The following is a 144,179-nucleotide window of genomic DNA, read 5'->3' on the forward strand; positions in this document are numbered from 1 at the left end:
TTTTAATAGTGTATATAATATGCTGCAATATTAGGAAATCACTTTAAAGCAAATGATTTGAGAGTTCATTCACACTCCTAGAGGGCCAGGTAACTGTCCTAAACACTTCTAGGTTCAGACCAAATTATTCTCTAAACCTGTAGCAGAGTAATGAAATTGTCAAATGGCTGACACCACATGCTGAGTGACATTTTCTGCCTCTAGAACAGGAGCAGTGCCTGAATTAAAGACACCCTGTATATATATATATATATATATATATATATACATATACATATACATATACATATATATATATATATATATATATATATATATATATATATATATATATATATAGAGAGAGAGAGAGAGAGAGAGAGAGAGATATGTAGAAGACACAAAATGGCAAAAATTAGTGTTTAGTCCCATCGTTAAACATTTATATGCTGAGACTCTTAACAGCCTCAAAACAAGCATTAAGACTTTAGTATGAATGGTTTCATATCTAACCAACCAAGGGAAGTGATCCTGTCAATTTGCAGGGTGAGACTTTCCATATCATTCTTCTTTTTCGGAATTAATTTCCAAGGCTAAACATCCATCCATCATCTATACACCGCTTAATCCTCATTAGGGTCGCGGGGGGGCTGGAGCCTATCCCAGCTGACTCAGGTGAAGGCAGGGGACACCCTAGACAGGTCGCCAGTCTGTCGCAGGGCCACATACAAAGACAAACAAGCACTCTCACATTCACACCTACGGGCAATTTAGAATAATCAATTAACCTCAGCATATTTTTGGACTGTGGGAGGAAGCCGGAGTACCCGGAGAAAACCCACGCATGCACAGGGAGAACATGCAAACTCCATGCAGAAAGATCCCAGGAAAGCCGGGACGCGAACCAGGGATCTTCTCGCTGCAAGGCGAAAGTGCTAACCACTACGCCACTGTGCAGCCCAAGGCTAAACATGTATAGCTGAATTACTCCAGTTTTACAACTTGCCAAGGTGCAAAGTTGAGTTATTTTTTCAGTGTTTGAGCAGAGTTGTAGGTGAGCTCATGTCCTTGAGCTACAGCAAGTAGTGAAAGGGTGGGTAGAGACATTGATTCAAATCAAATTAATTTATATAGTACATTTTAAAAAAAACTTTAGGTGAACAAAATGCTGTACATATTTTCAGGCTGACAGCAAAAAAGGTAAAATTTGTCAAACTCCATTAGTAAAACAGCATGAAATAGTATAAAATACTAAAAAAGGCAAAAATAGCAACTTGTATGATCAATTTCTATAGTGAGATAAATATGAAGTATTGAGACCATAAATAGCACAGCTGAAAGCCACTGAAAACATGTATGTTTTGAGGTATTTCTTGAAAATATCAGTTTTAAGGCTTTGGAGCTATGACTGCAAAGTCTTGATCCCCTTACCCAACAGCCTTGATCAAGGAACAGTTAAAAGCAGGTGTTCTGAGGATCTCAGAGGCCTCGAGGTAAAGCAGGGGCAGAGAAGATCAGACATGCACCAAGGTGGCTTTATGAATACATTAAAGAAGCTTAAAATCAATTCTGCAAACCATTGTAGGGAAAGTACATGTGTAAGGCTTTCCATTTCTTTTGGTACTAGCTAAAAGTCTTGTCAACACTTTCCATCTGCCCATTATCGCTTCTAATATAATGTGTGCTTCGTTGTTTCATGACATCCGTTCTGTTGTAAAGATCCCAAAAGTTTTAACAACAAATATGTACCCTTTCAGATTAGAATGAATAAAAATAAGTGAAATATTCCATGTTATGTTAATATTTGTTTGGTATCTTTTATTTAAGTACAGTCAGTCAAATCTTATCACCAGTTAGAAATAATTGAAGTATGTCTTATCCTAATAAGTATTAGTACATATTGATTTTTTTTAATAACTGTTTGTCTTGTCAGAAAATAGATTATGAAGTGTTTTAGGGAGAACCTATAATAGAAGATACCAATAATTACATAACTTTACATGTATAGGTACATGAATGCATCTACTGCAGTAGTTTGGCACAGGATTGTTCTTTCAGTGAACGATCAAACTCAGTGCGCTTGCAAATTCTAACCAATGAAAATCGTTGATGTAGGGACGGGTGACGGCTTTTACCCAATCAAGTCGCATGTTCTTCAACTACGTCATGCTAAGGAAGTGCGGACGTTTCTAAGCAGTGTAGTGTGGGCCTTAGCCTACCACAGCCGGCTTTAACGCAAGCAAAGTGTCTAAAAACAGAAGTGGATGTAAGTCTTTCACATTGCATGTAACCAAGACAACTGACGAGCAGCGGACTGACAATGGGAGCCAACAACAGCACCCGCCGCGTGTCGTTTGAGTCAGACGAGAACGAGAATATAACAGTGGTGAAGGGCATACGGGTAGGTGGAAGGATACAAACTTGCTTAAACAGGTGTTACATGACATCTTAATTCAATATCAGGTGATTCAAGAGTAAATTAGGCTGTGAATATGATGCTGTGCTAGCTAAAGTGCTACATAGCCTCACTAAAAGTAACTAAGCTACATGAGCAGCCTGGAAACTTTCATTCATTGTGAATGCTATTGTATGCTAACCTGAAGTAGGTAAGTTTAAAGTTAAAACAGTGTTTAGCTAGTAGCCCCTGCAGTGGCTATTAGATAAACACAGTTAACCTTTTAATGTCACTTTGGGAATGTTGACATCACCAACCTTGTGCACTGCTGTCTGCCACCAATTCATGAATGAGACCGACTCTTATGACATAACCTGCCGCTGTATCTTGGTTGTAGATAATGTTACTATGTAGGGTTTTCACATAAAGGTGGAAACATGTGCATGGTGTTAATGTAGAAATGGAGTGACTGCCAGTATCTGTTATTAGAGAGCTGTCACAAGTTCTTTAATGCCGCCGTCAGCTGATGTTAAAAATAGATTGAGAGGCTTTAGCCGATCAGATTAGACTTTAGTTGGCATGACTCTGTCTATTATTACTCACTGATAACCCAACATGGCAAGGCTATTGTTGCCTCTCTCCAAGGTGTAACACTGTTTATGCCTTTGCTGTAATGTTGATCTAAGCCGGAAAGATTCCCCTCTTAAACATGGCACGTAGCTTTCCATACCTACACAACTACTGCCTAACTTATACTAGGAAACTGTTCTCTTGCTGATAGTTGGATTAGAAGATTGATGTCATTCACACAGCAGTCTATCTAGTCTGATAGGGTATGGATAGCTGTGCAGAATAAATGAAAGAGATCAAACTGCATGCTTTATTAAAAAAAAAAAAATCGACCTACAGTGACCTCTACAACACATTAACATATTGTGTCTGTTCAGTCTGTACACAAAGATAAATGTATAAACAAAGGGTGCTTTATTGGGAGGTTATATGCTCTAACTATTTGTACTGAGATCCAATAGTTTCACCCTCTGAACCCAAACCAGCTTCTGGGAGTTTTTATCTCCTGTCACATTTTTACTCACTAGTCCTACACCTATATGGAAACAGCACAGCTGAGGCTAGACATAGCAAAAATGTTTTCTGTGCAGTATGACACAATTATTATATCTTTTTTTTGTTAAAAAAAAAAAAAAAGTAAAATTTTTCTGATTACTTGTGTTATGAAATTTGAAAAAAAAAAACAAAACATAAATGTATATTTACAATATTTTTTTAAGGGCCCATACTATTACTGTGAAAAACTGGTGACTGTATATGCTATAGATATTTTACTAGCATTTTAATTATTTTCTTTTAATTTGTTGTTCTGTACAACCTGCACAGTCTGCAGTTCATTTCTGTTCATCCAAAAAGTCTTTTCATTTTTTTCTTATATGACTATTGGTCACAGCTGAGTCATTAATGACAGAAGAATTTATAGTTTCTTGGAGGGGGAGAATCTGTTTGCAACAAACACATTTTTTGAGACATGTAGAATAAAGTCATTTTGAGGAAATATTGCAAAGTTAAGCCCCCCCCCGAAACTGTATGTTGCAGGTAACTCATTGAAGAACTGTCCGTAAAGCTGGAAATCTGTTGACTTTTTGTTTTTACAATATTTATTTTTTTTCTCTCTCTCTCTTTTATATTAATCTCTTTTAAAATGACTACATGCTTTTTGAAACCAACTCCCCATCCCACTAAAACTTTTCCTCCACTCTCCTTTGCAGCTTTCCGAGAATGTCATCAAGCGCATGAGGGAACCCGCAGATCCTCCACAAAAACAACATCATGCTCCCACTCCACCGCCATCCACGGCACCTCCCCTAGCTCCTTCTCTCCTCCGGCCAGTGCCTCCCCTCTTTGACCCGATCACCTCCTTGCCTCCTCCCCCTCCTCTTGTAGAACCTGTTACACCTTCAGCTCCTCCTCCTCCAGTTCCATCTGCCACAGAGACTGTGGCTGCATCTCCACCTCCTCCTCCTCCTCCTCCTGCAGAACAGGTAGCAGCACCCACCATGGTTGACATGGTGCTCCCTACTCCATCTCCCCCAGCTACTGCTAATGCTGCTGCTGCTGCTCCTGCTTTTGAGCCTGTAGCGGCACCTCCTCCTCCTCTCCCTGCTGCTGTCGAGACGGTAATTTTCCCATCCTCTCTCCCTCCTCCCCCTGCTTCTGCTCCCGCTGATCCCATGATTCCCACTCCCTGCCCTGCTCCAGCTGTGGTTGAAGCTCCTCCCCTTGCAATCAAACCATCACCTCCTCCCTTAAATCAACCCATTGCTTTTGCTCCTCCAATAATCGAACCCATCGCTCCTCCTCACGTGATTGAACCTGTTGCTTCTTCATCTGTTGCTGAAATCATACCACCTCCTGTCAAGATTGAGGCCATCAGCGCTCCCCCGCTTCCCCAATCAGAACCCCTGTCTTCCCCTCCTGTTTTTGAGTCTGTCACCATCTTGCCACCACCCCTCTCACCTTCAGGGGACACATTGTCCTCTCAGCCTGCTGAGCCATTCGCTGCACCTCCCCTTCCTGAATTTACTGCTCCTTGTGAACCAGTTGCACCTCCTCCTCAGCCCACAGTGGAACCAGTATCACCTGCTCCAGTCCCCGAGCCAGTGGCGGTACCTCAGGCCAGTCCAGTCCCACCACCCACTGCCGCACCAGGTGAGTTGTTTTCCAGGTTACAGGACATTTGTGTTGGTAGCACCCTTCATGGATGGAAGCAGGTAAAGGATCTTGCTTAACTGTAATTGCTGTATGAAGCATGTTGTTCAGTAATGTGATGTTGATTGAGATTGTATCATGACCGGCTGTTGTTTAGGGGTGGCTTAATTAAAACTGAGAAACAGAGGAGCTGGCCAAGAACCCACTTTGCATGTAGAAGTTGAGAATGAAGTAGCTGCATCAGGAATTGAACTGAAACCTCTCATAGCTAAGTACCTGGGAGACCAGAAACACTCTCCATCTCAGAATTTATAGTTTCTGCTGTTGTGATTTTCGACCTTGCAAGCAGCCGAGCAAACCTGCGTCCTTTTCCTTCAAACCAAAGGCAAGAGTGAATGCTCATTTATAAAAAACAAAGTAATACATTGTTCTGAGTAATGGCTCATTTTATCCTGAAATGTATGGGCCATTTTTCGGTAGCATGGTTAATTAGAAGGCAAAGGTTACGTGGGACTGAACTGTCCAAGGATTTATTTTAAGTCCCGCTACATTGAATCTTAATGATGTTTATTGCGTGGGTGTTTACTGTAAGCCACCTTAAGCTTTTTGTCTCCAACTTTTCATGTGGGTTGTGATTAGTCTTAATTTTAAAAATGGGCCTCACAGTAGCAACGGTCATATTATGATGCATTGCCGTCTCCTAACTGTTAATGAAATGATTAATTCTTCCTTGTAATAGTGTTAATAAATTGATGCTGTAATTAGCGGCCCTCCGTTCTGCCTCGTCACTGCGGAGCTGAAGCTGTCATGATAACCCTATTTCTTTCTGCCCTTTGTAAGGATGCTGAAAGTGGTAAAGTTAGAGTTGAATGTAGCCTCTATTATTTTCTTTTAAAATGTATTATTTATTTTATTGTTTTTCTTCTGGATATGTTTACTTTTTCCTTTTTTTGAGCATTTTCCTTTCATTTAAGAGAATTTTGTCCAATAAAGGATCACTCATCGTGAACCGTAAGGGACAAAAACAGAATTATCTCCTGTATCTACAGCTCCCTGCTACTCTGTAGGGATTTATAACATCTTTCAGGTCTTTGTTTTGGTTTTCTGGCACACAGATTTACTGTTTTTGCCACAATAGGCAGCTGCTATTAGAACAAAAGGTCTAAAAACCCATTATAAACTATCTGTCCAGCAACAGCAGAGAACAAACGCATTTTGCGACTAATTGGTGAACGTAGTGGTCAATTTAGTCCTGTTAAACTCAGATGTTTCTCTCAGGAGTTGGTAGAGATCAACAACTGACCTAAAGGACAGTGAGTATTGAACTTCGATTCTTTAGTTGACCTAAAATGACTTCAAATGAATACTAATGTGGCTTTGTATATTCTGATTGTGTTAAAGGGTAACTGTTTGCTAACACACTTGCTCTGATAACTTGGTAAAGTGACACTATGGCTCATTTCAGATGTACATGCCTTCTCATTAATCTGACGGCATCTCAATGTGTCACCTGGTCTCTTTCTGTAAATTTACCCAAGCAACATATTTAAGTTGTTTGTAAGAGTCTTTATTTTTGAATTCATTAAATACCTGCAGCATCACACAGCAGCAGGCTCCATATGTGTGTCTCCAAAGCAAGAGAGTTGCTTGCATGAACACATAGAAAACCAAAAGTAACTTTAGTAATTACTTTGAACTATAAAGTACCCCTGTCATGGAGACAGGATCTGTCTTTTTTTTTCCAGCATGTCACACTGTCCTTTTCTTCACATGGTCATAGTTGTTAAGCTGCAGCCAAAAAGTTGTTTGAAAGTCAATTTTGTCTTTTATCTGTAAGTGCATTATTATGCATTTTGTCACTTAATGTAGTGTCCAGTCTCACATGACATATCTCCTACCTCTCTTGAATCAATTTAGTGAGTATGTCTGGAAAAAAAATGTGAGGAACATTAACGTAAAAGTGACTTATCTTTGACTCATACAATGCAGCCACTTCAACCGATGGATGAAGCCAGCAATGTAACGTGTTCTATGTCTGTACAGGGCTTATGTTGAGTCTATCAGTGTTGGGTTTTCAGCTTGTTTTCACTGCCTCACAACCTTGCAAAAAATCAAACTACCCTGATAACGAGTTAATTGAGTGGTACTCAATAATGCGTATGTGCTGAGTCACACAAAGACAAACTCTCTCAAAATAAAGTTTTAGCCGTATTGTCTCACTAATGCGGGCACGTGTCCCTTATCCCTTGACATATCCGGCAGAGGACATTTGAATGTTACCTGTTCATTACACAGTACAGAAGAGGCCGTAGGTGCATGTTCTTCAGAGGGTGGCATCCAGGGTGTGGGCAGGCTCCCCCATCCTTGACTGTGCTCAATCAGTAAGGTAATTAAAAAAGGCCAACTTATGCCACGCCACACTGACTCCAGTGATTAAAACGACACCTCCGCAGTTTCACACAACAAACCTCCAGGCCTCATTAAGAGAAGGAGGTGGTGGGCGTGCGTGTTAAATATTTATTTGGCCATGGGGGCTTTAATGGTATGACACAGGAGTTTGTGTGCGCCCCTTTGCCTTTTTTGTTTGAACATATAAGTAACACTATTGGACAATGTCAGGGCACTTCTCCATGCTGATTACTGGCTGTCAGGCTCAGGGAGGGGTAACTGCTGGTCAATTACAGAGCTTGACATGATAAAACTAAATGAACTATAGCTGAAAGCAGCCCAGATGTTAGCGTTAGGAGCTGAAGTAGAAGACTGAATGAGGATCATGGTGCACACAGAATTCTATTTTCCCGTACTGGTGATTGGGAAAGAAAATTAAATTAAACTACTTCATGTATGTTTAACAAAAACACTTTCTGAATTTAAGTCGGAGGCCACAATATCAACAGAGTTTAATTTGTCTTCATGTTGAATAAAGTTCTCACTCCATTGTTTGGGCTAATTAGTTCTCAGATTAAATGATAAATACAATAAGTCATTTCATTTTGCAACAGGCGTGGAGTGCACTGAGTGTCATTCTTATTAGAATCTGCCTGCTGCTTTCACTGCCAAACACAATGTTCATGAAAAATCACAAGTCTACTCACATATTTTCTCTTAAAGTGGCCAGCTATGCATGCAACTCCTAAAGTATTTGATAAAGTTGCCTTGCTGCTGTGTGTTTTTACCCCTTTTTGTTGCTCTTTCAGTCTAGAAACACTGATACAAAGTTTGATTCAAGGCAAAGGTCTTTAGGGACCTTGAGTGTGCAGTATATCTGCAGTGTTTGGGAGAGTGAGTACGTGTTTGCATTGGCTGCATTTTTAATGTTGCTACACACTCACCATCACAGTTTCCATTTATCTGCAAGTATGTACCTGACTCCTGCCAGACACTGCCGCTTATACTTGTCATGCAGCCATAATGCATGTTGACATTTGCCAAGGTATTTTGAATATGCTCTCCTTGCAAGGTCACCTCACAGCTTAAGTAAGATACCAAGTTTTAAAAGTATTATAAAAGAGAGGAAAAAACATCAACTCGGATGATTGATCAAGCACGTTCTTTTTAAGGAATAGTAAAAAAAAAAAAAAAGAAAAAAAATAGTATGATGAATGTGAATGTGAATCTCGTTAGAAATGTTGCAAAGTTCAGCCCAATCCTCAAAGGGTATGACCTTAATGAGGCGGACATTGATTATGTGTGTCCACGAGAGTTGGGTATCGAGTGAGGCTCTCAGCAGGTCGGCTGTCTCTAAATCGTGGCCTGAGTCAGTATGTGTGCTGATTACACCACAGTCAAGGTTGAACCTCCTACACCTTCTCCAATGTGCTATAAATATTCATATGCCAGAGCCCACACACTGCTCTGGACTAATAGCCTGCTTAAAGATGTCTCCCAGGTGCAGCAGAGAGAATGGGAAAATGAGAGAGACAAAGGAAAACAATGGGAGAAATGGGGGTGACTAAGTGTGTGTGTGCATAAATGTGAATGTCAAACTCGTGAAGTGTATCTCTCGCCTTTAGAAACTTTTCCTGTTGTTTTGTGAAAATGATCAGTTCACGCATGTTCCAACACATGAGATTGAACAGGGAAGAGAGTGAATAATAGAGAAAATCAGATGGTCAGAATGTCACCTGCCTGCCAGGCCTGGAAGCCTGCTCTTGGCACTTTTCCCTTCCTTTTTTCCCTATTTGTACATAGTGGAAGATGTGTGGTGACTCGACTAAGCGCAAGGTAGAAACGTGAGGAAGTGGTAATGTTACAGATTATGCCCTCCGTGCGGGTCCTGGGGTTAATGAAACTTCTGATGAGAAACGCAATTTGCCTTCGTCTATTATCTCCACTGCCAATAGCCTGTGCTCCATCGCCTCGCCTCCTCCTCTGTGGGTTTTTCCACAGGGTTTAGTGATTGGTGGAAAAGGGAAGGAGGGGGACACGTCTAAAAAGATGATGAGTTTTTAATCTTTTTAACATTTACATGTCCTACTCAGGATTGACACAGGCTCTGTCGATCTGGAATTGTCTCTGACCCTAACCAGCCTCCCTCAAGGACCCCAGACAGTGTTTATCATATCAGAACCTGTTCTCCCACTGACCCTGCGGGCCCGCTAGCAATCTGAAGCCTCTCTCTGCATGGCTGGAGAGGATGTGGTGATAAATGAGGAGTTGCTTAAGCTTGCCTGAACTTGGAGGACTTTTTAAATTTTACTTTTCACAGCGTACTACTAGAGGGTATATATTTTCAATGTAAGCGTGAGATATTTTAAAGGGCAGTTGATGCTGAAATGGCAGCCTTACCTTTAAAGTTCATAATGACAGGAGTTGAGTTCCCAGCATGTTCATCTAGTCTAGAGATTTTCGGAACAATATTATGTAATTGGAAAATTTTCAACAAAACATTCTGTACTGTTGTTTATTTGTTTTATAAAGGTAAAAAATGCATAAAGAAAGACTTGATATTTATGGATCCAGCCAAGGTTGGGCAATATTGCTATAGAAAATTTAATATTACTATATTCTTGACCTCATGTCTGCTTACTTGAGCCTTCACTATACCACCTTCTGGATACACACACGTGTAACTGCAAACACTATGGATGCCAAGTTGATATTAAACTACTTTCTAGTCATCTTGGAGGACTCTGTTCCATACATGTGCAGTAGATTAGTACCTGCATATGTCACATATGTGCACTACCGTCCTTGGAGCATAACTGTAGACTCTTTGTATATTCACAAATGCAGAAAGTCTAAGGGAATACAAGGCCGATTGCTGCTTTCAGAAGATATGATGAAACAGTAGCAACTAGCAAAGACAGCATAGACTAGGTTAATATCAAAGTACAGGGAATTTTTATTTACTTCAAAACTGTCTTGTATGTTCAGAAAATTCCTGAAACTATTCGTTGAAGCTGTATATTGTACTATTTTTTAGTACTTCTCCAGAGGATATGTGACTCTTTAAGTATAATTATCTATTATGTGCAATATTTCAGTGCTTTTCCAAAAGAAACAACTGCTTTCTGCTGCTAAAAACACACACTGTAAATGCAAACCCTAACAGTGAACTTGTAATACCCAAGTTGTAAGCTAAAGGATGCTAAAACACTCTATAGACATGAGGGGAACAGCAGAGTCAGATAAAAATTCTCTGGTTTCATCACCTTGAGTGACACGTTTGGTTCATTGTTGCCATGTAAATATTCAGTAGATCACCTTCAAGCTGCTGTATGTGTACCATGATGTCTATAATATGCAGAGCCAAAGGTGACCGATTTTGTGGTCCTCTTTCTTTTCAATATAACAGTAATATAAGTCAGACTAGTTAGCTAGAATGACATCACAGTAAATGAGATATTGATCAGATATATTAATATTGATAGCCTCTAGAGTTCCTTATCGTGTAACTAAAGGCTGCTTTTCCAAATGTCTAATTTTCTCTACATAATTTTTCTCAACAGAAGACTGATAGCATATCACACAATGATTTCACATTTATCTGATGTAAAATGAAAAAACATTATTGCTTGTGACTTGACTGACATCCCCGTGGCAGAGCCTCTGTCAGGATTTCAGGCCTGCAGGTTGTTCTTTCTTCTGTAGTTCTTAACAGAGTTGTAATTAGACTCTCCTCTGCAGTGAGATCAGTGGTGCTTCTGAGCGCAGGCTGACATGATGGATATAATTTTCTCACCCTCTGGACTGTAGGTGACGGCAGCCTCTGTCTTTGAGGATACACTATGCAGCAAGAAGTTGTCAACTGTCAATCACCACCTCTGTTTGTTCTAGTGTTTCTTCTGAAGCCCTGTCAAACCGAACCTCCCACAGCCTGACGCTTATTCATTCTCTTTACTGTACCAAATAGTCACACTGCCACTTCTTGTTATGTGTTGTTTGCTGCAGAGAAGAAAAGTTTCTCGACGGTACAAGCCAAAGAAAGGTTTAAGTTAACTTCTGGTGTGTATTTTTAGTGTGCCTGTGTGTTTACACAGGAGTGTCACATTTATTAACAGTGTTGTTTTACACAGTTGTTGAAGGAGGTGACGATTCTGAAATGAGATTTTATGTAACCATGACACCACTTACATCAGCTAATATTTTTGGAACCAGGTGCCAGCTTCATTTACTTATTTTTATCTTCACACCAAACCGCTAAAGAAAAATCAGTCTTCAAGCTGTTATACTTTTATTATTGAAGGTTATTTGATAATGACAGTGATCAGACTGTAACACTTATGTAATAGATTGAAGCTTTTTGTGTCCCTAATTAATGATTGACATATTTAAGTTTAATATGTCTAATTAGCTAAATTAACACAGCTATGTTTCAGTTTTCAGAAAGTGTGGAATACTTTGAAGGCACTGAAACCTGTACAGGCACCGATCAACAAAATCCACTCCCCTGAAATTAAACTAGCGTAATGAGACTCAGTAATTAGGAAATTGTTTCACACACAAGTTTTAACTGATTACCAGGGTCAAGTGACATTTAAGTAATTTAATTAGACGTGTAGTTTAATCTAGAACTGGGGGTTCTTGCGTTTAGACAGTTGGTCTTTAGTAATGAAGCTAAAGGAGGTAGACTGGGGTTTAAATCTTAAGGGTACAAAGAAATTAAATCACATTGAAAGGAGTGAGGCAAGTTGAGGAATTGTTTGCTTTGGGACAGATGTGAAATCACGACTGTAATAGTGACTACTATAACCGAAAGCAATGCTAAAGCAAAGGGCAGTTGTACTTTATGATGTGTTTTTTTTCTCTTTAACTCTGTGTTTTATTGCCCCAAGATGACAAATGAAGAGCAGCTTTGCATATTTCTGGCCCTTTTGTTTCCCCTTACTGTTAATCTGATTTAACTGGAATTAGGTTTTTGTGGCCTGCTGTTACCACATGTTACCAGGTAATAATAGACTCTGACAATAAGGATTATCCCATCTAACTAATGCAGTGGGAGAATAATCTTGACAGACTCAGACACTTCCCCCTCTCCCTCCTCTCCACCCAATCACTGCAGTGTCGCAGCGCACCGCATGGCACTTCTGTCTTCAGAGCACGTTTTGGCCTGGTCGCCGGCTGGCATCTTTACTTTCATGCTTAATTACCTGCCAAGATAGACCGGTGAAGACATGGAGTCGTACACATATGACGTTCCTGACACGAATATATGTAGTCAGGGTGGTACCGTGCTGTGATTTAAGGAGTGAGGATGTGTACACCTCTGTATGTGTGCTTTTCTGTAAGTGTGTGTTGTCATGTTATGCTGTAATTCTGTAGGTCTTTGCTGCTTTTGACACACACACACACACACACACACACACACACACACACACACACACACACACACACACACACACACACACACACACACACACACACACACACACACACACACACACACTATAGCCTGAGGGCCAAGCTTTCGGTCCCATATTGCTTTACTCACAGCAAACAGAGAGAACTTGCACTGAACTCAAAAACTTCATAACAGAGCTGAAGTCACGAGTTAATCAACAAAAATATGATGGGTAGTGACTGATTTAAGGCTTTTTTCCCGGCAAAGTTGCCAAACATTACCCAGTTGCAAGTTATTTTGAGTCCATGGTATAAATCACATCTTACGGTTTTTGACATTTAATTACGTCATCTATGACTGATAAATTTGAGCATCTTTAATCTTTCATTAGCTTTGCATATTCCGTTAATTTCAAACACGATTAATTGCAGCTTTAGCCGACAACAGCTTTTGTCATAAGGCAATTTAACAACAAACCAAACAACTTTGCTCAGCCCAAACACTGACTGCTCTCACTCAATCATTATGGACTAAGTGCTCCGAACAGCACATTTTTTGATTAATGCCGATGTTCCAAAACTTATTGGGAAAAACACCCACCTTTGTCTTTTCTTTCTTTTTTTTTTTTTGAAAGCTTTTGGACCTTTTGCTTGTCAGCAAACAGTAGCTGTTTACTTAAAATGTCTCACTTTAACTCTCCTTCTTTCTCTCTGCTTCTGCTTCTTTTTCTATTTCTGTCCCCAGTGGATGAGGAGGCCCTGAGGAAGAAGATCACTGATGAGCTGTATAAAGGCTTGGAGCAAGACAGGGCCAAGGCAGAGCAAGAACTGCAAGCCTGGTTAGACGCATGCACACAAATGCACACAGACACACACACTTTTGCTCTGGAGTGGGGAAGTAGTTTTTGTTTACGGCCTTGGACAAATACCTTTGGTGTTGCCAAGCGTCTTTTTAATTTCAGAGGTAAATTGATTGGATTTAAAATTCCTGCAGAAAGTCTGAATCTGGTGTGTATTTTTGTCTGTCCTTTCGTTTACCCCTCTTCTGCCTGTTCTTTCCTCTCTTCTCAGCATGACAGACTGAAAAGGGGTGCTAAAGTAGTGCCAATTCCTGCTCCAGATTTTTATAAGAAACGGAAGACATTTTCAAATGTGACCATTTCTCACTTTCATTAATAGTCAAAAAGGTCAGCACAAGCCTTTCAGATCCCCACTGTTTCCAATTTACCTCTCTTCCGAAGTACATCAGCACTTTTTTTTTTTTACCTCTCTCTCTTTCTACTCTCCTCTTGTTCTCTCGCTCTGCTCCGATCAATTAATCATGTCTGAGAAAAGGAGGGCGCTATCCTGAGATAATTTCCTGGGTGTTGAGTGGGTGATCCATTAGCCCTGCCTGATGAAGAAACACACTCTTCATGTGAGGGGCATATTCCATTCTCTCCTCTCTCCAGTCGTCTTCTCTCTCCTGTCGTATCATCTCCCGTCGTCTCCCCATCTTTCCTTTTCTTTTAGTCTCTAAAGTAGCAGGTGTACATGCCATAATGTCAGATAATCGTGTTGCTCCCTGGCTTTAATAGACCTGGATGATCTCCAGCAGTCCCTGCTGAATGAACAACCGTGATTAGCCACTAAACACTGCCTTTGTACGATATGGGGGAAAACACAACCTTTCTTCACATATCTAGGAGGAGGTAGTGTTAGCCTAGCGATTAGCCTCGTTTTTGAGGCTTCATTCAAGATGAGAGAAATAACGAGTGGTTTTGAGAAATCGTTTGTCTATTGATTTAAATTTTTTTCTGGCTTTTTTTTTTAATCTAACTGCTTCCTGCAGCTCACTTATTGATGTCTGTTCACAGGAGTAAGTGCTTCAAAATTACGCCCTCCTTGCAATTAACTGAAATCACGGTGGCTCTCAAGCCCTCAATTTTTGTTTTCGCTTGGCATGGACTGTGTTTTCTCTTAAGAAGGCTTAACTGAACATGGAATGGTAAACAAGCACCCATCAGTTCCACAGCACTTGTGTGTGAGTGTTTGTGCGAATAGATGCATATTAATATCAGTTTTTAATGCGGCCTTGTGGTGCTGCTTTTTCCTTTGCTTGGTTTGTCTCGTCAGTTTTGTTCTGTATATGTTTGTGTGACTGTGTATTCATGCATGTGTATTCCCTGTTAATAAGTTGGCAGACAGTAATACATCATGGTGTTTTCTGAGGTTTAAGGGGAGCTTTAAAGGTGTAACTCAGTGGTGGCTTAGATCTGGTATGTGGAAGAAATTAGAATAATGAACACTCGGAAATATTAACTGCATTACTAAACTTGCATAATGCTTAAGTTAAGTGGCATAAACTGACACAGACTTTTTTCTCATTCTTCTGGTCTAATTTAAGCCTGTTTATGTCAGGGTGGTACTTACCTCATCTTATTGTTTATGTTTTGCTTTGAAAGAATCCTGATGTAATGGGATTCTGAAATCAGTATTGAAAAGACAAGTGTGACTTCTGCCAGTGAGGTGTACTGCTTCAAGTGAAATTTCTTGTGGGGTATTTAAACTATTGGCTTAGTTTTGGCATGTTTCTGCAGTATAGTCCACAACCACTTCACCAAATGACTTCTCTGTGTATTTGGAGATTCTTATAAACTTGCCCTTATTTGCTTTGTTTTGAATTATCATAATGTCATGTTTACAGTACCTCCTGTAGCTTTAGGTTTTTCGCTCAACAGTTTGCTGTTTTTGGTAATACAGAATACTGTGACTTGCATAACAATACTATTTACTAAAGACTATATATCTTTAAATGTGTGAACACAGTGCTTGATTACTGTGTAATTATTTATCATCTATAATCCATGAAGTATATTAAATAAGGAGTGGAGGTTAAAGGTTTATGCACACACATTACATTTCTTATGCATACTGTGAATGAAAAAATGTAATTTTCCATAATTAATCTTACATGATATTATGTGTGTTTTTTTTTTTACAGAAAAAAATTGACATGAATAAAAACAATTTAATTTCTATAAATAAATGTGGTAATCTGCAAGAAATATAGAATTTTACACTTTCATCTATTAAATAAAAACTTAAGCTACGTGTCAAAAATTATAAAAATTCTTAAAAAATTATTATGATTTGCATTACATGTTTTATGTTACGTTAGAGCTGTACATTGACACCTTTTTTTTGTAATTTTAACAGAATTTTTCCATATTTCAAAAATACAGAAAAATGTCTATAAATAAAAAGGGAAAATGTATGCAAAATTACAGCTATTTTAGAACTAGATCCACTAGATTTTTGGTCATATTGAACTAAAAATCCAAACAGCAAAAAATATTTTAAATGTGACAGGAAAGGCCAACATAATCTGCCTGAAGAGAGTACTATTTAATGCAATTTCCATGATAATAAAGCAACAAACAGGAACAAGGACCTTTCAGGACCATCTCAGCACCAAGAATTAGTTCCCTGTTTTTTTGGCCTTTACAAATGAACTTTTCTATTAATTTGTGATTACTCAAAATTAAAGACCAGTGGTTTCATTATAAATGAATGCGACGAGATGACGAGACAGACAGAGAATGAAAAGGATAGACGGACTGACATCATGACTACTACACATGGAATGGGCAACAGTCACAATTCAGAAAGCAAAAGATCGGATTAGATGGAGAGAAATGATTACCTGCCCTGAATGGCACTTGATTGATTGATTGATTGATTGAGTGGTTGGTTTCTTTTAACATAACAAGGTGAGTGGAACACAGCTTCTTCATTACGTTGTAATCTTGTTTCATCTCCCTTAGTACAGACAGTAACCACAAGTTTTTGGTTCTTGATGGCAAAAAAGGCACAGTGATTGTGGCCTCGGCTGCATTGATAAACACAGCAAAGTGACTTGGTAGTTTTGCTGCAAAACTGAAGTAAGAGATTAAAATATTTTTTATGTTTAAGAGTATATCAAAACACAGTGCCTCACTCGTTACAGAATCCTGCTGCGAAACTGCTGCACAGCATGAATACAGTGAAATGAAAGAATATGTGAAGTGAAAAGAGCACAAACAAGATACGTGAGGCCAAAATCTCAAGGACATGGTCAAATTCAAATATTGCTCCTGTAGTTTGTCTGATGTTACAGTATTCTTAAGAATGACATTTATTCTTACAATCTCATTTATTCTGCCTCATTGTTGTTTCCAAAAAACACAATGAAACTGCTAAGTTCTGTTTCCAGTCACCCTGAATGTCCTTTTCCCCTACATTTGCTTGCTCTGTACCGTGTTTTGTGCATTTCTGTCTTGGTGTAAAATGAGGTTATTTTCTTGTCACTTGATATAATTCATTCTATCCTATAGAATATATTGCTGCGTAGGGTACACAGTTCAAGGGAATTTGAGGATCGCTGGTGTTTAGATTAGTTGGTATTCCTTCTGTTTGACTTTTTGAGCCATAAATGAACTCCAGAGATCCGGCTTTGCATGTTTTGCTCTGGTAGGAGTGAAGTAGGGGCTCTGAGTTCTGAGTTCATTTGGGTGCAGCCTAAACTGATTTGTAGCAAGAAGCGGGTGCAGGGAGCAGATTTGCCTCCGCCGCTTCTCTGTGAGGCATCAGAGCAGAACGACACAGAGAGAAGGATGGATGAGGGTAAGAGAACTCTTACACCAACCTGTCTCTCCTTCCTCAACACATCCAGTGTCGCCATTTAATCCAGTTCCTCTTCCCTGTGTTATTCTCTCAGGCTTTCCTCCACCACGCATCCCCCGTCTTGTCTCTTTATTCGTCCCATTCCTTTCTATTATTCCGTCTTGCCCACACCACTTCCTCCCCTCATTCCACTCTCAGTTTCCCTTCCTGTGCATGAAATGCATGTGTTTGAATGTCCAACTCTAACACTCAAAGGTTAGTTGCTGTTGTGAAACTTCTGCCCATTATTTCAGCATGTAGTCAAGCAGCCTGTGTTGGCTTGTGCAGTATAATTGCATGTCAGACTTTTGAGTGAGAACACTGACCTTCTCTCAGACCTCCTGACTTCCCTCCCCGTTAACCAGCCCGTCTATTTAATTCTTTATTGCTCCCAGATCAGACGAAGACAGATCGTATAGCCTACAGATTCTTACATTTTGTTTATTTTTATCTTTAATCTTCAGATCACAGAAATACATACGCTGAAACACACACATGCGCACAAGCACAACCGCAAAACCTCCAGTTCACTTTAAAAGAGAAAACCGGGAGGTTATTAGAAAACCTAAAGTTCCTGAATCCTGGCTGATACAGCCTTAATTGCATCTGGGAAGTTGTGATTCTTTTTTTAAAAAATGTATCTGAATCAGCATTGTGTGTCTTTGATCAGATTTGCTGACTGCACTTGAATTTACTATTTTATCTTTATGATATTCATAACAGTGACTTCCGCAAAAGCACAGTGTTCTGTCACAGCTTTACCAAACTCTCACACCCAAAATAATTTTAAAAATGATGATAATAGTTATAATGGTATTAAATTAATAAAAAATATTTGTAGTGTTGTTTTGTAAAAATGAGAGAATGCACTTTACAGGCATAAAACTAGAATATATACAGTGTAATTAAAGCATCACCATAGCAACAACCTCATGTACTCAAACAATCAATCAACCATCTGTCTACTGAGAATCAACCATCCCAAACACTCCAGCCATCACCTAGATGCACCCTAGTAACCAGTGTGATCATCATAGCAACCAATGAATGGTCCTTCAATAAAGTCTCACCAAACTTCCAATTAAATCTGAGCTGCCACCTGCTGCTGATCTAGTACCACCCTTGCAATTTTTGTGAACATGTGAGAAACCACCTGCAATACAGAAAAACAACAATCTATCCATGCCCTGTGGAACAACCAAACTAAACTAGCCACCAGCATCATGGTAACCAGAATGAATATCTCAACCCCCAAGTAACTGGCCACTGCTTAGAACACCCTCACACCCATCTGTCCAGCTGGAAATCCCCCAGCACATATTCCGAGCACCCTAGTAACGCTGTAGGAACTACACCTTAGCTCTGAAATGTAAATCCTTAAGCAATTATAGTGACACCATAGCAACAATCTGTCCACATCCCACTCCCAGAACGTCATAAAAACCGCTTAGTAACAACCTAGGAACACCCTGTAGACCCTGTTGGTAGGCGGCGATCAACCTACCTTGACACAGAGAACTCGTACTGCTGTAGGAGTTAAAGAGCAATAAGCACACTTCTTGCAGAAAATTTGTCCTTGACGAAGGTTCTTGCAATCCTTCAACAGTGAAATCGTTTTACACCCTGTTCTTCCTTTCGTCTTTGTGGCTCGGTCTCATGTTCAACAAAAAATTAAACAATGAAACAGTGGCTCATAAGATTTCCTTAAAACAATCACTATTGGCTCAAGAGCTGCTCAGAGTTCACTAACCTCACTGAATGCTGTTGTTATGGGAAACATATGTAGACAATGAGTTATTATATTTTTGCATGCGGACATTTGCAGGCTATATCTGGATTATATTTGTTTGTTTTGTTTAATTGTAAAATTGGCTTTGTCGCTAACATGAAGGGTTAAATTCATATGATACAGGAATTCTTTCTGTTATTGATATATTTGATGGAATATATTATAAATGCAGAGGCATATTAACGATTTTCACCTGCGGACCCTGGTAACGCTAGTACCTGGATCCAACAAGAAAACAGTTGTAGTGTAGTTTTACTATCATCCAGTAAAGTGACAAAATCCTTAAAGACCTCCTCTGGTGAAAAAGATTTTTACCTCATTCGTGTGTCCATATGGTGTTTTTTTTTATGTACAAGAAGAAATATCATGAGCAAAATAAGCAGACATAACGCCATGCCTGAGCATTAGCTTGCAGTTATTCTCTTTCAGGATTAGTTTCCAATTTCATGAAAACATGTACCACTGAATTCCTCCAATATTATAACTTACCACTGCGTAGCATAGAATAGTGTAACAGTGTTTGGGCACAGTTGAAGGTGAGCTGGTGTGCTTGTGCTGCAGTGAGTGGTGAGGGGTGGATGGAGAGGGTGGCAAGGACTTAATACATCTGCACGTGCTAAACGAAGCAACATTGTAGAGTTACATCTGGGCAAAAAACTTCTAAATATTTAACTTTGATACACAGTTTTTACAAGTTCAATTAACAATCAGATAGACACTTTAAAATAACTCAAAACTAGAACTAGATATAGAAAAATATATTCCGTGTTGTCTAACTTTGTAAATCTCAGCTGTCACTTGCTGTTTCCCCATTTGAAAACAAACAAGATCCAGTCAGAATGACTAGAGTGCAGCAGCACATCAGTCTGCCACAAACCACCATAGCCTCGCTATATCTCTAGTCCAAAAATCATTCTTGACAGCTCAGGTTGCTAATGGGGAATAACAAATTTTGGACAGTTTTCTTAAATGCTAATCGGCAGCATCAATCAATAACCAATTACTCGATAACAACTGATTGCAGTGGATGTTATCCCACATAGCTATGTTTAACAACGTACATGTGATATAAACCATTACAGCCTGGCTATACCTGCATATTGAGGTATAAATATGCTGTTTCATTTGCCTACAGCATGTCCCACCAGTGTGAGCTCTGGCCAGTAGGCATTAACCATCACTAAACACTTTGTCTTGGTGCCCTTTTGTGAACTTAACTCAAATAATGCTCTCTGCTTGCAATCCATAAACTGTACATACTCTTGAGTGACTTCCTCTTTGGGTCTCTACAGTGTTAAAATAGTAAGCACAACCTGGTACCAGAGCGCTATGCATTTCTGAGATGCATATCCTTCATTTTCTGCCTTATCGGTTAATATATTTTGAATCATGGAATTAAGAGATACCAGCCTAAGGAAGCCAGCAGGAGTCCATCCTCCTCTGCCCTCCACCACCACTTCACACCGACTTCCCTTTCCTCTTATCGCTGCCCTGCAGGTGTCAGTGTTGAAGTTTCAATTATTTTTTTCAATAGAGAAGACTAAAAATAACTTATATATGATTCTGAGATTTTGTAATGGTTTATTTAAACCAGTTATTCCTTGTTAGATTTTAATCTCCCTCTCACAACTCAAAACAGAGGAGGAGCATCCTCCGGCCTCTATGGACCAGCCTCCTCTGGTTGGTTTTCTGCCTGTAGATATAAGTATATGTGTGTGATCTAGTCATCTTAGTCTTTCATTACCTGCATGAATGAATATTATCCACAAAGCACTTTCTTCCAACTGATGGTTCTTGCCTCTTGTGAACCGAGTCACATTGTTGTGAAAGTGCTGCCATCCTCAATTTATAAGGCCATTTCAAGTGTAACAGTCATTGAACTGTAAATTCTTCTGGAAAAAAATCTGTATTTCTCAGTACTGTAGAGTGCTGCTGACCTATTCAGTAGAACAGTTATGTTTATTGACTCTGTCCATTCTCCTGGCAAATCTGCTGTCTGTTGAATCAGTTCTGGGGAGTTCAGCTAAAAAATGTCATATCTAGCATCATCCTAATGTTTAACCTATGATAAGCATGAATGATAAGCATCAGGCCCTGAACTTGTTCACATTGCTAAACAGAGGGACTGGTTTTGGGGAGTTTGAGCTTCATGTACTTGATCTGATATGTGAAAAGACGAGAGGAGAGTGGCAGTGTTATCCTCCTCTGACAGAAAGCGGATGAAGCTTGATTGCAGTGCTAAGACTATTGCGATTATCTCTACATAGTTGTGGGTAAAATGGAGGAAGAATAAAAGAGGATTTTATGTTCTTTCTGCTGTTTAGGGATTTTTCTAAAATCTTTCCACTGCACTGGCTTTGTTTCCCATACACTTCACTGCAACAGTGCTGCAGTGTTTCATGGCACCTGCAGCCAGGTGTGGCGTTTGTATGTATTGTATGAGCACATGTGTCAGGGAGAGGGCATGGCTCCATAAAATATTCATCGCCAGCATTCTGCGACATTATTCCCAACATGAATATTGCATTGGGCCTTTAAATGCTTTTGTTTCATAGGCACTTGGGTCAAAACTACACTGTTGTGCAGGTCTGTCAGGACACATCATGCGACACTTTATTGAGACACATCTTGTGCAGGTGACATAGAAAATAGGAAGCATTAATGGGTGAAGAGCTGCAAAAAGAGACACATGGTGACTGATGGTGACTCTAACAGGGGGAAAAGCTAGGAGGCATGAATTTAAAATGTTTTGTTTTGATATTTGTGCAGGGGTGATGATGTTTACACGTGGAATACTCAATAATGACGGCTTAATGGGTTTTCTCCATTAATTTTGACCATTTCTCCATTCACCTTTACCATTGTAAAGTGGAGCGTCACTAATAAATCGACTGGTTTTTCTTTCACAAATATATCAGTATCCATATATATGTTGTCCGATATGCATTAATATGGAAACTTTATTTTGTGCAGAGCATAATGCAAGAATAGATGCTTGGGATGCTTATAATTTGGAAATAGTGTCTTAATGTAGACTCTACTGCTTGCAGAACTATGTTGGCAGCACATGTAGTAGAGTACATGTCACAGCTGAGCAGACAGTGATGTGGAGCCAAGCAGAGAGCCAAGTTGCTTATTAATTTGTGAAATTCATTGTTCTAAAGTCAATAAATATTTTCTCTTTTACATATAACCCTTACATATACTGTATATGAAGAATATGGCAAATATATTGATATCAGAGTGTTTTATTCTTGATATTGGCCCCAAAAATTCACTTTTAGTTTGGCTATATTAGAAAGTGTGCAATGCAAAAGCTTTGTGAAGCATCTCTGACATTAAACCTGTGTATTTTTTCTCTTAAGTACTTCTGCTCACTGTCTCCTCCTGAAAATTGTGAATTGCTTCTCTGTAAAGGCAGACAAAGTTTGACTCACTCACACTCTGCTCCTCTCCAAATTAATGACACCTCACTGGTTCTGTTTCTCCATCTTTCTATTTTTAAGGCTCGATTCAGTGAACAATCCAAACACTGGTTACTTGGCCAAGATAATCCTCTCTTTCTATACAGAACCAGGCCAAATAGCATCCACTTATCCTCCAGAGACATGATATTTCTCCTTTTCCCCACACAGGTACTGTCTTTTTTCTTCTCTCTGTCTGACTCAACCATTCTCTACCTCAAAGCCCCCCTTTCCCTCTCAGTGCCAATCTTCTACAGTCGAATGAAAAATGCGTCCAATATCCCAGAGACAGGGCAATAATGACTGGAAAGCAATAGAGGTGAAGCAGACAGATAGCATCCAGCTAGTGATAGCAGTCTTTGCTTGGGTTAGCACTTGTGAGGAAGTGAGTAGAAAGAGTTTTTTTTTTTTTTTTGCTATGCTGTCTATTTTCTTGGTCCCTTTTATTTCTCTTGTCCAAGAGGTCACCAGACATTTGATAGTTTTTGGGTTCCTTATAGGTGCTATGCTTGTGATTTTCAGTTCATCCCACCAAAAAGATTTTAAAGAAAGATTTTTGTAACCTTTCCAGTACAATAAAAATAATTTAATATTTTGCTGTTTCTTAGCTTGGTATGACTCATACAGACTTTGCTTCTCTGCCACAATTTGTTTTTTGGTGAATAAAATTGCACATCTTCTTGCAAATGATGCTGGTGAGTAGGAGAATGCAGGTTGTCCGTAAAACATCTGAACACTTTGAACATTTGTACATTAAATTGTTTAGTGAGTGGTTTTAAAAACAGATCTTCATTTGCTGTGAATGTCAGATGTACATTTATTCAAAATCTCAACATCATAAAGGTTAAATTTCCTGCTTTTGTTGACTGACAAGAGTACCACTAAAAGTTCTTTTTCCCTAAGAATCTTGTAGACTGTCCCTCTTTAATCATAGTTTCACCATCCAGAGCTTCTTGAGTAAAGGTAGCTTAGGTGCATTAGCAGTGCAGGCAGGGAGGCGTGGATCGTGGGGGAAATGGTGAATGTAAAAGGCCATTAGGACGCTCCCCGTGTGTCTGTGTGTGCGTGAGTCGGAGCCTGATGATGGATGGAGTGTGCTGACGTGTGCAGCCCAGTGGACTGTGAGACTGGACATGGCTGGTCTCTCTCCGTCTCCCTCCATCTCTTTCTCCCACTCTCTGCCTCACTCCTTCTTTGCTTCGCTTCCTCAGGGCCAAACATGTCATGTCGCCACTGCTCGCGCTCCCTCCTTACTCCCTCTCGTTTTCTGTCCTTTTCCTCTGTCTCCCCCATCAAATCTCGATCTCCCCTGCTCTCTGACATTTAGTGGCGTTGTAGGGCAAATGGCAGCTTTAAGACATCAGGCATACTATTATTAGACCAACCTGTCATCTACTCAAAGCCAAAGGTTTGGAATAGTGATCACTTAGATAGTCTTTCCATCACCATTCATCATTGTCTAAATTTGGGGTGTTTTCACAGGTGAGTGAAGAGATAAATGAGATTTCTGAAATAGAATAAAAGATAAAAACCTGTCACTTTGACAGATTAGCAGGTGTTGATAATTGAAAGAAAAACAGAGCCAAGAGGTGAAAAAACCACCTACAGTACCCATTCCTGTAACTATGCATTAGTGTGCAGGATGACGCATTTAAATTATCATAATGAGCAATGCACAAACCTGATGAGGCCTTAAATGAGACATTTCACTTTGTCCATGAGTACTTAAAAAGTGATGGAAAAACAGGAAGAAAATGTGTTTTTCTGATGAACCCTCATTTAAAAACAACTGTTGTGCCTTAACAATGTCTTCATTATAGACATCACACAATAAATGATGAATCAGGCCTCTCCTGAGGTGCGTAGATGGTAATTTGAATGCCAAGGAATTTTGTATTGAGTAATTTTCTCTTTCGGGAAATGTGTCATGTAACAAGTTAACACTCTCAGTCACTCTCAGGCATCCTCTTTCTCCTCAGGGGTATCTTTCAGGGCTGCCTTTGGATCTTTCTTAGGCAGACGTTTAAGATCCTCACCGTCTTCGTTCAGTCTGTCATAATTCACTCCAGCACTCGCTCTGTCTTTTTTTGTGTTTATTTTACCTTGCCACGACTGTTTGATTCCTACCAGTGAAAGACTTTCAGGGTTTCAGGGATGTTCCTCCGTATTCAATCAAGCACACTGTCACTGAGTAGGGAGTGTGTTGCTAGGCAACTATGAGAACCTAGTGACAGGGTTCAAATGGTGGTCCTCTGTCTGCAGAGAGCGTACTGCCTCCGTCTCTGCTACTGCTTCATAGGATTAATGATTTTTATTTTGGGTAAATGCTAGTGTTCTTTGTCTATTACATATTGATAGTCAAATCACTCTGTGGTTCAATTATTTGGAGCTGATATAAATTGAGGTTGTCTGACTGCAACTCATCTGGTTTCTGTCACACTTGGGTGTGAGTTTAACTTTTTCTGTGTTGACCAGCACCTCTCAATGTTGCCCCCTCTTTGCAGGCTGTGGAATAGCAGGAACACACATATGGATGAATCTGACATTAAAATGAAAATCAATATATGAGCATAGCGGCCTATATCTATGCTTCATTAGCACTGTAATTACATTTGTGACCTTTCAATTGTTCATGTCATAGGAACATGGGTGGTCGAATAAACACCAAAGATGCTAATGGAAAACATTTGCTGCTCTGAAAAATAACACTCGCTATCTGAAATTACTTGGGCATCAAACATTTTTCTTCAAGCTTTTAGTTTGAGAATGGGTTAATTTTGATTTGAAATTGCATGAACATGCAAAACAGAGATTAAAAGTTCTATATATGTATGTCTTGATGTGCAGCATTGTGGACAGTGCAACATACTATGGTGAACACATCTTTGCATATCAATAGCCAAGTAGAGAAAATTATACTGAATAGTCCACATCATCCTTCTCTACCTTGTTATTGTACGACAAGTACGATCTGAAGTTAGACTAAGTTGTGTTGTGCCTTGCAATTCATACCTCTGCTATAAAACAATGACATTTCAATGGTTTAAAATCTTTTGGAGCAATGTCAGCCATGTAAAATGTCTACACATTTGCTATGTATACTTCACAGGTTAGAGGGGGAGAAGGCCCGGGCATCAGCACAGGCTCAGGCTGAGGCTAACTCCCAAGTCCAGGACGAAGTGTCCAGGATCCTCTCTCTGGAGCGTGCCGTGGGCCAGGAAAGTCTCCAGCAGGCTGTTATCAGGGAGAGGATTGCCACCGAGGATCAGAGGCTCCGTGCTCAGCTATTTGTAAGTTTATCCACTAAACCTAGCTGATATATAGCAGCTACTATGAAACTTGCTTAACTCTTTCATTACTTCAGTTGGTTAAATCTGCACCAGGGTCTTCATGGTGGTTCAAACCATCTGGCCTTTCTGTGCTGACTTGGCATGATCTCCCTGTACCTTCATGGACCTCCTCTCTGTGCTCTCACAGTAGAAAGATGTGGGTTAGGTTAATTTGCAGTTAGACAGGTGTGAATGTGAGTGCGAACGGATGTATGAGCCCTGTGATTGACTGGTTGCCTGTCCATGGTGTGCCCTGACTCTTGCCCAACGACTGCTAAGATTGACTTCACCCCACTGTCACCCTCTTAAAGATACCTGATGATGGCCAAAAATCTGCACCACAGTATCAAACAGACACTGAACATTTTAATTGCATGAACTTAAAAGCACAGACTCACTGAGGAGAGCTATTTTCCCATTTTACACACATTTCTGCTATATCGCACACATATGCACAGAAGTGAACCCATTGACTGTTAACGGCAGGGAATGAGCAGTACGGTGATAAATGTTGGGGCTGTGAGTGTGTGAGCATCGCTGTGAGCAGTATTTCATAGAGCTGACTTGACTTTGTCAACCCTCACCGCCAGGAATACGCACACACACGCAAAGGAGTAAATTTTCATTTTTTTTCTGTTGTTTATACATCGTAGCTTTTTCTACATCATACAAACTCAGAGGACAGTTTCAGTTCACATTAAACATGCAGTCATACAGAAAGTAAACACCTCTCTGTTGTAGTAGGATATTGTTGCCCTCTTCCAAATCCCTGCCTGTTCACCCTGCCTGTTGTTATGAAATATACCTTCATTTTGTCCAGTCTGTGTCTTTATTTCCTGTAAATTGCCCTTGTAAACACTGTCAGATGAGCTTTCTTCACCACACACACGCACAGGCAATGTATTGTTTTCAAAAAGAAAACACATTTTCCCTGGAGTGTGGCTGCTGTTTACAAACCTATGCTATTGATTATATAGCTCATTTCACACGCTCATCGCCGTAATAGAAAAATGAATCATTTTGTTGAGAGAGAGAAGGAGAGGAGTGTTGACGTGATTCCTCGCTGCAGGACAAGTGTATGAGGGATCCCTCATTTGGAACGGCATTCAGATCGAAAGAAAAAAAAAGGCGCTGAGAGCAAGGAGAGGGATGGCGAAGGAGGGGAGACACATGATATGATGTGTTTTTTCCTTTCAGCATCTGTGAAGAAAACTGTTTCGGTCATAGGTTTTCTGTAATTTAATTTATGTTGTTTTCGTAGGGCGAGAGACACGACAAATGAGGGGCGGTGAAGGTTAGCGGGAAGGAAGGGCAAGAAAGTAGCACCTGTTTTGTATGTGTTCTATATGAAGCAGCATAGTGGGTGGTGTGTCTTCCTGAGCTGTCACAGAAGAGTCCTTGTGCATATCATTGCCCACATGCTCCTGAAGTACTAGCGCACTGCACTTATGAGAACTTTTCCGCATATAAGGTATGAAGCGATCGCGTGTAGCCCCAAGGCTAACCTAGGGCCATTAGCAGCCTTTGAAACTACAGATAGAAAACGCTGCAGTGGCGTCTCATTCATTAACACAATGAGCACACATAGCACACAGTCGTATACAGTCTTTGTTTCATTTTTTGTCTGTAACTTATATTTTCCACTTAAATCCAGCTGATAGTTTCTATTCTCTTTCCAGTTTGTGTCTGCTTCTTTAAGGCAGACAAAAAGCAGCTGAAGAATCTTTGTCAGAGAGTGTTACTGTTTTAAAACTGGCTATGTGTGTGTGTCTGTGTGATAATTTCTTCCATTTGAGCGTTCCTCTTGGAGTGCTGGAGTTTTAATAGAATCCGGCGGGTTATCAGTGGAGACGCAGTGCCGTTCGCACCACTCATGTAATTGTCAAGTCAGACGCTTCCGCACAGCCAATGTTCTTTTCAACTGGAAATGGACTTTTGCGTTTTAAAAGACAGCCTCTCACCCAAGACGTCTCCCACCCATTGTCATTTCACTCTGTGTTTGTCAAAGTCCCGGATTGTCTGCTACCCACAGTGAACTCATCTTTTATGAAACATAAAACATGTTTGTCTTTTGAGTCCCCAGCTCCTGTCTGTCTGTCTCTCTGCTCCTCTGTGTCTTACTGTGAGACTATATTTCTTTTGACTCAGAAAGAAGCAGAAAGACCAACTGCAAAGATATTCAACATGAAATATGAGTATATCATCCTTTTCTTTTGCTCATTTTCACATGAGGTGCCTTTTAACGGCCCTTCTCATCAAACCACCTCTGCACAGGTTACCCAGCAAATTAGATTTGCATTGTTGCAAAGCACATAAGCTTCAGTAATTGGAAGGTGAAACTGGTTCTGATTGCTGGGCAAAGTCAATAAGTTGATTGAGTAGGTGCTCCAGGGAAACGTTATGGCTTGCTGTACTAAGCACATAATCTGGTGGCTGATAGAGCTTTCAGAGGTGATTTGTTCAGTCCTTTTTCAAGTAAACCTGGTCACACCTAATGTATTATCTTATAGGCCGTGCACACTTAGTAATCAGTTCATTGTTATAAATCAAACATTTATGTTGCTATCTTTCTTGCTTTTATGTAATATCTAGCTTGTTGACTGCATCTCCCTATGCAAAATGTTCTATCACATTTAAATGCTGAACCCTCCAATAGTTTTGATACAGTAAGTTGTTAGGAGAACCTGATGACATGCACAGCTTTATAGCAAGTCTAGTGTGGTCTAGTCTAGTCTTGATTCACAATGTTCGGAGTGAGTGATATCCGTTATTCTGCTGTGCTCTCAGAAAATGACTTGTTTTTTTTTTTTTTTAAATTACTGAAACAAGTGAGGGTGTTTTGAAAACTGCTGGATTTATCTCAGCCCACCAGCAGTTTTAGTGTCAAGAGAAATGACTGTGTTTTTTTTTTCTCCCCACTATTGTGCAAAGCGAAAAAGTTGGAAGAGCGTTGCCTACATGGGTAAACATTGCATCTGTCATCAATCAATCCATCTGTCCAACTGTGGGGGACTGTTGTTTTTTCTTTGTTGGTTTAATGTGAACGGAAAAAAGAACCAGAAAACATGATGGGAGAGATGGGGATGCGAGCAGAAAGGTGGGGTCTATTAAAACTTCCATATCTGTCAAAAATTAGAAAAGCTGAAGCTCAAAATTGAGTGTTTTTGTTGTATCAAAAGATAGTGTGTGTGTGCATGAATAAATACCATACATATAAAAAAAAAAGCAGATTTAACATTAAGTACAAATTTAGATGCAATGTTACTGCATTTGAACTGAATATCAGTTGACCTGAGCCTTACTCTTGTGTTCATTGCCACTGAAAATAAGCTTTGTCTATGGTAGCTCTAGCATGGTATTGATTTGTCCCCCTCATTAAGATACAGGTCACGGTGAGCAGCAGGACCCCATACATTCCCTCCCCTACTTCACACACAATGAGAGCAAAGCTATGAGCAGTTATGCCTCCCTATGCTCACCTATAATGGCCATAACCTTCGCAGCCATAGCTGCACCAATTACAGTGACACTCATTCTGGAGATTTGCCCCAAGACGTTGGGTTAGACTAATGTTGGGTAACATTAAGGTTTTATTGATTCACATTGTGCGTATTTTGGTTCTAATTCTGACTCTTAGCATATTCCTGTTATAATTTATTGTCATATTATACATTGTATTAAATGATGTCTGTTTTGGTTGCCTTGTCTGAACTTTGTCTTTATATATTTACTGTAACGAATGTTGAGGGATGACCACAGTGTTAGGCTGCCAACCTGCCAGTTATGCTACAAGCATGTCAAAGCAAACGAGTTTTCTTCATCTACTTTTACAGCAAGCAATTACAGTTATCTAAACATGTCAATTTATACAGTCAAGTATATTTTATGAAAAATCACAAGTGTAACCAGGGTCCTAAATGGTGTGTACCATCGTGGTGTGAGTGCTTGGCTTTCAGGTTTTTTCCACCACCAGTCATTCCCTTCCCCCCCGTCAGGCTGACTGGCAGCATCCAGCCAGCAAGTCTACCGGTAATTGAAACTTCACAGTCGTGTAGGCAGGGGTGTATGTTGTCATCGCCATTGATGTTGGGTTTCTGGGGTTCTGTTGTCTGAGGGGAACATGTTCAGTGTTAACGATCACACATGTTATGCCACTCAGGGGGAACCACAGTAAAGGAAAGGGGAACAATGGCATACACATACGGACGGTTGATATTAGTTAGTAGAATAGCGGTGTTTATGAGATTTCCACATGGACTAATATTCTGTGGTATTCTCACCTTTTCAGTTGTTCAATTAAGCTGAGCGGACATAATTTATGTTGAGTGGCTGAAATGTAATAGCATGTAAATGAGCCTTAGTTTTTGTGAAGTTGTTGTGTTGCTGCTTGTCTAGAGCAGGAGAAAAACAGCTTAATTTCCCGGATTGTAAAGGCTACAAATGCAAAAATCCTGACAATCTATACTGAAATAGTCACATCGCTGTGTTGTTTTGACCTCTGCTTGCTTGGCAACCTAATGAAGACATCCCATCATGTGGACAAATGAGTAGACAACCTGATTTGGAAGAACTGTGATTGGTTTATTTGGTCAAGATGGCCTCAGCATAAACCCTGAATTAGATAACAGGTTAATTAGTTCTTAGTTACCCAGCAACAACAATTAGATGTAGGTTGTTTTTGGTGGATATCATCTTAAGACAAAGCAAAAAGACTGAGTGTATGCATGAGCTAAATATAGATCTAATCTTGTCGTGAGGCACTGATGAATCATAGACTTTGACAGAGATGTACTTGCACATGGCCTGAGTGAGTCATGTGACTCTTTTATTCAGAGTCTACGTTCATCTTTCAGTCCACACATCTGTGTTTTAATGAAATCATAGACCTCTGCCGTCCTTTTCTTTTGATTTTCGACCACTCCGCTCTCCCGTGGAGCCAAACTGGTCCATTGGTCAATCAATCACTGGCCGTGGCATCTCACCCAGACACAGGCTCTAACCCCGAGGCAGACTTTTCAATCAAACCCAGAGTCATCAATCTTTCCTCGCTCCAAACGGTAGTTTGGGTGGAGCAACGGTTTTGTCTATGACTGGCAACTGGTCCAAAACACTCAAAGCTTAAATTGAATTTGTCTTATTTTTTTCGAACTTTCAGCTAACTTTAGCATTTTGGGGAAACTCTGCAAAAGTATACAGTTAGTTTTCTAAATGTTAAACTGTTTTGGATCATACAAAGAGGTTAGACCACTTTCCACTGCAAGAACTTTGAGCAGGTGCAAGTTGATGTGAACGTTGACAGGAGGGGCCTCGTAATCGGTCCTTTCAGCCTTCTGTTCCCATTGTGGTGGAGGATCTAAAGGCCTCAACTGCAGCATTAACTCCAGAGTGCTCCAAAACAAAGACAAGTAGCTGGACCAGTTCTATGAGCATGTAGGAATTAGAATGATTGAGAGTTTGTTATGTTGTCCTACATGGCAAATTGGACTTTGTTGATGGTGATGTTAAAGAGGAGAGAACCCTGCATAGGTACTTTTTCTCCCTAAAAAGCAGCCCAGAAAGAGTTTTTGTCTGCCCTGAAATTGCCCAGTAAGTTCCTACAGTGGAGAGTGGCTCATTTATTAAAAAGGATATGCTGTTTAACTGCTGTGACTTTACAGTATTACTAACTGCAGCATCCAGAATGACCATAAACTTAAATTCACACCTTCAGTATCACCTTCATCAAAGATTTATTCTGGGACTGTAGTAGCTTCAGCTAGGTGTGCCTTTAAAAAACTTCCAAATGAGTCTACTGTATCACTTCTATTCATTAACAGGAGATTCTTCATCATTTTACTTGTTGTAATTAGTCTTTTATGGTCCGCCTGACCATGCAGAGCTGAAAAGATCAGCCTGATGAAAATACAAATTTTTGTCGGAAATGTGCATAAAGGTTGGAAACAAACCTTCAGTGTAGTCAATAAGCATTGACAACATAGATTTAGGTAAAACCTTGTCTTAATCCATGTGCTTGTCAGTTTTTGTCACTTTTGCTCAAAGCTGTACGCAGCATAAAAAAATATATATTACTGATATGGAGATGAGGTTCAGTAAGAACAGAATGTAACATGTGCAGATATTCTGTTCTGTGCCTTGTTCCACCTATCAGCCCTCTAGTTGTTTATCATGCTTTTGTCACTCCTTCTGTTTCCATCTTTATCTCTCTTTCATGCAAACACACACAGATATACACACACGGCAGCCGGTAATGTGATGTTCCGTGATTTTTCCACCACCTCTGCTGTCACAGCAAGGGATAATGCAGCATACCAAGAATATTTGTTTGCTCCCTACACACACATGCACACACACTCACACCATGTCCATCCTGTCAGAGCTCAGAGAAAATCAGTGCCTACTCTTTCCTTAAACTGTGTTCCATTTGATGCTTGGCTGGCTTGAAAATGACTTTGGGTAAAGCTTAACATTTTTAATGCAACAGCCCACCCCACCACCACCACCTCTGTACACTCTGGTAGTCCTCTCTTCTCCAATCTGTCGCAAAACTGCAGTCTCCAGCAAATGTCCGTTTTTGTTTTTTTTTTGTGGGGGGGGAATCTTGTGTACTTCAGTTGCACGCTGTTGCATTTTAGATACAGACGACTGGACCCGGCTGATAATGGGCCGACAATTTAATTTCCCAGGTATTAAAGGAGACTTGCTGGGTTTTGAATTGGTGCCGGTTGGTGGTATTTTAAAAAAACAGTAAAAAAAACCACATCTTTTTCTCTCTAAACTTATTTTTTTCCCCCCACATCACAGAGTATGTGGGAGATTGGGGGGAGAAAAGGTCCTCGTGTCTTTTACTTTTGAATGAGATTAAAAGAGGTAGTGGTACACTGTGATTTACATATATTTTGGATTTGCTCAGCTCGAAAAGGACAAATCCCATCCAATCTTTGAATACACTTCCCTGAGCTGTTGTAAGAGCAACATTTGTCAGGCTTGGCATCACAGGATTTAAGAGAGTTGTCAGTTAGTTTGATTAATATGAAGTTAAGAAGGATTTTGTTACTTTGCAGATGGATTAATGAATGTGGTAAGCTGGCAAAGATCATAGGGTTGAGTTTAGTCCCAAAACTGAAGGTACCTGAAACCAAAGAGACCGCCAGTAGTGTTTGACAATTGGACAAAAATAGCAGTTATCATTGATTGATTGCTGAGTCCATTGGTGATTTTTGTCATTTTGTTCTGATAAGTTAGTGGTCTGCCTTCTTGAGATGTCAAGGAATTAACCTGTAAAGCACAATTCACAGTATCTGCAAATAGTAACTGGCAGTTGGAAGTTGTGTGTGTTTGAGAAGTAAGTTAGCAGTATGTAACTGCAGTCACTGTGAAATGCATCCCGACAGAGGTGAAGAAGAAGAAGTTAATTTTATCAGCCACAGAGTGTGCAGAATGGCCTAAATTTCGTAAAACAAATGTCTAAATGTTGTGTACAGTGTTTGTGGCCCTAGAAAAATAATACTGAAACAAAGCCCTTGCTCAAGCGATGCTACAGCGGTGTCTGTCTGCAGGTTGGTCTGGACAGTAAATCCTAGTTAGCAGCTATGAATCAGAGTAATGACGCTTCAACTAAAACCGGAGGTTTCCATGCCACAATATGAAGCTGCAGATATAGAAAGGTAACACACCTCCTTACATGCTTGTAATGACTTAATTGAAGAGTTGACTCTCCAGATTGACAGCATTGTGTTAAAAACAGATGGACTAATTTATCAGAGTTAACTTCATGCTCTACAATGAAAAAAGATTTTGCTCATTTTAAAGAGTAAGCAAACGGAAAATCAATAAGCCGCAGTCGATGTTGATATTGTTGTGGGCCACCACAAATAAATCAATGCCCAAGAAACACTGATCTGACTCTTTCAAATAGTGTTGGCCACCTCTGCGAATCTATCAGCAGTTGCTGGTTGTTGGACTGACGGTGGCTGGCTAGAAAATTTTCATTTCACCCAACCCGAACCACCAGCAACCCAGAGAATCAGAATGAGATTCTTCCTCCAGCTGGTGAAGGACAAAATGTTCCCACTTGGTCATTTGTTGGGCACGTTAGAATTGTATTGGCATTAAACAGCCTCTATACAGATACTTTCAACACTTGAAAGTCATTACTTATTTAGGGTTTAAAAAATAAAGTACATAGTGCGAGATTTTAACTTATTAATCTTCAAAGCCTATTTTAGTAACTAAAGTAAACGTTAATTAAGTCTCCTCTGTTTCTGGATATTTATGCAAACATCTAAGGGAATATATTATTTTGTGTTTTAATTTGGAGTTTTGTTGTACTGTGGAGATGCTTTGTGCCAGGAGGTACTGCACTCTAATCAAGTGAGGCAAGTTTGATATTTACACTTCTCTTCTATGGCACTGAACAAAATGTGTACATGGACTTCTTTAACAGAAAATCCTACAGGACAGGTTTTGGTCCCTCTGTTTTTTTTTTACCCATTATTCTATGGCACACAATAGTTCAGACAACATTCACTAAATTTGGACGAGACTTGCGTTAAGAAAAGTGAAAGGCTCTGTGCTATATTCCAACATTATCAGAATTATATTGACTGGCCCAGAGGGCGAGATACAATTACAGATCTAATAAGATGACACTAATTGAATTAGAGTGGAAATGTTTCAGTCATTGTGGATATATTATTAAGTTTTGGGAAATTTGAGTTTTGGGAAAAGAAAAACTGTATTTTAGTAGTTTTAAAAAATATTACAGTGTATGGGTTAGAAGCAAGCTTTGTGTGTGTTTGAAAGTTTGTTTTCTTAGTGAAAACAGTAATTTCAAGTTTGTGTACAGTAAAATATCAGCTTAAATGATGAGATATTCTGACTGCAACGTGGGCTTTTTGGTAGCTTCTTACTGATGGTGTACTGTACATGACTGTGGCTTTTTTTTCCTTTTTTTCTTTCACTCTCCTGTCTTTGTTACGTTCTTTCTCTTGTCTTTGAGGATGTCCACTCAACCATCCTTTACATATTGGCGGCAGTACTTCACCGCTGCCCAGGGTGTGGTGCTGACACACCGTGCCAGTATCCGGGTTAGACGGGAGGTTAGGCTCTAATTGGCAGGGCCTGTGGCTGGTACTGTGCGCCAGGCACTCACCCCATCGACTAATTGGCACTGCAAGTGGCCAGCAGCGGGGTGGGATATGGCAGAGCTTCGATTGATGGATGGATATCGGTGTCAGGAAAGCCTATTTCTGACAAGAGAGCTTGTACAGTCAATTTAGTACCTCAGCTTCACTGGGTGGTGTATGTATTTATGTATGTATTCATCCTGATTTGTTCTTAACATTTTGGAAAGCTGACACTTAACTCATTGTGCCATGTGCCTTTTCATCTTTGTTTGTATGAGAATTTGATTTGACTTGTGTCAACAGCAGCTACCCTACCCAATAATGCTTACGTAATATGCATAAAATTTAAGATTTGTGCTTTTCAGTGAAGCAAGGAGAAATATTCAAAAAAGATTACTGCTGTTACTCTTTAATGTATTATTTAGCAACTCTAGGACTGGGGTGTATATCAACCCTTAAGGTATTTCAGTATATTTTTAACAGGACATAGGACGAGCCAACAAACTTTATATCCCTATAGTCTGATGTTGTGTTGCATAACATATTTCTTTCATTAATTCGTGGTTGTGCTGTCTCCGTATGACCACCCTCCATCTGCATGCCAGTTCCAGTGCCACTCACTCACAGGTTTTCCTGCAACATAAGGAGAGACACAGTATTGTCCAGCAACAAATATAATCTCAAAATTTAAAGGGTGATTTGTAGAAACGCCACACTAAGAAAAGTACTGCAGGGCCAACACACTTAGCAGATTGTGAATTGACTACGGCTGCGCCATTGCGGTTAAGTGAGCCATTGATGGCAAAATCCCAGTCTAGCCAGCTGCCATTGGATTTTATTGCGTCTGCTCATGCATTCATGATACATGCACTGGAAGGTGCCAAAATGGATGCTGAAAAACCTAGTGACAATGATTTCTATACCAGTTAAACCGTTATAGTTTCAACATCATAGAGAAGAATGTAAAGTGGTCTTACTATATCTCCTGAATATTGCAATATGGTATAGTTCCTGACAGGGTAACTGGCTGTTTTTAAATATGTCTTATGAAATTTAAAGCATTTGCCACTTGGTTTTTTGCCATATGGGTTTCACATATGGTTTTTGGACCATATTGCCCAGCCCTAAGTGGCACCATAGCTCAGTGCTTATGACTTTGTATTCTTGGACTTGACAGTCTCAGACTTTCTCTCTCTTGACACTGAGCTGAACAAGAACTCTGGCAAGGCACCTACCATCATGTCTAGATGGACAAAGAGATGGCAAGTTGAACACAGAACACACCAAGATCCAGAGCCTTCAACATGAGCTTCTCATATATAGTAGCAAGTCCTAGAGCCTGTACACAACAACAGAAGCTCAGCCCCTTCCACATGTGCTGTCTCCGACTCATCCAGAACTTCACCTGGCAGGACAAAGTGCATGAACACCAGGAAAGCTGTTGCCTCAGAACAATTAGTTTGGAGACAGAGGTGCAGAAATGGTTTTCCAAGCTTATAGAGGCTCCTACCCAGCATTTTGAGGCATGGAAACGGAGGAGAAAGTTGCAAAGCCAGATAAACAAACTAGCAACTTCAATTAAACCCATATTAAGACACCTAAACTGTGTCCAAGGTGATGCTTTGCTACCGACCAGAGTGCTACCAAGGCTGATGGACGCCTAAGATGAGTATAATGTGGCAACATAGCTGGAAATTTAATCATCACCACCTCTTTGCATTAAATAGTATTACTGAGTTTTGAAAATTGTCTTCCAATAGTTTCTTTTGGTTTTTCTGTTTCACTTGGTCTAGCTGACAATTACTTGGCCAGATATTGATGTGCAAATGTTAGAAAAGCAAACATCCTGAACTAAGTTTTGCAAAGCATTCTTTGTGTGCACGTGGGTTCAGTCCAGTTCACATATTGGATATATAATATGACAGGTGTTTTCTTTTGAGCTTGTCCTTTTCATTTTCTTGGTCTTTCTCTGTGTTTTCCCTGTTGGCTCTGACAGGAGAGTGGTATTAATGAGGTTGTATGGAAGTGAACAGTCGGCTCAGCTAATGGTGCTAGAGGGAGTGATTTTGATTGAACGATGGAAAGAACTTAAGCATATGGGAGGAACAAATATCAGAGGGGAGTCAAGAAGGCAGCGAACAACTGAAAATTGTGAGATATAGAAGCAGTGAGAGAATGGAAAGATGGGCGAATAAATAGAGGCACAGGCAGTAGAGAAACGGATATTGATTCGCAAAGCATTTTTCAAAACAAGGTTACAAAGGCCAATTAGGAAACAAACCATTTCCAACCAGCACTCAAAACTACATAAAAAAGTGTACTTCTTTGAACAGAAGTCAAATAGAAACAACATAGCGCTGTATTGGCAAGTGGGAAGTCTTTTGAGAAAATTGGGTGAAGAATATTTATTTATTTGTTGGTGAAGAAGCAGGCTAATCTGTTTCTATTCCTGTTCATCACTTTACTGTTGTTTCGGTGGCAACTAAGAGTTGGTTCGGGCAGCAGGAAAGGGGAAAAGGCATATATTTATCTAAAGAGGTTAGTGGATTAGAGGTGACCCTGAATCTGCTGGCAAGAGCTTGATGGGCAGAAGCTGAAGGTGGACGATGGCCCCCTCTCAGCTTCATCAGGTCTGAGAAGACCACCTGCTGCTGGCTGGAATGAATATGCATTAATACGCAGCGTGAGCACACATGCTGTACAGTATGCCCACAGTCATAATCATGCAAGCGTTGAGCCACTTACACATACACTCTGATGCTCTTAAACATGCAGGTAAGGATTCATATGCTTGCAGGCATGTGCACACAGACGTGCCAGGCTCACACCGCTTGAGTTGTCCATAAGGTCCAATGTCAGCAACACATCCCGAGGCTGTCTCTTTTCCTCCCTGCGTGTCTCCTCCAATTGTCTTCCCTTCCACTTTCCCTTTTCGCCTTCTTTTTGCTATAGGTTGTTCCACCTCTTGTCTCTCCTCTACCAACTCTCCCTCTCATTAATTTTGCTCCCTGGGGACATCTGTTGTCCAAAGGCAATATGGCTCTTTCCACTCTCGGGTCAGTCACCGTGTCCTCTGCCGTCAAGTAAAGGAATTTTCTGACATTGGTTTATGTATCTGACTGAGTGTATGCTAGCATTCTCCACACTTGTTTTCATCTGCCACCTTCTGCTCCCTGTATTCAGTTACTCTCAGTGCCTGCTGTTAAACAGAAACGCAGCCAGGAATTATAAATGAGTGGAGGTTGTATGTCCAGAAAAGCAGAAAATTCTGCATCCTGAAAAAAATGTTCATTTATTTTTTGCATTTTCTTCAAAACTTCAGTATATTTTCTCTCAGTTTAGTATTTGCATAGTGGCTCAGGTGGCTCAGTGGGATTCATCAGGCTGTCATAACTTTTTTTTTGTCCATGTAGGGACAATATTGCAGCTGTGTTGTTGTTCCTGCCTTAGTAGCACTCCTTTCTCCTTCTGCCTTCTTGTAACACTATATCCATGTCTCTATGAAAGTACCAGAACATCTTCTCCCTTCCTTTCATCCTCAGTCTCTTTGTCCCCAACTCCATTGTTCTCTAGGCGTGCTCCCTGTTCCCATCTTGGCTGAGACTTTCTCCATACATGCTCCCCATGTCTTGGTAATGAACCCGCAGCTCTTCATCTCTCCTTCATCTTCCCTTGTGTGTTGGACATGACAGATGACTGGGGACCTCCAGAGGTTCGCTCCCCAGGGCTCTAGATAAAGGCAACTCCAACCCCAAGATGATCAATCAATCAGTTTACACCGCGGGCGCCTGATCAGCCAATTAATCAATCTCTTAGCTAGCAGATGTTGTTGCCGTCCCTCAGCAGAGCGGCTGGCAGTGAAGTGGTGGTGGTGGTGTCTCCAACAAAGGCTGAGGGGCTTCAAGTGTCTGAGAGTAGAAAGGAAAGTAATTTTTCATGTTTCTACCAGGATTTCAACCGTTGTGGGCTCGCTTCACTTATTTATTTATTTTTTTGTCATTTATTGTGTAGGTTCTCCCATGTTGAACCCAGCTTTTCTTTTCTGAAAATGTCTTAATGGAAGCCTGGTCCAAGTTATCTTTAATAATCGTAAAGTTATCAAAAATGTTGCTGTTCATATTAATGTTTATAATGCATTTGTATAGTTTTGAAACAGCCATAGATTTGTGAGAATTGCTGTTGTGAGTGGGTTGCCTCTCCTGTCTCAGCATCATTAAAGCCAGCTGGATCAGATCAAACCCTTTGTTGACCCCTGTCAACGAATAACAGATCCCAAGGACACTTCATTTTAATGTGTCCTTAAACAGCCAGAAGTTAAGCTACATGCACAAACATTGAGACACCCACACTCACCACCTACACCTCATGGCCTTTGGTCCTTGTCCGAGTCCCTCGGCCCCTTTCCTTGGCAGGTCAGCCCTTTGACCCAGCAGGTCATTGTGTCATTACTCACTGTGCTAAGAGATCCCCAGGGAGAGTAATCCTTTCTGCAGCCTGTGGCTCTACTGTGTTTTTCTTCTATGGCTAAGACAAGTCAAGTTATCAAAGTTTCTAAAGGTGTACAAGAGTGTCCACATAATGGCATATCTGGATACATGTGTTAGTACAGGGATTGTCCAAAAAAAACAGGTGCAAACAAATGAAAGCCCGTTTACGTGGGTACTGACAAGTAATTAATTCACTGGACAGTTTTGATAATCTGCCATATTGACACAGTTTCGTATTGTATGCCAACAAACACCTGGCGTGCAGGATCTGCACACTGCTGGCAAATACTCTGGATTTTTTTTTCTGAATTTCCACAGCATAAGCAGGTGTCACTGGATGTACCGCATGCCCAGTAGGGGAGGACAAAATGGTGTATGGAAAAATGAATGATACCTCTGCTGTGGTTTTGATTTGACCAGAACGCCATACTGTCAAGTTTATTTTGAGGCATCCTTGTGCCTCAGCAGCTGAAGACACATGTAACTTGATTAGAAATCAGTGGGCAGCCTTTGTTGCAAGTCAGACTTCTGCGCTTTCTCCCCATGTGGGCTGACCACATGCAGAGAAACACTGTGAAAAAGTCAACTTACTGAGCTGTATATATATATATTTTTTTTTTACTGGTCTTACCATCAGTCAACAAAGATTATTTTGACAGTAGTTTTAATGATCAAAAGGCAAAAACTGGATATGATGCTTTCTTGCCACTAGCTAACAACACCTTATATTAAAGGGGGCAATAAGCTTCGAAATACATGCTTGTTAGATTGTTGATCCCCATCTAAACCATCTATATGTGTGTGAGTAAATGTGTAACTGTGTTTGTCTTTTGTTTGGTGTTATCAGTCCATATCCAATCCATTAACTGACCACACCATATCTGACACGATTACATCGCCCATAACCCTACCGTATCCCGTGGAGACTAATAGCTAGTCATGAACTTAAGTATTACTGGAGCTCTGTAAATCCCCGTGATGCTAATTAACCAGCCAAAGTAAATGGTTTCCAATGGAGTTTTACAGCCGCCGTTACCTTGACTTATGTTTTATTAGTGATGTTAAGGGTAAATCGAATAGTGCCAGTAAGGTCTGTGTTGGATGATATCATTTTACACTCCATCACTTAGATTTGATCTCCCAGTGATAGCTTTTAAAGGTGATTTTAGTGGCAGTTGCAGGACGGGCTGAGATTTGTGGGAAGGATGTGTGTCTAAAACAGTTTTGAGTGTGCAGGACTTGTATGTTTTCATTTGTCTACCGTTTTTCGTCAACCCTTTAAGCCTGAATTGTTCTCCCAACAACTGTGGACAAAAAACCAATTGTCCTTCCAACTGTCTTGCCATCCATATTCCATCCACACATTAACCCATCTCTCTACCTTCCCTTTCATCTTCTCTACCCCATGAACTTCCCCATCCCTCCTTGCATCCGTCTCTAACCTCCCACATGCCACCTACACCTCCATGGTGCTAATTAACACCAGAGCACGGTCACATTGTGCTGCCCTTTGACCCCCACCCCCTCCCTGCCTGTCGGAGCATACAGGACTCGACGCTCGCGGCTTCAGTATTAGTTTGTCACGGGGCCCTGTCGCACAAGCCTGTGATAGATGGGCCCTGGTGAGCAGCTCTGACCCACAGTGCTGCAGCACTCACTTGGATGGTGTGAGGGAGCATTGATTATGATGCTACTCGTGACAGGGGTGAATCAGGGCTGAGCTGGTGGTGGCAGCGGGAAGACAAAAGAGACCAAGGTTATGAATGAGGTGCTGTTAGTTAATGTGATGAGATTTGATTTGTGCTCAATCGATCATGGCATCTCGCAAGATTATTTTCATCTAGCGTGATTTATAAGCATGTAGCGCGCATACAGTGAAACAGAGTCGCCTCATTATATTACAATACACAAGTCTCCATCATCGAGGTGTGAAATGAAAAATGTAATATGTACAGAATTGCTAATAGCCATAATCAGATTTTTTTTTCTCAAGCAATGAGATTTTTTATTTGAGATTAAATTTATGCTGCTGGCAACTAGTATTATGAACCTGTTACAAATTGAATTCTACCTGAAATCATATTATATAATAAAGATCCTTTGCTTTAAATTAGCAGGTCACCCCAGGGGTCGACTGTCCCCCCGAAGTGTTTGCATTTTATAACGGAGTCATAACAAGATATGCATTAGAGGATGCTGGGTAGTTCCACACATTCACCCCTCTAAAAGAAAAAAGAAAAAATCACTTTATTACCAGCTGAAACAGTGTAGCTGGTATTGTTTTCACCTTGTTAGTGCCTGTGTGTGTGTCTATCATTATGGCAAAATGTGGTCCTGGAGACCCCTAATATAGTGGGAACCACCACAGAGGTAGTTTTGTGTACTTTAGCAAGGGTTTATATGATTTTTTTCCCAACGCGATAGCATCACAACTGTGCAAGATGCAGTCATAAAATTTTACAGGTGTGTAGTTGAGATTAAAATAAACAAATATACATGTTCATTTCGCTGGTGTAAGTACTGCAGCCTTTATTTTTTGTGTGTTTTTGTGATGACTTTAGAGTTTACAGTGGCTTGGCAATTCCTAAGCTGGAAAATATTCAGATGTGATGATAAACATGTGAATATGATGTCTTTATTGTAACACAGAGACTCCTACATTGTCATACACAGCATATATACCATGCATATATATATACACATGGTTGCCCTAAGCTTGCCGAACGCTGCAGATAAGAGTTATTTTTATTTCAGCTCCCTGGAATGCTTTAAAAGAAAAAAAAAGCAAGTGTCAGAGAACACTTTAAATGAAAAAGCAGGTGTGAAAGAAAATAGACTATATGGGAGCAATTCGGCGAGAGAACAGGCGGTGGGTAGGTGGGTGGGTAGGTGGGCGGGAGAGGAGGTGGGGGGCTGACGCAGCAAAATCCACCTGTTCTCATCCCTCTTCGTCCTCTCTTTCTGCTCCTCCCCTCCTCCTCTTCCTCCCCCTCCTTTTCCACCCCTGCGCCCAGCTCAAACTGCGGCAGTCAGCTAATTAAAAAACATGGTTGTCCTTAATTATTCAGCGGCTGGCTAATTGATATTCACAGAGGCGTTCACCTCGCCTAAACGATTCGTTTAATCTGACCACCACGGTCTCGTTTTCAACCGCCTGTCACCCTCTGCCATTGTGCTACTGTACTTCATAGGGAGATAGATACAGGAAGAGTTGCGTAAAAGTTTGCCGTTGATGTAAATGCAGTCTCCTTTGCTACAATTAGTAATGTGTGCACCCAGCGGGAGAGCATTGTCGTAAGTGTTAGTATTTTTCGTGGGATTTTTAAATTTTTTTCTATGTCAAGGGTTGCTGCACAAGAAAATTACACAGAGTAAACCTGAATAAGAATGACCTAATGAACACATACATCATCCTCTGGAGTTTTGTTTATAGGATCCATACAGTCCATTTTGTGCTCATCATAGCGATGATTCTCGGGGAAGAATCCAGATTTCACACCTTGACACTTGAAGCACCAGATGCTCCCTTTCCTTTTTTTGATTTAGTTGCTTCCTTTCCTGTCTTTAACTTTCTGAAGTTATAAAGCCACATTTGGCCCAGACCCCATCAACGAGCCAGTTCTCCATTCTTGACACCTCCATTGATAAATAACCTTTTATTGTCCTCCTCCTCTTGTCTCTTATCGCTGTTCTTTTTTACTCTCAAGTTCACTTCCATTTTGTCATCTAATTCTGGCTTTCTCTTCCTCCCCCAACCCTCATCTGAGCTCTCCTCCCCCCTCCACCCACGGCCGCCTCTTCATTAGGGGAACAAAAGGTGTACGGGCAGTGTTGAAGTCTGTCCTATTGTTTGGCCTTTAGTATGATTAGATTATCTTTAAAGTCTGGTGAATGGGATTAATCAGTCAGAAGTAATCCTGACATATTGTGTGTGTGTGTCTGGGCCCTGTGTGTGTCGTCAATGAGGAGGGCCAACCTGCTCGCATGGAAATTGAACACATGAACGTACACATAGACACAAACGTGAAAGTGAATAAAAAAAGAAAATCCCTGGGCACACATTTCTGTCACAACCTCTCCTGTTTTAATGACCCCTTTAGTCTCGCTTTCAGCTCACATTTATCTCTCCGCCCGCTCTCTGTGGGTACAGCTGCTCAGGCTGGTGCGAGTGTGCGCATGTGATGATTTGTGCGTTACAGATCAGCGTCTGAGCCATTGTTTGTGTCTTGGCGTCTCTGTGCATGTTTTGTCTTTTCTCTGCAAAGCTCGAGTCTTTAGTCACCACCTACCAGCGTAACATTGAGTTTGGACACACTCGTGACAGTACACAACCCCCCTGCCAATCCTCTCAACCGGGTATCCCTGCTATCCCATCATCCCTCGTGTCTTCATCCTAAATTGAGCTGTTGGTGGGAGACAGTTTCTTGGCACTGTGACCAGTGTAATCCAGTCTCTCAAAAACTTTGCCAATCTATCCCAGAGTCCATGATTGCAGGCTTGGAATCAATAACACGTTTAATGGTCATAATAGTTCTTCTTCTAGTGTACTTACGGTGTGCTTTTAAACCTGTGCTTCAGGGTGCATTCACCCAGCACTGTCATTTAAGCTTAAGTTCAACTCCCTTCTCATCATGAAGTGCAGGCAGTTTTAGCTTTTATGTAACACTGGCCACCAAAAAGCACTTTAGACTTGTATGGAGACACAATGGAGACAATTGTCTCACCGCAGCAATAAGGCTTGCAAATGTTGGGTTGTGCTGACAGTCACAACTTGGCTGTGGTGTTGCATTGCTGAGTATTTTAAAAATGTGATAAAATGGTGTGCTTTGGGGTTTTCTTTTCCTCCTGGTGTGTGTATGTAATAGGAGTAGGCAATCTGGCCACAAGGTCATATTATTTAGATTTTTTTGGGGGGCAGAATCTCGATTTTAATCACAGTTCTCCCCACCTGTATAATCAAACCCATGTGATCAGTTGTCATGGATGCAAAGCCTGTCACTACAATTCAAGGGTAAAGGCCCACTCATACATCTCTGCGTCCTGGTTGATTTTTAGGTTGTTGATCCATTTGCTGCTATTTTTCCTCCATCAGGCTGTCTTCTGTTTACAAATTAAGTTACACTTCCAAGATGCGTAGTGTGTTCAGTGAGCTTCGCCCTGATTGTGTCACAACCAATCACGCTTTTGCTTGGTTCATGTGGAGTGGGAAAGTTTGGACAGTGCAGTTATTTATTTATCCTATAGCGCAATCTGTACAATCCCGTGAAAAGCAGGTCAAATGCCAGATTAAGATCACCCATGATCTTAATTTCCCAGCCCTAGTCTGCAGGTGTTTGCCTGTGCTGCAAGGTTTCTATCTTGTGTTTGCAGCAGACAAGCTTGAAGCATCCTCTTGACTTTGAAACTTGCCCCACTCATCTCATGCGAGGACAGCCGCTCTCCGAGACTCCTCACCACTCCTCATCACAATGCATAGAGCATGCGTCTTTGCCTGCAGTGTGTTGAGTAGCCAAATACAGCTGGTTATCAGTGTAGTCGAGATTGGATGGGGTCAGGCAATTTTTTCTCCCCATACGCTGTATTGTCTTCATACTTGTCTCCGTCTGCTTCCTATATTATTTAAAGAAAGGACTCAAGGTTCTGCCTGTGTAGCTGTTTTCCTCATAGGATGAAAGTCCTCTGCAGTACTGTTGTGCGTATGTGGTTATTTTAGTTTGAAAATAGCATATGCAACCACGCATTGTGCATACATACATGCTGCATGGTCATATGAAGCATGTATGGTGTGTATATGCCAGTGAGAAAGGAGACTGAGAGGAAGAAGTGTGAGTATTCAAGCAGAACAGTGGGGTAGCCAGTCACCCCGAGACTCTGAATACTAAACCTCCCCAAATGTCACTTTGAAGAAGTTCATGGATGATCAGTGCCTCTTTACACTTCTTCTCCTTTTCTCTCTCTCTTGTTTTTCTATTTGAATGCTCTTCTTATACAGGAGATTGGACGCAAGGTAAGTCTAGAGTTCTTTACTTATTCCTAGCAGCCACAGTCCTCACTCACTCTTTCTGCATAATAGAGTCAAGAGTTTCTTTTTACTTTCAGCTTCTTTGACATGTTACATTTTTCTTTCCACCAGGCATTTTAGAGGCTTTGTATTTTGAAGATCTGTGTTTAAAGTCCTCTTGTTCCAAATACTTTGTAGCAAAATGCTCTGCTTTGGGCATTAAAATTCATCGCCGTTTATAGTTGCATAAGTCTGTGTCTTGCTTCCATTTGTGTTTATATTTATATACTCTTTATTCACTTTTTCAAAAAAAGTGATATTTTGTTTTCCTCACATCAAAATTGAACCCCCAATCCAGCCTGTCAATGCATCCTAATTCGTCACTGTTATCATCTATAACAATCAATATGTATCTAGGGTTTGACAAGTTCATGATGAAAAATAAGTCCACAACTAAAAATAGGATGTCCAAATAGGTGTGTTGTCGTTTCTATAATGATTAATCAAAATTTAATCCACAATGCCAGTTTGATCTGAGTCACTGGCCCTCAATCCCAGTGTGATTGTGTTTTTTAACCTGTCTTAGAGCTGATATATCAGATCTTATCCGTCCTGTATATCACATAGAGCCAGCCGTACGTTTAGTGAAGGTCACAGTAGAGGGGAGGACAGTGGAAAAAGGTAGGCTGGGTAAATATATATGCCTGACCAGGACGCTTGTTCGCACTGAGGACTGATTTTATCTCAGTGGCCAGATAGCAGTTTGGCTGAAGACTGAACACAAGAGGACAAAGAAACACATTGAGTACCTGCCAAGGCATGGCCAATCCCATGCAAATGGACTCACAGGTGTACTGTCTACACATTATTAATACACAAAATGCGCACATATGCCCATAAATGCACAAATTACCTGTATGCTGGTATTTGAACTTTTTGCAGATAATTTTTTTGCAAATTTTATCTTAAATGGTAACAGAGCCCTTTTTGTCCATCCATCTACATTCAGTAACCTGTAATGACAGAATGAATCCGTGATTTAAGATTTTTGGAAATGTATTATAAACCAAAAACCAAAATCTCTCATTTACAAATGTAGTCAGACCCTTCATTCTGGATTTTGTAGAAGTCCCCTTGCAGCAATAACAGTCAGGTCTTCTTGGGTAAATCCCTACATGCTTTGGACAACTAATCCTGGGCATAGTGTCTCATTCTCTCAACCTCCACCAGACTATATGGGAAGCAGTTGTGAATTTCCATCTTTGGGCCTCTCCACTGGTGTCAAATGAGTAATTGAGTCTGGGCTTTGACCCATAGCATGATGATGCCACCACCATGCTTCACCATAGGGATGGTTTTAGGTGGTGATTAACAGTGAATGGCATTTGACAGATATAGTACTTTTAATTTAGACCTCCTCAGTTAAATTTTGTCTTATCCATCCACAAAATCTTGAATGTACTATTTGGCTCACTCCAAGCAGGCTGTCATGTGCCTCAGAGCAGCTTCCATTTAGCCACTTATCCATAAAGGCCAGATTGATGAAGTGCTGCTTAGATGGTTGTGCTTCTTGCAAGTTCTCACATCTCTCCAGAGGACTTCTAAAGCTCTGTTAGAATGACCAGTGAGTTCATGGTTTCCTCCCTAACCAAGGCTCTTCTTGCTCTGTTGCTCAGTTTTTCTGGACGGCCAGCTTTATAAAGAGCCTTCGTGGTTCCAGACTTCTGATTATTGAGGGCACTGTGCTTGTGGGAACAGTCGAAGCCTTAGAAAAATGTTTTCTACCCTTTCACTGATCATGCCTTGCCACAGCTACAAGTAGAAGTCTATAGAATTCCTTGGATTTAATGGCATGGGTTTTGTCCTGACATTGCAGTGTGAATCCTGGGACCTCATACACAGGTGTGTGACTTTCTAAAGTATGCTCAGTCAATTCAGTTTGGCACAGGGGAGCTCCATAAAAGTTATAGACACATCTCAAGGATAATTAAAGCAAACAGAATGCACCTGATCCCAATTTCAAGTGCACATTAATGGGTCGGAGTACTTTGTAAATAAGAGATTTCAGCTTTTGATTTTCAATAAATTTGTAAAAGCCTTTAAAACATGTTTTCACTTTGTCACTGTGTGTTATTGAATGTAGATTGATGGGCAAAGTGACAGTCTTATCCATTGTAAATTAAATTTACAGCACATTAAACTGTGCAGACAGTGAAGACGCCTTAATTCTGTTTGAATCCACTGTTCAAGAGTGACGGCACAACATCCATGAGGTTTTTTTTCACAATCTGATGTATATGTACATACCAGTAAACACAGGTCATATGTCTGTGTTGTATTAAAAAGTGTCTCTTCTTTATACACACTTGTCTAAACTCTCATGATGGGTCCCTGTGATGTGTATGTATTCTTGTGTGTGTTTGTTATTGTGATCGCTGTTAAAATTGGCAATGGTCCACTGAGCACATAACTAATGGTTTTTCTTCCCTTCTGTGTATGCATGTGTGTGTGCGTGTGTGTGTGTGTGTGTTTTCCATTTCTGTGTGTTTAGGCCAAGCAGCTGGAGGCTAGGGAAGCAGATCTAAAGAAGCAGGATGCTTTCTACAGAGAACAGGTGGCCCGGCTCGAGGAGAGGGTAAGACACAGTTTGCAGCATCCACCAACCTGAAAAATGGATTTAATTAATGTAAATGTGTACGGTAACTCACAAACCAGACTCTGCTGGTCACTGCAGAAATCAAATGATATTTGATTACGATAATGATGTATTTACAGCTTTTATAACCTATATGTGATCTGGGTTCTTGAAAAACAAACTTAGATGATTTTTTAGACTTGTTTTTCTCTGCAAATCTGCTTCGTGTATAACGTAAATCATCCCCACATGACTAGATGGTGAGCTTACTATTGGACATGCAGATACGAGAACATTTTAAAAGCCAAAAACACAGACAGTGCCTGACTCTACATAGTATTTGCTAAGCTGTGCATATTTTGTATTTTGCAAAATGTTTCTAGTTCATTACACACTTCTGCAAACTGACTTGTCTCTTTAAAAATGTTCTTTCAATGGTGATGAATCAAAACACTCAAATAAAAAATACACATAAAAATGAAAGAATAATAGAGAAGTTATGAATAATATACCAATACAAAACCAAACCAAGGCATAACTAAAGAACTAAAGAGAATAATCTAAAATGAAGGATGGAGTATTGCAAAGTGAAGGACAATAAAACTTTCCATTTCACAAAAGAAGACAAAGTAGAAACTAACTTATTTGGTCACTAAACAAGGTACTGTATTCATGGTTGCTGTTTTAAAGAACAATGCATCACAGTCTGTAGTGCAAGGTTGTTTGTCCCAGGCTTAAGGTTTTATAGCATGCTTGTATTATTGAATAATGTAATTATTGACATCAGTGCACAAAGAAATGCACACATCAGTGTACGCATCAAGGCACACATTCACACACAGCGTTCAACCGTCATACGCAGTGGGCTCGGTCACCACTGGGCCCAGCCAAAGCAAAGACGCATTTATTCTTTCTCTTCATCCCACTGCCCCACTGTTTTTGTTATTATCCTTCAACTTAAACTCTGCAAGCATTCCCCAGTGTGTTGTGTATTGCTGTCCTTCACTCTCTCTTGTTCAATGCCTCTCTGTAATTGTCTCGCTGCCACTTTTTGGCCCTCTGGCTTTCTTTTTTTTTTCTTTAAATTTCACCCTCAATTCCTTTGCCTGAAGGATAAAGGGTTAAATCTGATTCATCCCTGTGTGTGTCCTTCTGTCCCTGAAAATGACACTACCCTGATGTTCCCTGTCAAACCAGCGTCCTACGGATTGGGACAAGGGTCAGCCGCCACGCTTAGCACACTTCAAATGGCAGCTCCATGCTGCTCCCAGTGAGAGATGCCTGCAAGGCAGGGGATGCCCTGTTAAAATGTGTTTAAAAAGGAAGCCTTCATGTGGCTCTCAAATCATAAGTGTATCTCAGGAAGGATATAATGCCCTATTTAATGTGCTTAAAATGACACCTTCATGCTGGGAAGGAGTTTTCTCCCCTTTGGAGGGTGCAAAAAGTCAAATGCCCTCTGTAGTGGAAGCTAAATGGAAATTTCACACTGTTGTGAAGATATTGTGGAAGAAGGAAACATATTCTCACATATACTGGGAGTCTCACATGATCACAAGAATTGTGAAATGCTTTAGTCTTTATGCAAATTGCTTAAATGTGATTTGTTGACTAAAATATCCTATGTTTTGTGTTTCTTAGCAGTCTATGTGCACATAACATTATTGCAAAAATGCTCTAAACAAAGTATACTTTTTCCTTTTTTTCCATTTTTAATACTTTGGTGATCAAACAAACCAGGCAGTTGTAATAATTTACTACTACTTAATAATTTAAATTTGTTAGTATCTGTAATACAGTAGATGATCTCCAGTATGAAGCAAAAAGATTGCAAATGTGGCTTTTTTGTGCTTTGTTTGGTAAAGCATCACTGAATGTGCAAGTAAATCTGTGATTGAAGAAAAGAGACTATGACATTAGAGAACCAAGAAAGTTGAACTAATATGAGATGTATGTCAAGTTTCTCTCTTTCATCCAACTTCTATTGCAATATTACACCACTGGACATTGTAGCTCTACTGTATCACCTAGTATGAGGCCAAAAGTGAGTGCAGATGGTAGAAGCGATGAGTCCCAACTAACACAGGCATTATCGACTCCAGGCACTGGCCATCCATCAGCCATGTTGGCCTCTGGTCAATATTCCTTAGATCCAAGTGTCAACAAATCACCTTCACACCTCAGAGAGAAACAGAAGATTGCAAGAGTGAGAGAGGACAGAGAGAAATGGACAGACAGTAAGGGAAGAGATTAGGAAGAGATGTTTTGAAGCTCAAGGAAAAAACAGAAACTGGAGATTCAGCTCAAGAAAAGACAGAAGTGGACACCTGGAGACAAGTTGGAAATTAAAGAGATTGTGTCTGAGAAGATATCTCAAGAAATTATGGTACTGTGACATTTATGGGAGAACAAGAAAAATACGAAAGTAAAAGAAAGAGGAAGAGGAGTGGGTAAAAAGATTAATATCACTGAATGATAAAGAAGAAGAGAGTATGGTGAAAGAAAAGGTTGAAAGAGCACTACTATCCATCTGTGATCGGTACAAAGGGAAGGCGAGTGTAAGAAACGGAGAGTGTGACTCACAGGAAGGGTCTGGAAAAAAATGAACAATGTTAACACTGATTCAATTATTGATTCATGCAGAGGAATTAAATGATAAATTAGTTTCCAAATCACCTTGTCCACAAAAATTTACACAGAAACCACATCATTTCAATTTGCGAATGATTTAATCAGGATTTATGGCCTGTGGAGACAATACACAACAGAAGGAGCGATCGCGTGTGCATTTTTGTGCGATGGTGTGTGATTTTGCGCTCCTGTGTGTAACTGAGGGTCAATGGCGGGCATACTGCACGTTGTCTTACTGTGTGTCAAGCGGCTTGGGACTCCATAGGGGGAGTCGTTTGTTTGGGTTGTGTTAATAACGCTCCTTTTTCTTGTTCTGGCCGCAGTGCCCCATTTGGCACTAAGTCTAGCCTCTCTTCATTCCCTGTGCTCCTCACCCAACGTAAGCCAAAATTGCTTTTGGCGTGTTCTTGTCCTGTGTGCTCACTGCAATTTCTGCTTGCTTAATAGTGTTCAGCCCAGATGAAGGAATTAAGTATGGATATACAGTGAGACCACATTTAAAGGAAGTTGTTGATCACAGCTAAATAAATGATAAGCAATTGCAAACATGTATAGTTGGACAATAAATATATACCGGTAGTATCCATATACAGGTGAAATTATTACTCTATGCTGTAAATTAGGAGTTTTGTTTGATTCTTCTCGTGCTAATCAGTGTTTTTCTGTGCAAAAATCTGTATTGATATTAACACAAACTAATCTGTCTGCAAAGAATTGTGGTTATATGCATCTATTGACTGTACATGCAATCTGCTTAGACTTAAACAAGAAAAAACACCAAATATACTTTAGTTCCAGCTGAGTAAATAGGAAAAAAACTACTTTTGTTAGTTTACAATACACAACAGAAGTAAATGTCAATTAAATGTCAAATGATTCCAAATTATGTCAGTTCTCACTAATTGCATTATTTCTAAGTAGAACAGTAGGGCATTTGTTCTTATTTACAATAAAAAAAAAAAAAAATCGCTCCATGCTGTGTAGCTCCTGCCAAAAGCGTGGGAGTTAAACTCAGGTAAACTTTTATTACCAAACAGAAAGCAAACTTGTAGAACTTCAGGGAAGAAAAAGAAAAATATGCCGCTCAGACTCAATCACGTCACATAGATGACCAGTTGCAAGGGATAATATTTTATCGCTGGGCAGTGAGAACAGTGGACATTTTTCTGACCATTATGTGCGTACTGTAGCTATCAAAGCCCAAATGCTTTTTGGCTGCAAATCCCTTTTTTTTCTAGTAAGAAATTAGATTCCACTTTGCTAGCTAAATATTATCTCCCGTCACATTTTCCCACTCCCTCCATCTACTCTCGGTTCCTCCCTCACCTCAGGATTCCCCCAGCATCTTGTACACCAGCAGAAAGAGGTAGAAGAACCCAAAAGAGAGAGAGGGCGAGAGAGAATATAAGTCTGATATATATTACACGTCTGTTCCAATCCAACATGGCCATTCATCAGAGAGGCTTCCAGTGACAGGCCATCACCAGGCTCCCAGACAGCTCAGCCTGCTGCCTCCGCTGCTGCCGCTCATTGGGGCCACAGCTACCAAATAGCCCCTGAAAACAATATCTATATATTTATTACATTTTCACTCAATACCTGCCTCGCTGTAAAACAATCTCATATTTAACAATCAACTTGCCAATGTTTCTTTTTTTTTTCCCACCTGCTATGTCTTCTTGCAGCCCTCCCTTTCCACCACATCTGTCTCTATATCTCTCCTTTTTCAGCCTTTTCTCCTTTTTTGAGTGGTGTTTTTTCCCCTTCCGTGCCTCAATTTCATTTTTTTTCAGAAGGGATTTTTCTTCTCTTTTTTTTCTCTCTTTCTTTTCGCCTTGTATATCGATGAAATTGGATTTTTCTGCTCTCCCATGGAGGACAATCACAGCAGCAATTGCCATCTCATAGCGAAGTTCCACAGCACTGTGAAAGGAGGAAATACAGGAGAAAGAGCATTAAAAAAACAGTAATGGCTTCTATCTCTCTATCACTGTCTCTGCCTCTAACTTGCAAGCTTCATCTCTCCCTTTGCCTGTCACCCCAGCCTCCCTCTCTTTCTTAGTCTCATGCCCTCTGTCTTTATATTTCTGAGGACCAGAGCTGAAAGTATTTTCCTGCCTCTTGTTTGTTAGCGTTAGAAATATTAAAATAAAATAGCTGCACTTTCTTGGATTGTAGCAAAAGGGATGTTTTAAGTTCTGGGACTTCTTTCTCTGCCTCACTATGAAGCGATCAGAGTCTTCGCTGTGGCTCTGTTGTGAAAGTGGAGACAGAGTAATCCGCAGTGAAGACATGACAGTGTGCTGCAGTGTTAAATTATTGTGTCTGACACTGTTGGCTGTTTTAGCCGCATGATGGGATTCACAGGGATTTAACAGGAAGTCTTTTCAAGGAATGGTGATTTCACAACAACAGGGTGGCGCATCCATTTATAAAAGGAAAAAAAACTTAGAGCTCTAACTTTCCACAGGCTAAAATATTTCATACCTGGATATAACTAGTGAAGAGTCGGCCTGTAGGGAGCTGTTCTGTTAAAACAAAGTCACTGAGGTGTTGATATCAGTAATAGTATTTTTCTAGTGGATTATATTTCAAGTTGTTTTTATTTTTCTGTTGTAACCTTGTGTGAAAATCAGAATTCGGTTAGACTCTTAATTTTATTTAGCCATGAACATGACAAGTTTGGAAGTGCCTAAACTGTTTACATACTGTATGGTTCCAGTGGTTTGCAAGAGAGGAAATTTAAAGGTTCTTTGTTCAAATGTCAGAACCACTGGATGTCACTAGAACATCTCTTTAGTCTCAGACTAAAACAAAGATTCACACTGACCAAATCTCCCCACTCTCTTCATTTTTATTTATAACCCGAGAGCCAATGAAAAATAATTTAGCCACAACCATTAGCCCACAGTACCATTGTAAAGTACTTTAAATGGCTTTAATACGTTGTTGATTTGACTTGTCTCTTCTTCTATTTGCTCATGTGTATTCGACTTCATATGTGTCTGTTTCCATGATCTGCTTCAACCGGAGCAAACTGGAGTGTGGAAACAGATACACAAAAACCGGAGCAGAGAAGCAGCAGAGCCTCAAAACAGCAGTAGACTCTCACATAGACCTAAAATGAAATATGTACTTACAATGACTGAAATAAAATGCTTTGTTTTTTAATTCTTTGGTTTTGGGGGATTCTGGCTGAACACTGGACTGCACTTTTATTTCTTCATTGCAGTGTGGGAGATCATGATCAATACATTTATAAGCAAACAGTTTCAAAGGGAGGGACTCACATGCATTTACATGCACAAGTGGTCAGGCTGCCTGTTAAAACATAGAACAGAAAAACTCAGATTACAGCACACAGACAGGGCTTGACAGGACATGACTTCATTTTCTTTCAAGGGCGCCATTATTTCACAATATCTTTACCTCGTAAATAGTTGTTTGCTGCTTTATTAGCTCTATATTTATGTTCAAAATCTTGCATCTTGCGCCTTTAAAGAACTAGAAACTTTAAATTGATCATAGAAAGTTTTATGTTTTAGAAATTGCACTTATTTCAAATTGTTGTTCCTTTGCTAAATGAGTGAAATAAGAAAATGAATATCACTCTATTAACTGTCTGATAAGAAGCTATTGCTAACAAAGACTGGAAAAAATGGGGGAAACGGCATCGCTAGCTCTCTCTAAAAGTGGTGAGGCAACTAACACAGAGTGTCGGCACAAGGCCAAGAAAATGTCTGACTCATAGTTGCCCGCGAAGCCAATTTCTTTTTACACAAATTGACCAACATGGTAGCTTCATGGTGTGTTCAGAAAGAAAGCAAAGCACATTTTTGCCTCAAATTTGACTGACTTTAATATTAACTGTAATATTACTGGCAGACCAGCAGTTTGTGTGGGAGTGTGTGTTTGTTGCACTCATTCTGACTGATGTCAGAACTGCTGAGAATATACTTCTTTGTGTTACTTTCTTCCTTTTGCTCTTGTCTCTGCATGTTGATTAGGTAGATTTAAAAAGCCCAGGGATACACTTTTGTTTCTTAAGTGCAGAGTGTTTCCTCTTGCAATAGGTTAAGTGATAGGTTGCACTGCTTAGTGTAATTATGTCATTTCCATTGACTTTGTATGCCTACTTCTAAGATTAGCCTTGTCTGAATACACGGTTGAAAGAGTTGGTGGGCAGATTTAGTTGTTTGTTTGTTTTTTTTTCAATTATGCTTTTTATTATTTCCTCCAGAAACATCCAGAACACAGGAGAGCAGAGATACATAAATACATTGAACATAAAACAAAAATTATAATAATGTAGAATTATATGCACAATTTATAGGTACATATAAATATATGTTAGAGTGCATGACAAGTTAGGAAATAACTGAATAAATGAAATACAGACAGCCTAACGAGAAGAAGAAAAAGAAAAAAAAACAATACGATGAAAAATATAATATCAAGCACGTCTGGAAGGAAACAATTTTTTCCCTACCCAAATTCCCATCCCAATCCCGCCGGTCAAACATAAGATGTAGGGGTTTTTTGTTAAATATGTCCATCACAGAAACAGATAGTTTTGGTTGTCTTATCAGTACATCTGTTGTGTTCCACGTATGAGGAATAAACTCAAAAACAGTTTACCAGCCTCTTTACTCTCCTTATGAGCAAGCTGCACCGAGTCACACATTAGAAGTCTCATTTTCACCAGCTCTGCAGAATGGTAATATTGTCCATGGTGGGGTTCCTCCCCATGTCGGCCCTCCTGCTCAGCAGCAGATAAGAGAAAGAAACCATCAGTACAGGGAGTTGTTTGTTTTATTCATTAAAAATGCGAAGCTTTTTCTCTAAATTGAGCTGAGCCTGTGTTGGGGTACTGCTTCTATCTCCTCCATATCGCTGCAATGCATTAGCAGTAATGACTTAATTTGTCTTTGACACCCCCCCACCAACATTTTGCTTTACACCAGATGAGCTAAAAACCTAGTGGAAAGCTAGTAGAGTAAATGGGATGTAAATAAACAAAAACTCTGTTTTATTCCGGAGCCGTTAGATACCTGATTGCACAGAGAGGTCATACACTGTACCAGGTTCGTGTAGCTGCACAGTGCTGTTCATGCAGTGACTAAGCTTTGCTTAAACGGCAGACATTGATCAAAAACTTCTTTCTTTACTCTCGAAGTCAGTTGGGACAACAGCAGGACATCACAATTCGAGACCACATAGTCGGTAATCACACAAATTACACTGTTCTCTGACTGGTAAAGCAAGGAGGGAAGGAGGATGGTTTCTTTTTTGTTGTTGTTTTTGTGTGTGTGTCATCACTTTAAGTATCTAGACACCAGGTTACATGAAGACACTTTATGCAGTGTATCAGCATATGTTGCCATGTTGTGTGCATTTTATTTCCTTGTGTGAGAGGATGTGTGCATGTAAACATCTACATTGTGTGTACATGTATTGTAAATGGTCCTGCAATCACTGGCACGTGGCCTTTTGTCCTCTCAGGTGGATTAGTGCACTGATTAGTGCCAGCTCTGCCATTTAGGCAGTTATTATTACCTGATGCTTAGTATTCTAGACAGAGACCAGAATCCAGCACGTTCTGTCTCTTCTTTCTCTTCCACCGGCTCAATCTCGGCACCCACGAGAAGTCTTATTCTCTCCTCTTTAGCAGCCCCAAAAATCTCTTTCTAGCCTTTTTATCAGTGATTAAGCATCTGTTTTAAATCCCTTTTCCTTAGCTCTTGACAGTTTCTTTGTCTAAACTAAAAACCACTTGAGTCAGGGCCAAGAGGGCACCAGTACAGCATGAATTTACAAGTTAACTTCAAATCTCAGCATACTCTGTATTATTGTGTTTTACATACAAACTAATATCAGCCTGAACGACAAACAGAGTGCGTTGCCAAACTATTCTGACCTTTTATTTTTTTTGGTCATGATTTTGCATTATGACAACAAGAAAAATATTATTATACGTATTTAAAATCTTCTTCTGCAGAATCATACCTTAGCATGTACATATCTTCAGCGTTCTGAGAGCAGTATTCATGTTGATGTCACAAACCAAATCGAATTTCTTTTAAATTATGTCTAGAACGTGGAAATGTGAAGTGTTCTAAATCCATTGCAGCTGATCTGTATAAGTGTCCATCCAAATGAAGAGGACTAGAATTGGTATCAGACCTTTTGTCAGTGTTGTCATGTCCCATCCTCTTTTAGCTCTACAACACATGACTATTGATCTTTTCAGCAGCGCAGTTCATTCCTATTGATCTGGTCTGAACTATGATGAATGTCTTTCCCTGAGAGGAGGTTAAGTTAGACCAGATAGCTCAGGTCTGAGGCCTAAATTTGTCACAATTATAGTGTATCTTTAATTTATGCAAGCTGATTTAAGTGTTTGGAACCCAGTAATGCTGATGGGTGAGCTGGTCACTGATTTTATAGGGATTCTTTGTTTGTTTGCTAGTTTTTTTCTCATTTCTTTGCACAGATTTGTAGCATGGATAAATACAAGTGTGTTTTTGTTTCTGAATGAATTGTTATTTTGCACACAGTTTGACGGTCTGCTTGTTTTAGTTAATTACTACCTTAGAGATTTCCATGCCATTGCTGCATCATGCAGTACGTGTGTCGATTGTGGAGATGATCACTCAAAATTTCACATCTATTTCATGTGGAAAAGATCTAAATAGAAATAAAATGTATTTTTACGAATCAAGCTTATGTTGTGAAAGTATTGGTGTTTTTAACATGGAGCCCTCCACTGAAAAGCATGTGCATTGGTAGATATTACCCTCGATCAAACCTCATATAGCTCTCAATCAAGCTATCCGTCACATTTTCAACCTCTCACAGTCTGATTATAAATGTGCAGAACAGCCGCTGAAGGCTGACAAGACAGATCTTGGTGGGGTTGTATAAATGGTCGAGCAGCCAGGTTATATGGCCGTGTTTGAGGAGGTAATTTAGGTTGAGTGGTCCTGCTATGGGTTCATTTGCTATGGGTCACTGGGGGATTATGACCGCTGGTCTGTACATTGTTGACTAGCGACCCTGTGGCCTTACAGGATTGCTGTCTGTTATTACGGTTGTCTTTTGTGAGAGGACCGACACAAACACACATACACACAAATGCCCATAATTCACGCCTACACACAGGCTGAGGCAATAGTGCACAACCATTCCCATATCTGATGTGTTTTTTTCTTGCAGACCTACACATATATATATATTAAAGATTGCAAAGTTAGCTTCTATGTTGGGGACAATACACGGTGACCTACGCCCCTACTATCCATCTCCATTCGATTTTAATGAAGCTTGAAACGTGAGGCAGAGCTGTGTAAATGTGACTTCATAGAATGGAGGTCTCAAGTATAAAGACACGTCACGCTGCTGAAATTTATTCTTTTGCATAAACCTGATTTATACACACACACACACACACACACACACACACACACACACTTCTTTCAGTTGCTGACTTTTCTCTGTCTCTCTCTACAGAGTGCTCAGTTCTACAAGGTCACCACTGACAACTACCATACAGCTGCAGACCAAGTCAATGCCAAATTCAGGTAAGTCGAATGTTCTTCATTGGCTTAAAAAATAGAAGAAAATAAAAATTGTGCGAATGATTGGACCTCAAATTTTATTGTGATGGCACTCAAAAAGCAGAGCTCCTCTCAGCAACTGAAAATGAAACTCAGTGATTTCTGCAGGGGAAGACACTTCCAGTTTGCAATTTCCATTGTGTGAAAGATCATTAAGAAACGGCAGTTAAGGGGAACTGCGGAAGCCAAGACAAGATCTGGAGACCCAGAAAACTTTTTAATTTAGCATTTGCCGTTGCTTTCACAAACACAATGGGAGAGTCAGAAAACCTTATCTGCTATCTCATCAGAAATGTCAATGTTTGAAGTATGCGAAGCAACACCTGGATGAGCCAGACTTGCTTTGAGAAACAGGTGCTGGGGACAGATGAAGTTCAATTGACATTTGTTAGGAGACTAAAAGAAGCAGTGTTTGATCAAGAGAACCTTTGCGCAATGCAGAACTAAAAAACAAAGAAGAAGCGGGGCATAAACATTCATGGAAAGGCTCCTCGTACTGCCTTTTTGCTGCAGGAGTTCTAACTCCAAATTAACCAAACATGACATTTGTCTAGAAGTGCCAAAACATGTGCACACAACTGTAAATCACATGACAACAGTTGAGTGATTTTTGTCATGCATGGTTGATATTTCATATTTCTTTTATGATCTTGACTTCCTTTGTGTACTGTGTAAAATGATGCATTCACTGAAGATTAGAAGTCCATACGGACCAGTGAACATGCTATTGAATTATGCTAGCCACATTCTAACCTATGTCTTTCAATCACAACAACATTAGCCTGGCCCATTAGTTGATGTTGATGATGTGGTTCGCTGATAAGCCTGATCGCATGCTGATGATAGCAGACAGGACTTGTGCCTTTTTAATATTTCAGTGTTAGAGGGGTGTCATTTATTTTGTATATTTGTCCTCCAGCAAACCTGGATCAGCCAGTATCAACAAATAATTTGTAGCAGTTTTGCAACATCAAGACATGAAATGCAAGATAATTGCTTTGTTCTGTGAAAAATAAAATAGAAATAATAATTTTTTGCTCTTATACTCTATCATGATACTCAAAGAAATGTTAATATTAAGATTTGGGTATCTCTTTTTATCCTAAATGTACATTACAGTAGAGTGAAGCGTGTATTCCTTTTATCTTAACCCTATTAATAGCACAAGCTACAGCCACACCTAGCAATGATGCAATCACTGAGGAGGTAACATTAAACATCCGAGCTGTCATAGTTGTAGCACATATCCAACATGTATATGTAACTCAAGAAGATGCAGAATCCCTTCCCATCCGTGTTCCATCTGTCTTCTTAATAAGAGGCCATTAGGCTCCATAGTAATGTAGTGAAAGTGGATGAGGAGCCTGCAGGAGGTGGGGCAAGAATGGGCCCTGGCTCTGAGCTCACCTCTAGGGAGGCCAGGCTGATTGTGTTAGCTCGTCATTAGCCAGCGCTAACACTGGGATCATTGTCTCCCTTAGAAATGCTGGAAACCGATTAGCCTAGCCCACCAGGGGTTTATCGAGAGACTCATGGAAGCCAGAGCTGAGACTTCCCAAATCACATTAAAGACGAAAAAAAAAATCCACTGGAATAACATTAGTGCAGAATGACAGCGCTAACGGCGAGCGAGCATCGGGTTAATGTGCGGGTAGTCATGTGACACGGGCCTTTGCACAGAAAGCAGCGATTGGTGGATTTGATTATAGGAGGTGCATTAGCAGGGTTGTGACTGGATTACAATCGTGAAAAGACAATGTGTGTGTATGTGTGTGCTAATGAAATGGCGGGAAGGCCTGGTGTTACAAGACGAGAGCAGGGATGCATTGAAGGGATCAGAGCTGAGGGTTAATTGGATTTAATGGGGAGCGTTTGGCCCATCCTTGTTTATGTGTGCGAGTTCATGCATGATGTTTGTATGCTCTCATATGATGAACAGCTTTTGGAAGTTCAATGTGTGTGTGTTTCATCAAAGCTGTGTCTCTTGTGACAGACACCCTACAGAGATAAGATACTATCTGTGGCCTCTGTTGAGTAATAAGAGGAAATGTTTTTTTTGTCTCGCAAAGGCTTTTGATTTCCTCACCTGAAAATGTCCCCTTGAGATTATAAAAAAGGAAAAAGAGTCAGCACCTTATCCATACTTGATAGAATTAACATTTGATATGTTAATGTGAGAATGTTATAAAAGTGTGTGAGATGACATCTTTCATATAATGTCTTCATTTTCCCACTTTAGCTCATGTCACTGTAAAGAAGAGAGTGTTAGGGCTGATATTAGGCTGCAGTTTATTATAATAGAGGAGATGTCTGGGTATAAATGTGTGGCTGGCTGTCAGGGGTTACAACATATCAATATATATACCTTTGGAAGATTTAATTAGGACTTCTGGTTGGGTTGAGTTTACTTACTACTTTGTGACATCAGGATTGGGACAAGACAGAAGAATCAGGTTTCAGGAGTGGATGAGATTTGGGAGGATCGTTTCTGTCACAGCTGTATGCAGCACCGGGTTCTCTGGGTTGATGCTCTGTAATAAGTCAGCCTGGGAAATAATTACTTTCCTCTGAAACTGGTTTGGGAATATAAGTGATTGGTTCATGACCAGATATTCTTGGCAGCAAAAAATACGATTCGATTGAATTACACCGAGATGAAAATGTTACTTCTATGTCTCCCCTTTGAATGTATCTCGACTGACGGCGACAGTCTCGGCTTTTTTGAGTGAGTTTCATTATTGAATGTGAAATACATAAGTTAACCGAGTAATTTTACAAATAGCTGGTACAAATAGGCTTCGGCGAGTAGCTGAGGTGCATATGTTTCATTCATTGCAGCGGCACACTGTTGTCATTTTCTTTGGCGATGTTGAAAGAAATAGATGAAAATGTGAGAGGTAGCCACTCAGGGGAGGGATGGCTGCGTGTGCATTGATGAGGTTGTGTGTACGTGCAGTTGTTTGTGCGCAGTACAGCTGTTCCCTGCTGTTCTCCTGCAGTATTCCCGCCAGAGTTTTCCGAGAATGATGGAGCTCTCCCAACCGGAACGCTACTGCATCACTGTGACCTCATTACATCCACACACATACGATCGCACAACTCTCAGAAACACACACACACACACACACATCTATATATGGAACTATATGTATGTATTTACATCCTGTCAGACTTTCTCACAGTTGCAATTTTGCGCATTAAGGCAGTGCAGTGCAGTAACCTTATGGCATTTCTACATCATGAACAACACCGTCTGAAGTGAGTATGGACATGTACAACTAAAATAGGCCTCTCAAGTGTCTGGAATTTGTATGAATCATGACCTGCTCGGTAACAACGTACTCTTTAGGTGTACATTATAGTACATATAGACAACATGTAACAGATAATGTAACACACAGCATTTTAGACACACATGCACGTACACATAGGATCAAAGGTTTTACTCACTTTCCTCGTGACACTGACTGTAGATAAGAGTTCCCAGTTGCCTGTAGAGAGGAGGCTATCGCTTGCTGCTTCTGATTTATATGCTGCCACATTCACCACTAGTTGTTTATCCAAGTCTGATGCATTATCACGCCGTCCAGCTCTGACTGTGTGACCTTTACTGTGCTACATGTATGTAAGAATGCATGTGTGTGTGCGTCTCTCTGTATGTGAGGATGAATGCTCACATGTGCATGTGGATATCTGCATTGTGAGTGTGTGTTAGGTGTGTGTGTGTGTTGGCTGCAGTGACCCAATGGGGCTTCAGTTTGAAATGTAAGATGACAGGCACAGAGCAAAATGATAGATGTGTGATTATGTGAAAAGGTGGAATGAAAGAACGCTGGCGTCGTCCTAAGCCTCCTGTCAGTGCTAACCTTTGGCGGGGCTTTGAACCTCTTTGTTGAAGCTGGTCCAGGGTCCCTGCAGAATTGCGATGGGACAGGAGTGTCACATATTGGTGAATAGGTGGGTTTGACAAGGCTCTGTAATGCTAAGGAATTAAGACCATCATTTCTTACGTTCTTGTCCAAGTTTCCTACCTTGACGGTGACATTTTTCAAAGATCAGAAAGGGCGGCGCGTTTATACACTTGGGTTTATGGCTAAATGTGCACGTTTGCGTGTAAGCTGAGCATTTTCCTCCTATACAGTCTGCCACAGAAAATAAAATCTCATTTTATTCTGTCACTTCCCTGTCACTCCTCTCCTCCCTGAGGCTACACACTCACTCCCTTTGTCTGTTGTTTATTTTTTAGCTCTTTTGAATAAATCTGTTTTTAATTTAATCCAGTTGACAATAACAGCAGCCGCAGTCCTCGCTTTGTCTCTCCTCACACACACACACACACACACGCAAAGGTGGAATGAGGAGGAGTGGAGCAGAACTTGTTGAATGCAAATGGCTCGTTGTTTTTCTTCACAACACTGGTGCGCTGCGCTGCCTCGGTCAAGAGACCACAACTGACAGTCTGTCTTCTCCTCCATGTTATGTGGGAGAAAGTAGAGCCCACTCATCCCCCACTTTCATCCACTTAGAACCACAAACATTCAGCAGCAAACAACCCTCAACCGAGTTTATTTACTTAAATTCATATTTTATGTGTCTTAGGCATCAAGTTGTGGATGGTGGAGAATTTTCTGCAGCTCAGTCGGCACAGAATTGAACTTTTGGTCATCGGTAGTGAAACTCCAAGAGTCAGATCTCACTTTGTGCAGTCATTTCTCTCTCAAGCCAATACAGAAACACTACTATATGTTTTTATTACCTGCAGGATTGACTACTGTAACACTCTGCTATCTAGTCTCTTAATGAAGAATATATCTGCTACAAGTGATTTAAAACTTAGCTGCACGTATATTGACGAAGCACACATTACGCCGGTCTGCTGGTTTATCAGATCTGCTTTTATTCTATGAACCTTCAAGAATCCTCAGATCTTCTGGTATTGACCTTTAATTCTACCCAGTCAGATGAAAAATCCAGCGTGAGGCATCCTTTTGTTATTATAATCCAGCTTTTAAAACAGAACAGCCTTCCTGAAAACTTGTGGGCAGCAAAGACACTCAAGACCAATGTTTTTAGATTGGGTTTCAGTATATTTAATTTTATTGATTTAATTTGTATTTTTTTTATTAATGCATTTGTCTACATATGTACCGTAATTTCCGGGCTATTGAGCGCACCTGAAAATAAGCTGCACCCACTAAATTTAAGAAAAAAAAAAGTTTTGTACATTTATAAGCCACACCTGACTACAAGCCGCAGGTGTCCGTGTTGAAACATGAGATATTTACACAGAAAGATTTTTTTTTGAAACTTTTAATTAAATAAATGCTTTTTTCCGAACAGTGCCAGTAACACGGCAGTAAAACGCTTTGAGCCAGTTCACGCTGCCGATTCTAACATCTCACCATTGATTCATTGATGCCAACCTTACGTGCAGCAGCTCTATTTCCTTCTTCGACAGGCAGATCAATTACCTTTAACTTAGAGGCTGCATCATATGCATTTCTTCCTGTGTTTTCCATGATGAGTGTGTGTGCATGAAGCGCAAAATGACTGATTTGAAGAATTTAGTGTGAGTGCGTTTGATTTAATTCGAGCAGTTTCATGTTCCACTGTGACCTGTTCGTTAATTTCATTCTGATACGACGAAGCTAAACATATTGGCGGTATGAAGCTCACCCGTAAAAATCTATACATTAGTCGCATCGTTGTATAAGCCGCAGGGTTCAAAGCGTGAGGAAAAAGTAGCGGCTTATAGTCCGGAAAGTACGGTATACACCTTAGTCTATTTTATCTGTCTTTTAACACTTTCATTTTCTATTATTCAGAATATTTCCCTTTTCCTGCCTTTGGTTTAGCCTTGTTCACAAATTTATTTATAATACCACCTGCCTAGTTTCTTATTCCCTGTTTTTACTGAGAACTTCATCTATAACATAATCGTGTACTTGCCGATTTGGAGGAGTTATAGTCTTTTGTGTGTGTGTTAAATTCTATTTGTCTGAAAAGTGTTGTACAAATACAGTCTGGTTGATCGATCAAAGCAATGTGCCATAATACCTGCTAATTCCTACCCTATTACTTGTGAAGAGCATTTTTTAAACATCTGTATGTCATGTTAAAAATAGCTGTGATACTTAAAGTTGCAGTGAAACAAAAGATTCTGGTAGTTCGCCTCGACTAAAATTCAAGGTTAACACCACATTTCTTCTGGTCATAGAGGTTGTGCACCCAAAATATGGATGTTCTGTGCAACGTAATGCAATCCAGTACCATAGTCCTGCAACAGATCATTGCAGAACTATTGCATTGTGCCTTTGGTTTATGTTACTGAAAAGGCTGAATACACTGGAGAAAACCAGCAGGTTCTCCAGCAAAATCCAACCTGCTGCTTCCAAATGTAAATAAGGCGCTGAGCACAGCAGAGGCTTTCCATTTTCTTGGCAGCGCTCCTGTTTGTTTAAGGGAATAATACTGATGTCCCAAAATTAATGAAGTAATGATTTATTGATGTTTAATTGCACCAAGCAGCATATTTAATTACTAAAAATGACAGGAATTAATTTAGCAGACAGAGAATTGCAAAGTACTTGAGTCGCAATCACAGAGGTGTTTTTCTGCGAAGTAGTTGGCGAGGCAGGACAGACCGAGCAGCTTTCTGACCCCTCTGTCAGGTGAGGGTGAACCACAGTTCTGTAGCTAGGCAACCTGGGTGCAGGGACAAGATGGTGGTCAGCTGAGGAGCCAGAAGTCAATAACTGCTTTAAAAGCTCTTCTTCTGGTCTTAAGAGCTTCCTGTGCTGGCTGTAAAAAGCACACACCATTCCAGGGACCTGCGTGGGCACAACACGTAGACACACGATGCACATACACACTTTTTTAGTAGTTGATTTAGTGACTGCATTGCTCTGTAAATGGTTAGGCCACTCACGACTTTTATTGCCTTTCTGTGTTATTTGTTATTTTCATCCAGTATACGGCACAGTGACATGAATGATGGAACAGATATGTAGCATGTTTTCACTGCAGATAACACATGCTGCACATTTACCAATCACAGTGGAATTCTTGGGTGTGTCTGACAAATCTTTCATGGCCTGTTTTGTGATTTATAAAAAGAAATGTCAAGCATTTTGAGGCCGCTGTCCTTGTACAAGTGTCTACAAAGAGGGTCAGAGAGGACACAGACTCCTCTTCTCACTCACTCATCCTTCTTCCTCCCCCTCCATGCTCACTTAGTGTAGGAACAGTGTTTTCTGTCTTAATTTAAATCTCTTTCACTCACTCGCTCTTCGTTATTGTCTGCTCCTGCCCCCCTCCCTCACGCTACAATCTTGGCCAGTCTTTTATCCCTTCACGTTTTCCTTGAATCTTGCTTTGTCCCATCCTCTCTCTCTCTTTTTTTCTCTCTCTCATTCAATCTCTTATCCATGCTGATGGATTTCACTGCAGGGGGTCACTCAGGTCTGCTTTTAAAAAGCAGCGTGAGCAAAATGTGTGTCATTTTTCTCCTTAACTGGATCATTTGTATTTATTTACTCCCCTTATTACTGACGCCTGCCTTAACTAGAGGGAACATGAGGGCTTTTTAAGGGGGAACCGGCACCCACCTCTTAACCCTATTAACCCCTGAGCGGACCCAAATGATGATAAATAGACAATGTGGTGATTGGGAACTCAATCTGGCGGGACATGAGAGTAATCCATACTGTCAATGGAGCTACAGCATGTGCTGTTTGTGAAGGTTATAAAAATTTGGGCAAATGAAGCAGTTTGACATGAGGAAAAGTTATTTCAGTTGTGAAACCTGACTAAATTAGGCCATAAAATCACTTCTTCCTGTTCTTGATCAAGTGTTTTTTAATGATAACGGCATTAATAGTCATGTTAAAACAGAACAAATGGCTTCTTCTACTATCAGAATTGCTTAGTCCTGTGAAACTTTTGTCTCTCCCTTCTGACAGTGATAGTAATTATACAATAATTGGGATATAAATGTGGTAACCAAATGTAACCCGTCAGAGAGCAGTAAGGCGACACCTGTGTCTGTTCTCAGGCATTTCTCTTGTTTCACCAGTTGAAATCCATGTTTGTCCTTGTTCTTTCTTTGTTTTAGATTGTAGATTTTCCTAAGCATGCAAAATTTTTTATTGTTTTTCTTTAAATCTGGAGTTTTTAATTACTGGTGTGCCAATATTTAGAGAGCAGGATGGCCGGTGGCAGATATATAAGGCCGATACTATGTATTTTATCTTTTTTGCACCTAAAAAAATGCATAATTGCCAATGTTTAGTGAACATTCATTTGACAGTTATTCCCTGCTTTGCCTCTGTTTATTAAACAATTCTGCAGTCTGTCTTAAAAACTATGTATCAACTAAATAAAAACTCTTAGGTAATGTAGAAAACTGAACTTATTGATGCAAATAAACTTCTGGTGCACTGGACAGCTGCATTGATCTGCAGATAGGAGCATCTCCTACTAGTCTGGTAAGCGTATTGACTTCTACCATTGCAGTAAACAGATTGAAGGCTTGCTGAATTGGAAGCCTGGCTTTGCGCTGTGAACAAACAATCTATTAATTGCAATAGTCAATCAGGACATAGTAACCAATACAAACCAACCCAGTGTACCCCAATCAGCCAGTGTCGATTATCTCAAAATGGTTTTTAATCTGCTTGATTAACTGCTCATGTCTATCACTAATCTGTAGCTGGAGAAACTTTTCCTGGACGCTTTCTGTCGTCAGCTGTACAAGCTGAAGTTAACCTAGCCTACACCATCTGTAGCTCCCTTCCCTGTCCCCACAGACACCAGATTTCAATCTCTCTGATAATACACACAGACTGAATGTAAAAAGGCCTGTATTCCAACTTTAAATACTGAAAAGTCTTATAAAAGAGAATGGCAAGAAGAAGAAGAACCAACTGGACAAACTTACTTTGCAACAACTTTTTTTTAATTATTTTTAGAAACCAATCTAAGTGCCTTTTAACATGATGCACTCAAGCTTCAGAATAGTGATCTTAATTTTGTGGCCGTTTTATGCCTTTATTAGATATCACCAGAAAGATTTCAGGAAATAAAAGAAAGAGATGCAATTATCAGACTTAAACTGATGCTGTTGCAGTTCATGGCTGGTGTTTTAAGCCCAAAGCCACGGGAGTGACGCCAGACTTATAATCTTGTTTACTTGGTTTTTGGTCGGAGAGTAGCTGATTTCAATCGAATATTTCCAATTTTTTCCAAGCATTTTTCCCGCAACAGTTTAATCTGTTCTTGCAATATTAATCAATGAGTGGTGCTCTGCAATTTGTCGATCGCCATTCTAGATTTAGTAAGTTTTAAAGAGGAAGACAAAACCTCTGCAGTCATTTTGTGCAGTCAATAGTTCTTTTTGCAGGGGACAGTTTAACGTTTTCCACTGCTAGACTGGACACTGAAGCCTCCAGTGTCTCTGTATTTGTATTCTTGTTCGTCCCACTGTGCTTTTTCCTCGTCTTTGTTCGGAGTTGTAACCTACCTGAAATTATGACAGATGAACGTACCTGTTTCCACGTATGTCTCGCACTTTGTTCAGCTATCGAAGCATGCCGTATCAGTAACGGAGATCTATGAATGCCATTTTAGTGCGCGGCTCTGCGATGCTACAGCAGATGGTAGTCATGGTCAATATATGCTGCTTTGAAAAATGGACTAATACTCCACCTTGTACTGTCTCTTAGCTTTAGCACATGCATATTGTATGAAAATCCAGACATCGATCTCAATACGTCCTCTGGCTCACAGTCAATACATTCTTTGAGGAATGTAGTCTTAGCCATAAACCCATCAGAATATGCCCACTCTATGGAAATGTGCTGACTTGAGCAGCGGGAGGCTAGGAAGGAGGGATTGTATTAAATGATATAGGGACACCTTGAGGAGGAAGACGGACAGCGAGCAGGTGATCTGTTCTGCTTTATTGTATGTTAAGTAGAACACGTTCATGCTCTCGTATCATTTCTACCCCTCATTCTCATTTTTTTTTGCACTCTGCTAAAGGAAAACTTTGCAAAGGAGGAGAGAAGAAGGAGCTTTCTCTGCTTCTCCTCTCTGCTATTATTACACCTTTTATTTGCCGTCCAATGTCACACAAACAGACATTGTCCACCTCTGTCCTTAATAAAGCATCTTCTCTCAAAGGAATGTCCTCACCCTCACTGTCCACTTTTTTATTTACTCTCCCTTTCCTTTTCCTTTTGTGATTTATGACACACAGCTGTGAATCTGTAATGTAGATATCTAAACCGGCCTCACTCCTCCCTTTCATTCTCGCCTCTATCAGTGGATCAAGGCTACAGGGATTGGTTTATGTGTGTGTGTTTATGTTGGGGGGTTGGGTCGGATAAGGAATTGTTATAGAGACCTTTACTGCTACTGATGGCACGAGTCGAGACCCCTATATGACTGTTTAGATTTACTGTCTCCGGGGTACGAGGGGGTGCACACACAGAGTGCAAATAATAACCAACTGTATCTGCTGTGATGTCTCTATTTATTTCAGCGTCTCCTACCACATGGAGTTTTATTAAATATCCCACGAAGGCCTGGGGTTGGAGGGAAGGAATAAAAGAGAGAGAAATAAAGACAAGATATAGATTGTGAAAAAGGCGGAGTGAGAAAGAGGACGGGAAGATGTGGGACAGTTATTGGCAATGACTGGCTCTGTAACCTGTGGAATACATTTTTGATTTGTGTGTGTTGACATTTATGCTGAAGCATTCTAACTTTCGCCTGGGCCTGAGTGGATAGTATGCATGATCTACTGACAAGAAAGTGAGTGGGTTTATGTTGAGTAATGTTAATATGATGGCTGTAGGGGTAAAGAGCAGGAGGCCAAGTGGGTGTATGTCTCTGTTGGGCCACAAGAGAGAGAAAACAAAAAAGACTTTTTCTGTAATGGTGGCTTTTGTTTGTAGTCCTCGAGCCTCTAAATGTTGTTCAGATGAAATAGTATGAAAAAGGGAAACCTAGAGTTCAGTGGTTATAACTAGCCACTTTGCGTGTACTAGAATGTATTTTGAGGATCATTTTGAAGTAATGATCAGAAACAAGAAAATCACAGTACTCCACCAAGGCTGCTCAGTCGTATGATTTCCAGTTTGTGGTCCACGGCGGTGGATTTGTAGTAGGATCACAATCATGTGATCGTCAGCATTTAGCAGACGTAGCGTTCACTTCTTGTCATAGTTACAGTGACGCCGTGCCCCTATTTCGCAATGATACAGAAATGTTTAACAAATCTGTGGATCCAGACTATAAGCCGCATCACTGCCATTATCTAATCACTTGGTCCTTGTGTCACTTCTGACCATCCCTGAAAATTTCATCCAAATCCATTAGTCTGTTTTTGAGTAATGTTTCACACGGACAAACTAACACCGATCGTCACTTATTTCCGCCGCATTTCTTCGCAGAGTAAAATCAAAGCCAAGTCAAGGAAATTTTCCAACTTTTGTAATAACAACAAAAAAAATTTTCTGCTTATTTTGTTGTTTAAGCCTCCAGACATCTTGAAACATGACCAGTATGAGCTGATGTGTTCTTTTTGTTCCGAATTGATTCTTTTTCTAGTGATTGGGGGAAAAAAGTGTTCCTAATCGCAAATTTATCTTTGAAACTCTTAGCACGCATTACTTTTAGCTCCTCATTGTTTCCTGCAGTATGCATACAATTGGCACATTATACTTTATTCACAATGTGCTTTAAACTTTGACTGTCACAGTCTATAGTGCGAAATGAGCTCTTATCTGTTTGCTCTCAGAAGCTGAAGTTTGTTTTTTATATTCGTACAAGACATAACATATGGGATGCAACCACACCAGGATTGTGGGTCTGAATGGCCAGGAAAGCATGCTGGCTCGCTGAATGCAAAACCCAACCAAAGATTATAGTTCATCCTGGTATTTTAGACATATTACATTGAACATACTATGTATTTTGAACACACTAAGTCTTTTTCTGGCTTTCACCAGTACAGTACAGTAGTAAAAGGGATCACATTTGGAAGAATATTGGAACTGCTGACCGACACACTGACCCAAGTACATCACAGCCAGTTAACCTAAACTCAAATTATACAGCCAGAGCAACCCAGAAATGGAAAAAAAAAAAATCAATGCCTCTGGCCTTCGTCCATTTTTTTCATTTCCCTTACATCACCTAAACTCTATTAAAAAGAGCTTTTTGCTCTGGGAATTTGATAGAGTGTCTTTGTTTATGAATGCCTTGCTGCTCAGGTTACATGGGAACTGAATGATTCATGGCTGTTTTCGAGTATATTTATAATGATAGCTTGTGATTCCCACAGTGGAAGAATGCACCCTGTATCCACTTTGCAGCATTTAACTCTGGATACTTTGAACTATCTTGCTGTGACAACAACACGAAGAACCTAATGTTTGCCTTGTTTTCCGGGGTATTTGATATAGTTATGTGTTGAGGCGTTGTTGGTGCAAATTATAATTAAACACAAGCAGCAAAATCCCCCCTCAGCTTGCCTACAACCGTGTACGGTAACTTCAGTGTATTTCCATAACAAGGCCGAAAAACTGTGATTACCTGAGGCCAGCAAGTGACTTCAAAAACAAAAAGCTTTTCAGATAGTACTGATATGTTTTAATGAGTTCTGTATTAATTGCTCTGATATAGTTCACGACCTTTTGTTGCAGAGCGAGATAATATAAATAGGTTTCATATGTTGAAGGTAAAAAAAGTAATCTTCTAGTGGGTATAGCATATTCATGGTATGACATGTCTGTTGTTTTTACATCTGCTCACCCTGCTGCATAACGCTACAGCAGTCACACGATAGTAAATGACATGAGGGCATTTAATGTAAAACTGAGGGGGAAGGAGGGGAACTTGTAGTCTTTCCTCGCTGCCTCTGTGTGGCTGGCAGCAGGAACTTAATGTTAATCTTAATGATAGATGATAGAGGATGCTGCGTGCCGCCACAGAGTGTGTGTGACAGTGTTATTGTCTCTATGATTAACTCAACCACTGTCTCAGGCCCTTCCCCTCAGAGAGAACGAGAGAGCAAGGAAAAAATAGAAGTACCACAGTTTAGTTTCTCATCGAGAAATACTCTTCACTTCTCTCCACCCCCCCTTCCTCTGTCTTCCTTTCTTTTCCTCTCTCTTTCTCTCTCTCAGAGGCCATTACTGGTGATAAACACTGCGGTTTGTATCAGCAGGATGCACCTGGCATTAAAGCAAACGCTTAAGAAAGTAATTAGTGGGTGTATGTGGCTTCTCGCGTCCCTGTAGATGCCCATAGGCGGTGTAATAAATGAGCGCCAGGATCCATAGGAATAGGATGGCAGCGATTTCTGCTAGCACTGCTGTCATCGTTCAATACCCTGACGCAGAGCAATGGCCTTGTCATGCCTTCTAGCAAATGACTGAATTTCTCCCTGATGGATCCACAAATGCAGAACCTTCTCCACACCCAACAGTATAATGTTCCAGCCTCCACTGAAAGTGGTAAATGTCAGGTATTATTTGGGGTATAGACCTAACTTGGAAAAAGGCAAAATGTGAAGAAATAGTCCCTTACTTATTCACTTTATTGCTGACGGTTAAAGCTGCAGTAGGTCGAAGTCTGGAAGAAGTTGAACAATAAGAATTTATAAAAACAGCCCTCTTTCTGCAGCTTTTCTTCTGCTTTCTTAAGCCACATCCTTCCTCTACTGTGGTTTCTCTTTCTACTATCTCACCTGATCTGGATGAAAAGCCCTGTGACTGACTGAAGTCTGGATTGCATAAACTGCAGATGTCTGATTTCCTCTCAGACCGCTTGAAATACGATATACTAAAGGTTAGTATGGAATTTTTGCCCAATGACAACAAAAAATACTGCCTATTCCCACTGTATATAAGAAGATAGATGCCACTCTCATATCTGTATGCTCAATATGAAGAGTACAGCACGCAGTAGGTTAAGTTAGCTTAGCATAAAGACTGGGAGTAATGCTGTAAAAAGCTGCAATTAGTCGAGATGCACTGTTTCCCTTTCAAAACTGCACCAAACAGAATTTCAAAATGGTTTGCCTAAATCACTAATGATGCTCCTCTATCTCTGTGATTTATATATCCAATAAATTCCCAAAAAAACTGACAATTCAGTGCAGCAACTGAGCACAGTACTGGATAGTTAATAAGTGTATCGATGTGTTCATGCCCCCTTCGAGGTTGCTGAATATCTGGAGACCACTTCTCACGCTACCGCAAATTGTCACTGACCTGCACAGACAAGGACTATAGATTTTTGCGGCACTCTTAACAAACATGACCATGTGGTGCCGCACATAAGTACACATCTCCACTGCAACAACTTCCTACTGCATTGCACCCTGGGTAATGACCCATGCGACCAATCCCCTGCTTTGCATCCAATGGAGGGGTAATTTCTCTCTCTGGGGGGCAAATCAAACATCTGATTCTGACTACAGGGGCTCAGCTTCACCCCCGATATTCCTTTGAGATCTCAAGAGTTGCTGACGGGCAAAATCTCTTTGCCTTTCACACCCATGCAAGACGTGTTTAGTGGGGCAGATGGAGTGTCCTGGGCACTGATGTGAGCAAAACGATGACACCACTATTAGCATAATAGGCCAAGCATGTGCATGTATCGCCATTATGGATTTTTATGGGGTGTGTGAAGAGACAGACAAAAGCAGTTAATGCTGGGCAAGGCACTAATGCCGGTGGGACGTCCTACTACTTAGATTGGCGAGAGAATCCAACACTTGCATGTATCTACCAAAAAGTCCCATTTAAACGCACTGAAGTTAAGCGTAGTATCTATCACCAGCTAAGACAGAAGCACTAAAGCTGTAGCAGACCTCAAGGACATATTTGCACGTTAAGTTAGTGAAGTGTTGCCTATACGCAGTCGTATTAGCATTCACATTCTACAACAACAACCTCCTCATGGAAGCTGAAAGGTGGAAATTTCCACTTAAAGCAGTCCAAGGTGATGGCTACACAGCTTGTAAATGGTTGACGCTCTCAGGGAGCCGTTGTGAATCAATGGATGGATTACTTAATACCCAGTAGAGTGATCAATACTCTCTTCTGTGAGACCTTTTTAAAGGGCGTTAAGACATAAGAAGAGAAACTAATTTAGTGGTAGGGTATATTTAGTTTGCTAGTAATTTCAACCTCATCATCGTTATCATCATCACGTTGTAACAAGTAAGGTTTGTCGACATTAAACGGACTCTTCTCTTCATTTGCTTTGTATTACATATCGACTGGCGGAGCAGCCACTCCTCTGTTAGGTCCCATGGCACTGATGGATCCGTTTTTACGAGGAATGAGACCATTGTTGTTGAACTGACCATTTTTCGAACACCCTCTGGCCTCACTTTTGATATATTGTAGTGCACACATTGGAGTGGTCAACCCAGCAGGCTATGGAGGTTGGATTGACCTCTCACCTTCCTCCCAGCAGATACAGTAATACCGATTCTTGCTTCAGGTATTTTAGAGTGGAATGACAGTGATAATAGAAAAGGCAGAGAATGCACACACAATGTAGACAGCAGTATGGCTCAATCGACTCAACAGCACAAGCTCTTATGCGGTAAAAATGACTAGATAAGATATCGATACTGAAACGATACTGATGGATAAAACCTAAAACATAAGGAACAGTAGTGATACGACAGAGGATGGAACTTAAAATTTTCAAAATAGTAGAAATGATTTAGGCAGTAGAGGTTGCAAAATGAAGCCATATAACAACAGAAGGTGATTATTGTCGTGTGTTCATACATTTTCATATGTAGAAGTGGAAGAACTCTTTATTAAGATCAGCTCTTTGCATATTCACATCTATCCACTTTCACGTCACACTGTCGTTTCAAGATTAAACTGGACTTTAAGAAGGTTCCTTGAAGACATTTCACCTCTCATCCAAGAGGCTTCTTCAGTTCTGGTGGTGGTTGAGGTTGCCTCAGCTTATAACCTCTGTGCTATTCATATTCCGACGACCATTGCCAAGACCTGTCTGAGTGATAAAGGGGGTCGTTGAAATGCGAGTTTCACCGAGCCCTCGTATGCCAATGGTGGTCATTGGCATGAGCCACTTCACATGAGTCATTCTGCTGAGTAGTTCTTTTGAGGAGTTTTGAAAGGACCTTATTGTAAATCAGCGAAAGATGATGTCGCAGACCACCCCCCCGTTCAGAGATGGCTTCTCCACTTTGACATGGATGGCTTCTTTCACGCCTCTCTCAAACCATCTGTCCTCCCTGTCCAAAATCTGAACATTGGTGTCCTGAAATGAGTGTCTCTCTTCCTTGAGGTGAAGGAAGACCGCCGAATCCTGTCCTGAGGAACTGGCTCTTCTGTGTTGAGCCATTCGCTTGTTAAGTGGCTGTTTGGTTTCCCCAAAAGAACTACTCAGCAGAATGACTCCTGTGAAGTGGCTCATGCCAATGACCACCATTGCATCATTGGTATACGAGGGCTCGGTGAAACTCGCATTTCAACGACCCCCGTTATCACTCCCTGGCTCCCAATGACCATCGTTGAGGAGCCAGGTGGGCCTTGGCAATGGTCATCGGAATATGAATAACACTGACCACACCTCACAGAGGCTATAAGCTGAGGCAACATCAACCACCACCAGAACTGAAGAAGCCTCTTGGATGAGAGGTGAAACGTCCTCCAGTGAACTTTCTTAAAGTCCAGTTGGATTGATTTAAACAACTTTGGATAACCATGACCTGGATGAATGAGAACCTACACAGACAATGTAATTACATTATCTGTAATATTTGCTAGCCTGTTGCTCTTTAAATCCTGATGGAAATAGGAAGCATTTCTTACAAACAGGCTTTGTGGTGTCCATTGATACACCCTGACTGTTAGCTATGTAGCTTAATAATGGAATGCTTTGCTTTGTGCATCTCCTTTGATAGTCTGGTCAGATGGCAAGTTTCTTTGCAACCATCTTTGGTCACTATTAAGCTCCAGAGTACTCTCAGTACGCCTGTATAGAGTGGAAGTGGAGGAGAAAAATCACTTCGATTAAAACTGTGTCACTTTCCAAGTATCAGTACTAACACAATATGATATTGTTTTTAATGTCAGGGTATTGCAATACGTTTTTAGTATCAATATACTGTGTGACACTGTGTTCTCAACTTTATACCTTACATTCATGCTGTCAATTCATTTTTTTCCATTTTTTATTTCCATTCTTTTTCACACACACACATTTTTATGATTTTTACTCTTTTATCCCTTCCGTTTAACTCTCATCCCTCACACTTTTCCTCCTGCCTCATCCTCACCTCCTCTTTACCACCATATTTTCTCCTGTTTTCACACTATTTGGTTCTCTCTCTCTCCCAACAGGAGGTATGAGATGTATCCTGTGTGTGCAGACCTGCAGGGCCAGATCCTCACCTGCTACAAAGAGAATGTTGGGAAAACCCTCAACTGCTCCAATATCGCAGCTCAGTACCTTGCGTGTGTCAACGACACTAAACAGGTGCGTATTCGCTCAAAAAAACTGTCTCGCAGCCTTTTTCTTATCTCATGTGAGCATGATTTGTTACACTTGTTATTTCTGTCTTTTGAGTGTTATGCATGCAAATGAAATCAAAATTATTAAACACCCTTAGTCTAAGTGATTAAAAAAAGCGCAATATCAGATCGGGAATGAATAATTATGACATGGCTGTATTTCAAAAATCCCACAACTTAGAGAGGTTAGGTTCCACATTTTCAATAACAGTTTGATTACAACCTCATAGAGTTGTAATTTGTCACAACTGATTGTCAGAAAACCTTTAATGTGTGAGCCCTTACGGAGTCAGCAGGGTTGAATAATTTTGATTGCAGCTGCTTAAACAAATGAGCATTTTATTGTATGCGATTGAATGTTTGCATAAATAGGAGAATGCATAAATATAACTTGTATCACTGCAGACTTTTAAAAATTACATTTTTCTTTTTTGGAAAAGAATGACAAGTATTTGCACAGACCATCGTGGACAGATAATGTGTAAGTCGCAACACTTCTTGTTCTTGTTAGTGTAGATTTCAGTGGAATCCTTGTGTGTATTACAAAGTAGCCCCATGTGTGTTTCAGCTACAGAATTGGGTTCATAGATGTGTGTGTTAGTTACAGCAGAGCAGTCATTCCTTTTTTAAAATGTCTAAACGAGTTATAAAATCTACACACGAGCATCCATTTACATGCGCCGGCTCCTTGCTTTTAGACAGGAGAATAGAATTTCCAGTGGACTAGTGGCGCCTGAATAAAGCTCACTTTAAATAGCCAGTTCAAACCTTACGGTCTATTTCCATAATACCTGCTGACACAGGCGTTCCCCCCTGACTGCCTCTGTGTGTGTTTTAATGTAATAAAACCAAGGGACTAGCAGCTGCTAGTTAGATGCCATTGTCCTGTCCGTGCGCTTTCCTTTCACTGCCAAGTGCAAATGTTTTCCCACCCTCTTGTCTCCCGCAGTCAAACACATATATGGTAATAGCAATGCCACTCTGGTTGATATTAACTTGATTCCCCGCTCTCTCGCTTTGCAATATGTAACATGTATTGCCCCCCAAAAAAGACTCAATTTGCATTCATAGAGCTTTTCTATTAGATTTTTTTTTTTACAATTGCATTGTTTTCCCGGAAATGGGGAAAACCGAGTTTTGTGTCGTCTCGCTCACTCTAGTGAGTATTAATATTAGATCTAAAAGTCAGATGCAGGCAGATTTTTAAACTATATATCACATAAATTGCATAATGTTTTATTCATCACGTGGATGTGCGGGCGTGCGTGTGTGCGTTTAAGAGAGCTACCTGTGGCCTCGTCAAGATTCAGCAAGGGTGTGTTCACAGTCCGGATGCTGTTATGATCTTGTAAATTGTTTGGAAGCAAGCCTGAGACAGTATGGTAATCCGCTTGTGTTTATCACCCTGCAGCAATCACAGTGCACTCCTGTTCGCCTGTGCTTATCTGTCTAAGACTTGCTTTTAAAGTCATTAGGTGCAAAAGAAACAGTTTTGTGATAAGGCTTTAAAGGAATAATATGCAGAATTACACAGCCGACAAAATAGGGGGAAAGAAATGAAGTAGGATTGATACGAGCTGATGCTTCTCCGTGATTAGGATGTTTACACAGCTTTATCAGAGCCGAGCAGGAAGCTGCACCAAGAACAAATGTCAAAGGACGTGACTTTGACCTCCGGAGGTCAGGAGATCCAAACGTGCCCTCTAACGAAAGCCTCTCATCCTCTTGCCCTCTCCATCAAAGACGCTTGATAGCATAGCTCAGACAGCTTTCATACGACAAAATCTCTTTCCCCTTCTCCGTCCTTCGCCTTCAAATCTTATATTCCACTTAAAAACTGCAGCGGTATAGATAGAGATATCCAAGATGCCGTCTAGCTGAGGATGAAAACCAAATCCCGAAAATCTCAGTTTAAGAATAGCGACCCTTCAACTGGAGTCAGTCGAGACAGAGGAGTTGTCAGCTGCCCGGCCTCTGTCACTGATAATTAGCGTTCTTATCACCAGTCAGTGATAACATTTAGACCCACTTTTGCTCTCTTTTATGCCCTCTTCGCCCTGCCGCCATCCCTCCTTCACTCCCTCCGTCCACTATCCCTTCATCCCGTCACATTTCTAATGCATTCAGCACTTAACAGGTCTGATAGCAAACTGTGAGAAAGAGGCAGTCGAAGGACAGATAAAGTCTCTCCTTCCTTCTCCCTCTCTCTCTCTATGAATAGGAGTTTATCACGCAGGCCGATCTCTCCATCCACTGCTTGCCTCCTCATTCCATATTCTCGCTGCATGACTGCCTCTTGCACCCTATCTCTTCCTTCTCCACTTCATTTTTTAGACTGACCCTTCCATCTCCTTTATACTCTCAAAGGGCTGAGATAGATTCTTGTTTGTGTTTTTGGAGGGTATAATATTTGCAGGGATAGAAATGAAAAGCTGCGGCGTGTTTAGTGTGCGCATCTCAGTCAATAGTGCTCTTAAGCGCTTTAATGATTTAATTTGTCATTTCAACATTTATGCAATTAAATCTCAACTCAGAACATATTTGTGATTTTTAATTTAATGTATTTTGATAATTATGCTAAAGGGAAATCCCAATTTGGCTGTCAGAAATAACGTTTTACTTACCAAGTTATGGCCTAAAATGTGGAGAGAGAAGCAGGCAGAAGATCAGACAAACAAACCCACAGGTTATAAAGACTTATTTGGAGTATAAAACAAAGAAAATGGGTAAAATCTAACAAACTGGCCTGTAAAATCATTCATCACAACTTACAAACTGACATTCCAGATGTTCAAGTGCAGTGTCGATATGCTGGCTGAACTTGCATCGTCTTTTATGCAACTTTCTTTCTCGAGAAGCTGAATGCAGTGACTCAACTCCTCAAGCACTGATCCAGTACCAATGTTTTCTTTTTCTTAAATTTAAAATCTGTGCCACACACTGCCAGGAATTCTCTGGAGTCATTTCTGTGTAAAGTGGCACGAGGCCAGGGAGTGCTGTGACACTTAAAACTGCAGTCAGCAGCTCGTCTTGACTCAGTGAGTGTAACGGATACTAAATAAATGCTACTGAATAATGTGACTAAATGTTACAGTGCAGTAAAATCAACTTTGATACTGCATTTTATGTGGCACTGTTCTGTTATGGCTGATGCTCGATACGTTTAAAGCTGTTTCTATGGGTTTTTTGACTACTAGTGCTGCGCATCCATGTTTAAATGTCATGCATAGACTGGGAAATGCCTTAAATATGCTTTCTTTCTAACAGCCAGCAGGGGGGCGACACCTCTGGTTGTCTGATTGAATAGAAGTCTATGAGAAAATGAGACTACTTCTCCCTTGATTTGTAGCTTTGATTAACATTTTCCTAATATGTTTATGAGCTCAATTGCTACTGTAAAGAGTTCTTCAATGCAGTATTATGTTAATTTTGTAAATTGTGGTTTGCTTTAGAATACAATAAAGGATAAAGCAGGGTTTGTTTGACTGCAGTGCTACCTTTTGATTGACAGACTGCTACCATATTGTACATAAAGTTCTTACAGTTCCACTACTTTTCTTGTTATGTCTGGTATCAAAAGAGAAAAATGGACTTCCAAGTGCTAAACTAGAAGCTTTAAGCCAGAAGTCCACAAATCAATGGGTGAGATCAAGTGGTAGTAATGTCCAAAGAAGCTTAGCAATGGCCCAGCACAGGCATTAAAGAAGAGGCTGCAAGCTAGTCCTGGAGAATACACACAAACTAAATAGTTAAGAAACACTGAGAGGAAACCTCCACAGGGAGCCTTTACTGAAGTCCATATCTGTACAGATGTGTGTTGGATTATTGCACCTCTAGAATATTTTGCCTCATTGGAATTCTTTCTAGTGTTCCCAGATCTCAGCAGTTACTGTGGTACTGTGGAAAGTGATATCACAACCAAAAGAAATGTTGGCCTGAACTGCTGAAATAAATTGTAATACACTGGAACCGTCCTCTAGGTGTTCTCTTCAAAGTCTGCTTTCTTGTCTTTGTAGTGCAGAAGGCGATGCTGGGAGCAACTGTTTTTATCAATAGTCAATTTATGGTCAGTTCAGTAGTGCAGAAAATAAACTCAGATTCCTTTGGAGAAATGTTACTGACTTATCTGATCCACAACACGAGTATTAAGTTGGTCAGTGGAAAAAGAAGATATCTGTCTTTCTTGCATTCTGTCTCTATTATTCTCTTCTTATGTCCCTTGTTTCTTCTATTTTCTCTTGCTCGTCTTCTCTTAGGCAGCTTTCATCCAGTGGCATCTGCTGCAATAGGCCGGTTCAAATGGTTATTGACAAGGAGTTCTGGGGATTTGTGGTTGCACTTATCACTAACACGGAATCCAGTGCCCTTGGGTCTCCTCTCTACTTCTAGGGCTCACTTCATCCCCTTCTCTTTTATTGTACTCTCAGGCCTTTCCTCTCTTTGTCTCGTCTCTCATGTGTGAAATATCTTTCTCCTCTGTTTTTCTATTTTGATGTTTTTGTTTGCCTCTCTGTCTCTCTGATGCATTTCCTTCTTTCTCCGTTGTCTGCAGAACAAGCTGAGGACTGGGGGTTAAAGACGAGGGAGGAAGAAAGAAGGAGCAATGAAGAGTTTATTGTGGGGGATTACTGATTATCGAGCGACTGACGGCCAGACGAAACACAAATGGAGGAAGAGAGGAATGAGTCAGCACCAAGACACACAACCTCAGAACCCCGTGGAGAACCAAACCAGATCCGAACCAGACTAGAGGCACTGACCACAGCACCCTGAGAGAGACCCTTTTCTCTTTCCCCACCTCTTTTACCCTTTGTATTGTCAGTACGACGGGGGGGCGGTGACACTGTCCGACATCCTGAAGACAGCAGGGACCAACAGGGTCCAGCAGGCCTGAGCTTGGCCCTCTGAAAGGACAATAAATATCAACCAGGACCACCTCAAGAAAGCCACCCACCTCTGTCACGAGCCACTTGGATCCATGCCCGCTCACTCCAACACTTAGAAACATGAAAGTCTATTTTTCCTAGTCAGTCCTATTTTGTTGTCTCATCCTTTTCCTGCCCCTAATGCATTGCCATGTACACGAACGCACCTGTTTCTTCTTTGTGTGACTTTTTGTGATGTTAATAATATAACTGTTGCGTATTCATCCAGACCAACACTTGTGAAAACGTCTGATCAGAGGCAAATAAAAAGACGAAACCATGCAGGAACTGTTGTTGAACTTTTCTCCATAAATATTGAGCGAGCCGCCATCTTTCCAGTGTCAATGTGTGCGTCTGTGCACTTTATGCTAATTACAGTAGGGTTACCCATCCTTTGACGGCCCTCGTGTTGTCACGACAACACTATGCCAAATGGAGTGAGTGAACCCAAGAGAGGGGGACCAAAGCACCGGGGAAATATTCGTCCCAGATGTTGTGGTTCATCATCTGTCTTTCTCCGTCTTTATATAGGTCTGTTGTGAATCCTCTGTGTGCTGTAGCTGTTCAACAAAAGAAGCAGGGATCTCGACTTCTTCTTTATCCCCTAATTGTCCCTCTTCCCTTTCACTTATCTACTTCTGCCTTTCTCTCCTTGTCTTCTCCCTTTCTGGAGTGTTTCCTCTGTGCTCAGTCTCCCAAGCTAATGTTGCCTTGGAGGAGACGGCTTCTCCACGCTGTCTGCTCCCTGCCAGACGCTCTGGGTTGGATTTAGCTGGATAGACAGACACTGTATGTATGTGTGTGTGTTTTGACAGTGTGTGTGTGTGTGAGGGAGGGGCGATAGCACAACCACTGTTTTTCTATAGCTGCAGTAGCTGTGTGAGGGACACCGTTTGGGTTTGACGCAGGTGATCGCAAAGGAGACATTATCTTAATTCTGCATCGGAAGAAGAAACTGTGTGATGGGGAATGAGAAAATCAGTGTGTGTGTGTGTGTGTGTGTGTGTGTGTGTGTGTGTGTGTGTGTGTGTGTGTGTGTGTGTGCGCGCAAGCATGTGATTCGTTGTGACTAATCCCCCTCTGTCTGTCAGTCAGCTGTCCTTTTGCTTTTTGACTTTTGGAGTCTGGAAGGGGGTTAGGGGTTGACTTCTATTATACAGCGTGTGTGTAGGAGGGCTTTTCTAAAGGTTGGGGGATAATGGCTATTGGAGTTCATGGCAGGTGTTTCTCCACAAAACACACTAAGCTCATCTTTTTTTCCACACTTGTTTGCGACTCTGACTCAAGCTGCACGACTCTACTATCTGACCAAGTACCTCTGAGCCAAGGATAAGCCATTTAACGGTGTATTCTCTCTGTAATGAGATTATATCCCCTCTAATATAATTAAAGGATGATTATAATCATGAGATCTAAACAAAGGGCTTCCACCAAGACCTTCACAGCCTTTTTAAAGTTGTAAATCATCTAGGATAATACCCTGCAATACTTAGATGCTGTCATCTCTTCTAAAGAGAGTGCATTTTTGGGCCATTTTGCTACATTAGTTTGACGCATTACCTGTGAAACTGTATTAGAGAAGGACAAAATGAAGGGTTTGAATAATTCAAAATGAATGTCGCACTTCATTAGCTGAAATGTACATACACACCTCCTGAAGCCATCGCTGAAATCTCCCATTTACCTCAAAGCAGAAGTAGATGTGGACGTAAAGGAACATTTAGGGTGGATAAATAGTTGAGTGTTAATGATAAGAGAGGAAGCTGAGCACACCAGAAAACGGTCATATTCATTTTAGCGTGACTTCAACAAGTACTTGAGCTGCTGCTGAAAAGCCGTTTGGTGGCAACAGGCAGCTTTCAATTCATGATCTGAGGGCCGATGGAAGGTGAGTTAGATTTAGCCTTTCATTCAGTTCTTTTCATCATAGGCATAGGCGCGAATAAACACACCAGGTTCTAAAATAAACTGGCGAAACTGACAAATTGATCAAATTTGTGGGGTTGTTGAGCCCTTAATTTGATTCGAGTACTTGGGGATGTTTTCTTTCCAGTCAAAATGAGAAACTAATAGTAATGGCACAAAAGTGAACAATAGCTGAGTTCAATCCAAAATATCTGGATCCATATATTCAGCACTAACTTTAAAGTCACCAATTTATGCTCTAAAAGCTCAAAAATATGTACCAAAGTTAGATTTTTAGGAGTTTTCCCTTCTAAAACAAATCCTTTAACCTAAAGAAGGCTTAGACAGCACACCAGCTCCCCTACAACTCAACGCTGTAAAACTACTCTATGCTCCACAATAGCAAGTTGTATTATTGGAGTAATTCAGTCATACATGTTCTGAAAAAGAATGATGATAGAGAAGTTGATCTGTTGCATAAAAAACCCTGCAAGTCTGAATCAGTTTTTGTCACCAAAATGCTGCAATTTGACGGTGGAAATGCTCAGCCGTAGTGATAACTGCTTATTTTGCTCATGCTAAGTGTTCTAATATATAAGAAAAAACACCATAAGGATACGTTACTAAGGTAAGAAGTTAGATTTTCTGGTTCTTTTTTCAGTCTTTAAACCAAACACCCGCCTCTGATGCTGGATGACGCACATTGAAGGGTACTGCTTGTTACATTTTTCCCTTTTGTGTGTTTCCATTTCAATCTTGGCGTTAATTGTCATATCTCTTTGAAGTCGCTAATGCTTCGAGAAAATCTATTAACGTGTTTTTGATTTTTTTTGTGTGTGCAAGATTATTTTTTCCTCTGATTGTTTCTTCAGTCTATCAGCCAAGCATAAATAAACTAGCCAGCACTATCATAACTCATAGCCACTTAAAAAAGACCACATTATTTCCTCCACCAGTCGCCTTTGTCATGATTATCTGTGCTCAAGATAATGCAAATTGTTATGATAATTCTTTCAGTCTGTTAGATAAGAGCATGTGGAAGAAGCCCCCGGAGGGTCAGCGCTGCTGTCACACATGGACGACTGGTCTGTTTTGTTATTAACCACTGATTTGACACACATGGGAGATGGCAGGAGAGTCTTTTCACAGTGCAGCAGAGCACTGAGGAGTCACAGACAGTGTAGGAAGAAGATGTAGGCTACATTCAGGGTGGTGCACTCAATTCCAAGAGAAAATCAGCAGTGATCAAACTATTTTCACTTAACAGAAGGTGATGTGTGGTTCAAATCCAGCTGGTTATTCTCATTATCAGGGTGGTATCAGTCCCAATTACTGACCACCATGAACTGGGTAAAGTTGGTAACACTGTTAATGTCTCACTGCTGTACCATGGCGTCTTCTTACGATATTGATACACAGGAATTCATGGCTTCAAGAACAGGATGTATACTCAGAACAATGAGGCACACAGTAAAGCAGATATAAAAATGTACAACTAAACTCCATTTCTTTTTGAAACAAACATTATTTTCAATATTTTATTACCAAAAGAGCCAGAAAGTCTTCCAGAGAAAGACCAACAAAGGGTCGCATAAGTTAGCAACAGGTCTCACAACCAAGACACCAGAGGTCGCTGGATTTGTGGAACCATTAATCTTAAGTTTTCTTTTCACTTTTTGTTTACTTTAAGTTTTTACAATAACCTACATACACAAGATGACTTTCACTCCATTTTTGGGTGTATGTAGGGAAATGCCAAGCCTCAGTTGACACTTTCTGAACAAAAACTGCTCATTAGAAGATTCACTTTTGTTCAGACACTGAAATTGCTTGTTTGTTTCTTTTTTAGGAAAATTAAAATACGACAATTTCACAGCATGTTTGAAGTTTTTCCTCTTTTTTCTGTGTTACCAGGGTGATGATTTCCGCCCCATCGGGTTGAGTGCAAAGAAGCAATAAAATAAATGGTAAAGATAGGATGATTTGAAATGTACTTGTGACACATCACAAACAAGCATAATCCAGCAGAAAACATGCTTTCTATCCATTATTTTTCTTCCATTTATTAGAGGTCAGGTCCTGGTAGCAGCGGGATGAGCCAGATGAGATACGTAATCCCTTCAGCAAATCAACCCACAGTTCCCTCCAAGTTTATGTGCTCCGAAAACCTCCATATAAAGGTACCCAGACCACCTCTGCTGGCTTCTTTCAACACAAAGGAGTAGCTGTAATATTCTGAGCTCCCTCTGGATGTCCAATTTCTCAGCCACTTGTATCTTCCATCATATTCTTTTGGCTACTACGCAGACCTCATGACCATAGATGAGGGTTGAAATGTAGATCAAGTCCTTGTGCTCAGCTGCTTCACCATGATGGTTCGGTGCACACATTACTGCTGATGCTGCATCAATTCATCCACATCATCTCGAAAAAGCAGAGAATCTGAAGTTCCCTAAAAATGTAATAACTCTGCCAAGAAATGCGGTGGAGTTATGGGACGATCGGCGTACATCTGCCTGTCTGTTGTTCTGTCTTTTAGCAGCATTACTCAAAAACGGACTAACAGATTTGGATGAAATTTTCAGGGAAGGTCAGAAATGACACAAGAACCAAGTGATTAGATTTTGGCAGTGATGCGGCTTATAGTCTGGATCCACAGATTTTTAAAGATTTCTGTATCATTGCAAGATAGCGGCACGGCATCACTGTAACTATGACAACAAGTGAACACTACAGCAGCTGCCATCTGACGATCACGATTGTGATCCTACTACAAATCCACCGCTGCAGACTTACCAGGACTTACTTGTCGTAAATCATACAAGGAACAATTGATTAAATTGTGGGTGTGTTTCCAAGTCCCACGAATTCCCGCCGCCTGCTACATATTTAGGTCACATGATTCAGTATCCGTACATAACATACACATGCATAACACACGCCTGTGCTCAGTGCAAGGTAATTTTTTATTAAAGATTTCATCTGTTGGAAATGATACGACTGAGCAGCCTTGAAAGAGTACTGGGTTCTCTGAGTGCTTTTCTCATTGAAAATGCATTTTAGTTGAAAAGGAACATATTTTTGTGGCGATAGGGCTGCATAAACGTAGTTGTTGAGATATATTCCGTGCTTGGTCAACTATAGGTTTTTCAGATCTTTTGTTTTATAATTATTATTATTATTTACTGACTATTCTGCCACACTTTTTAGAATGTATGTCAGTTCATACTTTCCACCCTTTGCGTTTTAAAGTCTCAGCAAATATAGTATGTCAGTGATCTGTGATACTTTTAAAGTCCTCTAAGACCTCTCCCTCTGCTCCTCGATCAGTATGGCTTGTACTGTCTCTTTAGTACCATCTGTCGCTGTATGAACAGGGAAACTTTGTCACTGCCATCAACAGCACTTCCTGCATTGGGCTAAAATGATTAGGATAAAGCTACAATTTCATTTCGGTGCTTTTGTGATATTTCAGTCCTATATTGCCTCTGTTCTCTAAAGAAGCTGAATTGGAGAGGAAAAAAAGCCTCAACTCTGCAATATAAAAGACAACATCCTCCACCATGATGACTAATCACATTTGATTTAATGACCTCCGCCGAAGAAAAAATAGCTTTTCTCTTTAAAGTTTTCTCCTCTCGCTGGCTCTCCAGTTCTTATCCTCCTGTGTGTCTCAATGCGCCTTTCAGTGTCTCTCCTGAGTCTATCCCTATTCTTGTATTTGCATTTTGCCCCCCCCCCTTTTTTAAGTTCTTTTGTTCTGTCTCCTCCTGCTCCTTTCCTTACTTTTTCCCCACTTCTTTCTTTTTCCTCTGTCTTTCTAACTCATCAAGGATATTGAAGAATAGGCCGGCAGCCTGAGGGGCGGATCAGTTGGCGGTGATTGGCTCTCCTCGCTTGCCAGTGAGGTGTGAAGCGTCTGTCATGCTGCTGTAACTCTTCTCCGAGGGCCATCCTCGCCTTTTCTCGCGCACACACAGCTTCACGCAATATGCTTCGAATAGATACAAGCGCCTGACAAATGCATTCAGCCACACGAATTAAAAACACAACACGAGACGCTGTATGATTGCGTTTTACGTCTCGGTGATCCTTTTTTTTCCTTCTTTTGGACTTCCGGAGAAGTAAAGATGCACAGACACACAAAGAAATGGTATGCCAGCAATGCCAGTGGGGCCGGCAGATGAGAGCAGACCGTCATACACTCCATTCTAGTAATGGGCAGGCAGATGGCAGGCTGCTCTGTAGCCTCTGCTTAGGCTGATGGCTCTATTCATCAGGCTGCTACGCCCTCCCTGCAGCCCTGCACCGGGCTACAATTTATGGAGCTCTCTCTTCCCTCGCACTCCCCTCTGCTGTTCTCTCCTGCTCTTATTTATTTGCTCTTTTTTTTGTTTTAGTCTGCACCTCTGCTCCTGTTCTCTCTGAGTCTGTCTGCTTGGCGCCATAAAAAGCCTTTTCTTTACTCCACAGCTAGAACTTCTGCTGCTGCTGCTGCTGCTGCTGCTGGGGGAGTGAGTTATTGGCTCTGTGTTAGAAGGAGTAGCCACCTTCCTGTTGGCAGGCTGAAGTTTTGGTCATGCACACACACTTTTTGGAGGCACAGCTCCTTGATGGCAGCGAAAGTCTCATTGGAATGAGTCAAATTTTGGGGGGCCAAAGCCAGTTTGCTTCAGTGCAAATTGTCTAACTGAGGCATAATACAAGGAAACCTTAAAGCTGGTGGTTCACATTCTGGGAAAAATGCTAAATCTTGCTTGTGTTTTAAGGCCAAAAAGTGGCTTTTTGTTACCACCTTTATGCCTGTTCTGGATTATGGTGATGCCATACGTATGCACTGAGGTGTGCTATAAATCCTGTATCTTGTTCTCATCAGTGCACTCCAGTTAGATGTACATTGGCATGTTCCTGCTTATGAAGCTATTCCTGTTGTGTTTCCTCCAATCTACACATCTATGTCCCCCCCCCCAAAAGTACGGTAAGCTCTTGTCTTCCCTCCCAGGACTCATTCCTGCTATCTCTTCCCAGAGCTTGAACCAAATTGAGGAAAAGGGAGTTTAAGTAGAGTGTCTCCTTCGCTTGGCATCTGTTACAACATTGCCTGAATCTTAAAGAGCTGATCTCACTAAATGAATTCCAAGCAACTACTCCACGACTTGGATACAAACACAATGGGGTTCTGACATGCGAGGACCGGCTCACACTGGCTCTGATGGGTCATCGTCGGTGATGACTTGTGACACGTATTTCTGCGATTAAATGATGTGGTTATTCACTCTTAATCTCTAATAGTTTTATGTCTTTAACCTGTGAATTTAACCTTGCTGCCTTAGCAAGAATGCTACTATAAAAGAGATTCTAAACCCTCTAAACCAACAATGTCTGCCGATGGGTTCGAAAGGCAGCTTATCTTTTTTAAAAGTGCCCAAATGATAACAATCATCACCCAGAAACTGTAAAAACTGAAAGAAGCATCTGATTTTCAACTATCCAACAGTTATTAAATCACTCATCTGTGATGTGCTGTGCCACTGGAAAAAACATCCACTTAGAAATTACTCTATTCTACACCAGCTGCAGTTTCCAGATTTTGTAAAAAAAAAAAAAAAACTAAAATTTCTGCGCTGATTGGTACAACTGAGAAGCATTAGTGACATAGCTACAGCCAATAATGACAAAAAATCACAGATTTTTGACTGAACTGCAGGTCTTGTTTACATAGCGCAGAAAGGGGATAAGGGTTGAAACAAATTTAGAATGTAAATAGTAAAAAATATAGTATTGACCTTTGGACATTAAAACACATTTTTTTCAATTTTCACAAAACAAGCAGAACTTCAGTTTAGTTTGTGTGTGTGTGTGTGTGTGTGTGTGTGTGTGTGTGTGTGTGTGTGTGTGTGTGTGTGTGTGTGTGTGTGTGTGTGTGTGTGTGTGTTTTCATAATTTATTGCATTATAACTGCCATACTGCATTACTTTCTTGTGTTCTCTCTACTTCTAGTCATGGTTGTGTTGTTTTCGTTGAGGTGTAGTGCTTCACATTGCAGTGAAAAACGAGCCTGCAGTGAGTAAAAAAATCTCATTGAGCATTTAATCCTGGTTAAATAAAGATCAAATAAAAAAATTAAATGAATTCTGAGCTGTAACTAGCCATCTACATACCAGCACCTGTAAAGCTTTGTTAAGCTGGTGCTGCCAATTTGAGGAAATCCGATTCAGAAACGTAACAAAAAGAAAATCTCGCTCTCCCTTTTGAGTAAACAATGTATTTTCCACTAACAGCATAAGTATGAACATCATGTTTCCATGAAAAATGCTTCGCAAATTACATATGTAAGTTCTTGCCAGAGGTTAGTTTGACTCTGCAGCAGCCTTTTTTTTCTTTTAATTGCAAACAGTTCTGTTATGAGGACAACAAACACATTATGTCACTTGAAGGAGCCTTTAATTATGTATAAATCAGAGGCTTGCTGTCGTGGTGTGGGGAAAAAGCTGGGGAGATAAAGAAGTATCTGTTGAATAAGTGATGGTGGAGGTGCGATGGGTAGCTGTGTGTGGCTGCGTGAAGGGAAGAGACGGAGGCAGTGAGTGAGAGCTTAGCTTTGACTCTCAGTTTCCCTCCAGAGATAAAGTGAGCGGTAATGAGACCCTGAGCTGCTGTGCTGAAGAGACGGTGAGACCGCCAGGGGATGAGGATGACCTTGAAGACCATCCACACTCACGGACACACACATACATCCACACACACTCACAAACTTAAAGCAATCAAACTGCTTGTTAATATAGAAGTCCACTTTGGAGAGCTGACAGTTTCTTACCTCGTGTATATCATTAGCATACATCAGAAACCCTACAGGGGTGCGGTTAATTTCAACGCACATGCAACAGGTTTTATGTTTATTTGTGGCTGGGGCATGGAGGTGGTGCTTTAACTTCATGTTCGTTTTTTCAGGTCACGGCTTGCATCATAAATATTCAGTAATTAATGGTAATGCTAGCAGGTTAGTCCAAGATAATTACATCAGGAGGAATTGCTTGACAAAGATAAATCTCTGCACTTTCACTATGAGGACAGCAACAGATTGTAGGTTTAAAGTGTGTCTGTTTTCTTCTGAGTGACAATGCTCACCATATTGGAACTTTTTTTTGTAACTTGCACAGCACAAAACTGGCTCGTGGGAAGGCAGAAGTTTGGTAATGAGGGAAAAACTCAGCTGCTGACAGAGATAACTGTGTGCCTCTGTTTGACACTTCAGTCTGTTACAAAGGGAAATTTTTGCATTTGCTTTTCTCCGGTGCTTTTTCAGCTCGGATTCATGTTCTGATACTCTGGTCCTGATGCTAATTTATTTTTTTTGTCATAATTTAGAAACTTTATTTGGTATTTCTTGTTTCCGAAAGCACAGAACTGTGGTTGCTACAGTGATACAACACTACTACACCACTTTAGTGCATTATGGTGTTGTACATGTACAGAGGTTTTGCAATAAATAGCAATATGCCTTGTATTTTGAGATATTTACAGACTCTAACTAGTAACAGAGTGGTACTAGTTGGGTTTTTTCATTTCTGAATAGCTTCTCGGTAGGATTTTCATATCACCCCATTCAAAGAACAGTAAACCTTTATAGTCCTGTTCACTGATTTGTAGTAAGGGTCGACTGATGTGTCTTTTTCCAGACTAGTATTGATTATTAGTAATCAAGGAGACAATAATCAGTATTTGGAACCATTAAACATTAGCAGTAAAAACAAAAACCTTTTTGTCACAAATTTCTTCATGTTTTCAACACAAGTTTAATTAAAAGAAGCTTTTCAATATTAATCCTTCAGTGTTGATTGGTTGTTACTCGTGACATGTAACCAATCAGAGAGAGTAGCACATTTTAAAAGTATACTTATTTTAACGGGAATCTGTTTTAAAAATTAACAATAATTGGAAGTATGTTGCATATCAGATCAAATGACCCCAAATTTGCATTTACAATAACCTACTACAGCTAGAAACACTGAAAGGACACAAGGGTACTTCACAAAGTTCTCCTAATCACACAGAAACAAGGGGCATAGCTCCCATTTTGGGAGAGAAAACCTCAAATGTTTGTTATCATTTCTTTGCAGGTGACGCCCTTTAAAAATCTGTAGGTGAGAGGGACACCAATAAATGGACAAGAAAGAAACCATTATTAATTAGCCTTTCAACAAGATTACCTAACACAGTGTAGCATTAGGACACAGGAGTGATGGTTGCTGGAACTGGACCTCTGTACCCCTATGGAGATATTCCATTAAAGATCAGTCATTTTGGGCACCCAGATAGCTCACCTGGCTGGTCAGGCGACCCATGAACAGGGGCTATAGTCCTGGGTTCAAATCCAGCTTATGGCTATTTTACTGCATGTCGTTCCCCTGCACATCTACCCACGTTTCCTGTCTCTCTCACTGTCCTATCTAATAAAGGCAAAAATGCCCAAAAAATAGCTTTCAAATTTTTTTGAAAAATCAGCCGTTTCCAGCTAGAATACTCATTTACCACATTAAAAATGTCTAGCCTGGATTTCTGATTAAATAAAATTGATTTTCTTTCAAAAAATAAGGACATTTCTAAGTGACCCCAAACTTCTGAACAGTAGTGTGTATGTAATACAATGTGTTTAAATGTATGAAGTTGCTGCTACATATCAGTATAATTTTCTAAATTCTTTATTACAACAACCTGTTGACTGAAGTAGGAGACACATGATCGTTTCATTTTGTGCTGAAGAGTCACATGATGTGTTTTTTTTCTTTTTTTCAAGTTAGAAAAAAACCAAGAGGGTGCTGGTGTTGTGTCAGCCTGTTACAGCAGCTTTTTAGTCTGTGTTTTTCAGTTTAGTGTGTGTGGGTTTTTTTTTTTTTTTTTTGATGCCACTTTTTTTTATAGTCGGCGATTTAAGTCTTTTCTTATTCTACTTTTTTGATTATCTTGGAGGAGTGAGAAGAGGAAATGGAGTGGAAAAGAGCATTGCTACCGTTGCTCAGTGGAGTTCTACCTGCAGAGCAACGGAGCCATTTGGTTAATGTTTACTCCCAACAGCAGCCTCTGATCTCACTGAGCTCTCCAAAAGTGCCAGGATGAGACATGACATTCCAGAAGAATTTCTACGGCAGAGATGTAGAGGTAGATGAGCTTGAGTAAAAAGGAGCAGGAGGAAGGGAGAGATAGTTTGGAGAGAGGCTTATAGACCGACTCTTCCATCTGTTATCATAGGAAATGTTCGCTCTATGGGTAATAAGATGGAGGAGCCTGAGACACTCGTTAGAAGCCAAAGACTCTACTGGGAAAGCATCCTCATGTCTTACATGGAAACATGGCTGAAAGACTGTATTACCGAGAATAACACCAGAGTCAGAGGCTTCCGGACTATACGAGTGGCCTGGGATGCCATAGATGCAGTAAGAAGAGATATGGAGGACTTGCTCTGCTTGTGAATGACAGATGGTGTAACCCTGCACACGTTACCATCAGAACAGTTCTGTAGCAGGGACATTGAGCTGTTAGCGGTTAATCTGAGATCATACGATCTGCCACGGGAGTTCACTGTGATTGTCACCATTGTTGTTTACATTCCTCCTACTGCACACGCTGAGACTGGAGAGACCAGATCGACCATCTCCTCCCACCCTCCTCCTCCAACCCAAACTTTGACCTTCATCCTTCCCCTACCAGCTCTGGGACCTCCATCAGCTCAGTCCCACCTCACCTCACTCCTCCTTCTTTGTTCTCTGTTGTCTGTGCTAACATGCTGCTGTTACAAATTAATTTCCTATTAAGAATCAATAGAGTATATATTCTGTTCTATTCACCCTGTTTTATGTGAACGCTTACAGAGTCTGAAGCAGAAAACCAGTTAACAAAGAAAGTTGATCACCACCTTTGTGATTCCTGGTATCTCTGACCAGGGCTTTACTTTATACCCACACAGAGAAACCCTGGTTATCCCGGACTTGCGTCACAGTACAGCCCTTAGTTGAAATGCGTCACTTTATGTTTCATATTGTCATATAACTGCGTATACATCGTAGTAATGATCATTTTACAGTCCATTGTTACCATGAATCCATCAACTGATACAAGCTGAATGGAAGAAAGGCCCAACCAAGATGTCCAGAAGCAATAAGTTCCCCACATATGACAGTTAGATGCTCCCTACATGTTAGAGAATGCCATAAGCCAGTGGTTACTAAACCTGTTACATGGTCCCGCATAAGCCAATCCATCCGTGACCCGCAAGAAGCCAGTTTAGACTAATCCCCACAACTGTAAAAAATGTTTCCTCACCCCTCAGAAGAGGATTTAAATTACTTTACACTTACAAGTTGTGCTGCGGCTTGCTTGCCTGCGATGTTGTGTGCAGCTGGAGCCCGAAGCATTAATTTTGTCCACAATTCACTTGGGTGACCGGGGCCCATTTGTATAAAGCGTGCTCACATTGTCCTTGCTGATGAGAGCTACACATGCACAGGCTGAAATGCACTTTGTTGTTGCCCTTTTATTGTCATGTGAGATGCTTCGGCACATAAACACATGCGGTCGAGGTGAAACGCACACACTTGGTCACACAAATGCAAGCACACACAGGGTGACTGCAGGGACACACATTGTTATTTATTTACAATACGACTATAGCTCTTAGACATGCACACCCTCATATTGTAAGCGAAAGGCTGGAGGGCAAATAGAGATATTGCACATTAAAACACACACACACACACACACTCTGAAGCGCGCTTTGTGTTTTATGCTTCATTGTCCCAGTTGTGTAAAGCGCCTCGAGGCATTCCCAACACAGACACACACTCTAACATGATTATATCCATTTGATGTCTGTGATTAGGTCATATTGGGATGCGTGGCGTTGTGGAGTCATCATCACAAATACACACACACATAACACAAACTGAGGGGGGCGACACTAACACACAGTCTACATTTAGTTCTGCTGGGTGGTATTGCAATTTAGCATTGAGCTTATAGGAGCTGTATTGATTGATTTGTGCGTTTGTGCATGTGCATGTGTGTGCAGCCATTAGTAGTGAAGCCATACATTCTCAATATTGCTGTCTCCAGGAGATGCAACAGATCAGAACCATCTGAAGCACCATTATAGCAGCTTTGTGATAGGAATATATGCTGTAAATGTTGGGTCTGAGCTACAATTGTCATGTGAATCCACTTTATTTCTATAAACAGCATCCTGGTGGAACTTCAAGCACTGTAACTGTGTGGTATATGAGGCTGTCTGTGGTTTCTTATACACAAACCATTGAACAAACTAGAATTTATGTGATTTTACACAAGACTCAAATACTGTTTCCTCTATCAAATGCGATATTTAATGCTAGCTAGTTTGGAATTACAGTTAAGAACAAATTCCTCATCTTAAAAATATGCCTGTTTTGAAATTCTTTGCCATCACTTTAGCTTAGATGGACTTATTTTGATGCTCACTCTATTTTGCACTCTCCAGAGTGTTTACATCCATGCAGAAAATGAAACATGACTTAATTTGAAAATTGTCTATCTGCTTATTACTTTTCAGGTCACATTTTAGGCAATTGTGTCATAGCAGTGATTTCTATCCTAGTAAATCTAATCTTCCATCAATTTTAAGAGTACAACCTAATTTTCCTAATTTTTTTTTTGTTCATAATGTTTAGTACCATCAGCAAATTGTATGCGGTGCAATCAAAATGTTCCAGGACTGTTGCTTTTATGCATAAACAAAGTGCAGTGCAGTTAAGAACATGTGACAGGTGCAAGTAATCGCTCTCTCCAGTGCATGTGACATTGTGCAATAAACCTATTTTACATGGTTTTTTGTAACCACTTACGATTTCATTATGAAATGGTGCAGAAGCAGCACCGTGTCAAAGGATCTCCTCAATGTTGACATATTTTGGAAGAAGAGATGTATTGTTTTGATTAAAAGCACGTCAATTTCATAATTTCAGTTTACTCTGTGATCTATATTTAGTCCTCCATTAGTAAAAATGAAAATGTAAAATAATAAACAAAACACCCTCTTTTGCCCAAGCCCACCACACACACCCTTTCCTCAACAGCTTTCCCATCAGGCCCTGCATTTGCTCTTCAGTGGAGTGAGGCGCGTTCGAGTGTCGACTAATCAAAGGCCCTTTCATGGACCAAGACTGATGGCTTAATTAGGACTGCTAATGTTAATCACACTTAAATATTTATAAGCAGGAATTCTTTTGTTTAGCTTTGACCTTTCCCTGGAGCTCATTAACACGGTTATTATTGCTGCTGGTGTTGCGATGTTTCTCTTAAATATGGCCGCAGCACTCGCCCCGGGGTCATTATCGATTTGGAACGGGGCAGACGTGGTGCTGTGTTAACGCTTTGTTTGACAGACTTCGGTTTATCTTGCTGAGTTTAACCCCGGAGGTGCGATTGTGTGTGTGTGTGTGTGTGTGTGTGTGTGTGTGTGTGTGTGTGTGTGTGTGTGTGTGTGTGTGTGTGTGTGTGTGTGTGTGTGTGTGTTTGGTTGTGCTGGAACAACCCCAAGGGGCTGATGGACAGTGTCTTATCAATGGATGGAGCTCATTGTGTTTAAGTGGCGGTGAAGGTAATAGAACCAGATTCATAAACGCGAAGGGATGTTTCTCAGCTTTCGTCAGCTCAGCACTTTGCGATTGAATTGGAATTGTTGTTTCACACACACACACACACACACACACACACACACACACACACACACACACACACACACACACACACACACACACACACACACACAAAGAGCTGACCATCATTTTATGACCTAAAATGTTTCTTAGAGCCAGAGGCGAAAGGTTCCATTACTATAGGATATACACTGGATAGCACAGCATTTGTAGCACTTGGGGGTTAAGCGTATGGGTTAAGTTATCACAGAGGACACTGAGGATAACAGCTTCGTCTTCTATTAAGAGAAACACCAGTACATCTGTAACATCAGCAGCAGCACACATGCAGCTCCTTATTATTCGTGTTCTGCATCACCAAATGAATTTGGCTGTTTAAGATACCATAAACTTATACTAATGGCATGTGCTTTGGGGTAATAAACATCTTCTCCTCTGAGGGAAAATTATTGTAGTGTGGAGTTTTAATGAAACCCATTAATCATTCATTGTTATTCTCTCAATTTAATATGTTCAGAGAGTGAGTCCCTGCATTAACTTTTTTTTCTTGGGTAGTCTACTTAAATTACCCCCTCAGCCTCCCCAACCCCAACTTTTACCAGCATCGGTACACTGCCCAAGGCACTCAGCTGTTTTCATCAATCTAATTATTTCATTTGTGGAGGATTAGCCTCTTGTGCTGTATAGATATGGATGCATGCTAAAATATTATGTTTGCAATAACCTCCTGCAAAGTCTAGCAATATTTAGATCCAATGTGGGATGGCCTGATAACCAAAACGAGGCTTTAAACGTACGAGGATTTCTACACGATCCATCCTTGTTCTTGAAAAACCTAAATTTCATGCTCAAATTTACATTAAATACATTAATAATTCACACATCCATATACAGTAATGTTGATTTTATGGTAATAATGACACAAATAGGTAATTTTGTATGCATGTAAACCACTTATTAAGGCAGTTAGTGCTTGGATGGGTTTTTAAAAAAATGTTGATTCACTGTTTTTTCTCCACACTGCACTGTCTGAATGCAGCACGTCGCACATTAATGGTCTGTAGTGTCACAGTGTGAATGATGAAATGAGTGCCTTTTTGAATTGGAAATATGACGATGGGGTTTGTCGAGTCTTGAACATTACTTCAGAGACAAACACTGCGTCCTTGCAAAGCCATCACATACACGTACGTGTCTGAGTTTGTGACAAAGAAGTGAAAATGTGAAATTTTGTCATCACAAGAGCTTTTGAAATAGCCTTGAGTCATAAGGAATGCATTTTATACAATAAAGAGGGATCATATGTGAGAAAGTGTTCTTTTACTAGATCTGTGTATGTGTAGAGTAAGAGTGAAAGAAAATAATACAGAAAAAACAGAATCACTGAATAACCATACCGCCAGACTGAAAGCAGCCACTCGGTCTCACAGCTCTGTAATCGCTAAATGCTGTTTGGGAAGTGACCGTAAGCACTTCAAACCACCTACGTGTTTCACAATCAGACCAATGAATAAAAGATTTGAATGATAAGTGCTGAGTTTTTGGAATTTAAAACAAGTGGAGATGTGGAACAAAGCCAAAAAGGACCAAACGGAGTTGGTGACGACTCCTGCTGGCCCTCCTCATCCTTCATACCACATATGGAGGTGGAATTGAAAATGTGCTGTCAGTCTATCACAGCGTGTCTGTCTTTAAGAGTGAGATGGAGGAGCAGGTGCAAACACATTTTCAGTCTCAAGTTGTCTTTTTAATGTTTTAGTCATTGTTTCAGAAGTATTTGAGGGACTGATTTCTTCAGAGCTATGAGAGGGACTGATTTTTTTTTCCTCCTCCAATCCTACAACCACCCGCTTCCGCGTGATTTCCGTCCATTACGGCCTGATCCCGCAGAGACTGTGATCACACCAGGCTGCAATACAGTTTTGTGTTTCCCACAGAGAAAAAACACACATGCAGCCCTTTTGTAATTTAAAGAAATGCAAATATGGTTCCTCTGCTGGTTAATGCACCACTGTTTGAAGACGCGAGCTGGAAATATCATACGGCACTGGAAAAGCAAGAGTGAAACTACCTCAGCTTGAGGCGATGAGCTAAAAGTGGATAAAAATATTATGGATCTTGCTCTGTTTTTCTGATTTACATTTATATGCTTTCCCATAGCACCAGACACAAAACCAGATGGGGAATGTCAGACTTCATAACAGTAGTGATGGTGTCATTGTTTACAGAAGAGGCTGTATAAGAGATAGCAGCCTTTACTGTCACTGACAATTACGGAAACTTTATTTCTCTGAATACACAACTATAAAGAGCAAAACAAACAAAAAGCACAGCTTAACTTTATATTGTACTGTGTAGAATTTTAGGAAAACAGTGCGTTTTATCATTAAACAACACTGTCATATATTTCCATGTATGAAATTTTATCCCACACTCATCTAGCAGTAATGATACCGACATGCATAATGTGCACTACTTTACACTGAGACCGTGATTTTGGGGTTTATCTGCGGTAATTCAGGATGAATTTACACTGAATAGTAAAATACTGACAGTTGATGAACTGATTTTAGTAGCTAATTTTGGTTAACATGAAATAATTTAATGATTCAGTATCTTTCTTGTGGAGTTTTATTTGTGAATAGAGCACATTTTTGATGCAGATTTGACGCCGATCTTTCTGTGAACATTTATCATATTATTATTTATTATGATTTAACAATATAGTTGAAAAGTTGAGTTAATTATTTTCTCTTATTAGATTTAATCAACTTCTCTTTTTTTTAACAACCTATGTGCCACAGGCTTCTAAAGCCAATGTATTAAACCTATAATCAAAAAATCTACTCTAAACCAGGTGCTTTAGTCAATTATAGACCTGAAAAAGTAAATAAAATGACCTTTTATCTGTATATTCTTTTTAAAAAAGAACCTGTTGCATATCACTGATGTGATCATGTGCACAGATATAGTTTGTTTGAGGACTTTCATATCAGAGTTACAGTATATCAAAGCACAGAGCAGCACTGCTGAAAGTCACCAGTGATCATCTTATAGCCCCAGACAGTGGATTTGCCTCTATTTGAGTCCTGTTGCATCTAAGTGCTGCATTTGACACAACTGATGGCAACATTTTATTATACATATTGAAACATTTTATTGGAATATCAGGATCTGTACTAGGCTGGTTTAAATCATATTTATCAAATTCCAATGTCAAAGATGATTCTTTAACATACCTCAAAGTTATTTCTGAAGTTTCACTGGGTTCTGAGGTAGGACTGACACTTTTCATCCATTGTTGGGAAATACTGCACAAACTTTCCCTGCTATGAAGATGACACCCAGCTATATGTATCTATGAAACAAATCAGTTACTCAAACTCCAAGCGTGCCTTAAGGATTTAAATGCCTGTATAACCTTTAATTTTCTTCTTCTGAATTCAGACAATGTCAAATTCATTGTATTTGGCTCTAAACATACTATCTAACCAGATAGTTACTGTGAATGGCATTGACTTGGCCTCCAGTTCTATTGTAAGGAACCTTGCTGTTATTTTTAACCAGGATGCGTCCTTTAACTCACACATAAAGCAAGTCTCTAGTAAGGCCTTCTTTCATCTGTGCAATGTAGTCAAAATCAGGAACATCCTGTCTCATACTGATGCTGAAAGACTAGTTCATGCTTTTGAAACTTCTTAAAAAAAAAAAAAAAAAAAAAAAAAAACTCCAGTTGATCCAAAATGCTGCAGCAAGAGCACTGACAGAAACCAGGAAGAGAGATTTCAAATTAGTATTTCTTCATTGGCTCCCTGTAAAATCCAGAATTGAATTTAGAATCATTTCACTAACATGCACAACCCTTAATGACCAAGCTCCATCATGTGCTGAAGACATTATTGTACCATATTATCCAAACAGAGCCCTTCACTGTCAGACTGCGGGTTCACTTGTAGTTCCTACAATTTCCAAAAGCAGAATGAGAGGCAGAGTCTCTTGTTATCAGACTCCTCTCCTGTGGAACCAGCTCCTAGTTTGAGTTTGGGAGGGAGACATCCTCTTTACTTTTAAGATTAGGCTTAAAACTTTCTTCTTTGACAAAGTTTACAGTTCAAGCTGGCTCTGGTAACCCTGAACAATCCCTTAGTTATGCTGCTATAGGCCCAGGCTGCTGGGGAACTTCATGTGGTGAGCTGAGCACTTCTCCTCTTCTTTCCTCTCCTCTCTGCCCATACATTTATATACCACAGCTGCATGTCACTAACTCTTCTCTCTGCTGTAGTTTGTCTACTCTGCAGGTATCTCTAGTCGTAGAGTTGCATGTTTCTGATCTGCAGTTATTGCCATCCCAAGTGTTTATTGTTCTTACGTGTTGTCTGTTTTCTCTCTGCTATATTTTTCTGCCCCTTTTATCCAAACTGATGAGGCAGATGGCCGCCCTCCCACAGTCTGGTTTTGCTGGAGGTTTTTGCCTGTTAAAGGGGAGTTTTCATTCCCACTGTTGCCAAAGAGCTTGCTTAAAAGGAATGGTTTAGATTTGTTGGATTTCTCTCTATACTTTTGCAATGTCTTCAGTGATTTGTGACTTGTGACTGCAGTTTGGTGTTTTCTTCAAACCTGAGGTGCAGAACTTCTCTATTCCAGCAGTGAGAGTATCTACATAAATACTGTGCTTGTGGCATAAACTATCAGCCACAACATTCAACCGGCCACAGTTGAAGTGAATGACACTGATTATTGTTACAGTACTATGTTCTGTCATGAAACCTTGGGCTGGCAACATCCACATGAATGCGACTGTTACAAGCATTGACTTGGTTCGCTAAAGTCAGATTCAGTCTGATTGAGCATCTGCAGATGCGCTGCAACATCCACAAGACCTAAAGGATCCACTGCCAACATCCTGGTCCCAGAAACTAAAGGACATCCCCAAAGGTTTTGTGTCCATGGCCCAACAAGTCAGAGCTGTTTTGGCGTCATGAGGGGGACCTAGACAATATTAGACAGGCGGGTTTACTGTTGTGGTTGATGTATGGCTGTAGCTACAGTGACAGCTTTAAATACGTTACAAATACCAACCTGTTCAAATGTAGTCAGGTCAATTCCATGACTGTCATCATTCCCTTCTTTTCTTTCAGCACCCCCAACAAGGAAAACACCTATGGTAGGTCATGATTGTCCTCCCCCCTCAGTCATTTTCTTTTTTAGGCTGTTATCCTTTCTCTGAACACCGAGTTTCTCTTTTATCTTTAGTGTCAGAAACATTTCTGAGATGTTTTGTTGATTTTCCGCCACCATACTCTCTTCCAATCTTTTGAGCTCTAGTAAATCATTTGCTGTTGGTTGACATAAACTGGTGCACCAGTGCAGAAATGTCGCCTCAGAACCCAGATTCAATGCTGGTTTATTGCAAAGGACAGAGAGATTTACCTCATGCTGATAGGCTTGAATGTAAGGGGCGGTCATTTATAGGTAAAAGTCCTGCCCTCCAGCTTTAAGTCTTCTAAAAGTCTGCAAACTGGCCTGTAGGTGAGTGTTTACACACACACACACACACACACACACACACACACACACACACACACACACACGATAATACACTGCAGGATGTAAAAGTAGACTGGTTTAAATAGTATTATTTCCTTATTCATGCTTTTTTTGGTAAGCAATTGAGTGTGAATTTGCCACAGCCAGCAAGTAGACAGGTGTTGAGCGGTTAATAACCACTGCAGCAGATACACACACACAGACACACACACACATGCCAGAACAGCAGGTAGTTTTTCTCTAACAGAGTTGCTGTTCTTATTCAATGTTCAGTGTCAACACTGAAACCCAGCTGTGGATGTACCACACAGCAAATGATGTGGGCTGTTTCTACAGTTTCCTCTCTTTCACCTCTTTAAGTCTTAATGTTTCTTCGCTCTTATAATTGTAGTTTTTTTTTTCTCTTTTTATACCAGAAAAAGGTCTGGGTGCCGTAGCAGGTACAGAAAGAGATGCTGGGTTTGATCTCAAGCCAGCAGGGGTCCTTATGGTTGCAAGAGCAGGTGGATTAAAAGCTATTTGATCTCGAGCAATCTCAATCCCTCTTGTCTTGTCTCTCATTTTGTTCTTTCTTTTCCCTTTTTTCTTAAACCGATAATCTCTCCAATTCTTCTTCGTCTTCCTTTTATCATGTCCATATGGGCAAGATTAACATTTCCTAAAGCAATAGCCACCTGTGAAGCTACATGAAAGTAAAGGAGAGGTGGATTTATTGCTTCTACATTTGAGCGACAGACCTTGAAACTCCTCATATAGGCTTTGAGTGTACATGTGAGGCTGCAGTATCGTACGGTGTGAGGCTGTTTCTGCCTCACTGGAACTCTGTAGCCGAAGCTGCCGCTACACAGACATTATAGACCATAGAATGATTGCGTGCACATGTGAGTGCATCTCTTATCTGTGTGTGAAGGGCCGACTTTTCACTGGGGTTAGGAAGGACATATCCCTGTCTTTTTTCAAAGCCCTAGATATGGTTGAAGGGAGGTAAATAGAACAGTTCTTCTTTAAAAAAGTGAGCATTGTTGTTGTATATACACAAAACAAAAGACTTCAATTCAATTCAATTTCTTATTGTCATTGTCAATAAAACAATGTAATTTTGTTCAGAACATGTCATACACTGCATAGCAATGATAAAAAGTGCAACAATGGTGCAAGTCTCCCAGTCCCATAAACACCCACTGTGTAAAATTAACACACAATAACATAGAATTTGATTGTTTAGTGCAGGCACAAATGTATAGATAGAAACAGTAACAGTGGTACTGCAGCACACAGAGGGAACATGCAGACAGTGTCTGTATGTTCTAGGAAAGGTCACAACCTGATTGGCTGATTGGACAGCTGTTTTGAACTTTTTACAATGGAAGTTACTGAACTTCCAAAGCAATGCTGGGTTAAATCTGTTATTAGATTTGTGCATATATGGTTGTATTTTTACTCGCTGAAATCACATAAAGAGCTTATAAAATGTATAAAGGAGTCAAAAGAAGGCCAGATATTCCTCCATTGTGGAAAACAAGGAAGATATGCTGCAAAGACATGGCAGTTCTGAGCACACATGTCCTGTTTGTGTTTCATTTAAACGTCTGTGGTCATATTTCAAAATGCATGAGAGTTTATTTGGTGCCACCAAGGTTCAGATTGCATTGATTATACTTCTTCAAATGAGCTACAGCAACAGAATAATATCACCAGAATTAGCCAAATCTGCCAAAGGTGAACGCACCACTGGAGTGAGGATGCTTTGGCCAGGTCTCACTCTTCTACATTCCTCCACAGGGCTGCTGGAGGGTTAAGATTAGGTTATAGAATTAGGTTTGGGTCAAGGTTTAGCTCTTAGCTGTGGTGTTTAAGGTCAGTTTAGGGACAAGGCAGCACCATAAAAACACATGTCTCCCTGAAAGTGACATCTGTGTGGTCTTGTGTGTGTCCTTTCAGCAGATTCAATATCTTAGCTGGTGACACGGAAAGAGGTTTGAAAGGAAAGAGAGGATTTAGCAAAAGAGGACAAGAGAGCGAGAAGGTGAGAGAGATGAGAAAAGATTAGGGATTGATTATCGATCGCTGCAGAGTTGGGAAAGATGGAGGAACAAGGCCTATTTTCCTTTTGTTTGTGTGTTTTTTCCCCCACCACTCTCATTCATTGACTGAGAGGGAGATTGGTGGAGAAGAAGAAGCTGCACAAAAGATTCTCGCCACCTCTCCTTCATTTACCCTCTCTCTATCATTGTCATCAGTTTTATTAGGATTTCATTTTCTTCCCAGTGTTTAGCTACACTGAATAAAGAATGAAGGTTAGACCAAACAAACAGTGCACGACAGGAAGGAGGATAAAAAGTACAGAAGGAAAGAATGGACAGAAGACAGGAAAAGCGCACACATGCATGCGCATGGACAGTATTTACTTTATAAACAGAACAAATCAGCATGAAGAAAAGACCTCGCAGTTTTCTATTCCCTAATCAAACAAGCGCTCATTAAAACCTCGCCTTCCCCAGTCGTTTCACAAATCACTTCCACAAATTCATTTCATGGAAACACACGTTTTACCCCAAGACAGTAACCAAACATAATCTTATGGTTCATTTCCATTCGAATAACACAAATCTTATCAGTGATCACAATGAATATAGTCTACAGATTTCTCTGCCCATCAGCATTTATCAGTGTGAGCAACTGCATGTGTGTGTGTGTTTTTTTAAAACATATGTGCATATGTCAATAGAGGTCTAGACTCAGTTATTCCATGAAGGAGACAGTGCATAGTAGCGTGCAGTGACTAAAACAACAGCCTCTGACACACACAGGTCTGCTTTAAATACTGTGCAGTCAATAAGCCATTTCCTGTTAAGGGTGAGAGTGTGTTCTAGTGTGTGTGTGTGTGTGTGTGTGTGTGTGTGTGTGTGTGTGTGTGTGTGTGTGTGTGTGTGTATATATCTATGTGTGTGTGTGTGTGTGTGTGTGTGTGTGTGTGTGTGTGTGTGTGTGTGTGTGTGTGTGTGTCTGTTTGTGTCTTTCTGAGCAATGGGTGTTCCCATTTTTTGGTTGAATTTGTGCCTTCTCCCAAAGCTTGTTTTCTTGAGCTGTGGGGATCAGGCTTTGTAAGTTTAGTGTGTGTGTGTGTGTGTGTGTGTGTGTGTGTGTGTGTGTGTGTGTGTGCGGCGGTCAGTGTGACTGTGGGGTATATGAAAGAATGTGAGTGAGAGGAAAAAAATGAAAAAAAAACATCTTATTTTTTGTGACTATGATTTGGACGCGTATATCTACACACAAACACACACACACACACACACACACACACACACACACACACACACACACACACACACACACGTTGCAGAGTGTGACTGGCATGCCGAGTGCAGTGTCCTGCTCTCCTTGTTCTTCTACGCGAGGACTATACACTTAATGAGTTGTCCTGGGACTTGAGAGTGTTTAACACACACACACACACACACACACACACACACACACACACACACACACACACACACACACACACACACACACACACACACACACACACACACACACACTCACTCACTCACAGAAATGCACACACACATGCATTTTAGTCCTCCATTCTTGTGAGCACTCTCAACCACCACATTAAACATTCCTTAGTCTCTTATTTTAACCTTATCTCAACCCATGTCTTGTCCTACACTATAAAAATGCATTTGAGCTGCAGTTGGAGTAAAGTTTTGTTTAAATCTCCTTTATCTTTGTGCTTTCGTAATGGCAGTTTATATTTGTGGATTCCGTCAACTTTAAAATACATGTTGTTCTTTTAAACTCGCATCCTATTTTACATAGATAAAGTGCTATAAAATGAGTTTGCAACACATGTTTCATTAATTTTTTTCTGCTGCAAGTCAACAGCCATTTTCTCAAGTAGGAGTGTCGAAAAATAAACAGTATCGTGAGCTTAATGAAAAAATCATGTTTTACATTTTATGTTTGGGCTAAGAAATTGAGTTTCCTTAAATGAACTTACATACAAGTTCATTTTATGAGGAAGCAAATAATTACATCTAACCTAATTCAGTGGCATTAAACTTACTTGTTAACTTAATTTAGGTAAACCTAATTCTATTGCGTGTTCCCAATTTAAGCAATTCAATCTGTATAAGTTGATCCAACCATTAACTTAACCTTAATGCAAAAATCTAGCCTTAACACTAGAGTAGGCAAAGAATTCAAAGACCCTTTTTAAAATATTTTTGTTGATTCAAATAAGCAGTTTCAGGTTGTTTTTTTGTTCATCACATTTTTCTTCACTGTGGGCTCTTTTTTTATTCTTTATTTTACTGCAATACAATGTCCTGCAACCTCTGACAGGAACAGCACAACCACATCTAGAGGCACAAACAATTCAGAATGTCTTTTGTAGTATTGCTACTCCCACAGGTCTTAACAATACTGGAGAAAAACATTGGGACTCCACATACTATAGCTATTTTATTCCTTGTATTTTTAATCTGTTTCCATGCTTGTCTCCGATCTGCTCTGCGTAAACACTGCCTGCACTTCAGCCTAGTTTGACTTAAAACTCCCCGAATTTTCATCACCTGTCCCTTGGTCACAGCAAGTCACTAATGACATTTTATCTTGATAGTCTTAGTAGTGGAAACTATTAATTTTTGATTAATATTTAAATATCACATGTCAAAGGACTGTATATGTGCAAATTTAATTCTTAGTCCTCCAGTCCTCATTATAATGGAGAAGTAACTACACTTTCATTTATGCGCAAACATGTAAAAGGCCATGTTAACAAGGTCAGTGCTGGCATTGTTTTGGCTACGTCCACCACTACACAAATATCCTTTATGATAACAAAGGAGATAACAGTGCAGTCTTGTCTCTCACAAGCAAAAACTCAGTTGTCACTGTCTGCATGTCCCCAATGCAGAGTATCTGATTTTCTTCACCCAGAGAGGAGTTTCCCAAAAGCTCCAAAAGCTGCGCTTGCATGTGAAGGCCAACACTTAAAGCAAAGGCTACATCTACACACATATATGTGTGGGCAGGACCTCGAAAGAGTGGCTATAGAGGGATCTCTGAAGGGAGGAAGTGGATTTTTTTTTCAGTTGCAGCTTACTGTTGCTGTTTCTGATCCCACATACTCCAGCTTTACCCATCGAGATAGCCACACTTTCTAGAACTTGCAAGACTGTGTTTATTTTCAAGGTCTCAAGCTCAGTTTGGTGTTTGGGTGACACTGCAGCTGTTTAGATTTCACTTGTGATGCAAGACAATTTTTACAGCTGCCTGACAGTTAAGTATTTTCACAGAGAGGTGTCTGAACTGTCCTTGAGCAAATACACTGAATTTTATCGGCTCCTGAGTTGTATGAGTTGCTACACGTACAAACTACTGGTAGTTTTTCATTTATGAAAACCAACTGTTTTTCCTTTCTATTGAATCAAAAAGCTGCTCTGACATCAATTTGACTCTCTTTAGCTGAAAGATGGTGCCTTAAACATTTCCAATTAACCATGTTTAATTGTCACGACAGTGTCTTGGCAAGGAGCATTTTTAATCAGGGTTGACAATAGAAGGTATCAAGCAAGGGGGATTTTTTTTTTCATTGTGTGGCATCATTACTAACTACTGACCACATCTGCCCTAAATCTTGCTTTCTTTAGGGGAAACCAAATGATTCACAGTTTTGTGAGCAGGGTGACCCTCAAACACACTTTAAATAGATGAACACATTTCATAAAAAAGCTTGCAGCTGCTTGAAAGTACTTGAAAGTATGTGGAGCTCATACTTTGTTGAAGCGAGCACATTATTAAAAAAAATACAATGCAAGACTACAGAGCTATAGAGAATAAAATGTCTCACACACACACACACACACACACACACACACACACACACGCACACACACACACACACACACACACACACTCAGGTGCTCTGATATATAGATTTTGTAAGGCTGGGTGACGTTTCCAGCAGCAGGTGATAAACAGCAGGTAAAGGAGTCGTATACTCAGTGTGTGAAACTGTCCCCTAAATGTCACCTTGTGGAAACGCTGCCCAGACCTCGGCTGACAGACACTGCTGTATGCAAACACACACACACACACACACACACACACACACACACACGCACACACACACGCACACACACACACACACACACACACACACACACACACAGTGTTTAAGGTTAACAATACTGTAAGGAGAGCAGCTCCCCACATTTTTTATATGTTTTGTCTTATTTCACATTCTCTGTTCTGTCTTGCAGCATCACTCGCTCTGCCTGTCAAACACACATAACATCAGTGTTTTCTTACAGTTACAGTGCAGTTCATGTGATAGGAATACAGTTGTCCCTCAGTTTCTGGAGTTAGGGTTGATTTGCTGCAGAGCTAACGCAAGCAGGAGAAAAGAAATCTCACAAATACTGTATAAAATCCAACAAAATGCTATTATATGTAAAGACTGCATGCATAATAATATCAGAGATACTCTTACTTCTGGGACTTATTACGAATGCCTCTCCAGAGAAAGCAAATGAACTACAGCTTTATAACTGAATCTTCAGGGTGATTTTTCCCTTCCTTTTTTGTTAACTGTTTATTTTTACTGTTCTTATAGTGGCTGCAAGTAAACCAGCAAACTGTACACAGGAATGTGCTCATCCCAGCTTCGGCGCTGTGTAAATATGTGCACAACATACTGTATGAAAGGAGGAGAGTGGGGATGAAAATGAGTGAGATCGCTCACACCATTTCTCCTCTTACAATCAATAACCTAGTGATTCTAATAGACATTGATTGCATCTGAATCCCAGATCCCAAGTCGCAAATGTGATTATAAAATGGCTAGTCTTGACACTTTATTGAAAACAATGAGGCTGGAACGAGAAAGGGGAGGAGGGAGGGAATGGGAGTGACTGGCTGGGAAAGATGGATTAATCTTCTGCTTGTCAGCTTGCTGAAGCCTTCTCCTTCATCCACTTCTTCTTTTGTGTGTTTGTCTGCGCGTGTGTGTTTGTGTGCAAGCGAATCTGCACAGCCTTTGCTAGATATGAGGATTGGTGTGTGCACTGTGGAGTGTTGAACTACTGAAAGGGCCTCGGTATTGAACAGTTGCGTACATTTCCACAACAACATGACTTCACTGTAAACCCGATCCTATCCCATCACATAGCTGTGCTGGGTTTCTCTGACTCTATCTATGTTTGGATAGTTACAGAAATAAAAACTGACAGATGTAAAATGAAGCCCAGACATAGTCAAATATAATCACACATTAATAAACAGTGTGACTTGTAGATAATGAAATCACACATTTATTAATTTCCCTGCTGTGTTAATACACATTACAAATGTAAACACGCCTTAAACAGTACTAGAAAATATCAGCAACTCAAATATAACTCTTGTGTACTGCCAGTCCCCATATTAAAGCATCTGTCTATCATTTTGAGACCGATCATTTCCTCCGTGGAATCAGCATCAGCAGATGTTGTGTGGGGAGGGGTCCACTCATTTTAATTCCCCTGTAAGATGAGTAGGAGGCGGGCTGGTAGTGGCCCTGTGTCAACAGCATGCAGTGGAGAACAAAATGAACAAAACTAGAATTTGCAATAGGAATTGTGAAGTTACCCACGACGAGGGCAGAAATGAGGGTTAGGAAAATGCTTTCCATCCAGACAACTGTTCAGCATAGCCGGGTTTTTGTTTTAGTGTCTGGCTTCACTGAACCTCACAACCAATGTCGGATAAATGGCCTCACAAAGCTGGTTGTCAGCTCATCAAATCACCGCAGGGTCTCTGAACCTGCATATTAGCAACAGATGGACAATCACAAACACCAGAGTGACATATTTTGCAGATGAAGAACCAACTACATTATTGAGAAATATGAAGGGTTTAAATACATAATACAGATTTAAAGCAACAAAGCTGCAGCAGCCAAACAGGCGGAAAAGCTGCAACAAACTGTAAAGTCTATGCATGTGTAAGTTACCACACTTATCAGTATTTATACCGGATTATTAATGCACAAGTACATCTGACTGTAATCACTATTGTGTATTTCATTAAATGAATGTGTTGTTTACCTGTATTCTTCTGGCATGTAGGACAGTTTTAGCCTTATTCTTTCAACTGCAACAGTGGGGCTGTTAAATTGACTTGGGAGCAACATGAAAACATTATTCATTGTGATAAGTAGGCTGACTCTCCTGTGGTATAGAAGGCTATGAGTAAACATGTACAAATCTCTATGTTTATCACAATTACAACAAGCTATAAACCGATATGAAGAGTTTAAAATATAATATAATATAAAAACAACATGACTGCTGCAGCCAAAATCTTCTTTAAGATTCATACATCACAGGGACAAATTATTGAACAAATTAACAAGCAAACAATGAAAAGAAAACTATTTTTATGGTGCTGTGGAGGATGAATTCAGTAATCCCACATTCAGTCTCATTATAATAATAATAATAATGACTTTATTTGTAGAGCACCTTTTGTAAACAATTATTTTAAAATTAATTCTTATGTTGTATAAGACAGTTTTGGCCTTTTTAAAATCAAACCTGGCAGTGTTAATCAGTAAATCTGGAAATTTTGTAAGGTCAGCAAGCAGGCTTTGAGGCTTTAGTGTTTCAGTCAGTCTCTATGTTAGGATAATATCACTCTACAGAAGCGATTAGAACAATGAACTGACTTTAAAATCGCTTCCACCTCTAAAAACTGTAGAGCAGGTTAGGAATTCATAAGTGTACGTTACTATTGTGATGTACCAAATAAGAAATGAACTACCCTCACAGTAGAGTTAAACCTAAAGGTAACTCGCTAACATCCAATCCTGCTTTGCCATACAGACTGTGCACTTCAAAATGGCCACTTGAGGTTTGCCCCAAAAGCAAGTCAATCCCCATAAATCTCCATGTTAAACTGCACCATTTTACAGCAGAAAAAAAAAATGTTTACAGCTTGGTACATAAAAATGTTTCAATCTCAATAGTTAATTTCCTGGTTCATGTCAACTCCATGGGGGATGAATTTCTATATAAATCAACCCATTTCAATTTTATTAAGGCTTAAAGTTCTGCATAATTAAAGATGTGGCTGCTTTAAGTTACAAGTGGGCGCGTCCATAATGAGCCTCAGCTTCGCTCAAACTCCATTTCTTTGTACGTTTTTAGATTAGTGGTGAGTTAGGAGGACTAACCTGACCAGAGCCAGTACATGAAGTTATAAAAGCTGCTCTTCAGGAAACCCATGGATGACATTACACAGGGTTCATCTATCTTTATATACCATCAGTGTTTTTTAATTGACGTCATGTATCTATACAGATGTATTAAATATGTGCCTGTTTCTTGCTGAATGCAATACCTGTATCATTGGAAGTCCATGACTAAACTCCTGTGAAGCTTTCATGGTTCTGGCAGCTTTTACGTACTAGTTTACATAATTCCTCCTCTGATGAGGCTGGTTTCTAACCCCTTAATTCGCGACACAACTCTAAACTCAAACATTAGTGTCACCATTTACCGCTGCACCTCATCTCTGCATGCAAGCGAAGCTGCTTAAAATATCGAGTTATTGCTTTTTTTGAGCTCTCAGGAAGTCTCCGTTTTTATGTCAGTATACTCATTTGCTTTTTACAGTCTTCACTAAAGGCTTACACACTGATTGAACAGTTTGTTCCCACCGCAATGTCATTGTGGAAAGATCAGAGTGGATTTTCCTCCTGACACTGAGGTTTGTACGTTTACAGTATACCGTTTTGGTTTGTGCGTTCACTTTTTCTCGCAATTATTTATTTATTTTGATCCTGGAAACATCACAAGCAAAGCAGAGCGGGATTATAAAGTATTACTGCATCTACAGTACAAAAGATTCAATGAAGGATTATCAAAGGCCGGGTAGATCCAGGATGAACGCATTAAAAAGGATTTCTTCAGTGACTGTGACTGCACGTGTAAACAACAAACACTGCATCTTGAGTATCCACAGAAAGTTTTTAATGAAGATGATCGTCTACATATTGTTTGAGAGAGAGGCCTGGGTGTGTTTTTGGTACAATTCACTGTGTGCTCTCATTCAGCTTTTGCACATGAAAGCAGCATTATGTGTTTTGTCTGCATAGTTTATTTTTGTTTTTGTTATTCAGTGCTGGCAGAATATAACAATATGATATCTTATTTGTCTTCGTTCATATATTTGTAGCTTTGGTGTAAAATACAGCAAATTGTAGTGTTTTGTCGACGCGCCAGAGCATTCGGAGTTATTGTTTGTTAACAAAGTGCAGCTTTCCCTCTTTTAAAACCGCCGTGAAAAATGAATATGCTATAGTCTGTCACTCATTGCTTATGGTAACACATACGGCACTTTCTGGCAGAGTGCAATCACACTGCGTGTCATGTATTCACGTGCGCATAATTACACCATTTACAGCTCTTCCGTCTGACTTGGAAGACAATGCTCAATTTAAAATGTAAATGTGCTCCCTCCGTGTTCAATCAATTAACAGTAAAAGTAACATTTGTGGGTAATTTAATGTTTCCCCTTCCTATTCCTCCCTCCTTATCTTGTTATTGGTGCTCATCATGTATCATCATCTCAGGACTGAATCATGATTAAATGCCAAACACATACAGAACTGTGGTAAAATGCATGCATTTTTCAACTGTATTCCATGCAGGTATGCTTGACATTCAGCACCGTGCAAAATTCTTTACGCTTTAGATGTTTAGATTCTTATTAACCCTTTGATCCCCAAGCAGTTTCAGTTTTTCTTTTTTTTTGCTGCTGTTTAATTTTCAGTAACTGTGGGCTTATTTTTCCACTGCGATGTGAAGCCCTGCACCTCAGTGTAGAAGAAGAGAATACTCAAAAATGTCTCCTGTTTAGTAGGGCACAGTTATAATGCCATTTATCATGAAAACAGAAAAACATGACTGTCAAATTTATTTAATGATTTATTCCACAAAAATAAAAAAATAAAAAAAACTGAAATAAACATGAACAACATTTTTGTATGTGCACACAGGCTCCACATGCTATAGATATTTAACAATTTACATTTTGGATCTCTTTCCATACTTGTCTCTTGTCTGCACTGTGTAAGCACAGCCTGCAGTTCACCTGAAAAGTTAAAGGGAAAGTGAATTCTTTTCATGTAACTGTTGGTCACAGTAGAATAAATCATGACTTCGTGGTTGTGCCAAGGAGTTTATATTTTTTTTATTTTTAACAGAATCTGTTTTTTTTTTTTTTTTTTAATAAAAGATATATTTTTGGTGTATAATGAAGTGATCACGATAAAACATGACAATTTTAGGCTTAGATTTGTTTCATTTTCTTGACAGAACTGCATGTCACAGATGATTAGATTTAAGGACTGTTAGAAAGCTAAAAGTCTGTTGAGTCTTCTGCTTTTACAGTTTCTAGGTCTGATAAATTGAGTACTTTTGGTGAATTTTAAAGATTCAAAAATGCCTCTTAAACCCACCAGCAGGTCTTGGGCCTCATGAGTGAATCACGCGGTGTCATCCAGGAGGCATCTAACCAGACCCAGTTTCATTCTGCGGTATGAGACAACAGCTCCAAACATACAGCCATAGTCATCAAGAATCATCCTCAGCAGCAACAACAAGGAGTCCTACAGCAGATGACCCTCATAGAGAGCTGATTTCAACGTCATCAAATCAGTCTGGGGTTACATGAAGAGACAGAAGAGCTGTATCAAGGGCTCCGAGATGCCTGGAAGGAAGTACCAGCGAGGTAAAATGAAAAACTCTGTGCAAGTGTACGTCTGAGAATTGGTACAGATTTAAAGGCTAATGGTTGAACCAAACATTTACTTGCATTTCACTCAGTTATTTATATATATATATATATATATATATATATATATATATATATATATATATATATATATATATATATATATATATATATATATATATATGAATGCAAGAATTATTGGAATTAAATGTTTCATTCCTTCATTCATGTGTTCAAAGAAGCAAAATTGTGTGGTTGTCCATGCTTCCATTTCCTTTTGAAATGAATGTCTTGGTATATTTAACATGATGTATTCAGACACATGTCAACATGACTTTGGGTCACACATGTTTGTGCAACTGTAGTTGAACAGAAGGCTGTATCCACTTTTGGCAGATGGTTTTACTGCAGGTCTAAGGACCCAAATAAATTCTCGACATACGTGAAAGCATCCTTAGAAATACTGATTCATTTTATCCAAGGATATCAGAACAGACAAATCACACCAGACAAGAGTTTGTGAAGATATTGACTTTTTAAAAAAGCTATTATGGATAGAGGATATGACCACAAACATAAGTTTCTCCAGCGGATGCATTCCAAAGCGAAAGGGGAAGGAGGGATAGTGATAGTGTGTATTGTGGAGTGGTGCCAGTCGATACTGTGCTGAAAGCTTCTGGTCAAGTTGGTGAAACATACTGTCGATAGATTATATCCACAGACCACAGCGATGGATTCCCAGAACCGTCTGTGTGTTTGTGTGTGTTTGCCTGTGTGTGACAAAAAGACGGAGGATAGATGAGTGAAATACAAGCGCTCTCTCACATCCGACAGTCTGGCTTGGGCCTTATCAGGCTACCTTGCCTTGTGAAAGACACAAAAACACCGTTATCGTTTTTTGTTGGCGGCAAAATGGAGTTGGGGCCGTGACGCATCAAGCCAATAGCAGCCTGTCCGGCGCCAACAGGCCATCTTTGTGTGCCTGTGGTCAGCTGCTGCCTGCAGTTTTAGTGGCTTGTCCAGCACTGATGCCTCTAGTCGGACCTTATCAGCAGCTGTTTGGCCCTTGCTGAAACTGCAGAGGAGGCTGTTCAGAACTCTCTGACACCCTGTTAAGACAATGATTTAAAACATTTAGTCTTCATTTTCCACATGCAAAACACCCCCAGTTGGCAGCACTGAAACAAAGTAAAATGTTACATTGCTGGCAAAAAACCCAAACTGTTAAACTGATGTGAAACTTCTTGAGACCACAAATCCACACTGCTGACTAATTATTTCCCCTCACGTGTGTGCAGAACATACCTGCATGAAAGTACCTGAAATTTATGGTCCATCAAGTAGATCTGAAGGAACGTAATGTAAAGAGATTGATGAATTGACCATTGTGCATCCATGTTTTGAGATAGGTCAAGTCTACATGTCTTAACATCTGTGTGTAGCAGTTTATATGGTTATCAGTAAAGAAAGATCACAGTTATGCCAAAACTAGTCAAGGCTACTGTACGATTAGTTTGAAACTACTAAAGGTTGGTGGAAGATTACAGTTACAACATAAATCCCTCTCTGGTCATTGATTAAACCTCTCTGTGTATCAAAATTACATATTTAGAAGTAGTTTTTTTTCCAATGAAAATAATCCCTTCCTCACTCAAAATGGCTTAGCTGTAACTCTACACTGTTGCTTTTTCTAGAATGCGCAGATCTATGAAGTCTCCACCTTCCTCTCCACTCACTCCATCACTATTCAGCTTCAGGTCAAGCACACCAGCTCACCTATGACTCTGCTCAGACTACTCCATGCTGCACAGTGACATGTTGTAATATTACATTAATTCAAGAAGAATAATGATACAGAAAGCCCCAACTTGCAAATTGGCAGGATTGTCTCCTTAGGTTTGTTACACATAAAACCCTTACTCTCTGAATCCATATTTTTGAGACCGTGCACTGCAACTTCAAGGTGAAAAACAATGGCATTGACTGCTTATTATGCTCATAATATGCCTTCCAGTATGTAAAAAAACACCATATGGACACTCTAACAAGGTTAAAAAAACATTTGATTTTCAACAAATTGGCTTTTTTAAATAAAGGTGAACACACGACACCCATTTATATTTGGCACACTAATTCCTGTGTTGGCACTGAGCGCTGGTAGTAAATGTAAAGAGATATGAAGCTAGTAGTAGAGATTGGTGTTAACAGAAAAACTGAGGTCTCAGCGAGCAGTACGCTACTTTATCGCTTTATTTTTGATTGTTGTGGCACTTTGCATGTATATTATGTGTCCCCAGCTTCCATCCCCCTGACCATCTGCAGTGCCCATCCCAACGGAAGAGTTTAACTCTTGGGGGACAGAAAGAGGCGCTGTCAGGGTGGCTTTGTCTGGATCTCCATGGACATGCACTTGGCTCTCTGGAGACGTAGCTGGCAAAACATTGATTCACCTGGCCCTGGGTGCGCACACACACACACACACACACACACACACACACACACACACACACACACACACACACACACACACACACATGCATGCACACAGCCCTGTGGACAGACAGACAGGCAGCTGCTAGCTTGATGGGGAGGCTGATGATGACATGCTTGAATAAACACTCACACGACATGATGGAATAAAAACTGCAACACACAAGTGCTCACATTTACACAAAAAGCAGTAAGCCATCAATATGCAAACTAACTAATTATATGACTGAGTGACATATTCAACGCACCCGTCTATCTACACCTACGCTCTGGCTCGTGCACACACACACTCACGCACACACACTGGATATACAGAAATGTCAGCTTCAATATAATTTACTACCAGTAACTCATGATACAGACAGAAAATTGAAAACCTATTTACAATCCAAATCAATGGGATATCAGTGTCATTCATTGCGTCCATACGGCACATAAAACTTCATTAGCTCAGCGACACACTAATAGATTTTCCACGAAATTGAAATATCACGGATGAGGCTGACACATCCAGTGTTTCAGTGTGATTTAAACCAGGAAGAAATAAGGCTTTGAGAAAGTGAAGGGAATGGGCAGACACTTTTATGAAGATGGACACACTAAATCCAGCATCACCATTGGCAGCTCATAAATATCATCATCCCTGAGATAGAAATGACTTGTAAATTGACCATAAAGCACAAATACATACAGTTTGTATGTGTGATTCAGCTGCCTGCCACATTGAGGGATATACTGTAGCAGATGTGTGATGGATGTTTATTTTGTGGGTGATGCAGTGTGTGTGTGTGTGTGTGTGTGTGTGTGTGTGTGTGTGTGTGTGTGTGTGTGTGTGTGTGTGTGTGTGTGTGTGTGTGTGTAGGGTATGCATGCAGGGGTAAAGGGGAAGACCCCCGGGAACAGCGTACCACCGTGGGGTGATCTCTGTATCCCCACAGGCTTAAGATAAACCATGTACAGCTGTGTTTAAAGGGGTTAACCGAGTTAATACGAAGCACATAGGAACAACATACAGGCCTATGTGCGGACACGCACTTACACACACACGGTTTGCAGCAAGATGAGGAGAGCTGCTGAAATAACACAGTGCCAGCTGGCAACAGGATCCACACAGACACAGAGACACGAGCGCACCTCCCTCCAACCCACTTGACTGCATTAAAAAGGAGGCTTCATCAAAGCTATTCATGTTGCCTTCATAAGTCATCATCTCATTTGCAAGACAAATGGGGAAGTCAGATTGGTCAGTGCATTTTAATAAAGAGCCAAGCCCTGAGCGAGCATCCTCTTCTCCTCCTCTGCCCTCACAGATGCAGGCTTTCACACTGCAGGACCATATTTCATGAGCTCCTAATATACAAACAATCAAATTCATACTTTGATACCTGTATAACAATACCCTGGTGGGGACTGATGCCATATGTCACTCTGCTTCTAATGCAGGAAACCGAACATGTTTTTTCTAACAGTGTCATAAGGTCAAAATGCTGCAGTGCTGGTTTAGAGGATTCTGAGGTCAAAATATTAACCCTCTATATATTTTATTTCTTTATCTTTGACTTGGATGAAACATACAGTATATCTAAGCCTAATGCACCGTAAGACACAAACCTAGCTTTTAGTTTTCTGACAATACTGGACATAATTCAAAGAACTGGACTGAATTCTCACTTTTTAAGACAACATAGCTGAGAAGTACGTAAAAGGCTAAAAAGAAAAAAGAAAAAAAAAGAAAATTTGAACACCTACATATTCAGTAACATGAATAAGACCATGAACTTATTCCCAAAAGCCCCAAAACAACTACTCATAGACTCTGACACTGTTTTATCAACAAACCTTGCTTATATCAACTCTTAAAGTATATCAGATGAAGAGTAAAGATATGGAGGGAACATTGCTCAACGCAAACAAACATTGCTTGTACATTGACCTCAAAAACAGCAAATAAATGTGACCTATTTCTCTGATATTTAGCTCCAACAGTCACACAAACAGATACTAAAGAATCCCGAGCACCAGTCTGTTTTGATGGTAAGTGAACACAAAGGACATTTAAACATTTTTCTTTGGCGTCTTGCATGTAAATGATCTGTTCTGTTCATTATTCTGAACTAAATGTACTATAACAAAAGACCCTGTGTATTTAAACCTTCAAGACAAACCTCTGTGTCCTTGGATTTAATTAATATGTGCTCATGCAGACCACAGATAGGACGTTACTGCTATGATAAAAAAAAAAATAATTACACAGTCCTATTACCATTTGATCCAAGCATGTTTGATCTAAACATGGACCAGTGACCTTAACATTAATTTCATAAGGTCATTCGATCCTGACCCCTCATGGAATGACTATTGTCACTGTAGATTGCAGCACTATTGATTTGCTGTGCTTTGAAAGCTATCTGATTATTGAGATCCACAGACTGTTGATTTAGCTCTGTGCTTGCATTGAATAATTAAATGAGGCCACTAGGTTTGTTGGTATCTATGCATTTCATCCTTCTGATGACTCCGAGAGATGTCCTCAAAATCTGAGTACAATAAATAAAAACAGACATGACACATTCCCAAATCAATGGCCTGGTAAAGGTTTGGACAATCCGCGACCACCCCCTTCAAAAACACAGCTATTGTTGCTTTGTTGTGTAAATTGATTTACAAAGGGGTCCTCGGATGTGATATTGAACTTAAAAAACCTCTCTGCTTGTTTTTGTGCATTTATTTATTTGTTTACAAAAAGCAATTTTAGTCCTTTCTCTGTATTGATTTTCAAACAACCACAAAGTTTTCCCCTGTCAAGTAGCAGGGTTCCTTAAAACCTCTTTCACACCTCTGGTTCAACTCGTGGGTCCATTTTTTATTTTCATTTTTTTACAACCTTTGTGATGTGGCCAAGCCCTTGAAACCCACTGGACTTTATTTAAATCCAAGAAGAGACTCCAAAGCTCCTAGAGATGACAAAGATGTCAGGCTGAATTGCAGGGAAATGTGTTGGGAAGACTTGATATCTTCATTTGACGTAAGACTGAAACCAGTGACGCCATCTATGGTTCAATAAATAATAATAATATATACACAATATATTATGCTTTTTTAAGTTGTGGGAAACAATTAAAGAAACTTAAGATCAAAGTTAAGCTTTAAAAATTTTGCCATCATACCATTTTATATGCCAGAATAAAATTCACTCATAAATGTTTGTATATTCTTTATTTATATACTTTTTTCCTCACAAAAATACACGAAATGAGCCTTTACTCGCTGAACGCACAGGTGTGTTAGATTGCAGTCACGTGACTCCTAGCTAGCCTCGTGGTACTAGACTGTACCTGTGTTTACAAACATTTCTGCGTTTGTTTTCTTTAATTCTAGCTTAAATAATCGCTAAAAATGTCTTCAAACGACGTTTTTTATTCATTTAAAAGACGGCCGAGGAAAAGGTTCGAGGTAAGACACGTTTTTCTAATGTTAATGTCGTTTATTCAGCCTTTTCTGTAGATATTAGCTGTCGCACTGTTTTCCTCACGGTTCGCTTGTGTTTAGAAAATATTACCTGCGTCACATCCAGATCTTTTGCTGTATAAACTTTAGCCTATAGTCCTCCAAAACTATTGTGTTCTTGTAATATTCTGTTTCATTTTAACCCCACAGTAAGTCACCCTCAGGTTTCTGTTGTTTTATGATATTACTAGCAGGAATAACCTACTTTCTGAGGCAGTAAATCACTGTAATGTAGCACGCGGTGATGCAATTTGAGTTTTCTGGGAAGTTTGTGGCATGTTCGTGTTTGTGCAGCTGGAAACGTGTTTTTGTTCGAATCTAGAGGAAAAAGGGTTATAAATGGTCACAGGGCATTGCAGGAGCAGGTGAAGCACTGCCTCAGTTTGTATTCGTCAGTGTCAGTGGCTGTGAAGTTTCTTTGGCCTGTAGGTGGGGCTCTGATGCAGTGTTTCAAAGAGAGGGATCCCTCTGGAAGTAAGAGGAGGGAGGAAGAGGAGGGAGGGTGAGGATGTTGCAGCAGCCACGATGCTTCTCCAAAACACCCCAAACGCATAATACAAGCAGGCACAGGTTATACATAAAAGGGTCCAGGGGGTGCTGATCACTGGAACCAATCTTAATATAAAGTTGCTTTTACTACTAATGCCTCTTCATTGAGCTCAATCTGCAATTTTTTCACCCTTTAATTTACTATTTGATACACTAACGTTACATCCCAGCGAAGGCTCATGTAAAAAGTTGTCCTATGAATTAGAAAAAACAAACAAAAAAACCCTCAAGATTTCCTCGTGCAATCTGCAGCATTTACTCGGTATAAATTTGTTGAGAATTGTCCTTACATGACGATAAGAAGGCTGTTTTATGAAGATGCATTATTCCTGCACCCCCACACCGCATTTTCACCGTTAAAGACACGATTACATAATTAGGCTTTTAGATTATTAATTGCTTAAAATGTATGATGGGGGGAGGATACACTCCCAAGGCATGTTAAAAGATCATCAATGAACAAAAAAATGCAGCTTCTAATCCCCTACAACTATGCAAGGGTCGTGATTATGTTGCTCTGTTGCCTAATCTCTATCTTTAAATGATCCTGCGATTAGGTATTCAAATCCGATGATCTGATCATTTCACCCCGGTATTGTAGCGTATTTGTGTAAATTCCCCTTTGGCATTGCCAAATCCCATTCTCAACGGGATGAATGCATTAGCCTACATAAACCTCCTCCTGGCTGCGGGACCCATACCTCACTGTATAAACCTCTATTTTAACAAAGCATAAGCTGCAGCTCTTTTTAAAATCCCATATCCTGTCATATTTTCTTGTGTGGAAAATGGGCCACCTTTCAGATAGATAGTGGAACTCTTACCCCAACTTGCATTAAATGTTTTTGCTTCATTGCGCGGCTGATTCTGCCACTGTCTCTGGAGGAACTTGTAAAAAAAATGTGATCATATATGCCATTTTTGAGGTGTTTTGTGTGGTCATAATGCGACTGTCTCATTAGGTGTTAATTAAGCCTCTTTAAGGAAGCTGCCAGGGACTTGAAATGTGCCTCCCACCCCATGCGATCTGAGGTGTTACTGCGGGCGAAGTCAGGTGAAAACAGTCGCCTTCTTACAAGAGGCGAAGCTCCATCCTGCTCCTCCGGCTCCTCCCGGCCTGGAGATCCGCTGTGAAGCTGCAAACTCCGAGGCAGCGCACCTCTCTCTCTCTCTCTCTCCCCCCTGCGTCCCTCCCTCCCTCCCCGCCTCTCTCTCTTTCGCACTCCGCCGCAGCACCCTCAGCACCTCAGTTGAGCAGGAGCACCGCACTGAGTCACATCTATACACACACGCTCTCTACACGCACACACATACACACACGCACACACACGCACACAAGCACAGCCTCCTGCGGTATCCCATACGGCGCAGCGGCTTTTCCAACGGCATACCAATTGCGTCCTCGCCGGAGATGGGAGGTGCGGCTCCCGGGTCTCAGAGCGCTCAGAGCGGCTTAGTAGAGTCCTGCTGATCGGGGATGCTGCTGGAAGTCTGCTGCTATTTCTTTTTCCCGTGCAGGAATCGTCTTCTAACTACATCTCTACCGGGAATTTAAAAGTGGACAAGCCGTTTTTTGTCAGGATATAACAATTATTCTAAGCATTTCTCATTTTTGGGGGGGGGAGTGAAAGGAGTTGGGATTGCTCTGGACGTGCCTCTTATCCGCAGTGTCGATGCGGCTGCGGCTGTGAATGATATCTGCATAGATTACAGGTAAGGAAAGAGGCTTGACACGGCGTTAGTTGCCACAACCGGGGATGTTTTTAGTGGGCTTTGGTGCCTTTACTGCCGGGTTTGGGGTGTGAGGCTGCCACTGCACCAGCCAGGTGACGGGAGGCGTGTTGCACCTGTTCTAGCTGCGCCATGCCGGCTCTGCGCACTCCGGCGATCGGGCGGGTTTCATACCGAACCTGTCCATTTGGAGCCTGTAGCAGGAGACTTGCAAGAAAATTCTACCGACCTGCAATTCCCCTCAACTTAGGACCTTTATATGCACCGGATTCCCTCCGTTTCGCGCGTCATATCATCCGTGCCCTTCATCTCATGTGAGCCAGAGAAGAGCCGCATGTCCAAAATTGTGCTCGCTCCTCTCGCAGCGTTAATCTCGGAAGGTTGAAAACTAAAAGATTTGATGAGGATTCCGCGTCGGATTTACGCAGCGTCTTCGGGGATAAAAACAATGCGTAGGATTAGCATTTAGTGCCGTGTATACTCCCGCACTTGAAATGAGATTTCGGTCGTGGCATTGCTTTAATCTGAAAATGGAGAAAACCTAAATCTAATATTTTACTCCACATAGTTCTTTCAGGATGCTTTGCAACTGACAGGGCGGTATAGTTAGATTTAAAGGGGGGAATGGTACAAACGTGAACACAGCGTAGTGCGTTTAAAAACTTCTTCAATCCGTGCCGATTTGGAGCATTTCCTCCTGCTTCTTTATGGATCCACGTTTGACTGGTTTTACGCAGCCAGAAACTATTGAAGCATGCTTTTCCAGAACTTTTCTGCACGTGTTTTTCAGCTTCTGGATTAAATATCTCCCTTGCAAGATATTTAGTGAGAATTCACATTAAAGCTGCACATGTACCAGTTAAAGTGTAGCTGCGTCGAGTATCAAATTTGCGGAAAACTCACGTTGCGCGGTACACAATGAACCTTTGGCACATTTCTTCCTGTGCGGCTCCCAGGATCGCAGGGTTGAGGCAGAGCTTTTGAAGCTGGCCGATGTGGCTCAGACAGAGCACCTCAGGAAGGGCTTGACTTTAGAGGCAGCCTCCTCACGTTGACAGAAAACACTGCAATATCGCTGCAGGGACTTGGTGTCTGCGACTTTAATCTGACTTTATCTCAACTCTTGGGATTCACTCTGGAATTCCTTTAGGATCACAGCACTGTGTAGCAATTTAAGGTTGAACTAGCATTTAAAAAAAAAAAAATATTGCAGTAAAGAGGACAACTTTATTCCAGCCTTTGTCTTTGCATCCAAACAGTTTTTTTTAACTATCAAGTTTTGTTGTATTAAGTAGATTATAAACCAAGTTGTGGTGGTTTGCAAATGTTTTTTTTTTTTTCAGAATATGGACAGACTTTCTGAAAGTAGATTCCAAGAAATCACTTACAATGCTAGATTTTTTTTAATCATGCTGGCAAATTGCAAACAAACCTGCTGGCTTTTATGTGCTGAGGCAGTTTAGAGGCATCAGATTGAAAAAAAACATATATAGTAGATATTTTTTGCTTGTGTAGTTGATCTACAGAGAGTCATATTTTTTTAAACAGTATTTAAAGTTTAAGAAAGTCAGTACTGTCTGAAAATGCTGCACTTGGTTCTGTTTCTTTGTTATCAACACCTTGGGTTTTGTCTACATTCTTGTTGTACACAAGGTTAATCATTCCTTCTTGGCTCAGCGCAGCTATGGGTCATTTCTTGCCATTAGTATGTGAATGGAAGGTTTGTAGAGCTAGTGCTGATTTTTTAGAGATTCATGCAAAGATCATAACGCTGCAGGCTTTTTCAACACACTGTATCTTCAGCCGTGTAGTCTGATGCAGGTCTTTGACCCCGAATGCGGCTTCAACATTCATCTCCCCTCATCTGTCTCGTGCTCTATCGTTCCCTCCTTCCTTATTCCCCTTCCTCCCATCCTCTTTTGCACCTCATGTGCAGAAAGCAGCTGCTCCAGCTTGTGCAAAATGCAGATTCCTCGTACAGCAGCCACACTGAGCCCCTCTACTGGTTTCTCCCTCCCTCCATCCACCTGCCCTCTAGACTCAATGCATCAATTCAATGTCGCCCCTGCAGTCCCTATTACCCTACACTTAATGTAAAGTATTGTGTTGTTGTTGTTGCAGAAATATCTCACAAGGTAGCAATTACACATTCCTGGTTGTGTTTTTAATGACCCCTTCAAAAGTCTTACATACTTGTTTAGTGCATACTCAGCAGAGTGTAACTGGAGGGATGAGGCTATATGCTGGAAAATCCATAAGGGGCAGTGTGGTTCACAGGCAGCTGCAGTGGATAGATTGATCCCATACTAGGCTGTTGGCATCAATTTTGATGGAATTTTTGTGCTACCTTTTCATTATGTGTTACTTGATGTTAATTGATCAGCAGATGCATATGTTTATTAGCACATATGCCAAATTTTAGTCTTGATACTATAAAATTGTTGTTCAAAAGAAGATGCTTCATTCCATTAGTTTAAATGTTCTAAAGGGTGGTGTGCGAAAAAACATGATTTTATTGAATTTTATGCTTTTTGGCACCCAAGTCACTTTGGTTCTTTTAATAGGCAGCTATTAAGAGATCCATTCGTTGTTGTGATGTTGAGGTAATGGACAGCAGTTTGTTTGCAGGGCAAAGTGTCTTTACTCCAGGCTGAAGTGCTTCTTTGTTTCTATGCCTGTGTGAATGTGGGTGGCTGTCAAACTTCTGTTTTCTTTTTCATTAACATTTATTTCAGCTTATTTCAGACTCATCCAATGTGTGCACTTGTCCTCTGACTGCATGTGTGTTCTGCTGCTGTCAAGGTTTCAAGTGAAAAGTATTTAGTCCTTGAGCAGTTTGATAATCCTATCTCATCTGTGTTTTGCCTCCTTGTCCTTTCACCAAATTCCAGCTCAGTCCTAAACTCTTAAAAGCTGTAAGAGCACTTGGCACTACTCATTCTCCCTCCCTGCCTGCCTCCCTTCCTCCCTCTCTCCCTGTGCGCTGTCCATCAAGCCCTGCCTATAGGAATTGGAACGGCAGCCTTTATCGGCTTGTAAGCACCTCACATTGACATACAACCCCCTGTCTGTTGGCCAATGTTACGGCTACAAGGCTGGAGTTTGGACCCGGAGAGCACGGCCTTGTCAATATTATGGCTTGCTAATGGATAAACTCTCACTCCAACCTTGGCAGTAAAGACATTCATTGCATTTTGGGGGCGGTACTCTTGCAAGAATAAGCTCCATGGAAGATCTTTGCAATGTGTTCACGTCAAGGGGGGAAACTGTGAATGAATATGAATGGGATATCTTTGGAAGATTCTCCGTAGTGATATAAATGCCTGGTAGCAGTGTAGGCAAGACCCAGCGGAAGTGTGTTTGTGTGTGTGGGTGTGAATGATGCATCTGTGACTGGCTGGCGAGGCCCTATATGAATACTTGGGTCACAGAGACGTATCGTCATGTCAGACTGAATGATGTGTCTGTGAATTGGACCTGAATGGAGCTCTCTGTTTGTTCTCATTCTCTTTCTGTTGCTCTCTTTCTCACTTGATGTCTCTCTCTCTTTCTCTCCCTCACTCATATACACACTTACACCCTCTGGGCTGCGACAGGACTACCAGACACAGGCGAGTGTCCAATTAGACTCCCTCCTTCCTCATGCCACCAAACACCACAGAGAAGAGTGCAAATTGTATTTCCGTTCCACCAACTGTTCTTCCCACCATAATGTGTCTCCCATATTTTAGGACAGTGAGACACATGATTCTTTAACAATCTCCGCAGGGATAATCCAAAATTAGAAGTAAACTTTTAGGGGGTGCTACTCCTGTTTAGCTGCCATGATTAAATTTAGATTCTGCTGTAGATTTTTTCTGAAAATCTCTAGTACTGGAGTTAAATTTTGAATCTTCATTCACTTGCAACATAAAACTTGTCTTTGCTATCTTGTCTGTATAGACTTGACCTTTAAAGTAGGCCTAAATTGGGTGTGCAATGTCAGATTGCGTTTCAGTTTCACTGAAAAAGATGTTATCTATGACTGACAGCATGATGGTTTTGATCTAAATTCCAATTTGGGGAGGAGAATTATATGCTACATTAAGGGAATAATTGGTTACAAGTATGTAATTAACCCTTTTGTAATGCTCCATAGAGATGCATATTGATGTTTGCCAGAGCAATGACAGCAGAGATGTGAAGTGAGGATCTCCAAACAATAGGCGTTGTGAATTCTATGGGGAGAAATCAATACCTGTCACAGCATCCAATTTAATGAGAACCTTTGTTCTCCTCTGAATAGTTTAGTCAGCGTTTGTGAGAAGCCTGCAGAGAAGATGAATGTAAATGTACATATACGTGTATTTACCCTGCTACTCTGCTGTTAAGAACTTCTGTTTTCATCTTGGCTACAGAGTCCTATTAAGCTGTCACATGCTTTTATAATGGGGCCCAATGCATGTACATGCTACTATATCACAGTCGCACCACTTTTATTTTCTCCCTCCAGCCTTCTCTCATGCTTCTTTCATCTTATTACTCAGTCCTTCTTTCTCTCTCTTACGGTTTTTGCCTCCAGCACTCTCCTCCCATATCTTTCTGCCTCACTCTAAGCTGCCAAGCACATAACTTTATCTGTATGTGTTTGTGTGTGGGGTTGGGCAAAAAAAAAAATCAAAAAAAAAATCCAGACTGTTGTGACATTGGAATGACCTATGAGGAAGAATATAAACTGAGGAGGAGACATGGGATGTTGTTTTAGATGGGAATCGGGGAGATGTGGAAAGGCACCAACGTATCGGTGGGTTTGCCAGACTGCTCCTTTTGATAAGACCATATTAAGCATTTCTCCCAGGTCTCTATGATTCATATGGAGCCGTGAGTCTGATATATAAACAGCTCTCTTTGATGCAGCAGCAGATGACACACTGTGGCATATTGGCTCTTATGCTTGTGTGTGCCAAGTCGAGCATGACAAGCAGTAAATTAGTTTTGTTTCAGATGCATGAAATGATGAGAAAATTACAGACGGTCTTAGGGCATTTTTTTGCCTCCCGCTATCTCTCATTTGCTCCTTTGCCGACGCCTTAAGTCCACGCAAGGATTAGGCGCCTAATTCTGTTTTCATCCCGCCTGTCGCAAAGAGGCATGGGCACGCATGCTTAAGTATACATGCATGCATGCACACATGTTCTATTAGTCCATTTCAGACGATACCTCAGAGCTCTCATTATTTATCATGTAGCCTACAATCAGCTCTTTTGCATGACTTACAATTCATCTTGAAGGGATTGTGTTCAGGCAGACCCTTCCTCTAACCTTAGGGCTTTTTTCTCATCCCTCCGTTTACTGACAGTCTCCATTTGCACAGAGCCTTGTAGCTCAGAATCTGTGGTATCTTATGGCCATGTATAGTGCAGTTACCTTGTATTGGCTGTTTTTTTTATTGTGCATAATACTAAATTTCTATTTCGTGTATTTAACTGTGTGTCATATCAATCATAGATTTCTTTCAGGATCAGTAATTAGAAAAATAATCTTTTTAAATAAGCCTGCAAAGACAAGCTGTTTTGGTGGTAGGTTGCTTAAGCATGCATTTCTAATGTTCGAGCCCACTGGACAACATCTTGAGAAGCAAGGTTTGCAGTCGTGCCAGTCTGTAGTAGTTGTGGTCGAGGTTGCCAGTAGCATGTTTGCTCTTGACACTTCACTCTTGTTCCAACTCTACTTGAGCCTTATTGGTTGCAGGAGCTCTGGATTGACCTTAATGAGTGCTGTTCCTCAGAAAACTTGAACTTGTTTCAGCTTGAAAAGAGGATCAGTGCTTGCGGCACTAGGTGCTAAAAGAGGTCAGTGACTTCTTTTGGCTTGTGAGCACTCAAAGCACCACCTCTCCTTAGGAATAATAACAAAACAGCATTACTTTCAAGTTGTTGGTTGATGGAAGCACAGATGGTTTATTAGGCTGTCTAAAAGTTTTAGCATGAAAAATACACTTTATTTAACTTGAAATTTGCCATGTAAAATGATTGCTGTAATTTAAAACACTTAGCCCTTACTGAGGCACAGTGTTGCTATGAATGGCGAAGTGTTTCTAGATCCATGGAGTGCTACAGTACAATACAATGACAACATTATTACTATATTTTTACAGTATAATCTCATTTCCTAGCAGCAGGGATGCTCTGTTGGAATGACCAGAGGATTTAAAGTTAATGATATGTTTCACTATTTTTGTCACCCCCACACACTCTTTCTTGTACCCTCTCTCTCGCTTATTGTCTGCTCCAAGTGTCAGTGGTGTCAGGGGGCATCAGTATGCAGTGTTACCACAGTAATTGTGAAACAGTGGGCTCAGGGAGGAACCCTGCTGTTTCATAGCCAGAAGGCAGTGGGGTGGAGGGTGGATCTACTTTACTGTAATACCCTCCCTACATAGCCCCACCTTCTCCTGTCTCCCCCCCACCCCCAGGATATATCATAGTGTAGCAGCATAATGTTGGGGATGTTACAGAGAGATTTAACAAGGCTTACACAGGGGTTTTGTGTTATTCTTCTCTCTATGTGCTACTCCCTTTTGAGTTTGGGATTTTGCCTTTCTTGAGTATATTTTTTTTCTTCTGTTGATGGGATTTGGAATGGCTTGTGTCTGTGCAAATGCAGTGATTGACTCTTAGCCAAGGCCCAACTCTCGCCAGTTGTTGTGGAGAAATTTTTGCTCTCCTGGAATAAAACATGTTTAATTTGTTATCCTTTTAAGCCTCGAACTTTCATCACTATTCTATTGTATTGATCTCTGTGATTAAACTTGCGAGGAAAGTGGTGACTTCACCGAAACGTGAAAGCTGCGACGTGTATCCCAGCAAAACTCCTCCCCAAACTGGTGAATCATCAATCTAGTTAATCTGCAGATGTGTGACACATTTGGTTTGTTTCATCCTTCGCTCCTCTGTTGAGCTGATCGGTAGGACTGACAACCATATTGACTGCATACTGAAAACTCACTGCATGCTGCTTCTCAGGCTTGCATTCCTGTTTGGCTCAGTGTTTGGAGGTCCTATTAAATCCTTCAACTATAGTGACACGCACCATCCTTACCTGCCACCCACACTACTAACTGTGTTCCTATGGCAACATGATTTGTCAACTGAGAAACCCTCCACAGAAATTGTCCTCACTGCTGTGCTTGCCTTGAAAAATAGCAGGAGGCATGAAAGAGACATGAATGGTTGATACTGTGATGGACTTTTGACCTTTAATACGATAGCAGCTCAGCTTGGCACTTCCACTGTTAACATTTTGACTTGAAGTGGGTGAATTGATACTTGTTGACATTTTAACCTGATGACTGTATTGACTGGATCGACTGAATTTGGAGGCGCATTACCGCATTGCAAGTCATCTTTATTTGAAAACAGCAACTCGTGGACTATTTGTAGTTTGCTGCTTACCATACTACCTTTAGCTGAAGTTTTTGCATTTTCTGTCAGTATTCTGAGCAGAATGAAATGCAAGACTGAAACTAACATTTGTTTAATTGTTAAAAAATGAGAAAATTACAGTTAAGGTTTAAAGGTTAAAAAAAACATCCATTACAACTTTCCAGCGCTGTGATACATTTGCCTGTGGTGCACTGTCACCTCACAGCTCCCGCATTTGAATCTGCAGGTTGGCTGGGGCCTTTCTGTTTGGAGTTTGCATGCTCTCACTGTGTCTGCATAGGTTTTCTCTTGTTGCGCTGACTTCCTCCTACAGTTAATTGATTCAGAATTGGCTCGCAGCATGAATGATCTCTGTCTCAGTGTTGGTCCTGTGATGGACTGGCGACCTGTCTTTTGCCGTATGTCAGCAGGAATAAGCTCCAGCCTTCTCTGCAATAATCCACTGGATAAATTGGCTGTAGAAAGTAGATGGATGGATAATTTCAATTAATTGAGCAATCATATCTGCATCAATGCACCACAAAACGGAAAGTGAGCAGAGACTGGGAATAGTTTTAAATTAAATCATATCATTTTGCGTCATCAAGATGTCCAGTAGTATCTATAGGGAGTCTTTCATTGTTGAACACACAACTCCTTCTGCCACCTCCCACACAACGCTGGGAATTACTGTAGACATCAACACTGCTCCCATCCCCAGATGACAGACTAAAGGAGGAGAGGTTAGCTGCTCTGCTGTATTGCATCAAGCAGTTCTCCCTCTCGCTTTTTCCTCTGTTGGCTCGCAAAAAAGCCATACTCTCTCGCTGAGTCTACAAACATAACTGTGGAGAAAGCCCAAGGTTTTCATCCCTCCCTCCACCCTCCCCTTTCTTTTTTGTCCATCCGTTCTGCATTGTCATGGCAGTCCTTGCAGCTGAGCTTTGATTGGGTTGTTGTGGGCCCACCGGCAAATCTGGCAACCAGATAGTTATGTGGTGTGTGTGTCTCTCCATGTGTAAGTCTGTGTGTGTAAGAGGTTTTTCTTCATGTCTCTGGGAAAAGCAATGCGATGAGGTAAAGCTGGGAGAAAATCAAAGTATAAAAATGTCCATGACCAACAGTGGAGAGACGCAGAGCAAGGGAGGGGGAGAGGGGAGAAGAGAGAGGGGTAAAATGTTGGATAACAATTTGCATCCTCTCACTTGCCACTGCGAACGATGGCTGGCTAGAAAGCTTGTCTGATGTGTTTATGCCATAGGCTTTGGGGGACACAGTTAAATGAAGAGGGAAAGTTTGGGGTAAAGCAGGGAGGGGCTGTGGAAAGATGTCTAATGGAGTGTAAACTTGCCTGAACTCAGTTTACCCACCTGTCAGTTGGTGAATTTGGTTCTCACATGTATCTCAGCTGAAGGAAGTTTTTCCTGTAAATTATTTTGTCAAGTGTGCATTATACTACTTGCTGTCAAGCTGTCAGTTGCATGATTTCTTTTAAAAAGCACCTTAAATGTCCTGTTAATCAAACTCTTTAATTGCAATGATGACATTCAGTAATTAGTTTCTGTGAAGTCACAGTAACTATGGAATGTTTGGACACATTGAGAATATGTAATCACCCTTAATAAGTATGTCAAACTTAGCAATTTAATGACACCTTGTTTTGCTGCAGTATTTTTTCCTGCATGACTAAACAGGCTTGTGAAAGTACTCATGTCTGTTTTGTTCACCTCTCTAAAGTTTAGATATGTTCTGACAAGTTAAATACAGAGCGATGGTTTAGTGTATTGTCTTATTATCAGCCTTGGGGAAATTAAAGACTGTTGGCTATGTGTTGACATAACCTAATTTACATTGGCTGTTGAACTCGTAAACTAGCCTGTCTCTTTACACCTCTGTGCTAAAGACCTGTGCTTGACCCGTTGTCTTTTTGGCAGCCAAACAAGCCAGTTTCTGGCAAATTAGTGTTTCTGCTTTGTGAAACAGTACCCCAGTCTATGGTTAGTGATTTTCACATGGGAAAAGCAGCAGACATACCACAAAAAAACTGTTTAAGTAGAAGAGTTGACAACCCAAGTGCTCTGTTGCAAACTCTTGATGTGGGCGCATCACTTTAAACTACTTTGCTTCTTTTTCTAGCTAGTGTGTCTCTCTTAACCCAGGGTTAGCGCACCCACCTAATCCGACAACCAGTGGCAGCAGATGTAGATAAAAGCTGTTTTGCAACATGACTCAAGTTTCTAATGTGAAGTCAGAGCGTTTGGACCTCTTGCGGTAAACAAGTTGAAAAGCTAAACCTTGTTTCTGTAGTGGGCAGATGTTAGTATATGGGGCAAAAGGCATCCTTTAGTAGGGGGATTAAAAAAAATTACAAGAATGAATAATTGACTCCAACAGCACATACTTTTTAAAATATTTGTTTTGTGTTGAGTACACTTGAATTAAACACAACATCTTCAAATGCATGCAGCTTTAATGTAAAGTATGGTATAGATAAATTCTATAATTTTAGGCAACTTACTTAAAAGTCCTGATCTTAATCTGAGTGGTTGGACTTATTCATCATCTGGATACTTTTCAAATGATGATTTGAATAACATACAATAACTTTTTAGGGCTGTTAAATTATATTTTCAGAGTGCGTTTTTGTATTCATATACTGCTTAGACAGTTTTCTTTGTTAATGAGCATCACCTCCTTGAGCTCTGATTGTGCTCTGAGCAGTGAACTGCAGCAGGGCAGGAGAAATACATAGGTGAAATATATAGGTGCACAGACTCTGTGTTAAAGTGTGCATTAACCTTAGCAATGCCTGCTGTATCTCCACAGGCGAGTATGAATATTTGTGTATTTAGTTTAAATTTACCTCAGTGGACATGCATCTGCTGCATGAATGACTCCCTTGGTGCATAAATTTGACTCATTTATTAAATATTAACATTACTAACATTTTCATAACAAGCCTAAAGGAGACTGTGTACTATGGCATCATGCCAGCATTAGCTTTATTAGTGTAACTAGATGCATACTTTACTCCTTACACAGTCAAACAAAAATGCAATATAAAAGGAGAGAAATGTCTTTGCACATGTGTGCACAGTAGTTACATGTTTAGAATTAATCTGAATTAGGTGTGAACATGTTTAGTTTGTGGAGCAGCTTAAATATCACCTTATTAAATCACTATCATGTCTTGTGGTAATGATTTTCTCAGTTTTGCTTTGACCTTTTGGGGAAATGACACATCCACTTCTCCACTTCTGTTCATTTATCACCTGTTCCTTCTTTCCTCTGTCTAAAGTAGTAGTAGTTATACAGCACCATTTGCTGAATATGTTTAAAAATGGCATATCTCAGCAGCTGGAAGGGTACTTTTGACACATCCTGTCAAACTGCTCATTTTTCAGTTTTCTGAGACCATTATGGTAGGGCTGCAAGTCTCTGCAGGTGTAGACGTTCTGTCTTCACTAGTATGTCCCACATTCTCCATCAATCCGACATGGCCTATACTTAGGTAATTTACACTGCTAGACATGTGAACAGGATGACAAGGTATGACATGTACTTTTTCTAAAAGAAGTGTTGGAACAAGGTCATATTCTTCTTCCTAATTGAGGCAACTGCAAAGTTAAGACCAAGACCAAGTCAGAAGTACATGAGAAATAAGACACATGCTCATGTGTGCTTGTGCATGGCGGTGTGCTATAGTACATCTATGTCCCTGCTAGACTTTAGCATTGTTGGCAGCTATATCTACTGGTTGTGAAGGAACAAGAACACCAGTAAAATCTTATATAGTTTTTAGCTTTCTGTGTGAAAAAAATGTGTTGAATCAACTCGGTGATAATTTGTAAGGCTGTAGTTTGTGCTGTTGCTCTATAGGTTGTGATCATACGGTGGTTTAAAATTGAAGTTTCTCGATTGGTAATTGTTAAATCACAATAGTGGGGATTTTCTCTTAGTTTGGCGGATGAATGGAGACTCAGTAAATTTATTGGGAGTAGCATGCAAAATCCAGACACAAAGGAAATAACAAGTTCACTACAGGTCAGTCAACTGACCTCGCTCCAGCTGTGCGTAGTAAACCAGGGGCTGAGATCTTTAAGACCGTTCTTCTTCTATGGATTATGAGGGAGAGCCGTAATCCATGCGCTTCGAGCAAACAAAATCATCCACTGCACTGATGAGGCTCACAGATGTGCATGGTGCTCCACTTTGGTGTGTTTGTGTGTGTGATGGAATGGGATGCAATAGGATGGATTAATACGACTGTTTGTGTCCTGTGGTTTATTTGTACTGAGCTCAGCACACGTGCACAGATATTATTACACTCATTTGTTTACACTTTTACACACTGTGTACATCTTCACACACCTGCACATACCTGAAAGACTAATTTTAAAGAAAGGAAATAGATTGAGGGATCAGAGAAAAATTAAAGCAGCAGTTTATCGTTTTATTATAATCACCGTAAAGCCTTCTAAATTATCAAGCTTTCCTGTCTAAGAAGTTAATCTCAGAGGTCAAGTCTGTTTTAGCTCTGTTCAGCAACAGCGAGACAGGAAGACAAGGAAAGCAGCAGCTACAGACGGGTCACTAAAAAGGGATTTTAGAAGGAGAAACAGAATCAGAAATATTCAGATATATATAAGTAATGAATAAAAAGAAACTGTCATGATGAAACATCTGAATTAGGACAGGTCTCATCCTGTACAGCGACTAAGCCAGAAAACCTGATTTAACCAGTGGGTGAGTTAAGAGGCGATTGTTTTTGCAGTAATGCATGCAGTAATGATGTTTTCCCCCTGGTGCCACACAAGCTGTAACCAGTTGGAAATAAATACCACTCTGACAGTTTTAACAGTATCCTGATGTCTGAGAATAGTGTGGATGATTAAGTATTATGAGATGTCAGTAACAGTGAGGGTTGTTGGTCAACATTATTACCCAACAACCTGTATATATACAGGAGTTTAAAAGTATTGAAACTGGTAAATTAAGCCTTTCATTTAATAATTTTGTGAAAGGAAGTTAACCACTAGAAATATCTGTTGTGTAAGGATGTGGTTCTGGCCTTGTTATGAGCATTTGACCATTCTGTGGTCTCCTTTTCTTAGCCAGTGTAGCTCCATTTAAATTCATACCACACCCATTTGTTTGTCTTATTTCTTTCAGTCATACCAGTGTATTCAAATGGTATGGGGACAGTTTATATATGCTTTCCCGCAAGGCAACAGTAGTCTTTGGGCTTGTCTCAACCTGGACCACAACTCTGCTGCACCTTTCCCTTAAGACCTAAATCACTCACACCATTTCCCCACCCCCCCATTACCATTGATAACACCACCCTATCTCCTTCTGCTCACATCCGCAACCTCGGTGTGATATTTGACAGCAACCTCACTTTTGAACCCCACATTAATCAGATCACCAAAACTGCCTATTTCCATCTCCGCAACATCGCCCGTCTCCGCCCCTTCCTCTCCTTCTCAGCCGCTGAAACCCTCATTCATGCCTTCGTCACTTCCCGCCTTGACTACTGCAATAGCATTCTCTTCGGCTCCACCTCCAAAGTTCTCAATAAACTTCAACTCATTCAAAACTCTGCTGCCCGACTCCTCACCCGAACCTGTTCTCACGACCATATCACCCCCGTCCTGCAGAACCTCCATTGGCTCCCCATTTCACACCGCATCCAGTACAAACTGCTTCTCCTCACCTTCAAGTCCATCCATAATCTTGCCCCCTCTTACCTTACCGATTTGCTCCTCCCCTTCACCCCCCCCAGGAATCTCCGCTCCTCCCACACAAACCTCCTTTCCATCCCGCACAGGACCAGCCGGCGACATTGGGGGGACAGAGCCTTCGCCATTGCCGCCCCCACACTCTGGAACTCACTCCCCCATGCCCTCCGTGACTGCACCAACCTCACCACATTTAAATCCCTTTTAAAGACTCACCTTTTTAGATCTGCTTTCCTTAAGTGATTCTGTATTTTATCTTGAACTTGTTTTACTATCTATTGATTTTAATTAACAGTTTTGTTTTATCTTATTGTATTTTATGTACAGCGTCTTTGAGTTTTTGGAAAAGCGCTTTATAAATAAAATTTATTATTATTATTATTAAGCTCTAAGGTATTGTGAGTGAATCCTGTCAGCATGTCTGCATGTTGTGCTATAACACTTTTTCACAGCAGTTATTTTGGCATGTCATAGCAAGAAAAGCTAAGGTGTAATTAGTAATGTCTGAATTTTATTTTTGTGTTCCAATTCCCATGACCCTGCTACTGTTCAGGCTTTCTCACTGGCATGGATTACTAGAACTTGTAAACTAAACAGAGCCATCATCATGCTATAAGTTAGACTTGTTTTTTCTTGCTGCTGTAATATGTATTTATGTGTTTGCTCTGTTTTTTTCTCACTTTCTCACTGGGATGCAATGTTGCTGTGCCACATTTCTTTCCTTTGCCCTCAACCCACTCATTTTAATTGTGAATCAAAGTGAGACACAGCGGAGTCCAAATATAAAACATTGCCCTGAAGTACCCTACTCCCAAGCCAAGAATATTTTACTACCACACTTAGCAGTGAGGGCATCAAATAAAACTAGGACAAGCCATGACATTGGCATACATTTTTTGGGTTGTGCTTTTGCTGCTGGTGATTGCCAGTCCCATTATGTTGTTATTTTACTACTACCTCTTGTCCTTCTGTTTTTGGGGGCCACCCCAAAAAATGGGACACTCTAAAATGAGAGAAAACTCCAAGGGGACACTTATGACAAAGCTGTAGTTCTTTGAATTTCTTTCAGTTCTCGTGTCTTCTGGCTGAGACCATCTAATAGTCCAGAGGCTTTAAACAAAAGTTGGTAAAGGGACTTTTGAGTTTTTGTACCTTACCAGACAAACAGTGTTTAGAAGCAGAGTAAGACCTTTATTCCTGCAGCATATTGATCTCCTTGGTTGTACACATGAATGTGCATGTATTTTCTGTACCCATATATCTGAAGTATTTACATGCTTTTCCTTGGTTTTGTTTTAAATGTGCAGCACATTGACTATCATGTGTTATGTAAATAGATTTTGCTTGCTTGACACTTCTCACCATCTTCTGTGAGGTGTTCCCATCACACACTCTCCCTACTGACATTAACTCCACTGCATAAGCTGTTTATTATGATTGGAGGTCTAAAGTGTGCCGTGTGCAAAATGAGGTGATATAATTCCTGATTTATTACCTGCTTCAGTGGCATTGACTTGCTTGGATATTGCTGAGTGAGAGAGTCAGGGAATAGGGGAGAGGAAGAGGAAAAAGGCACTAATGTGAAAAAGCTTTAAGGTTGCTAACTTTGCTGGAAGTCAAGACTCAGTGAGACTTGATTAGAGACGATTAAAGCCTCAGAGGAGACACCGTGGCTCTGTGTGTGCTTAGATGCCCATTTGGAATTTTATTAATAAGTATGTTGGCTGTTGTGTGTGTGGGTGCCTGCGTGGACAGTTGCTAGTGTTGAGCCCATTAACGGCATCATTAATATTGAGTCAGAAACATCTGACATAACAAAAAACAGTAATAATAACGTGTCTGTTCTCTGTTGGACAAATTATGTATTGACAGCACTATCTCTCAATTTCAGCAAAAATATCATTGGGATTTCTGAACTGCAAATTCCTCTTGGTAGTCAACATAAAGTATATATTGCTTTATCTATGATGAGCCGAAGTTGGACAGTAGTATTAATCGCATGCTGTTGTAACAGTCGGGAACTGGAATTCAGATAGACACTTCGAAAATAATTGTTGAGCCGCAGCACAGCAAAGATCCAGCCTTGAAGGTAACAGCAAAGCCATTTCAGTCTCTTTAACCAAAACACACACACAGAGCACACTACACCAGTGTCTTGTCTCAGTGTTTCTCATACTGCAGCAAATTATCCACAGTCATTCTAGCTTCAAGCAAACTACGACTCATAATTAATTACTCTGTCAAGAGGGAAAAAGGGATACTGGAAACCAGAGATGAGACAGAGAGAAAGGGTGAGGGCCGCAAAAGCCAGATAAAGAAAGAGGAGGGAGCCAGAAATTTTACTCATGAAATAGCAGAAGAGCTAAGGAGAAACTGGTAGGAGAAGACACGCAAGGAGTAAAGATGGATGGAGAATGGAGGTAGAGTGGCAGGACGTGTTGGGACTTAAGGTGGTGCCAGTCGGCAGCTGATGGAAGCAAGAGCTGATTTGTCTACACGGTCCTGCATTCCTGTCTGCTCATTAGCATGGGGAATAAGGGAGTTGGGGGAGAGAGAGAGATAGAGAAATGGAAAAGGAGAGAGAGAGAGAGCTAGAGGCTTTGAATTTATTCTATGAAAGCAGCTGTCAGACAGTGCCTAGCAACATCATTTAAGCAGGATTCTTGGCTGCATTTATAGTAATTACAGCAAAATATCTCCTTTTGATTCCAAACAAGCTTATATGGCATGACTTGGCTACAACTAGGGGACAGTTTAAAGAATGATTGAAAAAGTATGCTATTTTTTAACACAAAATATGTCATGTATGCGCACTTCTTGTTAAATATAGATTAAAGGGAAATATTGACGCTCATAATCATATTTGAATTTTTTATTTAAGAAAAAACACTGAAAATACATATTTATGGAAGGACTTTTTAAAGGTGTCAAAGTGTGCAGTAGTAGTCTTCAATGTAACTTGTATTTATACCTTCTGTTTGTTTAAAGTGTTGGCTTGTTAGTCAGTATATTATACAGTTAATTAATAAATACAGATGGAGGTCTTTAATCATAATTTTCTAAACATGATTTGTCTGATTACAGTCCATGATGTTCACTGATGACTGGCTGCTGAATCTTTGTTGCGACTGAGTCATCATAATTGAATCCAGAGCTTCATTAAGTTCACCCTATAAATGGCCTTCTCTGGTCACTGCTCTGTGTCAAACCCAGAGGCCCCTCCCATTCAGGAAGTCAGTGCCAGTCTAACCCAATCACAGTGAGGTGCTGACGGCAAGCCAGTGGGCTCTTCAACAGTCCTAATGACATTAGAGCCTCTTGATCTGCACTGCTGATAACGCACTCCACCGATCTCAGCCTGCATCAGCACCCACTGCACAATGGCCCATCCTGAGCCAAGAATGTGTGCGAATGCGGAGTTAATCAGTGTGTGTGCGCGTGTGCGGTGTGTGTACGTGTGTTTTAGTGACCTTATTTTGAAACCAAGGACTGTTTGAGTGCTACACTAAAGCCATGAGTGATATTGTAACTGAGGACACAATGCACGGATTATTTTTGTACAGAAAACATTTTTGAGGGGCCTGACTCTGAGCGTGTGTTTAGGAAAATGAGTGTGTTTGAACACTATCCTACTAAGGAGGATTTATAAGTCTCAGATGTGAAAGATGGAAAGAGAAGGAGTGGCAAAAAATAAAAGAGATTGAGCAAGGAGAGGGGATGGGCAGATGTCAGCTATTTCTCTAAAATCCAGAGGGGTTCTTCAGTTGGATCTTTGCCTAGAATCCTTCTTTGAAATGCTCTTACTCACTCTAGGAGAGTGAAAAGGAGACACAGAGAGACAGCCATCTAGAGAGAAAGCTCGAAAGTTTGTGTGACACAAATTGTGTACTTGACACACTTCTACTGGATCAGTGATTCCCTGTGCTTGGCTGTATTTCACATAGTATCATTTCACAACCTATATTTTTCTACATTTTCGCCCCTACTTTTTTTTCTTTTTTTTGCTGCTGATTGCCACTGCTGTTGTGCAGTTATTGGACAACCATGTTACTCCTGGTTCATAGGAAGTAACTACCCACTTCTATTTACTGGTGGTGAGAAGATGTAACGTGGCAAAAAGCTGAAGCTTTAAGACCAACACCAAGACCAACCTAGCCAAGCCAAAAGCACAACTTCTGAAACTGACACTAAAACTCTGCTTTCAGAAAACACTGAAAACTCTGCACCACCCAGGTGCCTCACACTCTTACTTCTTAGTTGGAGCACATATCAGCTGAAACTGCACAACTTGAGCTTTTCAATGATACTATTTGCTTGCATGTGCAAGGAAGGATTAGAAAGAAAAAAAATTCCATCATATTTAATGATAGTTCATATCTGGACAGAAGTCCCCTTCTGTCTCCACTAGGGCTGGACCCAAATATCTGAATATCCGAATATTCGGTCATGACGGTGGTATCTGAATATTTATTTTGACATCCGAATATTCGGATTCCCCCGTCGGACGTTGTAGTGCAATTGATATTCGTCTCGTCAATTCACCCGATGTTCCCCTGTTGGACGTTACGATATGAACTGATCCTAATATTCGGCTCTTCCGTCAGCTGTAATAGACATTTTTGGCCATCAAATGACTAGAAATAACTGGGAAGTGCATCCTTTCATGTCAATTAAGGTAACACAGATACGTGTTACTGCATTCACAGTTCACAGAATGGTCGTTACAACTGCTTTGCACATGCACACCCTAAAAGGCCTTTTCTGAGTCAGATAAATATCTGGATATGGAACACACATCACAAGAATGCGGCGTCTGTACTTTGTAATGATTCATGCCACATATTTGTACATACTGTAGTAATGAAGCCACATCAAACTTCTCCAAAAGTAATAACTTATCGCCCATTTTCATTCTTGTGCTTCTCATTTGAATAAATCATGAAGGTCCCATCATTTCACAGTGTATCGTGTATCAGATAACAAGCAGAACTTAGCCTTTCTGGAAATAATAGCTGTTTTTCTGTCCAACTAAGCATTTGAAATTACAGCAATTTCTGCATTGTCTCTAACATAGAGTTGACATTACATCCCACTTAGTTTGAAACATAAACACAAAGTGATGGATTTGCTTAGTAGGCTGTTGTATCGGCACATTTAAGTGAATAAAATTATGACCATTATCCCTGTGAGGTGCTAAGCACATATCTTTTTAAACTTGTAATACATAGAGTATCTGACAGTCGTGGTTCTGATATTGCCTGCTTCCAAACCGTCTCCTCTGCACAATTATGAAAAGAGATGCATTATGGTGAGATGCACATAAAAACAAAATTTCATTGTACAAAATATTGTCTTTCTTTCATTTAAGTCTAAAATTCACAAGGTTTAAAACACCTTAGCCACATAAGAGCTGCCACTGCAGGTGTTTTACTAAAAAAAATGACAAGGATCATAAATGTTGCTATTTAATGTAATCTGGAAATACTATATCATCATTCTGTTTGAAGATGTTGCTTCCATTTGAAAGTTTTTGCTTTCATTCTAAAGCTACATACAGCTATAAGGGCTTAACTCTGCTTTGATCAAAGAAAACACTTCAAAATATACTGCCCAATCCATAGTTAGTATGTTTACTGTAGTTACATTGCTGCTCTTTAGTGTAGTATCTTCATTAAAATTCCTGTGCATTTGCCATGAACTGCAAAATCTGTCTGTCTTAAACAGACTGAACAGTGGGAAATCATTTTCCCTTGAAAATTGCCTTTTTAAAAACTCAATACTTACTTTAATAATTAAACATAATGCATTATTTGCAGCGCCTTGATGCTTGTAAACACTCTTGATTGCTACATCTGTAGTCATAATATCAGAGTCTTACAGTTGGGTTTCTTTCATACACGCGATATGTACCCAGTTGACAGTACAATCCTGAGGCTTTCTTTGTAATATCAACAGCTCTGTCGTGGATTAGACCTCCTAACCCCGATCTTGACAGGGTATCTGGTGACAGTAATCCATGCTGCTAATCCACGTCTTGATGTAAACACCAAGGACACCCCGCCTTCTCACTATCCTCTGTGTCCTCCTTTCTTTTTTCTTTTCCACTGCTGCCTTCCTGAGAGAAATGGGTTTGCCATCTGTTTTGTGTATCAGTGGGGGGTTCGCTTAGCCTGATAGGCATGTTGGACCTGATCACTCCTTAATCATTACTTCATTTTGTGTCTGTTAACATGTGTATGTGTGTAAATGAATGGCCTGCACTGTTATTTGTTGTAGGTCTTAATTTTCTCTCATTGTACTTAATAACAATAGATATTTTTTTAAATTGTTGTGTATGGATAGAAACAAATGTTAGCAGTGGCCGCTTTTCCAATTACCATTGAAGAAAGAAAGAAAATAAACTTTCTCTCTTAAAATTAAGACAACCGCCTACATGATGTAGTTGTAATTTAGCCATATAGGTACAGACCTACGGAATTCATACAAAAACACACATGGTCATACCTGCATGTCTGCCTGTGTTATGTAGACATCTATATTTATATTTTCATTCATAAATATAGATGTATGATCATAGGTGTATACATTTTTTTGTCTGTGGGACAAAGAAATGTCTGGGATAATAAAATATGAATTGACTTTTTATTTTTAACGTCAGGTATGTGTGTGTTTGCTGGGAGACATTCCGGCCCTCTGTTTGCAGTGTTCCTACATGCTTAAGCAGAAGTGTAAAGCTGGATTGTGTGTCTTGTTGTTTTGTGGTTGGGAGGTTTGTGTGCGTGGATTGGCAAGTGCCTATGTGTGTGTGTACACTACTGATTGTGATTATGCTGGGCGAGTGCAGGGACACTGTGTTTTCCTCCAGTCCCAGTGTGTGGCTGCATTGCAGAGTGATGCTTATTCCTCTGATCAGTGCCAGAGCTCAGCGGGGGAGGGCGGTGGGTTGAGTTTTTGCGGGGTGAGGAGGGGGCGCCACTCCAGTCAGTACATCCTCTGATCTGGGACACATATCTCTGTCTGCTAGTTTCCCTTCTTCATCTGGTTTTGTGTCACTGTCTCTCTCTCTCTGTTTTCTTGTCTTTCTCTGGCTGACTTGCTCACTTGTTTGCTTACATGGTCCCACACTGAGTCTCATACTTGCGTTAGAGCATATACTTTACTACCACTACTGTGACTACTGCTGCTATTTCTGCTGCAGCTACCACTGCTACTGTTACTACAGTTCAACCCACCACAAACCCAACCCAAACCATCTCATCCAAAGCATTTGGGACACGTAATTACAACTACGGATCCCGCTGCCTCAGCATCAGGGGTGAGCTGACAAGCAGTGGGTCATGGAGTGATGTAATCAAGCTGCAAAGGAGATAGCAGCATTTCACAAGTCTCACAAGAGCGGGTGTATAGCCTGAAGAAGTAATCATAAGGGGCCTTAAACTAATACCAAAATCCGACATCCCGACCTTACAAGCTGATATTTCATATCAGCCAGAAAGCTGCACGTCCATAATAGACAAAATGAATGTGCACAACTGGACTGAGCAGTGGCAGACACCACGTTTCCCATGAGGACCAAAGCCACAAAATGGTCAAGACAGAACTTTAGGTTTCATAAAAACAGAAAAAAAAAAAAACCACACACACACAAGCATTGAAATAAAGAAAAAAATGTAAGAAATGTATCTACTGTGTAAGCCAATGCTCTTCATAGACAAAAAAAAAATAGTCATTAGTCAAATAATACCTGAAAAACTGAATCTTAAGGTTTTCAACTGATGTAAGGAATTTTGCAAGCCTGTTTCGCTTAAGTAAGACATTACAGCTTAAGAGGCTTGTAAAATAAAAGCTCAATGACCTTTGGTCATTAATTATAGTTTCTAAATACTAGATGGGCTTTGATCTCGGTGTGGACTTCTGCTTTTGCTTGAGTATGACTAATTTACCGCCAGTGCAAATTTTAAACAAATGGACAGAGCACTCAAAAACCTTCTTATGTCTCTGTTTCTTCCCTGAAACTTCATTTACCTTTCTTAGTTTTGTCTTTGCATGGGTTGGCTTTCTCAGAAATCTTTTTCATTGTCCTTCTGTACTAGCTTCAGTTCTTTTCACTTTTAATGTGTGTGCTGCAAACTGTTATTTATTCACCTCCACTGAACCTGTGACAGATTACCCTAAAAAATTACCAAAATCTTTTTTTCTTTATGAATATAAAGAATTTTGTGTCATTAACCCACTTCTTACTCACTTATAATCTCCTAATCCCATTTGACTCATAGTCTTCTCATGAATGTGGTAGTTATATTTTAACATCTGTACACTGTGAGAAGTTAATCTGTTTACCAAAGAGTTTGACAGTTTATTTTTTTCATTTTCCAGTTGATTTCGTCAACAGAAATGCCTCCCCTCTGTCACACCATAAATAGTCGGACATTATGGTGTTGAGACTTGCTTTTTGTTGTCTTCTCCAATTGTCATGTGTGGTCTGGGCTTTCCGTTGCAAACCATAGTGATCACCAAAGCAAAATGGCTCCTGCCATCTCCATAATAGCTTTGCGTAATATTGTTTTCCCTGAAATTAGCTTTGCAGCATCAAAATGCTTTCCATGAAATGGGGCATTTTGAACTAGTTTGTCTTGTAGCTTAACTGGTTGTTAGTATTATTTCTGAGGTTTTCGGTAATATTCCTGACTGCTACACCAAATCCCCTCTCCCCCAAACCAGTTTTATTTTCTATTTGCCTACATAGCCAATACAATATAGTCATGTGAAGTAATGCTGCCTCACCTTAAGGACACATCTTAGAAGTCAGTCAGTCTCTCTTCATCTCTCCTCCCCTATACTTTCTCTACTCCTATCCTCATTTGACTGTCTGTGCTGACAACAAGATAGCACGATTAATTCAGGAAGTCACACATACTTAATTGTAAAAGGCATTTATTTTCCTTTTACGATGTGGGATCACACTTATCACGTGATTCCTCCTGGCTGGCTTCAAACACCTTTTAAGGGCACAACTAAATGGCAAAATAGAAACACCCCAATTATTTTCTAAAGACTGCACTCAGGTTTGAGTCTCACAGATGGTGATAATGCACACAAAAACAGGTGCACACATGCGGTGTTGTTTTTGCCCACATCGCCGGTGATACTGGAAATGTGTGTTGGGGAAGGAGTGTGGTGCTAATCATGAATTCATTAGTGTTCTTTGATGTCTATAGGGCTGTGAATGTGTGATACTGTGCGTGTTATTTTACTTGTATTTCTAGTGTCAGTATGTCTGACAGCTAGCCTAGCCTAGAGCAGCCAGCTTCACACTCAGGTCTCATAACTATAAGTCCTTTTACACCTTCTGCACTATACCCACTACAATTGCTGGCTGGTCTGTGGATGTACCACCTTTGTGCTCGCAAAGGAAACATAATTGATTATTTTTATAGAGTGGATGAGAAGTTATTTTACTGTCATGCAGTAATTTAAACATCCTTACTTTCTATTCTTTTCACAACCAGTATTGCACCTGACTTTAATATTCATGTTGAGCAAGCGAGGGAAAAGCCGGACAGTAAATGGCACATAACTAGATAAAGATAAACTGCAAGTTAGAATATCAGTCTCTTGTGTGTGCGTATGTGTGCCTGCGTGTCTGATGTATAAATCCTCAGAACCAAAGCAAGCTTTAATTAATGGAGCTTGATGAT

At 40.4% G+C, this 144,179-nt stretch overlaps 2 protein-coding genes across 8 annotated transcripts in view; both read left to right on the forward strand.

Moving 5' to 3' along the window:
- Window positions 1–2,141: 2,141 nt before the first annotated feature.
- On the forward strand, window positions 2,142–81,423 carry chchd3a (coiled-coil-helix-coiled-coil-helix domain containing 3a). Of its 5 annotated transcripts, XM_055006717.1 has the most exons (11): window positions 2,142–2,380; window positions 4,156–4,563; window positions 5,005–5,095; window positions 13,623–13,716; window positions 25,923–26,103; window positions 45,747–45,761; window positions 48,307–48,390; window positions 58,531–58,601; window positions 76,046–76,181; window positions 76,657–76,697; window positions 80,769–81,423. In XM_055006717.1, exons 1-11 carry the CDS (start codon window positions 2,300–2,302, stop codon window positions 80,776–80,778), a joined length of 1,212 nt encoding a protein of 403 aa, XP_054862692.1. In that variant the 5' UTR covers window positions 2,142–2,299; the 3' UTR covers window positions 80,779–81,423. The 5 variants fall into 5 exon arrangements, with proteins under 5 accessions (XP_054862692.1, XP_054862688.1, XP_054862690.1 ...); XM_055006713.1 differs by having other exon boundaries at window positions 4,156–5,095; XM_055006715.1 differs by lacking the exon at window positions 76,657–76,697 and having other exon boundaries at window positions 2,143–2,380; window positions 4,156–5,095.
- Window positions 81,424–117,548: 36,125 nt separating this feature from the next.
- plxna4 (plexin A4) overlaps window positions 117,549–144,179 on the forward strand; it is a 250,805-nt gene continuing 224,174 nt past the window's right edge. Inside the window, exon 1 of one of the 3 annotated variants that reach the window (XM_023274628.3) lies at window positions 117,549–117,584. The gene's annotated coding sequence lies outside the window, so the exon portion shown is untranslated. Of the gene's footprint in view, window positions 117,585–120,830; window positions 121,320–144,179 lie in introns of those variants that run through there. The other 2 variants (XM_023274629.3, XM_023274627.3) reach the window with 2 other exon arrangements.

Source organism: Amphiprion ocellaris, chromosome 21 (assembly GCF_022539595.1).
Source record: "Amphiprion ocellaris isolate individual 3 ecotype Okinawa chromosome 21, ASM2253959v1, whole genome shotgun sequence".
NCBI classification, from domain to species: Eukaryota; Metazoa; Chordata; class Actinopteri; family Pomacentridae; genus Amphiprion; species Amphiprion ocellaris.

Coding starts and splice junctions, on each gene's coding strand:
- chchd3a (XM_055006713.1), top strand. CDS start 2,300: ATGGGAGCCAACAACAGCACCCGCCGCGTGTCGTTTGAGTCAGACGAG. Junction 2,381..4,155: donor CAGTGGTGAAGGGCATACGG/GTAGGTGGAAGG, acceptor TCTCCTTTGCAG/CTTTCCGAGAATGTCATCAA. Junction 58,602..76,045: donor CAAGTCAATGCCAAATTCAG/GTAAGTCGAATG, acceptor CTCTCCCAACAG/GAGGTATGAGATGTATCCTG.